The sequence below is a fragment of the Macaca nemestrina genome, chromosome 9, assembly GCF_043159975.1.
Source record: "Macaca nemestrina isolate mMacNem1 chromosome 9, mMacNem.hap1, whole genome shotgun sequence".
NCBI lineage: Eukaryota > Metazoa > Chordata > Mammalia > Primates > Cercopithecidae > Macaca > Macaca nemestrina.
The window spans coordinates 138,375,733-138,519,911 of record NC_092133.1 but is presented as its reverse complement, the minus strand read 5'-3'; the positions used below and the strand labels follow the sequence as shown (position 1 = coordinate 138,519,911).

The window sequence follows — 144,179 nt, the reverse complement described above, 5'->3', positions numbered from 1 at the left end:
AGAGAAACTAAAGAGATAAACTAGAAAAAAAAAAGAAGAAAATAGTGAAAATTGAAACTGGGAACGAGATGGAAACAAGCAAAGAAAAAAACAATCATCAAGATTGATGCTGATTCTAAAATCCATGCACACCAGAAGAGCCAAGAAAATTTTGAAAGGGAACAAGATGTGGAACTAGTTATTCAGATTCCAAATATTCTAGAGGTATTGTAATCAAAATAGTGTGTTAGTAGAACAGTAATTACAAACATATTGATGAAAGAGAGCATGAGGTCCAGAAACAGACCAATGACTATACATGGAGTGTAGCACATGATAAAGACATCATTTTAACCAGTGGTAGTTGGGTGGGGTTGCGGGGGACCACTCAGTAATGGTATTGGCACTACTGACTGTAAATCGGTGGGGGAATTAAGTTAAATCCCTACTTCACACTATTTCCTCCCCAAAACTGAGAGATGAGTAACCTCAATAAAAATGGCAACCAATATTAGGCAATATTTATAAAGCATTAGGAGAAAATACAGTCCTACATAGCTAGGAAGATAGGAGCCTTCCTACCCAAAGCGCGTGCACACACACACACACACACACACACACAAAGCCAAAGGGAAAAGGAATGATAAATTTGACTATATTAGGATTTAAAACTTCTGTTTTATAATAGAGGCCCAAAATAAGGTTAAAATTCAAGAGATAGTCCAGGAGGAATATTACAAATATCTAATGAAGAACTCGTAGCCATGCAAGATAAAGAACTTCTAAATCAATACAAAAAGACAAAAAAAATTAAAAATGGACAAAAGGCCAAGCAATTCAAAGAAGAGGAAATGCAACTATTCAATTAACATGTGAAAGGTAGATCAACCTCACTTGTGACCAGGAAAATGCCAATTAAAGTAAAATGAAACACTTCATACTCATCTACCTGGCAAAATGTTCATGTTTGATGACATGGGGAATGTGGACCTCATACATTCACAACCAGCTGGCGAAAGTAAAGATGGGTGCCATCACACTGAACAGCAAAGCAGCAAAATCTATTGAAGCTAGATTCCCAAATTCTCACTTTCCTGTTTAAGCAAATGAATAAATGACTTGTTGTTCTTGTAGTAAAGAGAATCATGTTGACCAAAAAGTTAGAGATGAAATGTCAGCGCAGGAGCCTGGGTGGGAAAGGATGTTGGAATCTCATGATATCTCAGCCCACAAGTGGGGCCAGAGAAGGGCACAGTCAGAGCCAGGTGCAAGAGCAGGGTGCAGAGAGAGGCCAACCCAAGGGTCCCCACTGCATCCCTCCTCGGTGATGTTTAAAACCACTGCCTCCTCTGCCTCCCAGACAAGGAAGACAGCTTTGCTGTCAGGTTATCTCATTTTCTAAACCTCAGGGATGAACTATTTCAGGTTGGCAAGTGAGCGAATTAAATTCCTTAGTGGCAGGATCAGTCATGCTAAATGAGAAAGTTGACTCAGCCGGGCAAGACAGACGCATGTCATTACTCAATGGCAGGGTCCCTGCACGGCCACTGCTGAGGCCTCCTTGGCCTTCCTTCCTTGAAATGACTCATTCTTCATCTCACTTTTCTGTGCAGAGTTGCTGGAAAGGACACATGGGGGCCCAGATGGGAAGGAACATACCCCAGGTGTTGGTTACACAGGAAATTGAAAGGCTGTCAGGTCTGGAGAACAAAGTGAGCGAACTTCCTGTACTGTGAGTTCCAAAGGGTTCCGGTGAGACAGTGTCAGAACCAGGCAGGGCGCTAGTCAGGTAGAACACATGGAAGTGAACTAGCTAAGGAGGGGAAGGCGAGGAGACACTGGGCACTTGGCAGAGCCAGATGTTCAAGGCCCTTGGTCCCTCACACCCCTGGAGGACCTGTGTCTACCTTTCTCTATTGCTACAACCTTAAAACCTGAGTTCCAGGGTTTCTTTGTCATGCCTGACTCTGACACCCTGTGTTTTTGGTCCCACTTCCCATTTGTGTTCTAGGATCACCCTCTGCTCCTGATTCAATGACAGTAATGATTGTCATTCCCTGGGTGCTAGACACAGTGCTCTAGTACCAGGCACAGTGCTCTCCCTGATCCAGTCACAGTAATGATTGTCATTCCCTAGGTACTAGGCTCAGTGCTCTAGTACTCGGCATAGTGGTTTCCCTGATCTAGTCACGGTAATGATTGTCATTCCCTGGGTACTAGGCTCAGTGCTCTAGTACCAGGCACAGTGCTCTCCCTGATCCAGTCACAGTAATGATTGTCATTCCGTGGGTACTAGGCACAGTGCTCTCCCTGATCCAGCCATAGTAATGATTGTCATTTCCTGGGTGCTCGAAATCCCCAGGGACATTTTTATGGGTCCTGGTATTTATATTTTAACAAAGTACACATACCAGGACCCATCAAAATCCTCTGAAATAGAATCTATAGGGGTGATGCCTAGGAGGGGCCATTAAGGGTGACTTTTGATAGAAAGCCACCCATCTGGACTCTGGGGGCATCCCAGTTTTGACTGTTCCCATCACAGGGGAAGAGACCAACCTCCTTTGAGCTTCTGCAGGAGCCCCCACCTGGGTACCCAGGCTATTTAGCTTCTTCCTTTGACCTCCTCCCTCAAAGAGTTATTATAACTCAGACTGCATTCCAAAGCCAAAACTCTCAGTGCCATGAGGGTTAAGCATTGGTTCAGGCAGCTCATACCTCTTCTCTTTCTCAGACTGTGCTCAGAGGCTCCTTCGGCAGAGGCCACCCGAATCCCAGAGAGAACCTTTGAGGATGCCACACCCATCACTCAGAGGTCTTCAAAATAAAATGCTAATAGCAACCAGAAATAAGACTGTTCTACTCCCAGATTTCATGGTAACAAGGAAAGAGCCTGTGAATCAGGGAACCAAAAGGGTAAGGGGCGGGAAAGGTCAAAGCAAAAGGGAGTGCGTAACCCATCACCTGAAACAGCACCCAACCCACCTGTCTCTGCAATTTAGCACCAAATACGAAAGTAATTAAAATAATAACAATTGCTGAGCCGCCACGCTGGGAAGAGTGTATAGGAGATGAGGGGGTGGCGGCCTTGACCTCATGCACTAAGAGAACATAAAGGATTTTTCTAAATGCAGAAGCCACCCACAGAACAAAGAGTTAAGGGGCCACTGAGAGAGGGCACAACTCCCGTTCTTGTCCAAAGAGGAGGCCAGCGCCGCGCAGCACAGCACAGGGATAAAGATCAATCAGGGGTTTCAAAGACAGACATGCCATAATTAAAATCCCAGTTCCTCCACTCTCTACCTGTGGGACCTCAGACACGACCTCTTTATCTGTTATCGGGAATAATCATTGTATCTACACCACATGGCAAATGTCATGTGTTAGTAACCTGACAACTGGAATTAAAATTATATAAGCAGAACATTTATCTCAGTGCCTAGGTCTGGGTACAAGCTCAACAGATGGTTGATAATCACGGCTGTAACATAGTTTCCTCTCCCAATTTCCACTCCTGACTTCTGAATGGGTGCTGGGTAGGGACTTCATTACTCAGTCTCATTTTCTCCACACGCAAAAAGAGAATAATTACCTCTGACCCCAGTCCCACTTAAGCCTTTATTTCCCCAAAGGGTTAACACATATCCAACATCTAAAAAGAAATATTTCATAATCTAGTGTAAAAAATGCATTTTCAGGATCCCCTAGGCATCACCATTCCTGCTACACGAACCCCGGTGAGCCAACAAATAAAAAGTTATAGCACTTCTAAAAAGGCCCAGCAACCAGAGAGAGAAAGAACTGACAAAACATTCACAACACACACCCAATAAAATACAGCCATGCATTGCTTAACGATGTGGATACATTCTGAGAAACGTGTTGTTAGGTGATTTCCTCATTGTGCAAACTTTATGTGCTTACATAAATCTAGATGGGATAGCCTACTACACACCTAGGCTAGACTATCATTCCTGGGCTACCTATACAGCATATTATGGTATTGAATACTATAGGAAGTTATAATACAACGGTAATGGTAAACATTTGTGTATCTAAATATCCATAAACATAGAGTACAGTCGAAACACGGTATTAAAATCTTATGGGACCACTGTAGTATACGCCGTCTATCATTGGCCAAAAATTATTATGAGGCATATGACTGTCCCTGAAGAAGAAAGATGAACCCCTGTAATAGAAGATAATAAGAATAGTTGGCTGGATGTGGTGGCTCATGCCTGTAATCCTACCATTTTGGGAGACTGAGGCGGGTGGATCACCTGAGGTCAGGAGTTCAAGACCAGCCCGGCCAACATGGTGAAACCCTGTCTCTACTAAAAATACAAAAAAAAAAAAAATTAGCCTGGTGGTAGTGACACGTGCCTGTAATCCCAGCTACCTAGGAGGCTGAGGTAGGAGAATCACTGGAACCTGAAAGGCAGAGGCTGCAGTGAGCCAAGATTGCGCCACTGCACTCCAGCTTCGGCAACAGAGTGAGACCTCATCTCAAAAAAAAAAAAAAGGAATAGGCAAGGAGACCCCAAAGAAGCATAAAAAAGACTCCAGGGGCTTACCAGAAAACATGTTTTGGATTTTAAAATGTAGTACATATAGACCAAATGTAAAAAAATGTGCCAAAGTACAGAGAAAAAAATGGAGATGAAAGTCAGGGGGAAAGAGAAGACCCTTGAAGGACAGCTCCGGGAGACCTCTCAGTGGATAAACAGGATTTCCAGAAGCAGACCAAAACATTATAGTGGACTAACAGGGACTGGGTTTACCATCCTGCCTTAAGCAACTGGAACACCAGCCAAAATGCGTGAAACTGATTTCAGACATTGGATAACAGGACTTCCAGGTTCATGTGAGAATGCCCTTGCTAAGGTTACAGATTATTACTAGGTCTCAACCGGCTCAAGCCTCGACTACACATCTTCTTAGTATTCCATGTGACCAGATGGGAAGTGTACTTTGCTGCGCACCTGTTAAATCATGTTCAGCCTAAAGCTGCCTCCTTACGAACTGACATATTTTACTTTTGGACTAACGATTTCTCTTTACATTGTGAGCTATAATAAGTGGAGGTGTAACCAGACTGCAGCCTACACTTGTGCCAATCACCGAGTTTTGGCCAATTAGATGTAACAAACTGTTGGAACCTTGTTCAAATGAGGCAAATGCCGAGCTATAACCAACCCGACTGTTTCTGGGCCTCACTTTCTTTTCTGTACTTCACTTTCCTTCCTCTATTCATAAATCTTCTTCCACCTTGTGCTGGAGGCTCTGGGCCTACTCTGGCTTGGGAGGCTGCCTGATCTGTGAATTGTTCATGGCTCAATTAAACTCCTTTAAATTAATTCGGCTGAAGTTTTTCTTTTATTACACCAAAGTACTGCGGTTTCAAGGAAAGGTCAAGGAAAGGCATTTAGACAATTGTTTGAATCTCAAGCTGAACAAGTCACTTTTTCAATAGAGCCTTATTTTTACTGGAGAGAACAATTGACAGACAATTCACTATTGGTCATTCAAACCTGGGTGAATAGCAGACATTTTCTCATTTCAAGGAAAACAACTGACTATTTGTTGCCAGTGACAAAATTTCAGCTTTCAAGAGAAAGTTATCATTTTGGAAAATCTGTCTCGGCCACTGTGGCCTCACTCAAGAAGAAATAGATAATGTGAATAACCCTTATATTTGTGAATGAAATTGAATATTTTGTTTAAAATCTTCCCATGGATGGCTGGGTGTGGTGGCTCACACATGTAATCCCAGCCCTTTGGGAGGCCATGGCAGGTGGATCACCTTGAACTCAGGAGTTCAAGACAAGCCTGGCCAACATGGTGAAACCCCATCTCTACTAAAAATATAAAAATTAGCCAGATGTTCTCACTGGAACCCAGGAGGCAGAGGTTGCAACGAGCCAAGATCATTCCTCTGCACTCCGGTCTGGGTGACAGAGCAAGACTGTCTCAAAAAAAAAAAGTCTTCCCATGAATACAACTTTAAGCTTGCAGAGCTTAGCTTCATTAGAAAATTCTACCAAATATTCTGCTGTATAAAATGGCCCTCATTTTAAAGAAAAAATAGTATTATTTCTACACAGACTTTCAGAAAATAGAAGGAGAGCTAACACATCCCTATTCCTACTCATTTTATGAGACCATTATTACCCTAATGCCAAAGACTATTTAAAAATTGGCATCGGCGCGGCTTGGTGGCTCACACTTGTAATCCCAACACTTCAAGAGGCCAAGGCAGGAGAATTTCTCAAGCAGAAGTTCAAGACCAGCCTGAGCAACATGGCAAAACCCCTCTTCTACAAAAAAATACAAAAATTAGCTGGGCATGACGGCACATACCTGTAGTTCCAGCTACTGGGGAGGCTAAAGCAGAAGGATCGTTTCATCCCAGAAGGTTGAGGCTGCACTGAGCTGTGACCACACCACTGCACTCCAGCCTGGGTGACAGAAGAAGCTGAACTCAGCATCTCTCAGCACCCACAGGATGTTTTGTGAAGCAGATATTCACAGCAGAGAACTCTGAAGTTGGAAGGTCCAGGGATTTTCCCACACCAAGGGGTACTGGGATTCGGGTGCCCTCTGAGCTGCCCCACGGGGGAAAGAAAGGGGAGGCCAGGCCCAGGATGACAAGAAGTTCCAGGTAAAATTAGATTTAATAAAACAATTTCACTGCTTTAAAAATCAAAAAGAAGAAAGATGCTGAAAATGACTGACAATGCAATCACTTACTCTTCCGAGCTTGAAATACTGATTTCTTCTTTAAGAACAAGACAAAGGAAGTGTTACTTTGTGCAGTGGGTCATTGGTCTTTGGAACTTGTTTTCCTTCAAGGTGTTATCGATGGGAAAACACAACCGTTCATCCGTGTGGCTTACATGTTTATTGAGTGTCTACTCTGTGTCAGGGACGCAGTGTTAAGACATGCACCTTTCCCTATTGCATGGAGTTTATATTTTCAGAGTTGAAAAAAATCATTTAAAAAAGAGGTCCACAATCAGCAAAGAAAAGATGGGAATGTCTTCCCACAAAATTTCTAAGTCTTAGAGTGTGAACTTCCACAGACAGGAGGTTCCAGCGAGTGGTTTATTTTTCTCATTGTCCATACACCAGCTTTAGAAAACCATAATTCTTTTGGGAGGCCGAGGCAGGTGGATCACTTGAGGTCAGGAGTTCGAGACCAGCCTGGTCAACATGGTGAAAACCTGTCTCTACTAAAAATACAAAAATTAGGCGGCATGGTGGTGGGTTCCTATAATCCCAACTAGTGGAGAGGCTGAGGTGGGAGAATCACTTGAACCAGGGAGGCAGAGGTTGCGGTGAGCGGAGATGATACCTCCGCACTCCGGTCTGGATGACAGAGCAAGACTCTGTCTCGAAAAAAAAGAAAGAAAGAAGGAAAACTGTAATCCTAACAGTGCTTGGAATGAGAGCCAGCCCTGGACAAGACCGGAAACTGGCCTGAATGGTGTTTGGTTGATTCTTAGCCCCTCGTCTACGCCTCCTCCTTCCTCTCCCCACCTGTGCTTTGTTCCATTGCCTTGTGGCTTGACCAAGGCCCCCTCCCTCTAAAGAAATTCCTCCTTCCATGGCATTTGGAGCTAAATCTGAGTTTCTTGAAAGCTGACAAGCCTCAAAGCAGAAAGCCTCTGCCACTGTGATTGCAGACTCCGTGACAGTGCAGTAGGAGGAAGGGCTGAGCTATGCTCTTCACTGAGGAATGGGCACTGCCTCCTCCCAAGACTCAAGACAGGGGACACAAGACAGAGGCACAGGTGCTCCAGGGACCTAACACAGGAGTGCTCTTTGCCAGCCTGCATGTGGGTGGGAAGGAGAAGCTGTCCCAGTCCCCTCCAAGATTTACTGTAGGCCACCTCACACGACCTCATCCCCGCCCCAGGCTCACTGAACCAGGGCCCTTTCCTTCCCGCTTTGATGGAGATGACCAGCAAAGCCCTCGGCTGAAATGAGTTTCTCTGTTCCTCAGTGATCAGATTTGACTCTGATTTGATTTCAGATGTAGAGAACACAGATCAGTCATTGTGCTGGGCTTAATAGAATTGAAGACCTTGTCTCCTGTCCACATTCTGACAGCAGAGAAAGTGGGGGCTGAGGACAGGGGAAGCAGAAACTAGCGAGGCAGAGCAAAGACTGCGTAAGTTCGTATGGTCATCCCAGAAGGGAGAACAAGATGATGTCCGGAGCTGCCTTTCTTCCTGCCTGCACTCGAAACCACAGCCCCACAGGGAAATCAATTCATGCCTCCCCCAGAAACACTACAGAGCAGAGGCAACTATTTCAGTTTCCAGGCCTCCCAGAGCCGCCAGCCTGAAGCTGTTCCCCCACCTCCACTCCAGTGCATCCCCAGCTTCCTTTGGCCTCAGCCTTTGGCTACCTGTCTCCCTCCTCTTTCTGTCCAGGTTCACTACCGAACCTCAGTATTTCCTGTCTCTCAGTTTCTTCCATCTCAACTGAGGACAGCCCATGTGAGCCTGAATAAGTGCCCACTCAGACCACCATGGGGACCTTAGCCATCCTTCCCTAAAATCTCAGTCTCTGCCTCCTTCTAGCCCACTTCCATCCGTATTTTGGCCAAACTCCACAGCTAGGATAGGATTCTTTATGAGCTCAGTGACCTTCACTGAGGCCACTGCACCACCCAGGCTACTCTGGGGGTTGGCATGAAGGATGAGATGCAGGACTCTGTGGGCTTCATCTGTCTTCTTTTGCTTTGTCTTTTACCATGATGTTGGTCAATGTTCTTAGTTGCAAACTCTGCATAGTGGATTCTGCATTTGGATGTTTGTCCCATTCAAGTCTCATATTGGCATGGGATCCCCAGTGTTGAAAGTGGAGCATAGTGGGAGATGTTTGGGTCACGGGGGTGGATCCTGCGTGACTGGCCTGGTGCCTTCCCTGTGGTAATGAGTGAGTTCTCACTCTGTTAGTTCCTGTGAGCTGGTTGTTTAAAAGACTCTGGCACCTCCTCCTCCCCTCTCCTTTGCTCCCTCTCTTGCCATGTGACACACCAGCTCCCCCTCCGCCTCCTGCCATGAGGAAATGCTTCCTGAGCCTGCAGAACCAGGAGCCAAATAAAGCTCTTTTCTTTATAAATTACGCAGTCTCAAGTATTCCCTTGTAGCAATGCAAAGTGGACTAACACAAGAGTTTAAACTGAAAAGGAATTTATTTAAGGATTGTAAGTAGGAGAATCATGATGGTCCACGGAGCTAGCCTCTACTCTAGGCTGCCAGGAACAATGCTCGATCACACTGTGGGGCAACTTCTGTCGCAATTCTGGAGGTCAGTGATTTAGGCAAATGACTCTTCTGGCCACTGCTGGGTTCAGTTAGAAATCTGCCACTGACTGTTGACCAGGCAGCTTAGCTCTCCTCTACATGTCTCTCTTAGCTCTTTGGAACATTTTCTTGCAACAGCAGCAAGAAAGCTCACCTGCAACCTTGGGGATCAAATTTCAACATGAGATTTGGAGGGTCAAATATCCAAATCATAGCACTGTATGCCAAGCTTCTCATCTCAGAGACATTAAAGCAGGGAACTGGCAAAAACTCCTGCTCAGGTGCATGGCAAGGTAGGAAGTCCTGAGGTTGCACAACCAAAACATGGCACCTGCAGCTGGATTCCAAGCCAGTGTAGAGGATGGTTGGTTGGATGAGCTGTAAGTTCCATGGATAAAGCTTTGTTGAAGGAGAATTGTAGAGAAGCACAATCATACAAAAATTAGAAGACTAGGAAGAGCTCCTGGGACAGACAGCCCTCTCTTTCCACAGGTAGTCGGACAGTGGGAGAGACCACCAAAGTCAGACGGTGGGCAGATTCCTTCAACCAGCTCATACCTCATTCCTGGCCATGCAGAAAGCAAAATCATGGCCCCCGGATGGTTTTCTATTTCTTGGCCCTTTTAATCATTTCATAAGAATTCAGTTAGACTTGATGTTTTAGGCAGAGTCGTGTCCTCCCAAAATTCATACACTGAAGCCATAACCTCCAATGTGACCGTATTTGAAGATAGGGTTTAAAAGGGGTAATTAAGGTTAAATGAGATCATAAGAGTGGGCCCTAATCCAGTAAGAATGGTGTCCTTCTAAGGAAGAAAGAGACACCAGAGGTGTGTGTTCAGAGGCAAGGCCACATGAGGACCCAGCAAGCCAAGGAGAGAGGTCTCAAGAGAAACCCACTCTGCTGGCACCTACAAGTTCCAGCCCCCAGAACTGTGAAAAAAATTAATTTCTGTTGTTTAAACTACCTGGTATTTTGTTATTGCGGTCCTAACAAACTAATCCACTTAATTCCACTCATCTTCTGTGAGTTTCCCTGTGGGATTTGGGCCTGGAAATGGAAACAGACAAGTTTGGATAGCAAAATTTGTTTTGTTGACCATCTATACGTCACCATATTCCAGAAATTTTTTTTAAAGGTGTCATTTTTTAAAGTATGGCGTAAAGCTACCAAATCTGAAACCCAAAAACAAAATGTTAGAATTAAAAAGGAAAAAGGTTTAGATGACTAACATAATTGCTTCCATGATAGTTGAATTTGGGCCCTAAATTTAGCTTGAGGCTTCCTGAAGGTCAAGGCAAAAGAAAAAAGTCCGTTAACAAAATTATAATCATCTGGAGAACTGGTTTGCTCTTCTCTAAAAGAGCAAACCAGTTCTTCAAGGTAAGAAAGGTACAGTTCTTCAAGGTAAAAACAAATTTTTTTCTACGATCACCAGCAGTCAATAGCATTAGATGCTTTGTCAACGTAACTCTCTGTGTAAGGCCTGGGAGAACCTTCAGGTTGGAGGTGGGAGGGGCTGATTAAGAGTTTCAGAAAATGGACCTGGGGGTCTTGTATCATCAATTTACTCCCTTAATAAATTCAATCTGGACTCTTTTTCAACCCCTCGTTATCAAGGTAACCCAACCCCTTTCCCCTTCCTCTGACTCCACCCAGCCCCATCCCCAATTATGTCAATGGCAACAGGGAAAAGGGAGGGCAGGGGAAAGAGAGAGAAGCTGTGGGGAAAGGACATTCAGCATGGAGGTAGAATAAGTTAGCCGACCAACCCTCCCATTGTCCTGCCCCCATAGTTCTGTCAGCAGCACACAGAAAGCTGAAGCAAGACACAGGGGGCAGGCTGGGCACGCCAAACTCGCCTTCTAGGAGTATACTGCAGTTCACTTCCTACACATCTGTGAAGTGGGCCTCATCTGTTAGACAAACTCACTAGGCTTCCGTTCCTTCACCTACGGTGACCTGGACTACACCTTCTCCACACTCATCTCTTTTCTCATCAATGCATTTGTTCATTTATTCATCAAGTACATATCGGAGACTCACTGGGGATGCACCTACCCTGTGGCTAGTATCTGGGGCTGTCACACAAGTCTACTGACATGCTGGGTACTCCTCTCTGCCCATCACACACTCCACTCTTCACTCTGCCCAGGACCCAGGGTTGATCTGAATGGACTACACAGCACGTGACTTGGCCCAGACTTCCAGGTGGATTTGGCCAAGGGAGAGCACACACTCTGTAAAAGTGGGCAAGTCATTTAGTTGTCTGTGCTTCATTTGTGCCCACTCCCTCATGGACCTAGAGATAATGAGGTGACATTATTCACGTGTTCATCATTCAGCAATTATTTTTTGAGTGCCTGCTCTGTAATTTCTAGGTGGGGCTGACCTTACAGGCACAGTACCTGAGCAGGTGCAGAGGGTTCCCTGTGCTTGGTTCAAGGCTCTACAGCCACTACCTTGAAAATCGTAAGAATATCATTAACAAGAACCCCACGTTTTCATTTTGCAAATTATGTAGCTAGTTTTGCCCCTGTAGACACACTCCTAAGAGCTAGAGATACAGCAGTGAACAAAACAGACAAAAATCTTGCCTGTATGAAGCTGACATTTCTCATCTGTTAATTCATTTAACAGTTACTGTGTTCATAGTGTATGAGGAAGACCATTACAGGAGAGGAGAGGCGCACAAACACCCTAGGTGAGAAGACATTTGCATAAAGAATAGGCAAGAAAAACAGTACGACCATCTTCTTTCTTTCTTTTTCTTTTTTGTACCATGGCACTGACTAGGACCTCCAGTATTACATTGAATAAAAGTGATGATAATAACCATTCTTGCCTTGCTCCTGATTTTAATGAGAATTCTTCTAATATTTCTCAATTTAGGTTGATGAGTTTTATTGGGTTGGTGCAAAAGTAATTGTGGTTTTTGCCATTAATGTAACTTTTTATCTTTTATTCAGTAAAAAAAAATTCCTTTCTAAATTTAACAAACATTTTTTGATCAGCATTTACGTTAAACTCTGTGAAATGCTTTTCCTGTAGCTATTGAGATAAATGTATCATTTTTATTTTTCTATCAGTCCTTGTGATGAATTATGTTTATAAATTTTGTTAAAGATTCCAAATATATATTTTTAAAAGACCCTGAATCTACAGGACCTGCTGACAGATCAGATGTGCGTCATGAAAGAAAAAGAGAAGTTAGGCCAGGCATGCTGGCTCATGCCTGTAATCTCAGCACTTTGGGAGGCCAAGGCGGGTGGATCACCTGAGATCAGGAGTTCGAGATCAGCCTGGTCAACATGGTGAAACACCATCTCTACTTAAAAAAAAAAAAAAAAGCCAGGCGTGGTAGTGGGTGCCTGTAATCCCAGCTACTTGGGAGGCTGAGGAAGGAGAATCACTTGAACCGGGGAGGTGGAGGTTGCAGTGAGCCAAGATCTCACCATTGCACTTCAGCCTGGGCAACAAGAGCAAAACTCCAAAAGAAAGGAAGGGAAGGAAGGAAGGAAGGAAGGAAGGAAAGAAGGAAGGAAGGAAGGAAGGAAGGAAGGAAGGAAGGAAGGAAGGAAGGAAGGAAGGAAGGAAGGAGAAAAAAAGTCAAATACAGTGCCAAAAGTTTTGGCCTAGACAAGTGAGCAAATAAAATTGCCATTTATCCAAAATAGGGAATGCTATAAGGAGAAGGTTTTGTTTTCAGCGGGAGAAAGGAGTCTTCAGAATTAGCTCAGATTTGTACATGTAAAATATAAGATGCCTGTTAGGTATGAAATGGAGATGTGGACCAGGTATTTGGATACATGCAGTAAAGACTGAGAAGACAAGTACTGGGCGAAGATATGAACATATTAATTTGGAACCCATCAGCATTCGTGGACATTGAAACATTCTTGAGGACCTCTATATATACAGGAGTAAGTAAATCTCAAAATTATTTGCAAAATATTTTCCCTTCTTTTGCTTAGAAGGAAATAAGTGCTCATACAAACAGAGTATCTATTATATGTTGTTGTTCAGCAGGTCTTTTTGTTCTAGGCTTCCGTAACATTCCTCACCACACATACAGTTTTTTTCTGGTAGTATCAATTTTGTCTGACAGGTTGTCCTCAAGAGTCTACTGTATCTGTAAAATGTGATGGAAATTTTACAATTTGGCCAGGCAGATCTGAAATGGAACATGTGCGTGGACACACACACACAAACACCAATTTTACTGTATGTAACTTTAAAATATTTTTATTTTATTTTTCACTGGCACATAATAATTGTACATATTTGTGGGGTACAGTGTGATGTTTCAATACATGTATACAATATAAAATGACCACATTGGGGTATTAACATATCTAGAGCCTCAAAGATTTAATATTCATTTGTGGTGAGAACATTCAAAATCCTCCCTTCCGGCTATTTTGAAATATACAATACGTTACTATTAACTCTAGTCACCTGACTGTGCAGTGGAACACTAGAACTTATTCCTCCCGTCTAACTGTAGCTCTGTACCCATTGACCAGTCTCTCCTCATTCCCTCCTTCTCCCTACCCTCCCCAGCCTCTGGTAACCACCATTCCACTTTCTACTTCTATGAGATCAACATTTTCTGATTCTACAGATGAGTACAATCAAGGAGTATTTTGTCTTTCTGTGCCTGGCTTATTTCACTTAGAGTAATGTCCTCCTAGCTTATCCATATTGCTCAAATGAGAGGATTTCATTCTTTTTATGGCGGAATAGTATCCCATTGTGTAAATATGCCACATTTTCTTTATCCATTTATCTGTTGATGGACACTTAGCCATATCATGGCCATTGTGAATCACGCTGCCTCCGTCTCAAACTTCTGCCTTCGGTGTTTTACAAAGATACCAACCAGCATGAAGAGAGGAAATGATCTCTTCAAGTAAAATGGAAGGTGCAGGTATTTATAAAATGGGATGGCTATGATGATGGGCTTCTACTTATTACTCATATTAAATGACGTGAAGTCTGAGCCAAAGGCAAGTTCCTCTTGTTCCATAGGTTCTTGGGTCTAAATTTATAGCATCAAGACTGAAGACCAGAAGTGACCCTCAAAGACTGCACAATCACCTAATAGTCCATTCATTGTCCTGCCTTTAAGTAGCACCACACCCTAAGCCACTGTAGACATACCTGCCTTAACTATCTCACAGAATTATTTAGAGAATCAAACAAGAAACACAATGGTTAACAAAAATATTGAGCCTTTGGTACCAACCCAAATGTCCATCAATGACAGACTGGATAAAGAAAATGTGGCACATATACACCATGGAATACTATGCAACCATAAAAAAGGATGACTTTATGTCCTTTGCAGGGACATGGATGAAGGTAGAAACCACCATCCTCAGCAAACTAACACAAGAACAGAAAACCAAACACCATATGTTCTCACTCATAAGTGGGAGTTGAACAATGAGAACACATGGACACAGGGAGGGGAACATCACACACACACCGGGGCCTGTTGGGGGATGGGGAGCTAGGGGAGGGATAGCACTAGGAGAAATACCCAATGTAGATGACAGGTTGATGGGTGCAGCAAACCACCATGGCACGTGTATACCTGCATGTTCTGCACATGTACCCCAGAACTTAGAGTATAATAATAAAAAAATTGAGCTTTACAAATGAGAAGCATTCTTTTTACATCTGTGCATCCAAACTTACCGATGATTTCTATCCTAAAAAGTAAGAAACCCAAAGTCATAAAAGTTACCAGAACCTAATATACTTTAATATTTAAAAGGATCCATTCAACACACAGTTGCCCTGGAGTCCTGTCTTCAACATTGCTTTGTTTCCTTTCCCCCAAACCTGGCAAATTTATTAGATTCCTGATGAGATTACTGTTCAACTCCTACATCCTCCCTCTGCTCATCCCATCCCTGACTAACGTGTGACCTTCTTTGACTGAATTATTGAAAGCCATTAATAGTTTCATTGCTTCTGATTGCCGGCATTTGCCAATTGTGCCGTGGCATTTTATCAAGCTCCTGTTAGGCTGGGCACGGATCACTTCCAGGATTGGTTTAAGCTCTACAAACTAAATTTCCTTAATTAGAATCAGCTCAGCTCCAACAGTCCAGGCTAATAAGGTACTAATGGGTTTGCCATGGAGTCTGTAGCAAAAAGAAACAGAATTAGTTGATCTTAGCAAAGTTAAACAGTAAGGAAGTCATTTCTCCAGAGCCCTGATGAGATTTGAGGTGATCAGCCCCACTGGGGGTGCAGGGCAATACCCCAAGTACTGTCCTCCTATGGAAGGGGGGTTGGGCTGGCAGGAAGTTGCTTTAATGCTGAGGGTCTCATATCCCCTTCCCTTCACCTTTATCACCTGCTGTGCTCATGTCTAAGATGGCTTCTGATAAAGAAGAAAGGCATTTAGGTCAATGGGAAATTGTCAGGAAGTTGACTCCCCGGAGAAACCCCAAGCTGTTCCCTTCATTTAACTGCTCAAGTAGTTTCAGAGAGTTCCTGAAAAGAGGCTTGCCTTAGCAATCAGAAGATCTGGGTTCTTACTAGCTCTACGGACTTGGGTAAACCACTCCACCTCTTAACATTGGGCCCCAATTACATCTTCAGTGAAATAGGGATCACCAAACCTTACCTACTTTCAATAACAAAATTTGGTCCAGATGAATTCTGCCCAAGATCTCCTCGATGACTAAACCAGGTGAGCCCCATCCATTTTACTTGGTAGCTGTCCTAATTCCCCTACTCTACCTCCTTCCTCATTTCAGACCACAAAGATCTAAATCTTCCTTCCATAATGGGCAAAGGAGTTTGGCTGCATCATGGCGGGAAGCATGGTTTTTGTGTGCAACCAGCAAAGCTCCTTCAGTTTTTTGAAAGGGAAATGGACTCTGCTTTAAAAAAAAAAAAAAAATTAGCTTAAAATCTGCTCAGGTTTGAATAGAAAAGTGGTGGGTAGAAAGAAGCCCAAGGTAAGAAAGGGAGAATGGATTGAATGTGTTTTCTTGACTCTTTCTTCCCACTGTCTGCCTCCTCCACGGGTATCTCTCACTGACATTCCTGTCGCCATCATTTAAGTTGCCCCCCAAAAAATATGTCCCCCTTTAACATTCATTCATTCTCATTCAGTTAGCATTTGCTGAGAGCACACCACCACGGCAGACATATACCTATGTGGCAAACCTGCACATTCTGCACGCATATCCCAAAACTTAAAGTAAAAGAGAAAAGAGAAAGGAGAAAGGAGAAAGGAGAGGAGAGGAGAGGAGAGGAGAGGAGAGGAGAGGAGAGGAGAGGAGAGGAGAGGAGAGGAGAGGAGAGGTGGGTTTGGAGCACAGCCAGGGACCTGGGGGACCCAAAAAGGGAGTGAATAATTACTAGTCAGCCCAAGTATGTGATTTTCCTCTTCTCTGCTCTGCTTAGTCCCATGGAGCCCCGGGCAGAGCACCTAGTGAAGGCGTCTGGAAAGGCTGAAGCCCTAAGAAAGAATTAGATGTTCCAGGTCAAGTCCAAGATGGAAAGACGCTTCAGCCCACGGGAGCCTAAGTGTGGCTGGGAAGACCAAGCGGCAATGGGGATTTTATCCTCCTGCAAAGTGTGTGTAATGGCCAAGATAAAATACTGAGAACAGTTGTCAAGCCTGTGAAAGCCACAGGAGGGGGGCACCATGGAGCCAGCCCCATCTGACATGTGGAGAGAAAGTCCAGGCTGGTCCTAGGAAAACTGTGGGAAAGCTCCCGGCCTTCTGTGTGGCGCTTTTTCTTCCCTGCCTCCGTCTCACATCACTCTCCTTCCAGAACCAAGTACCTTCCTGATGCTCCCTGTTTCCATCCAAGGAAAGCAATCTTGAGGCCCATTCCAACTGACTCACAAATGGGTGGTGAGATGGAAAGAAATCCTCTCTCATGGGCACGTGGGGGCAACGTGGTACCTAGTAAGGAAGCCGTTTCGGGTAGGAGGTCCCTTTCCTTGCCCTCAAATCCAACCATCTTTTAGTTATGTTGATGATCAATCAATCAGAAGCTTTTAATATTTTATAAAACCCTTCTTTATTTCTTCATAAGTGAACTTCCTTTCTGTGTAAGGGAACTAGGGACCCTGTTTCCCAACTCCTTCCTTCCCTGCTTCCCAACTCCTTCCTTCCCTGCTTCACTCCTTCCTTCTTTCCCTCCTTTCTTTGTTTCTGAAACTTCTTTCCTTCCTTCCTCCTCTCTTTCCTTTCCTCCTTCCTTCCCTCCTTCTTTCCTTCTTTCCTTCCCTTCCTCCCTCCCTCCTTCCTTTCTTCCTTCCTTCTTTCCTTCCCTCCCTCCTCTCCCACCTTCCTTCATTCCTTCTAATACATTTTGTGCCCACACCAGCATCCTGATGGCTGGGCACATTCTCCAGGCCACCTCTCTCCAGCTCCCCACCTAGGGAGCTCACATTGATTCATTGCACATGATGTCTGGAGCCCTTTGGCGTCTGTGGCACTGTGCTACGTCCCAGGAGGGTGTTCATCCTCCCTCCTCACTGAGACAACTGATACCATCTTACCCCATTCTGTCCCTGCAACCTCCTCATCACCATCCCTTTTTGCTCCAACCGATAACTTCCAAGTACTTTCTAGGAAGTCTGTGGTCAGTGGTACAAGCCCATGTCATTCATGGCTTCTTTTGCTGATAGACTTGCCCCTAGGAAGTTTCTGATCTGCACCTCCACAAATAGCTGCCCATGCCACCCCTCCACCTAAGGGTTCATCCTCAAAGGGCAGACCCAGGGGAAATAAGACCCGGAGGAAGCATGCTTGGCGCCCTTTGGCAGACAAGTCCAAGGTCTAGACATGGGGCTGTAGATTCAGATAGGAATCCACAGACTATCCCATGGGAGGAGCTGGCTGGTAGAAGGCCAAATGAAGCCCTGGTGGCCACGATTTGCTCCTGAATTCTTAGATGTGACACCAGAAGCCTAAGCAATAAAAGAAAACACAAAGAAATTCTATGTCATCTGAATTTAAAACTTTTGTGCTTTAACAAACACGATCAACAAAGTGAAAACATAGCCTACAGAACGGGTAAAAATATTTGCAAATTGTACATATGATAAAGAATTTACAATTCAATAATAAAAGGACAAATAGCCCAATTTTTTAATGGGCAAAGGATCTGAATAGATATTTCCCTAAGGAAGGTGCACAAATGGTCAATAAGCATATACCATTTGAAAAGATGTTCAACATCATTAGTCATCATGAACTGCAAATCAAAACCACAATGAGCCACCACTTTATACTCACTAAGATGTCACTTATCAAAAGGTCAGCATGGCCATTCACTGCTAGTGGGGATGAAAAGAATCAGGCAGTTCCTCTAGCAATTAAGTTATCCTGTGATCCAACAATCCCACACCTGGATGTATATCCAAGAGAAATAAAAGCACGTCCACACAAAAACTTGTACACGAATGTTTATAACAGCATTATTCATACAGGACATACAGCCTGTATGTCCCTCAACTGATGTATGAATAAACAAAATGTCATAGGTCTATATCACAGAATATTATTTAGCCATGAAAAGCAATGACACACTAATATATACTTCAACCTGTATGAACCCCGAATGCTAAGCAAAAGACATCAATCACAAAAAGTCACTTAGTGTACAATTTCATTTATATGAAATATCCAGAATAAGTAAATCCATGGAGATAGAAAGCAGACTGGTAGTTGGCAAGGGCAGGGAGGTTGAGGGGAATAGGGAGTAACTGCTCAATTGAAAAAGGGTTTTCTGTGGGGGTGATGAAATGTTTTAGAATGAGGCATAGGTGATCCCAGCACACATTGTGAGTATACTAAATGCCACTGAATTGTACACAAAAGACCACATATTACGTGACTCCATTTATATGAAATCTTCAGAACAGGCAAATCTATTTTTGCCTATTCAGAAAGTAGACCAGTGGTTGCTTAGGGCTGGGAGGTTGGGGGATAACGTGGTGATAGTTGAATGGTACACATTTCTTTTTGAGATGATGAGAATATCCTAACGTTGGCCAGATGCAGTGTCTCATGCCTGTAATCCCAGCACTTTGGGAGGCCGAGGCAGGTGGATTGCCTGAGGTCAGGAGTTCAAGACCACCATGGCCAACATGGTGAAACCCCATCTCTACAAAAAAATACAAAAATTAGCCAGGCGTGTTAGTGCATGCCTGTAATCCCAGCTACTCAGGTGGCTGAGACAGGAGAATCGCTTGCACTCAGAGGCAGAGATTGCAGTGAGCCAAGATTGTGCCACTGCACTCTGTCTCAAAAAAATAAAAGAAAAATATCCTAAAATCGGCTGTGGCAATGGTTGCACATATCTGTGGCTATAAATCACACATATTTATATTTTAATTAATTATGTATTTTTAGGATTAATTATATAGTATGTAAAATATATCTTAATAAAGCTGTTTGTAAAAACTGGGGCCCAGGCCAGTTCCTAAAACATCTCAGTTCCTAAAGAGCCTTTCAGCTCTTCTGCCAGTGAAGGTTCCGTAGTTTGTCCTCCATGCTGGGGCCTGGCCCACTGTGTCCTTTCTAACCTCTTTCTTTTTCTTTTCTCTTCTTCTGTTTCTTCCACCCTATCTCAAAAGCAATTTCCATTTCTAATGCCAATGCAATTGAGTAAAATGTGTCTCCTGAAGTTCATGCCCATGGGCTCTCCCATTCTATTCTGAAACCTCAAGGTATTTTTTTAAATAAAGACAGTTTCTGCCCTGAGAGGAATGCCAGCATTAGCTATGGAGATTTTTTTCAACCCATTGGAAGATTTTAGGGCAAAAAAGAATGACTGCAAGGCCGGGCATGGTGGCTCATGCCTGTAATCCCAGCACTTTGGGAGGCCGAGGCTGTTGGAACACCTGATGTCAGGAGTTTGAGACCAACCAGGCCAACATGGTGAAACCCCATCTCTACTAAAAATACAAAATATAAACCGGGCATGGCAGTGGGCACCTGTAATCCCAGCTACTCTGGAGGCTGAGGCAGGAGAATCACTTGAACCCTGGAGGAGGAGGTTGCACTGAGCCGAGGCCATGCCATTGCGCGCCAGCCTGGGCAACAAGAGCGAAATTCCATCTCAAAAAAGAAAAAAAAATGACTGCCTTTCAGCAACATGGCAGAGGGAAGTCCTACTAGAGAACATGTAGCCTACAGTGAGTATAGACAAGAGGATTAAAGTGTAGATCCATCAGCCCTTGGCAGCTGTTAAGAGCTAGGAAAAAAGTGGAATCTAGGATTTCTCCCAATGTTTGGGCAACTAAGAGGCCAAGGTGGTGGCAGGAATAGAGCGAGGAATCACAGAAGTAACAGTAAATCTTCTTGGGGGAAGACACTGGGCTGCGGTTTGGAAACGTTGAGCTTGACCTGCTTGTAGAACGTCGGAGCGTGCTATCTAGTCAGCAGTTGGATATGCAGGTGATGTACAGTGGAGTAGCCCCACATGGAGACCTGTCTGGGGTATAAATTTATATAGGGAGTCACCTCCTAGAGGAAGAAGCTGCAGTTTAGTTGGAATTCTCCACAGAAGAATCTGTATGACAAGACAAGCTTGGCTGTGAGTAAAATAATTAAGACCGCAAAGGACCTGCCAGAGAAATTGGAGAACCAGGAGAGACCAGCACCCCAGAGCCAAGAGATCACTTATAAGGGGCAAGTGACAAGAGATTAAGTAAGGAAATATTTGGAGAAAACATACTGGAAAAACTATCATTCAATTCTCTTTATCTTTGAGATGGATAATATCTGCCCTGTAGGGTTGTAGGGAGGAGTGAATTAATGAATGAAAACACCCCCCTCAAAACTAGCCCCAAAGTCCCAAGGCATCAGCCAAGGCTACAACCAAAACCCTTTGGTTCCTAGTTCAGTTCTCTCTTCACGACACGATGCCTTTTCCATTCAGGCATCTCACCTGCAATGTAACAGCTGCATAAAGAACTATTCATTTAACAAACCGTTTTTAAATACCTATTACTTTCCATGCACTATGACACAGAGATGAACAAGACACAGATCCTTCTCCGGTTGAGAAACTATCACGTCAGGTTCAAATCAGCCTAGTTCTGCTAACTCTGATGGGAGTCTGAGGGGCATTGTAATGACTCAGTGTCCAATTAGATGTTTTCAGTTTATTGTGAGACTTTCACACATCAACCATCATGCAAATATATTCAATAGACAGGCAGTGATAAGAGAGAGGGGGAACAAACCGTGGCAGTAAGTAGGTGGGGAAACCAGCACACTAACTGACCAGACAGGCAGGTCCAAATTTCCCTCCAAAATCCCATCAAGAGAAGGCCTCGGAATTCTCAGGGGCAGAGCTTCTGCAGGCATCTTGGCCAGGGTCAGTCTCTTTGCTGTTTTCTGGCCTCCACAGGAGAGCCCATGGTCATTAACTCAGCCACATTTTAGCTTCACTTTCCTGTCAGGTCTCCGGGGCACCTGGCCACAGTAGGTGTCATCATCTCAGTCCACCACACACATGCTTGTCACTTTCAGGGGTCAGCAATTCACGGCGGGCCATGTCAACCAAAAAGTATCAGAGACAGTTCTCAATCAATTTAGAAAGCTTATTTGGCCAAGGTTCAGGATGCACACCCGGGAGGCAGGTGCCTTTCTCCAAAGATGATGTTGAGGGATTCAAAATTTAAAGGGGAAAGGGCAGATGTTGGAGAAAGAGGAAGAAATGTTTTAAAGATGTAGGTAGATAAAAGACAGATGATTCCATTCACCAAAATACAATTTACATGTGAAAGAAGGGTAGAGTAACACCCACCTAGGCCTTTCTCTAGCTCAGCAAATCTGCATTTTTACATCAGAGGAGGCAGTCAGATGCACCCTTGTCTCAGCTGAGCAGAGGGCTAACTTTGAGTTCCATTCTTTGTCCTGTGCCTGTGAATAGAAGCTATCATTTACATTGTCAAGGTAAAATTCAACTGAACGGTTTTTGGGTAACGATCTTGGGGCCCACAAGGCATTTCCTAGTGGGAAAACTGCAAGAGAAGCATGTAGCTTTTTTTTTAATCTTCATAGCTATCTTATTTAGGAATACCATTGGAGGCACGTTTGCCTGACGCAGTTCCTAGCTTGATTTGCCCTTTGGCTTAGTGATTTTGGGGTCCTGAGATTTATTTTCTTTTCACAGTTGAGTCACTTGTCAGAAGTGACTCCATTTCGAGACATTTAGGATCACAAAACATTATTATATATAGGAAATGGAATAAGGAAACCAACGATCACAGTGCAAGCTAGGATGGAGGTGTGGCCGGGTATGAGCACCGCAGAAAGTGAGAGTGCCCATGAATTTGCTGGTGGAAGTAAACTCGGAAGGTTTAGCTGGGGTGTCCTAATGGAGAGGTCAAGGGCAAACATAGCTGGGCGAAGACACGGTCCATTTAGGGATTATGAATTTGGAGCACAGAGCCTGTAGGGGGAAATTTGGAGAAGGATTTTAGGGGGGTTGGTTCCGTGATTTTCAGCCTTGGCCACACATTATAATCACCTGTGTAACTCTTAAGAAACCCTGATATCTGAGGGTGCACTCCAAACTTTTTAAATGAGATTCTGAGCTGGTAGAAGCCAGGGAGGACTATTTTTTAAGTCTCTCTAGATGATGATTTCAATGGGCAGCCAAGACTGAGAACTCGTTAGTGGTTTTCACGGTGTGTAAATTGTTAGTGGTTTTCCCGGTGTGTTCCTGGACCGGCAGACCTGTGGCATGAACAGGACACCATCCTGGAGCAGCAGAGCTCCTCTGTGGATTCTATAAGTCATGGCCCAGAGTCATGGCTGGCAAGAGAAGCAGTGAGCAGCGGGCAGGAATGATTGGTTACCACATGCACACACCCCAGCAGAAGCCCAGAAATATTTGGGGAGGTGGCCTGTAAAAGACCCACTTTTTTCAGTTGGATGGGAGCTTATGGGAAGTGAGAATTTTGTATTAATATTAATGGGAATCCATCTAAACCCCCCCAGCTGGTAAGCCTGAAATCTTTGATTATAATGATATATAAATATAACTTTATTACAAAATTTGCATCGTACTTGTCCTTTGTTCTCTGAGTGTCATGATCACATAACTACAGGGTTGGCTCTCATGAAGATTCTGTGGTGGCCATAACATCCGTACTGGGCTGGTGCTGGCAGGTACCTCTTGGGCTCAGCCACATGGGAATGGTTGTCCAGTGCTGTGTCAGGCTTACCAGGAGGCCAAGCAGCTGCTGCTGCTACTGCATAATTATTTCCTCCTGTCTTTATCCCCAAAAGTCTACTCTGTGGGCCTTGGGTTGCATTTTCATATATTCCCATTGAAGAGTATAAATTGGCATAATCCACGGGGGAGATCTGGCAATAGTTTTCAAAATTGTAAAAAGTACAGATCCTTTGATATAGTCATTCCTCTCCTAGGAACTTATCCTACAGATATATATATGCAGAACCTTACTTGTAATTGCAAAGGATTGGAAACATCTCAAATGACTGACAACATGGGACTGCTTTAATTAATTATGAGACATCTTAAGTTGGAGTATGAAAGATTCAGGAAGTGTTTTGTATCATTGTTGGAAAAGGGGAGGCAAAAGAATATACATGTATATGTACATATTATACATATGTTATTTTTTAGTGTCTCCAGAAGAAAGCACAAGAAATATGTAAGTTTGATTTCCTCCCAGGAGAGAACTAGGCACCCAGGGGACAAGGGTAGAAGGTAGATTTTTCACAGTGTGCCTTTGTATACCTCTCATATTTTTAAACATACAGATGAGTTACTTATTCAAGTAAATAATCTTAGATTGCATATTACCTCTGTTAATGATACAACAAGTAACACATCTTTGAGTTTACCAAGCTTTCACAATACTTTTCCCTGCCTTCTCCTCTGGAAGGAAGTATTAAATATAGAAGCACTTGTATAGAAAGGACAGTAGTTAATGGTTACCAGAGGCTGTGAAGGAGTGGGGGTTAAAGAGAGATTGGTTAATGGGTACAGAAACACAGTGAAATAGAAAGAATAAGGTCTAGTGTTCTATAGCACAGTAGGGTGACTAGCGTTAACAACAACTTACAGTATATTTCCAAGTAGCCAGAAGAAAACATTCTACATGTTCCCAACACAAAGAAATGATACATGCTTGAGCTGATGGATATCCTAAATACTATGATTTGATCATTGCACAGCGTATGTGTGTATCGAAACCCCGTTGCTTACTGGTACATATTGCATGTACCCCAATTATCAGGCATCAATAAAAACAGATAACAAATATTAAGAGAAAGGAATTTGAGACAAGAAGACAGCAGCACTGCTCCAAGTAAATGATGAACTTCTTTCCCGCTGGAAATGGATAATCCTCCGCCAATTATCATATTAAATACCAGCCTAGGTGTCCAAGAATCTCTCCCTGGCCCCAAGACTGGATAGGGGCCCCTCCTGGACATTCTCCTAGCAGGTGGGCTCCCCTCCATAGCTGCGGGCAGTCTCCTCACTGTCCCACCAGCTGTCTTCCCAAAGATTGGATTCAATGGATCTTAAATCGCAGTCTTGTTAGTGCTGCCTGCACTGTAAATTGGCACAACCACTGAAGAGGGAAAACTGGCAATCTTCATTAAATATTACATTAGTTTTATAAAGTATCAAAGTATAGCTACCTTGATCCAACAGTTCTTAGACACATAACCTGACATGTAATGTGAGGACTAAGAAATGAATAGAAATTATCCATTTCAACAGGAAATAAATTTCTAGATTATTCTGAGAGATGCTCTTCTGGGAGCAAGCATCTTGACCATGAAGCCTGTCTCAATCCCCAGAGGTCAGGGCTGCCTCTCACACCCACAGCCACTCAATCAATATTTATGCAAATAAGTGACCTTACCAAGAACTCAGACTTCTTTTGTTACGTACAATCCACTTTTAGAAAACCCATCATATTCTTCTTTCAAGTGGGACAATTAACCAGCCCTGTAATTTTGAAATGCAAACGACCACACCGGACATCTCTGAACCCCGTCCTTTGTTGAAAACTACAACGTATTTATTACTGACATTTAGGCTTTTTCCCCACCTGCTCCCCCTCTTGCAAATATTTCTGCAAAAAGTCTATTTCAGAGATTGAGGTATCCTCATTTGCATCTAATGCTCCCCTGACCACACTCTCTGGAGGAGTGCTAGGAAAGGTTAGGGAAGAGGAGACATGACTGACAACCACAGAGCCAGGTGAGAACAGAGCTTCCGTCAGCAATTCCTCAGCAGGAAAAGAGAAGTAAAGGAATCAGAGGTCTGCTTTAGCACTCAGCAAAGAACTATCCCCATGACTGGTGACAAAGAAAACAGGTTTTTAGTCTGGGACTCCAGATCCATGGACACAAACCAAGTTCAAAAAATAATAAAGTGGCACCTGAACCAGTGAGCACCCAATGACACTCATCAACCAGCCAGAAACCAGAGCCTTGGGGGCATTCCCGACTCATCTGGGAAGGCTCACCTTCCTCTCACTGAGTACCGCTCCAGAATAAAGTGGGTCTAAAGCACCTGCTGGAATAAGTGGCATTGCCTGTGAGTCTAATAAATAATGGTACCCAACAGGGAGAAATTGTCGTTAGTGTCCATTGGAAAGCCTGACTCAACCCAAGTATTTAATTAAAGCCAAACTGATCTTAAAACAACCTTTCCTTAACTTGCACAAGGATCTTTCCCCACAGAGCACTTGACTCATACAATTATAGAAAATGCTGGTGCTCACGTCCTATAATATCCACTGTTGATAGCAGTGGTTCTGGAACTTTTGGTCTCAGGACCCCTTTACACTCTGAAGAGGACCCCAAAGAGCTCTTGTTTATGGGGGTATAGCTATCAATACTTACCATAATCAACATTAAAACTGGGAATTTTTTTTTTTTTTCCAAGATCGAGCCTTTCTCTGTTGCCCAGGCTAGAGTGCAATGGTACAATCTCAGCTCACTGCAACCTCCGCCTCCCGGATTCAAGCCATTGTCCTGCCTCAGCCTCCTAAGTAGCTGGGACTACAGGCACCCACCACCGCACCTGGCTAATTGTTTTATTTTTAGTGGAGACGGGGTTTCACCATGTTGACCAGGCTGGTGTTGAACTCCTGACCTCAGGTGATCTGGCTGCCTCAGCCTTCCAAAGTGCTGGGACTACAGGCATGAGCCACCGTGCCTAGACAAAATGTAGAACTTCTATCTTTCAAAAGACAATGTTAAAAGAATGGAGACGGGTTTAGTCTCTCTTCATAACAAAATGTGAATGTTTGAAAATAAGCCTAGGAGAGAAAGATAAGCAAGTCGGGAATGGACAATGAATGCTTGTTTTAGGAAATCTCATTTTCACTCCTGAGCTGCAGAGAGAGAATCTAGAAAGCAGTGATGTTCTCATTTGCAGCTCGGGTTCAGCCCAGATTTCTCTGCGTTTCATGTGGGCTTGATGTCAGTGAACTTTCCGCAAACACCAGGACCTGCCCGCATGCCCACTGCTAACCAAGATGAGTGTTCAAGCGCCTTTCCTGCAGGGAGTTTGAGGAGCCCCGGAGGCGCCGTGGGCCATCCACCTGACACGCAGAGTGTGAAATGAGAACAGTAATGCAATTACTCACACGATACCGAGTGGGAAAATCGGTCTCAAGTGAGCAAAAAGAGTCGACTTTTTTAATGTTTGAAAATGCAGTGTGGATGAAAATAAAAGGCAGAATATCAAATAATAGCTGTGCTATGGCTACAAATGCATGGAATCCAAGCATCCTCAGGCTAAAAGTTCCTTTTGCTCCTGCCCTCGCCTCAATAACTTGGGACTCCTGTATTTCTGGGGAAGTCTTACATGAGCTGCTAAGCAGCACTGCTGCGTCCTCCCACTTCCATACTTCGGATGTCCTTTCCAAAACCACACACCCTAATGGATCAAAGTGATATTATCCTCATCTGTTTTTACTGGGGTGAAGTCAAGCTGAGTTCCATGAAGAATTAAAAAGCTGACCAAAGTGGTATTATTCTCACTCGTTTTTACTGAAGTCAAGCTGAGTTCCATGAAGAATTAAAAAGCTGACCATTTCTAATCTTCTTGAGGGCTCATTTCTCATTATATTGTGTGATTCTCAAGTCAGTCTTCAAAAACAGTCCTATAATAAAGCCACTGGTCAGTGCTTCCTATAGCTGCACTTCTTGCCTAAGGTTCTTGATAAAATGCAGATTATGACTCCGTAGGTCTGCAGTGGGACCTTCTAACACATTCCCAGTGATGCTGATGCTGCTGGTCCATGGACCACACTTTGAGTAGCCAGATCCTGGAATACTTAGGACTAAATACTAGCGTATTTAGTACCTACACTTCTCATACATAGTAGATATTTAATAAACGTGTTTTGAAGGGATGCTTCAATTTATTGAAGGTTTCTACAATGGTAGAATAAAGAAGAAAAGCCTTGTCAAGATATCTGCTTTCCATCCTACTCATGTTTTGCTTTTTCCTTGGAGTTATGAGACTGGAGCATTGCTGGCTGGAAGTACAACTAGCAAAGGGGTATGCAGGAAAGCCAGGCAGAACATCAGTAGTTGAGGGCTGTCTGTTCCGCCTGGGGTTGTGGTATCCTAGGAGCCTGTTTTCCCAACTTATAGCAGCTTCTCTCCCTACCCTCATAATAATTACTGGCAAAGACCCGGTGCAGTGGCTCACCCCTGTAATCCCAGCACTTTGGGAGGCCAAGGCCAACAGATGGCTTGAGGTCAGGATTTCAAGACAAACCTAGGCAACATGGTGAAACCCCATCTCTACTAAAAATACAAAAATTAGCCAGGCATGGTGGCACATGCCTGTAGACCCAGCTACTTGGGAGGCTCAGGCAGGAGAATCACTTGAACCCAGGAGGCAGAGGTTGCAGTGAGCCGAGATTGTACCATTGCACTCCAACCTGGACGACAGAGTGAGGCTCTATCTCGAAAAAAAAAAAAAAATTACTGACAAAAATTGCAGATTTAGTCATTGTTTACTCTTCCTTACTCTCCCTGTTGGAACACATGCACACACATACACACACACAAGCATAATCCTTTCCATTTAAATTGCTCCTTCTGCTTTTACAATGAAAATTAATTTTGCATGGTTTTGCACTATTGAAAGCAAACTATTAGTGGTGCTGCTACCTTTTAACCTAGCCCTGGATCTTCATAGAACAAAACGCACATCCTTCAGCCTCCCTCGGTTGTTAGAGATAAAATATAATCTCAGTATCATCTGGCTCCCCATCCTTGTCTTTCTTAATAAATATCTAATAATCTCATTTTTATTTCATTTCTATAATGTTATCTTCAATTACAGTCTCCATGTCTAAAATAATCTCTCACTCTTGCTGTAGAGTTCTGTTCTCTCCTTGCAGTCAGAAACGCAGTCATCCAGCAAAAGGCATGACCCTCGGACATGCTGATGTCAGGAGCCCTGTACTCTGACCATAGCCTGACTGCAGCGCCATCCAAGTGATTTAACGCATCTGGGCCTCAGTGTCCTCTTCTGAAAAATGAAGAGACTGAACTAGATGATGAGGTCCCTATTAGGCTAAACATTCTATGATTCTAGAAAAGTTAACAAAAGACAAAAACATTTAAAATATCAGAAGAGTATCTGTTCAGGTACACGTGATTGCAACTAACATACACAGTTGATGTTTGAACAATGTGGGGGTGAGGGGTGCCTACCCATCATGCTGTCCAAAATCTTTGTATAACTTTTACCTCCCAAAAACTTACCTACTAATACCCTACTATTGACCAGAAGCCTTACTAATAACACAAACAATTGATTCACATGCATTTTGCATGTTATATGTATAATACACTGCATTTTTACAATAAAGCAAGCTAGAGAAAAGAAAATGTTATTAAGAAAATCAGAAGGAAGAGAAAACATATTTACTATTCATTAAATAGAAATGGATCATCATAAAGGTATTTATCCCACTCATCTCCACAATGAGCAGGTTGATGAGTAGAAGAAAGGGTAGGGGTTGGTCTTGCTGTCTCGGGTGTGGCAGAGACGGAAAAAAGTGTGAGGGTGAGTGAAGCTATGCAGTTCAAATTTGTGTTGTTCAAGGGTCAGCTGTGCATAATTTTGCTAGTTCTATCTCATTCTAGATTTTACAGAGTAAACAGGTGAAAATATCTAGCACACAGGTCTAGCAACCAAGAGACTTGCATCCCTTTCATAGTCCACAATGGACTCCCAGTGTGACTGATATTCAATGACAGCTGCATGCACACACATGCACACATGCGCACACACAGACACGAAACCACCTCTAGCACCCACCATGGCACTGCTCACATTGACCCAATTCTCTTTCCAGCATCTGCTTTTTCAGACCGGTGGCTTGGAAGGGTTGCTTGTTTCATTTTGGTTTGGGTTTATTTCATTTAATTTGACGTAGTAATAAAAGCCTAGTTCCAAATAAAATTTTGTGCAAAGCCCCAGTATATAAAACAGAGAAAAGTCGACATCTTGATTATAGCGTGAAGGCAACCTGAAAGTCCACCTCCTTGACACTCCCTCGCTTCCACTCCCACCCAACCCCACTTAGAAAGCTTCGGTATCCTGGTAGATGGTCACTGGGTCACTGTTCACTTTCAGTGACAGGGACAGACACGTTGCACTTTTTTTGGTGAGGGAGGAGGAATCTAAAGGTTCAATTCTAAAAAAATTTTGTTCCTTGGTAATTCTTATTTATTAAACCAATTTCTATCAAGTGGAATCACATTTTTAAAAAAAATACTACCTCTTTCAAATGAAGCCCTTCCAATATGGGCTAACATTTCTCTCCTCTATCCTCTCTTGTTTAGACAAATCTCTCCAGTTTACTTAGCCACTGTGATATATTTTCAGGTCCTTCATCATCTTATTCCGTCTTTTTGAATCAAGCTCCAGTTTATCAACATCATTTCAAATAGATCACACACACACACACACACATACACATACACACATACACACATGCAAACCATGCTCTGAATACGTACATGCTTAACAGCATGCTAAAATAAATGAGCCTTGTATTTTTCATTGTTCTGTGATCTAGAGCTCTTCTTTCCCCCGCTTCATGAGGACACCAGAGTTGAAAACTTTTGCAGTAGAAAAACTTTACAAAGGAAAGTATCAAGCATCCTATCTCCTGAGGATACATTTGCAAATATCGATTTTGATCTTTGCAGTATGTTTCTGAGTTCATCTTTCAGATGGAAAATGGAGCCCCTCACGGGTTTCTTCACTTATTGCAGCAGTAGTTCCTAATTCTTTGATGTAGGGTTCCTTTCCGTGGGAGGCACAGGCATGAGGCCTGCTCCACTAGAGGATGACGGTTAGGATAGTCTAGAAAAAGCTCCTGCTCCTGGGATAGTTTTCCCCTTATTACTTTCAATCTACCATCCAAATAATCAATATCCTGTATATGAATTACGGTACATTTTTATTTACCACACTTATAACCATAAGGAAGTTAATTACTCTGCAAATTAAGCAAGTGAGCGACAGAGACTCCTGAGCAAAGGTCTTGCCCTGCCATATCTCCACAATGTGTGCAGAGCGATAATATCATGATGTCACTTTTCTCTCCGCATCTGCTTTCCCATCAGTTGGGCTAGGCTGATGTCAGTAAACTCTAGGGAGGGATGGGTTAGGCAGATAAACGAGAAGTCTTCCTCCTGGCTTTGGTTTCTAGAGACCCAAACATAAAAGAGAATGAGGAAATAAAACCAAGGCTTAGGAAAATCATAAAGAGTCAAAATGAGGGTCTCCTCTACCCAAGAAACAAACAAACCAAATTCACCAGGTTAAATGTGCGTGGTGGCATGGATTATAACATGGCCATGAAAAAATGACATCATGACTTCCGCAGCAATATGGAGGCAACCGGAGGGCATTATCCTAAGTGAATTAACACAGAAACAGAAAACCAAATAATGCATATCCTCAGGTATAAGTTGGAGCTAAACATCGGGTACACATGGACCCAATAAAGACGAGAACAATAGACATGGGGGACTCCAAATATGGGGAAAGAGGGGAGCAAAGGTTGAAAACTAAAAAATACCTATCGGGTACTGTGTTCACCATTTGGGTGACAGGATTATTAGAAGCCCAAGCCTCAGCATCACGCAATATACCCAGGTAATAAAACCTACACATCTACCCCCTGGATCTAAATGTTTTAAAACTTGTACTAATAGGGGTAAGAAGCTATAAGAATTTAAAAAAAAAAAAAAAAGTGGGTGGTGGGCAGGAAGGAGAGAGAACAAAGATGGAGAAGAAGGGGATGAGAACAGAAAGGTGAGTGAGGCCCAGCGTGGGAGAGGACACATCGCAGCAGGGAGCTCCCACTGCTCAAGCAGGCTCTGCATGGCCCGCCCCGCCCCCAACACACACACACAAAGCCATCCTTTCCAGCCTTCAGTTCCCGGCTGTCAAAAAAAAAAAAAAAAAAATCCAATTTAACTTACACTTAACAAGCTTAATCTGATCTGAAAAACAAAAATTTCTGAGCACACCTTAGATTCTTAAACATTCTCTTGATCCATATGTCTATTTTTAAAAAATCAATTCAGAGAAAAACAGATTATTGGATAAAAGGGTAAATGAATGTTTTGTAGATTCTTGATGAAATCTTTTCGGAAAACTTTTACGCTCCCACCAACGGCGCCTGCAAAATATTCCACCTCATGAATACCAAGAAAAGCAAACTAAAACAAATGAGAAAATATTGTCTAATATTAATATTCAGAACCACCAAGCGTGTAGTTCTCTCATCCACAGTGGCATTATTGCTTAAGTTAACAGACTTCTTATTTCAGTTGCCAAGAAGGGAGGGGGGGAATTGACATCTTGTAAGCACCTTTCTCAGCCTAGATCCTGTGCTAGAAAATAACAAACATTATCTCACTTGATTCTCACAACAACCGACATGCTGGGTACAATTATCCTCACTTGCTGATGAGGACTCTGAGACCCAAAGAACCTAAATAACAGGCAAAGGATAGAATCTTTAACTTTAAATGCAGCCCAGCCAGGTGGTAACAACAAACCCTCCTGATTCCAAAGCAAACATTTTTCCACAGCAGTTTTGACCTCCCCAAGTGTATTATTCATCTGGAAGAGCACTGTCCAACAGAAACATAATGTGGTGACGTTACGTGAAATTTTAATTTTAGTAGCCAGATTTTACAGGGAAAAAAGAAATCAGTGAAATTAATTTGAGTGATAACATTATATTTAACCCAATATATTCAAAGTACTTTCATTTAGATAAATAAGCATATTAAAAAATTAAGAAGACATTTTACCTTTTCTTAATCTAAGTCTTCAAAATCCAGTGTGTCTTTTACACTCAAAGCCCATCTCGATTTAAACATATGCCATGTCAAGTGCCACATGTGGCTAATTGCTATCATACAGGACAGCATAGAGCTAGAGAAAAAATATGAAAAGAAACTCTCATTATACAGCCCCTTGATTTGGAAGGGGCTGTATAGTGATATGATTTGATTTGATTTTGAAGGTTAATGATTTGGATAATGATATGATTTGGAAGGTTGCAGACTCTTTAGCACAATCTTCCAAATCGTATTTTTTTAAATTCTGGCATTCTAAGCAAATACCTTAACTTCACCAGGCTATTCAGTTCTCACAAGGAGCCAATTTTGCATTTAAGGCCTTCGAAAGTTCTTTCCACTTCCACATTCATTTATTGAGCAGCTGCTGTATGTCAGGCACTACACTGGCCCACAGAGGCATAAGCGGTGAGTGTGGTTTAGGGAGGAATCCTTTGCCTTCGAGGAACCCAAAATCTAGTGAGGGAGGCAGACAAATAAATACCTGTTCTTTCTTAGCAGGATAATTGCTGTAATTTCCTTCCGTTTCTACACATACAGGAGGACATCAGTGCATGAAAATAACCATCCCATCTACCCAAGGGGGTATTTAAAATTCACTGTCTCTTTGATGCAAATGAATCTAATAATCTGCATCAAAACTGCCAAAACTGTATCATGAGATCACAGCCCAGAAAGTCAGAGACACAAGTAAAACCCTCACTTCTTCTTCCAATCTTTTCACCAAAGTCCTACTGACGTTTCTATTCTTGCCTTCTCCATATTCCTTCTCCCTCCTACCCACAGCCTGCTTTTAACCAGGTGAAGTTGTTCTAGTCTTGCTTTGACTCATGTTTCTCTCAACATGCAGGACTTTGTTAGCTCCTAATTAGTACTTCCACAATAATAGCCCAATCATCACACAGCAGTTTTCCCAGGCCTCTCTGATACATAGGTTCTCCAAAACTTCCTGCCCAGGACCTACTGGAAGTTATTTTCACTGGACTTTGCATCCACCTTAGAACCAGGAGCAGCAGTGAACACAGGCAGGGAAGCTCAGGCCTATCTCGTGTCCAGGGGACACTGGTGGCTTAGCAAAAGCTTTATGGAACCCTCTACTGGACTTCTGTGGCTGGTTGACTCATAGAGCAACACCCCCAGGGGCCTTAGGGAAAGATGTAGCTGCCTCTACCAGGGCCACAGGACACAGAGAATCAAAAGCTTTCTGTCTTTCTCCAGGGGGCAGGTGGGTGTGCCTTTTTGGATAGCCACACATGGCTTCTAGCATGCCACTTTCCCAACCCTGGGCCCAGTCGCAGGAGTCTATTCACTTGATTTGTGATTCATACCAACAGATCCACATAAGCATCTACGTTTTCACTACTGATAAAAACTGAGCAGCCTGCTCCTGGGCGATTCTTCCAAATTCTCCCAAGCACTCACCTTTACCATTCATTCCCTGCTAGCCACTGCCTCTAGCACTAAAACTGTTCCTGGAGCCTCTGTCCCCATGTCTACGGTGCTCAATCCATCCATCAACCAATTAATCAATAAAGAATAAAAACCAGCATGCGCCTATTTGCTGTGATTCTTGGTCGGTTTCCCATGGCAGGCCTAGGCTTTGGAGCTAGTCAACACCCGTCCTTGCATTTGTCTATTTTATAATAAGCAGCTGGAGGCTACGATTGACCCCCATGGAATCCCCAGGGACAAGTACATACACCCAGCACAATTCCTGAACTTCAGTATGAACTTAGCAAGTCTAGCTCCTTGTCATGAGTTGTGGTAGTGACGGTCTATAGAGTCACTGCGAACAGTGAATTCGCAAAAACTGCACCATTTCTCCGAGGGATCAAGTTTCCATGAGCCTCTGGTCACATTTTTGTTAACTGACCACTACATAACTGTGTTTTATGTGACTTTCTGTTTAAAGACACCTTATTTAATGTCGATTGTTGATTCATTAACATTGAACTCACGGCCACCAGCACATCTCACACATGAATGAAGCCTGTCTGTCACATGTACTTTCTCCGTGAGGCACATCTCAGCCTTCTTAGGAAGATTAGACACCACTTCAGCGCTGTACTTAGGTGCCATTTTAAAAAGCAAAAATACCAACAAAAAGCACAAAAATGCAAATAAATAAATAAATAAATATGGTGCTAAATATACTGCAAAACCGACACTTGTTTACAGTATGAAAGCCAAAACAGGAAGGCAGAGAGTTGCCTTGTCCAACCTTAGCTGAGAATGTGCACATCAGGTGACTCAAATTTTATACCACTTTGTACATTTGCATATCTGTGAATCACCACAGAAGTGCCAGGAGTATTACTTTTAGAATTACATATTGCAGCAAACAAGAACATTGCAAATGGAGTCTGCAATGGTATAAAATGAATGAATGAATGAATGAACAAATGAATGAATGAATAACGAACGAATGAATGAAGAGAGGAAACCAGAAAGCTTTCCTTTTGTAACACCAAGTTTCCTTTCCCTTTTCCCCTCTTTTGTGGTATAATAGAAAGAGCATGAGAGAAATAAGAACTTTTAATATGGGCAAGATGACAGACTGTAATAACCTAAAACCTTTCACTATGAACATGTTACACATTCTGGATAAAAATATATCAGTTTATAGTATTTCTGAGCTTGCAAGAGGAAATGAGTAAGAGACTATCTTCTGGTACAAGGACATGAAGGAACTAAAAATTAAAGTTACAAATATATAAACCTATGCCATGTTTGCCCCAGGGGAGATTACTCAGGGACGTTGGTTTTAACATCTACAGGGGGCCAGGAAAGAGGGTGCTGGGCCCATACAAGGTTACATATTAGAAATGAGATGCCTGCTAAAAGTATTCTAGAGAAGCACAACCTTAACAAGATGATGGACTAAAATAAAAATAAAAATAAATTTAAAAAATCACCAGTGGCATACAAAAATTTGTGCCTGGCTAGTTTCTAGGAGAAAAAAAAAGTCTTCACCAAAGAAATCGAAACATTAGTTGTGCCCCTCAGGCTTAAAGTTTGATTTTAAACACCATCACTGTGGTCCAAAAACTGCCAAACTGAGAAACTAACATGAAAATTGACCTGAAGCATCTTGTTTCCCCAGGGAAACTCTAGGGAACAAACACAATGTATTTCTACAAGGAAAGCTTACTAGAGCTCTTGAAATGAGCCAATAATCCAAATTAATCAATATGCAAAGAAACAACTCAACGTGAATGAGAGTCAGCTCACACACACACACACACACACACACACACACAAAATTGAAGGATTGAAACTCTAAGAAATTTGAATAAGAAAAATGTGTTAGCTCCCAATTAGTACTTCCACAATAATAGTATAATCACCATACTGCAATTTTCCCAGTCCTTTGTGATATATAGGTTCTCCAAAACTTCCTCCCTAAGACCTATTAGAAATTATTTTCCCTGGACTTTGCATCCACCTTAGAACAAATACACATTTTTTAATTACTGAAATTGTATAAAAGAGGTGATCAAAATCACAAGAAAAGAGACATATTTTTAAATAGGCAGATTTTAAAAATAATTTTTAAAATAAATAACACTTCTTGAAATAAAAGATAAAGTAACTGAAATGTAAAGCTACAAAGAAAGATAACGCATTAGAAGAGGTTAAAGAAAGAACCAGTTAACTGGAAATCAGATGTAACATAATTATGATATATAACACAAAGAACCAAAATAAATGAGAAACATGGAAGAGAATTTAAGATATTTAGGGAGAAAATGAGAAGTCATCTGTATCAGTCAGGGTCCACCTTTTAGCTTGGGCAGCAGCAGGACCCACATCTCTCCCTTCAACTTTTCCAGTCACACAGATTTCTCTTAGGAGTTCTGGCCAACCCCTAATCAGAAGCATACAGGGAAGGTAATTCTGGGAAGCAGAATTCAGCTTAGCCCTGTTAGCAGATTATGAAACAACCACAACTTTGTACATATGTCAAGTAGGAACATCAAAGGAAATAATAGAGAATGGGAGAGAGGCAATACCAAAGAGACAGTAACTGGGAAATTTCCAGAATCGATAAATTAATAAATCCTTGAATTTGAGAAACACAATAAATACCAAGCAGGAAATACAAAAATATTTTCGTGAAAATGCAGAACACCAAAGGCAAAAAGAAGATGATGTCAAAAGTATCCAGCAATAAAAGATGAAGTATCTAAACAAGGATAACATTTAGTCCTACAGAAGACCTCTATAGCAACAACTCAACCAGAAGACAAGGCAGTGGAATAATATCTTGCCAGAACACAGCATAATAATATCTTGCCCGTGTTGGGAGAAAATGTCTGCTAATCTAGGAGTGCACTCCCCGATAAACTATTGCAAGAGTTAGGACAAAATAAAGACTTTTTAGGAAAATGAGATTGGGAAAGTTTGTGATTCAGGAGCCTCACCGAATAATAAAGGAAGTTCTTCAGGTAGACAGAAATTGAAGCCAGAGGAAAGGAGTAGGATTCAAAGAACAGTGGCAAGGAAAGATATTGATCAATATATGGGTAAATCTAAACAAGCATTGAGTGTATAAAATCATGTCGATGACTAGTTTGGTTGATACAACTACAGCGAACAGTTAAGATGGACCTAAAACATTAGACAACAATAGCATATAGGAAGAAAATAAATTTTCACAATTAATTGGTCTGAGATCCTTTTTATTGTTCAAGATGAGGATAGCTATGCTGATTAAATTTCCTTACGTCAAATACATACCCAAAAATTTGCAAATAACCATTAAAAATAGAAAATAGAACAACAGAAATAATCCAATCAGAAGAAGAAGGGAAAGAAGAGACAGATAAAAATTAACAGAGCCTCAGATGCTAGTGGGACAATTTCAGAACAGCCAACATGTTGATCATTGGAGTCCCAGAAAAAGAGGAGATACAAATTGGGGCAGAAAAACATTTGAAGAAAAATGGTAGTTAACCTCCCAAATTCAGTGAACGAGGACATTCACAAGTTTAAAATCCTTAGCAGATGCTAGACATAATAAATTTGTTCATACCAAGGCCCATTATATTCAAATGACTGAAAGTCAAAGAGAAAGAGAAAATTTTGAAGCAACCAGAGAAAAATGATATATTAGATGCAGGGAAAAAATTGAATGATTATACGCTTCTTATCAAAAATGGAATGGAGAAGATAAGGAAACAATGCATTTATAATGCCAAAAGAAAAGAAAAAGCTCTGCTAATCCAGAATTCTATATCCAGAAAAATTATTCTCCAATAGTAAAAAGGAAGTAAAGACATTGTCAGATAAAAGAAAACTAAGATAATGTATCATCACCAGATTTACAAAGGGAAAAGTGAAAAAACGTTTTCCCTCTACTCTCCTGGCTTCTCTCCACCCTCCTAGCTGGGGCCCTGTAAATTAGATCGACAGAAGACAGACTAACAAGAGAAAAGCAAACACAAGTTGTTGGCCAGTGCATCCTGCATGCACACAGGATAACTCAGGGATGAGGAACTCTGAGGGGTGGTTAGAACTTGGGATTCTAGAGCATCTTAGCAACAGAGCAATAAATTTTTAGAGAAGTGACAAGACAAGATAAAATACTTTGAGTTTTTAGGGGAGGCAAACTGCAGGAAGGTAAATATATGAGGGAATTAATGAAAGATAAGGGCTAGTGAGTAAAGTTTGTTAGGTAGATTTCTCTGGCTCCTCCCGGCTAATAAAAGTCTAGGTTGTGTCAGGGGATTAGGTCTGTTCTTCCTGGTAGAGAGGAGCACAGACACCTTTACAAATGCATGTCCTGCCTTAGCAAATATGGGAAGGATAAGAGCTTATTTATCAATAGTATCTACTTTTCCTAAACTGTCATCAGCTCAAAATAATCCTTATGCCATATGGCATATATTGGAGTCACATAGTTGGCTACCCCTCATCACAGAAAAGCATCTAAAAATACTTGAACTGAATGACAATGGAAATATAACCCATTAAAACTTGCAGCATGTGGCTAAAACAATGCTTAGAAGAAAAGTTATATATTAAATAGCTTTATATGGCTAGATTGTAAAATACAGGGAGAATGAAAATGAAGACTTGATCAATGCAGCAGATGGCAGAAAAGAAAACACAATAATAAATGGAAGAAAAGGGGTATAAAACTGAGCAAATAGAAATCACAACATAAGATGGTAGAAAATAATTCCAATACATCAGGAGTCAAGTATCTTTACATTCGTTTATTAAAGTCCTTAGTTAAAACACAAAGATTGTTAGATTTAATTTTTAAAATTTAAATATAGACCACTTACAAAGTAATTCTGAAACAGAAAAGACTGGAAAAATACAGCAAGCAAAAGTTATCCAATGGAAAGCTGGGATAGCTATTTTGATATCAGGTAAAGCCAACTTTATGAGAAGTATTATTTAGGATAAAGAGGTTAACAGCAAGATGATAACATGAACAATTTATAGATGCCCAACACTCCAAATATATAAAACAAAACTGGACAGACTTACAAGACAAAAATTGACAATCCACAAACACAATAGGAGGTAAACACACACCCTGCTAAAAGTGAGAAGTCACAAACAAAAAATCAGTCAGAGAAAATAAGGGAGAACTGAGGAAGAAAGATGACGCTAATATTCTGTGTTCACATACAACTTTATCAAGTTCTTGCAATGCTATCTTGACATCAACCTTATTAAAAACAAAAAGGGAAGGCACACCAATCTACATTTTAAAAAACAGGAGAGAGAGGACTAGAGAATTTGGGTGTCTGTGAGAATCAACTAGCTATGCTAGCAACCCAGGCAGGAATGAAAACTGACCCTCCTTCTTCCTCGGTAAAACTTCTCTCCTATAAATCAAGCTTTCTCACACTTTGCTAATTCTCTCATCTATCTTTTTAGTTTACTGCCATGCTCAGATGTTGAGGAAATAAGTATGTTATTAAGTGTAAGTGCTTTGGGCACTTTGGGGAAATAAGCTTTATAAATATGAGCCATTTCTATTCACTTGTGAAACTGATCAGCTTTTTCTTCTCACACTGGCCCTCTAGGTACCCTCTACAGGACATTTACATCCCTGAACAACATTCTTATGCCGAGTCCAGGAAAGGTACCAATGGCTCACCAAGGCCAGAGAGAAGTGCAAGTGTAGCCACACACCACACTCACACGTCAGCGAGAGGGAGGGAATCATTGTTTGCTAGAAATGATACTCCAGAGGTTTTGCTACTAATCATCTTCTTGCTGTCCAAGCCTCTCTTCAGTCCCCCACCAGATGCAGCATTCAAGTTGTAAAGCAAATGTACTGTTTCTTGAAGTTTCTAGAAAACGACACCCTGAACTGTATGTACCCTTACAGCGGCTCACGTCTATGAAGCATTGTGTGTGGAACTCCATCCAGGCTAGCAGAAGTCACTGGACAATGCCAAAGCCCGCCCAGGATGGACCAGTGGGAGCCAATGAGCCTGCTCTGTGTGATGAGGGGACGGCAGGCTCCAAGAACAGCCACCAACACCAAGACTCTTCAGTCCCAGTGAGGTGCCCTCAGGGTAAGAGGATTTCTAGGAAGTTGAGAGAAAACAAGGTAGCAGCGTTCATCATCTCTTTTTCTAAACCCCATACTGTAGGGAAGTGGTTCTCATGCCCCCAGAGGACACGTCTGGAAACATTTTTGATGGTCACAAATGAAGAGGGGAGTGCTACTGGCATCTAATGGGTAGATGCCAGAGATGCTGCTAAATTCCTCCAGAGCTCAGGGCAGACCCCAAGGGCCAACAAGGAATTACCTTGCCCAAAATGTCAACAGTGCTGAGGATGGGAAACCCTGCCCCAGTAGAGCAACGTTTGGTGTCTTCACAAGACTCCCTGGCATCTCAGAGCCCATAAGGCAGACAGGGGAGTTAAGCTCAGGTTTCTGTCTACCCCTCAACCTGCATAAATTCCATTACTGCCTCATTATCTGAAATGGAAAACAACAAAAACCTTCTCACAAAAACCAGAACAAATGAATGAATGAACGAATGAATGAATGAGTGAATGAATTTGAATTAAAACACAGATTCAGTTTCATTTTGCCTCCAATCTCAAGAGAATCCCAGCCCAGGCAGCTCTGAAAGAAGGAAGGGAGGGAGGTCCAATTGCCTATCTCTGCAAAGAGGCTTAAAATGGGGAGCACAAGGTCTTGAAGTCCTTCCCCTCAGTGGCTTTCCATTTGTTCCTCCACATGCTCATGGGCTTTAAAGAGATTTGGTCATTTCAGAAGGCCTCTTAGCTCTTCACCGGTAGGAATTTCACAAGAGTGAAGCAGCCGTCTGGGAGGAGGGCAAGGAACAGCCAGCCGATCTTGTCGGGCCCCTTGTCATCAGCTCAGCCCAGTGAAAGGAGCACTGAGCCCAGCGTCAGGCCTGGTTCTCACCTGACTCTGCCACCCTAGGCCTGTGGGGTCCCGGCAGGTCACTTTTCACAGCCTCAGCTTCCTCATCTGTGAATAAGGGGTCACGAGACCGCAGTCCCCCACATCTCCACATTACCTATGGAATAAACTCCCAATTCCGCAGGCCTTTGGAGCACCTCAGTGCAGAGCTGCCTCCACACCCACCGACACCTCCCTCCCATCGCCCTCCTTCCCTCCCGTTCCTCTCATCCCTGGCTCTGTCTGTGCGGATCCGTCCTTTCTATCTGAAACCCCTCTTGCTCTTCTCTCTCCTTTCCTGTCTTGAGTGGACAGGACTGCTCCTTTCTGTAGCATGTTTCTTTCTTTCTTTCTTTCCTTCTTTTTTTTTTTTTTTTTTTTTTTTTTTTTTTTTTGAGATGGAGTCTCGCTCTGTCACCCAGTCTGGAGTGCAATGGCACGATCTCAGCTCACTGCAACCTCCGCCTCTCAGGTTCAAGCGATTCTCTTGCCTTGGCCTCCCGAGTAGTTGGGATTACAGGCACCCACCATCATGCCTGGCTAAATTTTCTTGTATTTTTAGTAGAGACGGGGTTTCGCCATGTCGGCCAGGCTGGTCTCCAACTCCTTACCTCATGATCTGCCCGCCTCAGCCTCCCGAAGTGCACATCATTATAGACGTGAGCCACAGTGCCCAACCTCCCCTACCATTCTAAACCATGAGTGCCCTGTATGGTCAGGGGCCACAACTTACTTTTCTCTGAACTCGTGGGGGTCCTGGCAATACCCGCTACACAGTAAGTCCTCAATAAATATAGGATGCATAAACGAGTAAAATCCAAGCCGTTTCCCACTAAAACCTCCAGACCTCTGGTGTATGATGACCTACTGGCATAGCCCAAAGGAATAGCTGAGTTTCAGGCATCCAGAGAAAAATACGGGTGTAAAGCTTTCCCCTCAAATGTATTAATAACTAGATGGTGCTCAGTTGTTTTCGTGGCAGGCTGCAGACAAATCTTAAACTTTTGTGTTGTTTCACTGGGGGTATGGCAGAAGAGTCCAAGGAATGTGAAAGGAGAAACTCGCAAAATTGGACTTGACGTGGGGAGCAGGCACCGAGTGTGTGGCAAGCACAAGGGGCTACGTGTGCAGCCAGATGACGCTTCACGGTCAGAACCCACAAAACAACAGGGCAACAGGTGGATTTCACACCGCTTCTCTGCTTTCAAAGCAGGTCCGGATTCTAGATTTCCAAAAGGAGAGTTAGGGCAAGGGAATGTAGAGGAAACTGTAATTAGTTAGAATGAAGATCAGCAATAAAATTCCTCAAAGACACTGCTTCTCACTTTACCAGGGTTTTTGTTTTGTTTTGTTTTGAGTTTTTATTTCTTCTTTTTTTTTTTTTTTTTCTTCTTTTTTGTTCTTTGCTTTTATCAATGCAGCAAGTTGCTAGGATGCAAGAGCAGTTGCGGGGGTGGGGGTAGGAGGGCGGGGGGGGGAGGTAGGAGGGCGGGGTGGGAAGCAGAGGTGGGAGGGGTCGAGGTTGGAGCACCTGTCATCTGCATGACGTGGACGGCTGGTTCTGGTTGTATTTTAAATGAAATCTCATCCCAGCGTAGACACCACGTCTGGAATTACGATCCACCCTGTGATCTGTCACTTTTATATACACACAGGGGAGGGGACCGTTTCCATAGAGAGGGAATATCACAGCCCACTTAGGAGCAATACCGGAGAAGCAGGAGCCGAGACCCCGGAGCAGCCAGAAGTTCAGGGGGATGTGCATGGGGCCGTCCTCCTGGCCCTGAAGCTGCGCCGGCCTCCCTGAGCGTTTCGCTGCGGAGGGAAGTCCACTCTCAGGTAAGCTTGTGGTCGGGACTGACTTATGAAGGGTAAATGGATCTGCCCTAAATTAAGCAGGAGGTGCCGTGCACTGGACAGGCGCGAGAGATGAGAGCTGCTAGCGCCCCTGGATGGAAGCCCAAGAGAGCGATGCAGAACGCCCCCCACTCAATCAGCAGAGATCAGCCCCAAAGGGACCAGGGGAAGTTTCTCAGGGAGGCACAATCCCATTCCCATGTTGGTATAGAAAGACCTGCTTTCCAAAGGTGTTAGATCAGAGGCAGAACGTGTTCACACAAATCTATTTTCTCTGAACAGAGTTCAGTTATGCACAGGAAGGTCAGTCCTTGGAGACAGTTTACAAACTGGGGATGGGGTAGGGATGCCAGGGCAAATGGGAGCCACAGGACATGACTCTACAGCACCTGCAGAGCAGCGAGGACACCTGCACTTACTGTTTACCTGTACCAGAGACCTTCGCCTGCGCCATCTCCCGTCATTCTCGGGCACACCTGAGAAGCAGGTAATGTCTCCTTCCTAGGATGCAGCAAGCGAAACACAGATTAAGTGATTCACCCAAGAAAAGTCAGAGGTGAGGGAGTTTTCCCCGCCAGGTCCTTGGCCATCAAAGCCCAGAGTCCTTTGCCACACTAGGCACATTATGGGGGTGTGTGCAGATATCTACAATGGCTAACTGCTACCTGTGAAGGGGAGATGGATGTTTGATGTTCACGTTTTCTGAACGAAAACTCCTGTTTGCAATTTCCTTCCCAAGCATAGCCACCTACCAAAAAATAACAAATGTAAGATTTTTTAAATGTTTTAAGTGGTCTAGTTTTAGTTTAACTTCTTATCAATGTTTGCAGACAAACGGAGCCCACAGGAATAGCTCTGCACTTGGCAGAGCTGTGTGATCAGTGCTGTTTGCCTCCTGCCTTTGCTGCTTCATGCCCTGTCCTCTCCCTACGAGGTGCTGGGAATTGGGGACTGACCCAGCTCCCTCATGTTTCAGTGCTTGCCTCTGCCACAGCTCCCAGAAGTAACTGTGTTTCTTTACAGCACCCTAGACAAGTGCTACTCTCACCACAGCCCAAAGAAATGGTTGAGTTTCAGGCACTCAGAGAAAAATACAGGTGTAGAGCTTTGCCCCTCAAATGTATTAATAACTAGATAGTGCTCAGTTATTTTTGTGGCAGGCTGCAGATAAATCTTAAATTTTCATATTGTTTCACCAAGGGTATGGCAGAAGAGTCCAAGGAATGTAAAAGGAGAAACTTGCAAAATTAGACTTTATGTGGGAAGTAAAGAGTGTCTTTTCTTTGAGGAGAGTTCCTTTTCTTTTATCCTATAAACACTAAACAAATCTAAACAGATCCTAAAAAGAAAAGTCCCAGAAAGAAATCTGAATCTACCTTCCAGCCCCCCGCCACTCACACACTTTGATGGTGAAAATATCCAGGGTTGCAAAGAACCCTCACATTTTAAATGATCTAGAATTAAGCTCAGCACCGGGCATTCCTATCATGTCCAATTCACAGTTCTGGAAGGTTCCTTTGTTGTGTAACTTTGCATCATTGCTGATGGTGAGGGGACACCTTCCAATACCCTCACAACCCTGTTCAGGCTGGAGCTGAGGGTTTGCAGAGAGAGGAAGGTCTGCTACCTTCAGATGCACCGAGAACAGAGTGCCACGCAGGACACTTGCTCCCCGACACTTTTACAGATCTTTCCACACTTTCAGCACCCTGTCCGTGAATACAGTCTTCTTCTCCGACGGTAGACTTGGGATTTGAAAAATAAGAAGGTAATGCATGTTTTAAAAAGGCACAGGCCCAATATTTACAAATTGACCCCAAAAATGTGGAGAAAAGTAAATGTAGAGTTAAAAGGGATCTCACTTCCTCTCCCCAGTGCCTTGGTTTTGCAACTGAGATGAGACAGGTAGCACTTCCAGGCGGCACATCCAGCTGGTTAGCCCATTGCAAGGGAAAACCTAAACTTTTTCACAGGAAAACTGCAGAAAGTTACTTGGACACGAACTGTTTCATGTTCAGAAGCCCTCAACTTTCAAGTGACTCTAAGTATACATGTATGATTTCATAACAAAAAAAAAGTATGCCATATAAAAGATTTTTTCCTCTATGATATGTAACAACATGATTTGCAGAGAGAATGTACATCCATGAAAGAATTTTAGGAGGTTGTTTTGCCTTGGAAAATAAATTGATTTAATTAAGTGCCTGAATACTAATCTGAATTTCAATTCATTCAACAAATATTGATTGAGAATATGATTTAGTATAAGGCACTATTGGCCATGTCAGGCTTTTCCAAGCATCCTGAGTCACTCTGCTGAGAGCCAAATGACCCAGAGGGAATATCTCTGCACAGTGAAAGGCTTGGCATATTGAGTAGAAATGGAGATACCAAAGAAATATAACACCCAAGTGTCTTTAAGGGGTGGGGATAGACAGGTAAACTCAAGTGTTGATTTACACTAAAGGGCCAGCCCGTGTGGGCAGAGCCCCAAGATGGGCTTGGACTCAGAAAGTATTCTGAGTTCTCAGTAATATTTGCAATTATTGTGCAAAGTTCCAGGTGTTTGAGGGCAAATGCAGAACGCTGCCCTGGGAAGGAAATAGAGAGGAGCAGGGAGGGGTTCCCTGGGCTGGGGTGCAGGGTTCAAGTGAGGAAGTAAAACAAACAAATAGGGTGGTGGGGCAGTGGGGAGAGAGCCACGTGGAACCCACAGGGGGAGGCCTGAGGGTAGCTCCAGGGCCGCATCTCGATGCCCTCCTTTTTTTTTTTTTTTTTTTTTTTTTGAGACAGAGTCTCACTTTGTCACCCAGGCTGGAGTGCAGTGGCATGATCTTGGCTCACTGCAACCTCCACCTCCCAGGTTCAAGCAATTCTCCTGCCTCAGCCTTCTGGGTACCTGGGATTACAGGTGTGTGCCACCATGCCTGGCTAATTTTTGTATTTTTTAGTAGAAACATAGTTTCACTATGTTGGCCAGGCTGGTCTCAAACTCCTGACCTCAGGTGATCCACCTGCCTCAGCCTCCCAAAGTGCTGGGATTACAGGTATGAGAAACCGGGCCTGGTCAGCACCCTCTATTTTAGCTTACACCCACCCAGAGTCCAGGCACCTTTCATTTGGTGAAAATCAAGAAATCATTTCGTTCTCCCAGTGCTTTTCATAGAGGGACCTCTGGCTTTCAGAAGTAGAAAAAGAAAGAAATCAGAACAAAGATTCTCGAACTCAATCCCCTGCTCTCACAGAGGAAAATACTGAGGCCCTAGGTGGTTAGGCACGAGCTAGTGAGTGGGAGGGACAGGACTGAGTCTGGTGGTGAAAGAAACGAAGGGATGAAGGAACAAAGGGACAGAGAGACAAAGTTTCTCTACCACTTTCCCACCAGTATTAACCCTTTCCAAATTGGTTTCTGTTTTTTTAAACCCTTTCAGGGTTAGCAAGCCATTCGAAATAATTTCCAAGCTTTAAGATGCCTTCAAGGTGCAAGGCAGCTAAAACCACGCTTCGTACTCTATTTATGAAAAACAACTCATTAGGTCCTCTATAAATGAGAAAACTGAAGGTCTGGTTATTGAATGCAATATTTAAGGAAAGAAAAGCCCGTTTTCCACAGGGATGGTTAGTGCACCCCTGGAACTCCAGTGTACAGTTCTAAGGAGTCCAGAGTCGGGTCGGAGCATGCAGAGCAGAGGTTCTCAGAGTGTGGTCCTCAGACCTCAGCATCAGCACCACATGGGACTGTGCTAGAAATGCATGTTCTCAGGAGCATCCCAGACCTAGTGGCTCAGAAACTCTTGGGACAGGCCCCACAGGCTGTGTTTGAACTGCTCCTTCACATGAGTCCAAAGCACCTGAAAGTTGAGAACCACTTACTTAGACTAAGAGCAAAAGGAGCCTGTATGGGTCAGGGTGGAGAGGGTAGCATGGAGCCAAAAGCTACAAGCCAGAGACACGATACAAAAAGGACACTGGTCTGCAGGATCAAATCCTTGCTCAGATTTCCTGGCCTCTCTGTACATATGTGTACTGTGTATGCACATCTGTGTGTGTAAAATGCATTTCTGAAAAGGTTGTGTGCAGACCAGATCTTCTCCTAAGAAGACATGGAGATTATTCAGGTGTGGATCAGCCTTGATTAAGCATCTGCTTAGACCAGGAGCTTTCACACACACATTGACGTTTCTCATCTAATCCTTCACTTAACCTTTAGGAGGTGGTTATTGCCATCCCATTTATCAGAGAAGGAAACTGAAATTCACAGAGGTTATCGGCCCAAGCCCTCAGGCAAGTAAGAATGAAGAAGGGATTCGAGACTGTGTCTGTCTAACTGCAAAGCCTGTGCTGTTCTCGCTGCACCAGGCAATATGCCCAGATCTGGCAGTTCATAGGTTTGGACCATTTAAAGCAAGGATCATGTGTTTTTTCATAAATTATGAAAAATATTATTGCATAAAATAAGCTCCAAATTTTTGTAATGCAAAATAAATTGAACAAACAAAACAAAACCTGATTTCTTAGAAAAAAGATTAAAGGAAAGAAAGGCAACAGCTGCAATGTGGAGAGCCAAGGGAAGCAACAGGCTTTGACAGGAAATGTGCCGGGTATATATTTATCCATGTGTGTATATGTGTGTGCATGTGTGTGCATGTGTATATGTGTAAGGGGTGTATGCATGTGTGTGTGTGTACATGTGAGGTATGTATATGTGGGCATATGTGTGCACGTATATGTGTGTGCATGTATCTATATGTATGTGTATGTATGTACATGTGAGGTGTGTGCACGTGTGTGCTTGTGTGTATGCATGTACATGTGAGGTATGTATGTGTGTGTGCATAGGTGTGCATGCATATATGTATATGTATGTGTATGTACGTGCATGTGAGGTGTGCATGTGTGTACATATGTGTGCATATGTAAATATGCATGTGTCTATATGTATGTGTGTATCGTATGTACGTGTGAGGTGCGTGTGTGCATGTATGTGCATGTATATATGTGTGTCCATATGTCTATATGGGTATGTATGTACATGTGAGGTGTGTATGTGTGTGCACATGTGTGCATGTATATATGTGTGTATCTGTATTTGGGTGCATATGTATGTGTATATGTGTACATGTTTATGAGTATGTGCGTATGTATGTGTGCATTTCTATGTTCCTATGTGTCATGTGTGTGTGTCTGTTTCCAGGGTAAGTGAAGCAGCAGGGATTTACAGGATCCTCCTTTAGAAAGAGACCCAGGCTCCCTTTTTTAAGGGTCAGCGCTGGTTCTGTCCATCCCTCACAGCCTAAGGCTATCTGGATGGGCTTGGGTTGGGTCCACTGCACTCACGTGTGGGAAACGGCCTCGTCAACGCCACACTGACGAAGAACTGCAGAGCAGAGGCTGGAGCTTGAGCCCCGACTGCCAGCCCTGCCTGGCCCTGCTCTGCACTGTCACCGCAAAGAACAAAATGACCCAATGCCAGCCTCACGCTGCTGAAGGCCCAGGTGAATCGCCGGGTGATTTACTTACCCAATTGTTCTTATTTATTTTTAAAAAACTAACACAAGAAAAGAATTCTCCCATGTTGATAGTGAACCACATGTTTCTTGCTTGCTTTTGTGAAAGCCGAGTTTGCCTTTGGTAATAAAGTGACCTTCAAGTTCAGGTAAAGCCCCCAAAGGTGAACAGCAGAGCCTTTCACTGCTTGTGTCTCACAGGAGAGCCCAGGGGATGGTCCATCCTCACACCGCAATGACAGAACAGGCATGTCGGGGTGTGAGCCGGGGCCCGCAGACGGCAGCCGTGCTCTCTCTAGAAGGAGTTGAGACAAAACTCCTGACATATGCACCTCACTGTTTCGTCCTCGTGCATGATGAAGGACAACAATGAACAAATAAACGTGATGTCCTTATTGCAGGGCTGGAGAGAATGTGTGCCCGCAGACCAGGCAAGAAGGACTGGCTGCAGAGTGGGTTTGATCTCAGGGCACAGGAAGTCAACTCTGCCCACTTCACAATATCCTAAGGAACAGTGGCCATGGGCAACCTGAACTCTGACGGCCTCTGGCACAGCTGCATGCTGCTACTGTGAAGGGAGCCCCAGAGGGACGGTGGCGGTGGCTCAGCACAAGCCCTTCTCCCCTGATGGCGATGGCAGTTCGATGTCTTGTTTAACACTGTTCATCGGTGAACCAGCAAGTGCATATGATGCTTAAAGCCTGAACAGTCCAAGTAACATGAGGGTCATCGAGTTGGATGTTTTTATTGCCACAACATTCTATACGCTAACGCTTAGTGGGTTTTTTTTCTTTCCTTTTTTTGAGACTGGGTTTTGCTCTGTTGTCCAGGATGGAGGCAGTGGCACAATCACAGCTCACTGTAGCCTCGACCTCTGGAGCTCAAGCGATGCTCCTGCCTCAGCCTCCTCCTGCCTCAGCCTCCTCCTGCCTCAGCCTCCTCCTGCCTCAGCCTCCTGAGTACCTGGGAACACCGGTGCACACCACCACGCCCACATAATTTCTTTTTTTTTTTGTAAAGATAAGGTCTTACTATGTTGCCCAGGCTGCTCTTGAACTCCTGGGTTCAAACAATCCTCCCACCTCGGCCTCCCACAGTGCTAGGATTACAGGTGTGAGCCACTGTGCCTGGCCAGTTTTTATTTTTCTTTTTTTAAATAAGAGAATGGATTCAACTGGTCCCTATAGACTAGGATCCTTTCAGAGTTCTCAGTGTCTCTTTCTTGCCCTGGACAATCACCCTGACTCTGTCTGACTGATAACCAGGATCCCACACGTCTTAGAGACCACAGATAGTGTTGGCATTGAAGTCCTGTGGTTGGAGGACGTTGGCGCTCCCTGGATGATACTTGGTCTGACAAAAAGACCAAGTATAAATTCATAAAGTCTACAGTAAAACCATAATTTGACTTCATAAATTCATAAAGTCTACAGTAGAACCAACCTAGTTATTAATAACAAATCTGATTGTTCTCAAGAAACTAGGATAGCCTAGCGAGAAACCAGCCATAAAGATCTGCCTTGGAAACACTGACTAGATGCCCAGCCATGGTCTTTAAGCAACAGGGATATACTCAGTCAGCCTTGACAATGATGAAGGAACAAAAAATTCACTCACCGTTAAAATCAACCACGGTAGGCTGCTAGGTGCTTACTTAGTATATTAGTTATTCGCTTTACAGGGGCAGAGGCTGCCTGCAAATCTGAATTAAATAAAACCCATAAATACTAATGAGGTCATGGTTCTCACACTTTAGTGATCACTGGGATCATCTGCAGGGTTTGTTACAGCACAGGCGGCTGGGCCCCAGAGCTTTTGATTTACTCGTTCTGGAAAAAGACCTGAGAATTACTTGCATTTCTAACAAAGTCCCGGGCGGGGCTGGTGCTGCTGGTCTGCGGGTCATGCTTGGAGAACCTTTGCAGTGGAATATTAACACCACCCTAGTAGATTTTCATCCAGGTCCTCCAGGTCGCCAAGCCCCTCCCATGCCTCTGCCCACATCCCTGTTTTCTGCTGCAGGGAGAGATGCCGAGGCCGGTCCACTTCCTGCTGCTCCTGCTGCTGCTCCTGGGGGGCCCCAGGACAGGCCTCCCGCACAAGTTCTACAAGGCCAAGCCCATCTTCAGCTGCCTCAACGCCGCCGTGTCTGAGGCTGAGAAGGGCCAGGGGGAGGATACGTCCCTGCTGAGCAAGAGGAGCTTCCACCACCCGCCAGGCGGAAACGCCTCCTCGGGAGAGGAGGACGAGGGCAAAGAGAAAAGGGCTTTCCCCGTCTCTGGGGCCAGGGGTGGAGCTGGAGGCACCCGGTACAAATACGTGTCCCAAGCACAGCCCAGGGGAAAGCCACGCCAGGACACAGCCAAGAGTCCCCAGCGCACCAAGTTCACCCTGTCCCTCGACGTCCCCACCAACATCATGAACCTGCTCTTCAACATCGCCAAGGCCAAGAACCTGCGCGCCCAGGCGGCCGCCAACGCCCATCTGATGGCGCAGATTGGGAGGAAAAAGTAGAGGCAGAGGCCGGACGGGAGAGCAGCCCTCCAGGACAGAGGGCGAGGGGAGGGCGAGGGGAGGGCGAGGGGAGGGCGAGGGGAGGGCGAGGGGAGGGCGAGGGGAGGGCGAGGGGAGGGCGAGGGGAGGGCGAGGGGAGGGCGAGGGGAGGGCGAGGGGAGGGCGAGGGTGCCGTCTGCTGGTTTGGGTGTTTTGGAATCAGTCAGTTTTACAGGTTGCTGCACTGCTGAGCCCCTCTGATCTCTTCCGGCCTTAGATCCCGGCTCCCTCCTCCTCTGTCTGTACCCACGGAAGTGCGCTATTGTCCAACCTTCCCAGATACAAGGCGGCTAATGTTCCTCCCTGTATTCAGCGTCTCCTTCCTCCCTCCCTACAGCAAGAGGCAAAGTTCATGCATTCCTCCTCTCCAGTCTTCTCCCTGTTGACCCCATGCCTGAGAAGAGAGCGTTCAGGGCTCCTCTCCCACACATCAACCCCTGCCAGGGCAGAAAGAGGAGCCACAAGACTCGCCTTCCTGCCACCGAATCCTTCCCTACCTCCTCACCCCATTAAACCAATGGCTTCTTCAACTCCTGGCTTGTCTCCGTTCCTCTTCCTTCGGCCCCACTGCCTTCAAACTCTGAGCTTGGGACAGGGAAGAGGATGAGGGAGGGTCCTGGGGAGCCAATTCCATTCTCCCTCGGTGGGGTGGAATGGGTCTGGGAGACCTTAGCAGGGGTAGAGGAGAGCTTAAGAGTCGTTCGATCAAGAGCCGTCCCTGGAACCTGGTCCCACCAAGAGACACAACCTGGGAACCGTTTCAGAGTGGGTGTCATGGCTAAAAGGGAGAGGGAGCTTTCAGTTAGCCCCTTGAAACATCCCAAACTCCTCCGTGGCTTGCTAGGGCCTGGGGACCACCAGTCCTGGATTTCGCACTGAACCCGCAGTAACCTCCCTGTGCTAAGCTGGGTGTTGTGGCCAACACTAATGTCCAGGCCAGGCCTCTGCACTCCCCCAGTCAATGACCTCAGTGGATGGACAAAGCCAGAACTTAAAAAGAAGCAAACACCGCCAGGGAGCATATAGATGATGAACTGCAAAGTGATTTCAATTAGCATAAAAATGTAAATATGAGGAGTGCAAAGATGGGAACCTTCAAGATGAGCAAAATTCCAGTGGAAATGAACATCAGCAGCAGCTCTGATGGCCTCCTGGCAGCAAAGCCCACGCCAGATTCCCAAAAGAGGGGCTGTGGTCCCACTCACTTCTCGTCGTAAGAAATCCTCAGTAAATAAAACAAACTTGTGCACGGTAAAACTAACAACACACACACACACAAACACACACCAGCAACTAACACCACCACCACCAACAGAGGCAAAGTCAAAAGACAGACGAATGATAGAGCTGAAAAACTGTTTGCCACTCATAAAAAAGACACATGGATGATTGGTCAAATACACAAAGAGCTACTCAAAATTGAAAAGAGCAAGAACAAACCCAGGAGAAAAACAAGCAAGGACACAAATAGATCACACACACACACACACATACATAAAAATTACAAATGGCTCTTGGATACATGAAAAGATGCTCAATTTCATTCATAACAGCTGCACCGACATGCAACTTCTTACCCATCTCATTGCAGGAGTCTGTAAGTGTGGCAGCACACTCCATTCGGCAAGGCTGATGGCCACTTTCCTCCATGCCTGGTTTTGGGAGCGGGTAGAGCCCTAGAGAAACAATTTGGCAATCCTTATTACAATCACAAATTCATTTTTCCTTTAATCCAGAAATCCTGCTTCTGTCAGACATTATCTTACCGAAAAAAGCTAGCATTTAAATGTTAAAAAAAAAGTTAAGATTGAAATTAAAAGTCCTCATCTCTTAACTGGACCAATGCTCCAACAAAGTGAAAATGCAACAGCAGTTTCCACCCTGGAGAAACCACATGGTAGAGCAGAAAGCATCCTGTCCCGGGCCCCAGAACACCCGTGACTAAGTTCTTCATAGTGTGTGTCCACGAGCAAACTCTTTCACTTCCTGGGATGCTGATGCACCAGGAATCATGGCAGGGGCTGCGCCAGCATCATCTCACTTAATTGCCACAATTAGATCTCAAGGTTATTATATTTTACATTCTGAAGATGGAGACTGTGGCCCAGAGAACTTGTCCAAAGTCTCTGTGCTATTAAGTGAAAGAATCAGATTTGGCCACAAACCCTCTCCTTCCTTCACAAAGGGCTGACCCTTCAGTGACACAAAGGGCGTGAAACGCCAGCCACCCCTGCCTCACAGGGCTATCCTGAGGCTCAGATGAACTGTGCACCACTCAGAGATTGGGGTCCCCAGCAGGCGGGTCTGGTATTCGGAATGCTTTCAGAGCCTTACAGATGATGCTACGATGAGCATGAGGGTCATCTGTAAGGCTCTGATGGTTAATGAACTAGGGAGAATTGGCCAAAACTGGAACCCACCCACCACAGCTGGGAAAGCACAGCTTTCCTGCCGGACAGCTACCGGCCTACGAGCCCAGCATCCTGTTGTGTTTGAACTCCTGCAGAATCACAGCTTCATTTGGGAGCACGTAGTGCTTCTAAGCGTCTGTTCACGATGACATCAACAAGGTGAAGGTAGAGACGACCACATCCAAAGATCTCCACCACCTTTATCTGCCACCCAGATTTCAGTTTACAACACATTTTGGGTGAAAAGGAGAACTAATATTGATCCTATTATCGTACAAGGAAGAAAGCCTCTGATCCCCCTCCCTCCTCCTCTGTCAGGGAAGGATAGAGAAACCGGGAATAACTTCACCAGCAGTAAGAATCAAACAATCCAATCTCACAGCCAGCTGCTGTGGCTAAAGAGAATTTTGTAGAACATGGCAAACCCCAGTAATCAGTGAGGTTCTCACTACATAGGGTTTTTCATTTTTCTTTTTGAGACAGAGTCTTGCTCTGAGGCCCAGGCTGGAGTAGAGTGACTATGTCACAGCTCATTGCAGCCTTAACTTCCCAGGCCCAAGTGATCCTCCCACCTCAGCCTCCCAACTAACTGAGACCACAGGCGTGCGTCACTACACCTGGCTAATTTATTTTTATTTTCATTTTTGTAGAATAGAGGTATCCCTATATTGCCCAGGCTGGTTTCAAACTCCTGGGCTCAAGGGATCCTCCCACCTCAGGCTCCCAAAGTGCTTGGATTACAGGAGTGAGCCACCACACCCAGTTGAGTACACGGAACTTAACACTGTGTTTGGAACTTCCCTGAGTGTAATAATTTGTCATTTTTCTGAAACACAATTTTGAATTGCTCCGCAAGGCAGATGTGCACGCATAAGTGATTTATCTAGTGAGTGAGCCCAGTTCTCACCCAGCGTCTCTGTCTCTAAGTGACTCCGTTGCTCTCTGCTAATGACCACGCAGGTCCCATATCGTTTGAGGTCTGACAAGGACTGCTTAGGTTTTTCAGCTAGACATGACTGCCTTTTGCAGAGGAAATTACTGACTAATGTGGCAATGCACAAAGCTCTCAGATATTCTCTGTACACACAGGCTCTATCTGATTCTGTTTGAGGAGTATATCCAAGAACCACACCTGCTCCTCTGCACTGCAGCTATAATACACGGACACGCTAGAAACTGTCTAGGAAAGGGCCGGGCACGGTGGCTCATGCCTGTAATCCCAGCACTTTGGGAGGCCGAGGCGGGCTGATCGATTGAGTCTGGGAGTTCACGACCAGCCTGACCAACATGGAGAAACCCCGTCTCTACTAAAAATACAAAATTAGCTGGGCCTGATGGTACATGCCTGTAATCTCAGCTACTCGAGAGGCTGAGGCAGGAGAATCGCTTGAATGCAGGAGATGGAGGTTGTGGTGAGCCGAGATCATGCCACTGCACTTCAGCCTGGCACCAAGAGTGAAACTCTGTCTCAAAAAAAAAGAAAAGAAAAGAAAAGAAAAGAAAGAAAGAAAGAAAGAAACTGTCTAGGAAAGAACAGCAGAGGGAAAAAGCTAATAGAACTGAATTCAATTAACATATTGTGTTTAATAAATATCTTTTCAAATTAAAAATAAAAACAGATTAATTTATCTTATAAAAGTTAGAGGATTTCCCAACAGAATTGTTTATGAGGGACTGTGACTATGTTTGCCCTGAAGACTTCCCTCTAAAGCCAATTTAAATTTTAAAATAATGGTAGACTGGGCACAGTGGCTCACGCCTGCAATCCCAGCACTTTGGGAAACCAAGGCAGGTGGATCACTTGAAGCCAGGAGTTTGAGACCAGCCTGGCCAACATAGCAAAACCCTGTCTCTACTAAAAATACAAAAATTAGCCGGGTGTGGTGGCACTCACCTGTAATCCCAGCTACTCGGGAGATTGAGGCAGGAGAATCGCTTGAACCTGGGAGGTGGAGGCTGCAGTGAGCCGAGATTGTGCCACTGCACTCCAGACTGGATGACAGAGCAAAACTCCATCTCAAAAAAATAAAAGAAAAGAAAAATAATATAAAATTTGGAAGTGCTTTTTTGGGGCAACAAAAATGAGTTTGTGTAAGTGAAAATTCTCAACACAATCCCAGTCAGATTACTTATTTTGGTTTAAACTCCCTTAAAAGTTAGTTTAAGGTCTCTGTTACAAATAAAATAAGGATCAATCAGCATGTAAATCTCCAAGGAGACAAGACACATGAAGGATGATATGGGCTGCATTAGTCTGTTCTCACACTGCTAATAAAGACATACCTGAGACTGGGTAATTTATAAAGGAAAGATGTTTAATTGACATAGTTCCACATGGCTGAGGACACCTCACAATCATGGCAGGAGGTGAATGAGAAGCAAAGGCACATCTTACATGGTGGCAGGCAAGAGAGCTTGTGTAGGGAAACTCACATTTATAAAACCATCAGATCTCATGAGACTTGTTCACTACCACAAGAACAGCATGGGGGAATCAGCCCACATGATTCAATTACCTCCCCCTGGCCCCACCCTTGACACGTGGGGATTATTACAATTCAAGGTGAGATTGAATTGTGATCAATCAATTGGGTGGGGACACAGAGGCAAACCATATTATGGTCTCTAGACATTCTATCTAACAAGGAATCCTGAAAACAAATATCAACAACAAACAAAGGGGCCTGCTTCATGACAGTACAATAATTTTGGAAGTTGTAACCAAATAGGGAAAGCTGAGAAATACCCAGCATTCGATTAGACGTTTTATATGATTTCAAGAAATGTGAAATACACAAGTTCAAAAGTAGTTAATATTAAACTAAAAAGACATTTACATATGTCTAGAGCCTAAGGAATATAAAATCTAATCAAATGATGTAGCTAGTTGACTTCATAAGAATTACAGATGTAATCTGACTTGAAAATTAGATAATAGCATGACTCAAATCTGAGTGGGCTAGGGACCACTTCATTCTTTAGTTAATGCAGTTCTTGTGATAGATGATTGCTGGGACTCCATTAGAGTTGCCAAGAGCAGTCAGAGCCTGGTCAATATCATTAAGAAGCCTCAGCAAGCTAAGAAAACAAGAGACAAAACATTTATCTTGGTAAGGTAACCCCAAAGCTACAGGATGACATATTGTTTCCTTCAAGGGAAAGTATATTTAATATTCTCTCTCCTTCCTGTCTCAGCTATCATTCCCCAGTGTGAACCTCAAGTCATCAGATTGAATCTCCCCCACTGCCATTGTGTTTATCACCTACCAACACCTGGGTCAGTCCACCTCATTTCTTTTTTATTTTTTATTTTTATTTTTGAGACAGGGTCTTGCTGTGTCATGCAGGTTGGAGTGCAGTAGCGTGATCACAGCTCAATGCAGCCATGACCTTCCCAGGCTCAAGCTGTTCTCCCACCTCAGCCTCCCAAGTAGCTGGGACTTCAGGCGTGTACCACCACACCTGGCTAATTGTTGTATTTTTTGTAGAGACAAGGTCTCGCCATGTTGCCCAGGCTGGTCTTGAGCTTCTGGGCTCAAGTGATCCACCCACCTCGGTCTCCCATAGCACCTCATGTCTCAATCACTTTAGCTCTTGGCTCATCAATCTTGCTCACAGGGCTCCTGTCTTAATTTGTGGTGATTTCAGTATACATGCAGATGACCTCTCCCACACTCTGGCCCTCAGTTCCTGAAATATTTCCACTCCCATGACCCTGACCTCCTGCCCATGACTGTCATTACAAGTCACAAACTTTCTGACCACCATGTCCTGTCTTTCCAGCTCACCCTTCCCAGGACAGCAACTCCTACCATCTCCCAGCCCCACTGAAGCCAAAAATCCACGGATCTTGCTACCTTTACACCATCCACCACCCCTCCCGCCACTTCCTGACCTCTTTTCCCTCCTTGTCCATCTAAATGCCAGAGTGGATTTTATTGTCACTCGCTGTGCACACCTGAGATTCCCTTGTTCCTCATTTGCCTTGTTTTATTCATTCAAACACGCCATTATTCTGCCCTTGAACCCTGAAGCTTAACAGAGCTTAAAACCCCCCCACACACACCACACACACTCACACACACACCACACCACACACCCTGTGCACACACTACACTGCACACCCCACACACACACCATACACACACACCACACACCACATACACACCCCACGCACACACCACACCACACACCACACACACACCACACTACACACACACCACACCACACACACGCCACACACACAATTACATACACACACTACACCACACACACACACCACACCACACACCCTGTGCACACACTACACTGCACACCCCACACACACACCATACACACACACCACACACCACATACACACCCCACGTACACACCACACCACACACACACCCCATGCACACACCACACCACACACCCCACACACACCACACACAAACCCCATGCACACACCACACCACACACCCCACACACACCACACTACACACACACCACACCACACACACACCACACACACGCCACACACACAATTACAGACACACACTACACCACACACCACACCACACACACACATACACACACGTACTCACACACCACACCACACACACACCATACACCACACACACACCACACACACATACCACACACCCACATACATCACAAACATACACCACACCATACACACACAACACACCACACACACACACACACACACACACACGGACTGATCTCACCTTAGAATCTTCACTGGACTCCTTAGATGGGCTGTTCGGACGGCCCAGCGTTTATACCACGCTTCCTTCTGCCACTCCTGCTCCTACTTCTTAGACTTTCACTCATTTTCTTCTCTCCTCAAACCTCTAGTACACCCTTCCCTTTCCAACCTCAGCTGGTGACCTTACTCCCTCTTCATTAAGCAACTGGAGCACAATTTCACAGAAACCTCACCGCCACGCCTTCACCCTGAGAGCCCCTGTACTCACACACTGTGTTCACAGACACCTCACCGCCATGTCCTCGCCCTGAGAGCCCCTGTACTCACACACTGTGTTCACAGACACCTCACCGCCATGTCCTCGCCCTGAGAGCCCCTGTACTCACACACTGTGTTCACAGACACCTCACCGCCATGTCCTCGCCCTGAGAGCCCCTGTACTCACTCTGTTCACAGGAACCTCACCGCCATGTCTTCACCCTGAGAGCCCCTGTACACGCACACTCTGTTCACAGACACCTCACCGCCATGTCCTTGCCCTGAGAGCGCCTGTACTCACACACTCTGTTCACAGACACCTCACCGCCATGTCCTCGCCCTGAGAGCCCCTGTACTCACACACTCTGTTCACAGACACCTCACCGCCATGTCCTCGCCCTAAGAGCCCCTGTACTCACACACTCTGTTCACAGACACCTCACCGCCACGTCTTCACCCTGAGCGCGCCTGTACTCACACACTGTGTTCACAGGAACCTCACCGCCACGTCTTCACCCTGAGAGCCCCTGTACACGCACACTCTGCCTTCCTTCCTATTGAGTTAGATGAATCATCCGTGCTTCTGTGTAGGGACAACCTCTGTGTCACACTCTAAGTTCCCATCCCCTCTCACCCACTTAAAACATGGATCCAACAACCTTTCTGTCTTCCTCCCACATCATCGATGCCACCTCCTCCTCTGCATCATTCACACTAGCAAGCAAACCCATTTTTCTTTCTCCAATGCTAGAAACAACACTCTTAAAAGAACAAAAATGGAGACAGGGTCCCACTATGTTGCCCAGGCTGGTCTCAAACTCCTGGGCTCAAGCAGTCTTCCCACATCCACCTCCCAGAGCGCTGGATGACAGGTGTGAGCCGCCGCGCCCAGCCAACAACTCTTGACCTATCACCTCTTCCAGACAGTAGCAAGTTACTCTGCTTCCTTTTACAGCAACGCTCTGACAATTTCTTTCTATACTCTCTCTTCTTTCATTCTCCATTCAACCCCCATTAATCAGGCTTGCATCCCTGTCATTCCACTGAACCCTCTCTTCAAGGTCAGCCTAAATCCAGCAGCCAAGCCTCAGCCCTCACTCACATGACTTAGGAGCATCCTTTAACACATGGGACCACGACCGTGACCTCCTCCTGGATATACTTTTTTCCAACTTGGCTTCCAGGACACTCCACTGCTTTCCTTCTCCCTCCGTGGCTCCCCTTTCTAAATCTTCGCTGCTGGTTCTGTTACCAGAAAGGATCCCGATGCAGACCCCAATAGACAGTTCTTGGATCTCGTGCAGAAAAGAACCCAGGCAAGTCCAAGGGCCAAAGCAAAGGAATTGAAAGAGGAACTACTCCATAGACAGAGTAGGACGGTCCCGAAAGTAAGAGGAGGAACCTGTCCAACCTAGGTACAATGCTTGTTTAAATATAGGATAAAAAAAGATCGGGGGGATGTCATCTGCTACCAGGGTTTGTGATAAAGGATTAATTTTCTTAATTACTATTTTTTGTAAGAATCAATATTATTATATTTAAAGCAAACTTAGGCATGCTTCTGTTCTCAAGATATCGGGATATCAGGACACTTCCAAGTCTGAGTCTGTTTAGTAAATGTTATCAATCTGTTCCCTTAACCATAAACATCTCAGGGCCAGGAATACCCAACTTTCTGGGAGTCAGCCCAGCAAGTTCCAGCTTCATTTTCCTAGAGCTCACTCAGGATGGAGTCGGTCTGGTTCGAACTCCTCTGACAGTTCCTCTTACCAGGAATGTTCTCCCCGCAAATAACTGCAGTCTCCCTTGTCGCTCCCTTGAAGTCCTTGTCAAAGCTTCTTTCTTTGGAGGCTACGGTGCCCACTTTTTTGAAGCTGTAATCCATTCCCTCTTACTGTCCTCTACTTTTTTCCCAAAAGCACCTGCCATCTTTTAACCTGTGGGGCAATTTACTAACTTATTGTGTTTATTGTCTTTTACTACAACATAAACTCCATGAGGGCAGGGGCTGCTTCTATTGTGTTCAATGTTGTATCTCCCATGCCTGGAACTGGGATGAGCACGTGACGGGTGCTCAATAAATAATCATAAGTGAATCCATTAAATCAGGATGTACTGAAGCTTCTGTGATAAGGAAGCTGTGCCAACTTGGCATTTCAGAAACAGCATGTATAATATTTAAGAGTGTTTGGCCTAATACAATTGTAGTCAGCCATGTAATTCCAATTTTTAAAAGTGTAAATGTTGTCAATAATTTTACACTTGTGATCTTAAGTACAAATCTTAATCGCTTGTAGAAAGTTTTAGAACACTGAAGACTGCTTAATTACCATAGGTATAGTTTAATTTATTAGATTTTTAAAGAATTATTTACAGTGCTTGGGAAAGTTTGTCAAACTCTTCAAAAGAAATATATTAAATTTATAGGCAACCTAAAATATTTAAGAGCATTTATCTAAGACTGTAAAGGAGACCCAAAATTCATGTGTATTCTCTTTAAAAGTGATTATACAAATTCTCTAGGCTTATGAATAATAAGATTCACAAGCTGAACATAAAAGCTTAAGAAATACTTTGGTTATTACCTTTAGTAGATTAACTTTTAAAAACAAAAGAAAATCTATAAATAGTATTTTTCCCAATGTGTCAGTACTCATACACACACAAACACACACACACACACCCTCTAGAGCACCAAAAACTCAACAGCAGATCTGTTATTTAAGCACTTCACTAGTGCCCTCCAGTGGCTGAACGAGAAACAACACATGTACGTTGAAGAGTAAATTTTATTTTGCTTTATTTTTTTGAGACAGTCTTGCTTTGTTGCCCAGGCTGTAGTGCAGTGGTGCAATCACAGCTCACCGCAGCCTCAACATCCTGGGCTCATGTGGTCCTCCCACTTCATCCTCCCAAGTAGTTGGGACTAAATGTGGGTGCCATGCCTGGCTAATTTTTTTTTTTTTTTTAAGCACAGAGTCTCACTATGTTGCGCAGGCTGGTCTCGAATTCCTGGGCTCAAGTGATCCTCTCTCCTTGGCCTCCCAAAATGCTGGAATTACAGGCATGAGCCACTGTGCCCCATGGGAAATGGGGGCAAGTCTGGTTGGAATGGAATGCACACAATGACAGTGAAGAATGGAAGAGAAGTTTGAGTCAGAGCTTGTTGGGACAGGCTCTGCATGCCACATACAGGAGTTTGGGCCTTATGTTCAGGCAATGGGGAATCATTAAAGCTTTGAGTGAAGAAGCAGTGTAATCCAAGCTGTGCTTCAGAAGGTTCAGTCAGACAGTAGTGAGTCGGTTGGGTCAGGAAGACAAAATGAAAAGCAGAAGAGCGTTTAGAGCCCAGTGCCCTGGTGAAGGGGAGAAGAGTGGAAGAGAAAGAAGGGAATGGGTTCTGGACACATTACTGAAGTAGAATTGATGGAATTCATTCTTCTGTTAAAATAAAACCTTTAAACAAATCATATTTAACAGAGTTCAATTGAACATGCCACTGCACTTCAGACTGGGCAATGGAGTGAGACCCCGTGTCAAATAATAATAATAAATAGAAGAAAAACAAAATGACAGTATAGAAGGAGAGTCTGGGAAGATCTCAGACATAGGAAAAGCACCAAGTAGTGTCACAAAGGAAAGGTTTCATGAGAATCAGCAAATGCTTAAGGTCAAGCAACTTGAAGGCTGAGAAAGTCATTGCTTTGATGAATAAGGCATTATGGGTGATCTTCAAGAAAATAGCATCAGTATAATGGTGGAGAGACACCAAATTACAAAGGTTGGGAGCAAACAGAGGATGCGCTGGAGGCATCACATGCATATCCTTTTTAAAAGTTTTGTAGAGTGGAGAGATGTGATAGCACATTGTAGGGATAGTAGAATCCAGAATAAAGGTGGTTTTCTGAATGGGGAAACTGAGCCTATAAGTAGGGGACAGAAAATAAATCAATGGAGATAGGGAGACGGAATGTACAAGAGAGATCAAAGGAGAAAGGCCTCCTAGAAGACAGGAGTCAGGAGAGAAGGTGCAAGGATAACCAACCGTCTTGGAAAGAATATTTTTCCTCAGGGACTGTAGAAAATATGTGAAGATTCAAAATAATTTTAAGGAGGAGATTAAAGAGGAATATTAGAAGTTAAAATCAGATAGATGTGACTACAGTAGGGTAGGAAATAAGGTGCTTTCCAATTTAATAAATATTTGAGTGCCTACAATATGCCTGACACTACAAATACACAGATGAATACAGTAGCTCCCACCTCAAGATCACATTTAATTAGTGTTTATAGTCCTCAAAGTTATCTCAACCATTGTTCCAATGACCTCCTCCTCACTCCTTAAGGGAGAAAGGCAAATATTATTACTTCTTAATCCCAATGTTAAATATTCAGCCAAAGTACATTAAGTGAGTTTGCCAGTCTCAACAGACAGTGTTGATAATGAAAATTGAGCTAGAACCTAGTGTCATTTCCTCTATTTAACTGCTGCTATAAAATATGGCTTCTGCCATATCTTACTTCACAAATCCTTGAGTCTTTTCAAATATCCTTGGTCCACCTCTCATAAATGCAAAATTAAGAAGTATAGAACCATGAAAAATAAGACAATAAGAGGGACAATATATACCCTAATATGTTTCCTAGATCTTTCAGGAATATCAATATACCTTCAACAGACATTACTATCTACTATATGCATGGCACTGTGTCAGATGCCAAAAGTACAAAGATTAAGAATAATGCTCTGCTCTCTTGAAATAGTGTAACAGAAGAAATAAGAAAAGGATGAAAATAAAAACAAAACAGATAATTTGAAATGCCAAAAGATAAATAGAACTAAGGCCCTGGAAGTTATGTAGAGTTTATAAAACAATATTTAATTCATCACTTTAAGGCATCCTATAGACTTATAACATTAAACAGGTTATTTCATGTCCCTGGGCCTCTGTCTTGCCAAGTACAAACATTCTTATCAACTCTTCATAGTCTTTCCAACTCTCATTGGAATAAATTGTCAAAAGTACAGCTACTTTAAACTCTACTAAAAAATGGACTTTTGCCTGTACACAAAATATTCAGTAACAGAATTCTTCATAAATTACATAGATCTGTATCTGTTCAATTGGATTTTCAGTGAAAAAGAAAGATCTAACAACTACCAACAAATATAACTGAAATGTCTTTGGGGTTTAATAGAACAGGTCAAATTATTTCCACATAGTATTTTCCAAAGCTTATGTAAGGTAAAAAATATGTAGTTGGAAGCAAAGAGAGGTAGAAAAAAGACAAAAAATATTTTTTTAAAAAGTGCATGCAACATATGGGACAATGTAAAGGAATTATATGTATAGTCTAAGTCACATAAGGAAAGGAAAGAAAACTTAAATGATATTTGAAGAACTATTGGCCAAGCATCTTCCAAAACTGATAGGAGACATCAAGCCACAGATGCTAATAGCTCTAAAAAGTAGGTTGAACATAATAAAAACCACACCCAAGCACATCACTGTTAAATCACCAAAGGAAAAACAAAACAAACAAACAAACAAAAACAAAAAACAAAAAAAAACACTACTACTTTCCAGGATGCAATAAGATTGACAGCTGACTTTTCAATAGAAATAATGAAAGCCAGAAAATTATGGAATGGCATCTTTCAAAATGCTGAAACAAAATAACTGTCAACCTAGAATTCTATACCCAGAGAAAATATCCTTCAAAGATGAAGGCAATCTAAACATGTTTAGAGAAAAAATAAAAATAGAGAGGATTGTCTGTCAGCAGATCTACATTAAAAGATTGCTAAAATGAGTTATTTTGTCAAAAGGGAAATAATCCCAGATGGAAGCATAGTAATGCAAGAAAGAATGAAGAGTAACAGAGAACTAAACTAGGGGGCTAAATCTAACCAAACTTCCATTATTTAAAACAATGATAGTAATAGCATAGATTCCTTCCATTGAACAAGGTTTTGAAACTGCTCCAAAGAGTTGAAGAAATCAATGACTAAGAGAAATTATTGAGTTTTCAGGATGGCAGATAAGAAAAGAAAGAATTTGATAAAATGCTGAAACTCTCTCTGCTTATAAGATATTTTTTTAACTAGGTGAAATTGGTTTGAACTAATATGGCCAACCAGAGTCTCTGCAGAATGAGCTTGCTGATGTCGCAGCCCAAACTTCCACCATGTTTCATACTAATGTACTCTAATTTTGTACATGCATCCCATGAGGAAACGTGAGGAAATAACCCATGAGGAAGCATGAAGACCTTTCAGACCTTCCCTTTCCTTCTATCAATGACCTACTAATCCCAGAACCTACCCACTAAACCTTTTCTAATAAAAATGCTGCCATAGAGCCAGCACAGGGAGACAGATTTGAGCTGAATTTCTATCTTCTTGTTGGTCAATTCACAATAAAAGCCTTTCTTTTCTCAAAAATGCAATGCAACAGTGTTGGTTTCTAGCACACTGGGCAGCAAGCCCTTTTGCTCAGTAACAGTTTTCTTCCACACTTCAATAAAGAGCCAACTCGAGATATTGTTGGTCTGTGTTGGATATAGTGAAGAAACACTAAAGTTCACCAAATCATTCCTTTTGTTTAGAGAAAATAATTTTTTTTAACTTACCTACCTCCAAATGTTTGATCCCATCAAATCAAAGACATGAGAATGAGAGTCATGTTCCTTTCCCTGCTACTATACCAGGAATCCTGGCATCTCAATTAACAGGCTCCATGCTCCAAACACACCCTGGTATGAGGTTGTTTTCGTGTGAACAGAAGTTGATCCCTTGGCAGAGAAGCTTGGAAGTGGAGTCCAAAGGGGACACAGCCAGATACTTAGAGACTTGGCGACTGAGCAAAAACTCAGCGATAGTTGTCTGTGCTGGGAAAAAAACAAAAACAAAAACAAAACAAAAAACAAAAACAAAAACCCTTACTGGCATTGAAGAGTAGCTAAATATCATTTCCACCAAACAGTGGTTATTGGCTTCCACGGTGAGAATGGGGGTTTCAACTGAAAGCAGGCAAAATGGTACATTGTTTGAGTACTACTCTTAAAGACCACATCTCAGGGGAGTGATTTTAGTATGTAAAAGAATCTCCCAAGAAACTGTTAAAAATGGAGGGTTATACTTTCCAGTCAATGTTGCTGAGAACCTATAAATACTTTAAAAAATAGATTTTGCCAAAAAAAAAAAAAAAAAACATACAGAGGGTCCATTTTTGAGTCCAGGTACACAAGCAAGAAGGTAGCAGCCTTGTAGTTTGAGGAATCTCAAAACAGATACACAACTTCATGCCTCCAGCCAAGGCTTTAGTGCCTCGTATCTTCCGATGTCTACCTAAGCCAAAAGCTTGTACCCGGTTGAGGCTAAGAGTGAGTATAGCTGAAGGGTGAGGGCTGACAGGTTAAACGGCACAGGTGGATAAGGCTCCTGAGGATTATCTACCATCAGTCCAAGAGCAACACCTCAGCCCAACTCAGTACCTTTGCAGCATCTAAGTTGCCTTAATTCCAATATTAGTGAGACTAAATATTGTGGTTATTTAAAATCTCGCTAGTGGTTTTAATGCATTTATAGCTTTGTCCAGAGTCAATTATTTTCTCAAATGGAACTATTCGGTGCCAAAAATTCATTCCATTTAGTGTTTTTGTAAATCTCAAATCATTAAGACACAGTCCCTCCAGCCCCCAGGATTCTAGCTTAGCAAGTCGATAGAGAAGCTCAATGATCTGCGTTTTTACTGAACTTCTGAAGTGACTCTGGCACAGAGTTACGCTGGCGACACTTTGAGAATACCACCTCCAGGACAGGGAAGTGAAAGAGATGGCTTTCACCTCTGACCTGCAAGACACGCAAATTCAAGTTTTAGACAGACCCAAGTTTGTTTACATAAAAAGCAAACTGAGCAAACTGAGCCCTTTGGGCACACATTTCAAAGAAGAAAAAGAATCATACTGAAAATATTTATGATTTAATCAGTGTCAAAATATAGATATGGGGGAAAAAACATTCGTAATCAATATGTGCTCGTTTCTACTTCAGGTACCAGAAAGGGAAAGCATAAACTTTAGGATTTCATTGTCTCTTGGTAAAACAAAAAAAATCCCACCTAGAAGTGACCCAGCAGTTCAAAGGACTCTAAGCTTCCAAAGATTCCCAGGTAGCAGAGCTGGCTTGTACCAGTAGACCAGGAAAGAATGCGTTCGTTGTTGGTACTGACCCACTTAATTTAGTGTGGAACCTAGAGTCTTGCCTGATTTGATTTCGTTTCTCTTCTCATCAGGGAAACTATTCACTAGGCATATAACGGCTTGAAAAGAAAACATGCCATTTTAACTTGATGTTCATTTGCACCCATCATACATGCCTCAGAAACTTTGCCCCACTTCCTCATAATCCCTCTCCAAGGCTGCCAGATCTTCCCTGGCCTCCAAGAACTCTGCTTCTTCCATGCCTTCTCTGAGGTACCAGTGCAGAAATGCTCTCTTGGCATACATGAGGTCAAACTTGTGGTCCAGGCGGGCCCAGGCCTCCACGATTGCTGTGGTGTTGCTCAGCATGCAGACGGCCCGGTGGACTTTGGCCAGGTCCCCACCTGGCATCACCGTGGGCGGCCGATTGTTGATGCCCACCTTGAAACCAGTTGGACACCAATCTACAAACTGAACAGAGTGCCTCGACTTCGTGGCTGCGATTGCTGCATTCACTTCCTTAGGGACCACGTCGCCTCTGTAGAGTAGGCAGCAGGCCATGTACTTCCCAAGCCGAGGATCGCACTTGACCAGCTGGTTGGAGGACTCAAAGCAGGCGGTGGTGATGTCTGACACGGAGAACTGCTCACGGTAGGCTTTGTCAGCAGAGACGATGGGGGCGAAGGCTGTCATGGGGAAATGTATTCTCGGATAAGGTACTAGGTTGGTCTGGAATTCAATTAGGTCCACATTCAAGGGCCCTTCAAACCGGAGGGAGGCAGTGATGGAAGATACTGCCTGAACCATCAATCTATTGATGCTGGCATAAGAGGGGCGTTCAACACCGAGTTTACGTTGGCATATATCATAGATAGCCTCGTTGTCCACTATGAAGGTACAGTCCGTGTGCTCTGTGGTGGAGTGGGTGGTGAGGACACAGTTATAAGGCTCTACCACAGCAGTGGAGATCCTGGGGGCTGGGTAGACCGAGAACTCCAGCTTAGTCTTTCTGCTGTATTCTCCTGTGAGCCTCTCCATTAAGAGAGATGTAAACCCTGAACCAGTGCCTCCTCCAAAGCTTCGGAAAATCAAAAATCCCTGAAGTCCACCACACTGTTCTGCCTGAGAAAAGTAAATGAGATGTGAGAATTCAGCTGAATAAATCCAGAAGCAGTGAATTGGACTGTAGTGGTAGGATACAACAGGTTTCCCCAAAACAAAAACTTTCAGAAAGGACTCCTTTGCCATTGTTAACTCCACAACAAACATAGCTACTTCGAAATACTCTCAAGGGGACTTACGGAGTAGGCAAAGCACTTCAGAGCTTTATTATAAGCAGAGCATAAATATCCACCTGTTTTTCACTGACCTCTGTGCACTTACCTGTATGTGGTCGCAAGCAAGGCCTTTATCCATAACAAAGAAAACGACAAAACACTGAAGCAAAATAACATCCCGGCCCCCCCCCCCCCGCCGTCTATGCTCCATCTGGCATGCTGGTGTAAAAGGCGTTGTAGTAGCTAACAAATATGCCAAATACCAAAACCCTTACTCAGCAAAGGGTCTCCAGACTCGGGCCCCTAAAGAGGAATTAACTGGCAGTGAATAGAGTCACGCATCTCCAGACAGGGAGTGCCTCTTGCTGACTTCATAAACATCAGTTACTCTTGGAAAATGACACGTTACTCTTGGAAAGTGACAAGTTTTAGAGTGCTATGGGAGTCTCTGATAACAAGATGAACCCTGCGTTAGGAGAAGCAGGGATGATCGGGTGATCAGGGGACCCCCAGTAAGTGTACAGGTCCCTATCCCCTTCCTACTAACAAGGGGAAATCGAAGCCAAGATGAGGGCCCCTCCCCAGTTCTGAGCACCCAGGCCAATGACCAGGGAGACGGTGGCGATGGTGACAGCAGATAATGCTTGTGAGTTCTGCTGCAGGACCCCACATGCCCCAGGCACAGCCTACTCGGAGGCGAGGGGGAGCCACTTGCCAGCTTCCGGGTCCTCTCCAGCACGAGGTCGATGATCTTTGATCCCACAGAGTAACGGCCTCGTGCATAGTTGTTGGCAGCATCCTCCTTTCCGCTAAGGAGCTGCTCAGGGTGGAAGAGTGAACGGCGCTGGCCCGTCCGGATCCCATCTGCAGAGAGTGAAAGGAGGTCGGTGCACTCAGTACAATTCAGCCGTCGACCTGCTGCTATTCCTCCGGGGGCCTCCCTGTACGTGACCGCCATGCTTTCTCTCAATGTTGTGGTCCAGGAATGGAATTTAGATAGTGCTGAATTAGCCTGTCTTAGTCCAGGAAAAGTGGAATTTTTTACATAGACATGGAAAGTATGTTTTTCTACCACACACCCCTTATTAGTTTCCCAGGGCTGCCATAACCAATGACAACAAATATCGTGGCTTAAAACAATAGGAATTTATTTCCTAACAGCTCCAGAGGCCAGAAGTCTAACACCAAGGCGTTGGTAGGCTTGGTTCCTGCTGGAGGCCCCAGGGAGCATCTGATCCAAACACCTCTCCTGGCACCTGGTGACTCACAATTCTTAGCTCTCCCTGGCTTCTAGCTATCCCCTTCCAATCTCTATCTCTGGCATACAAGCCTTTTCCCCTGTGTGGGTATCTGTGCTCTCTCCTCTGATAAGGACACAATTCTTTAGCATTAGGGCCCACCCTAATCCAGGAGGACCTCATTTTAACTAACTACATTGACAAAGACATTGTTTCCAAATAAAGTCACATTCTGGGGTTGCAGATGGATATGAATTTAGGGGGACACGCTTCAACCCACTGCCCACCCTAGGACACATTGGCATTTCGAGACAACTATTTTTATCTACAAATAGCCAACTGTGTGCTGCAAAAGCACACAGAAAGGCATATCCAGGGTGCAGTGGCTCACACCTATAATCCCAGCACTTTGGAAGGCTGAGGCAGGTGGATCACCTGAGGTCAGGAGCTCGAGACCAGCCTGGCCAACATGGTGAAACTCTATCTCTACTAAAAATACAGAAAATTAGACAGGCGTGGTGGTGGTCACCTGTAATCCCAGCTACTCGGGAGACTGAGGCAGGAGAATCACTTGAACCCAGGAGATTGCAGCGAGCCGAGATCATGCCACTGCACTCCAACCTAGACAACAAGAGTGAAATTCTGTCTCAAAAAAAGTAAAATAAAATAAAATAAATTTAAAAATTAAAGGTATATCCATCTTTTAAATCTGCTTTAAAAGAGGATTTAACAGGCAAGGCACGGCAAACTCAAATGCCCACACGACCCAAACGCCGAGTGCATAAATGCATGACGCAGGACAATTGGCGTTAAGATGTTGGCAGTATCCAATACAACTGAGGGCAACCCATGCCAGGTCTCATTGCCTTTTAAAACCCTGGGCAGCATGCCCTACTCCCCCACCTTAGAATTCCTCAAATAGCATTATTCCTGATGATTAAGCAGCAGTGTTTCAGGCCTAAGTAGGCTTTGGGACTGCTGCCCTGGTTACTGTGGGATACTGCATTGCTTAGTAGTTAAATGCATGTTTCAAGAATCAGTTTCCTGGGTTCCTATCTTGCCTCCCTCACTAAGCTAGAGAGAAGTTACTTAGTCAATGATTTTAGCTCATAAATAAGGATTATAACAAGATCTACCCCATTGAGCTGTTACGAGAACATAGGGCACAACGCACGGCCCATATAACAACAGCAATTATAAGTAACAATGATAGAACTGGCTTCATGACATGCATTTATGCAGATTTACCTCATTATACACCACCAGCCTTGGCAGCAGATAGCTGAGCCAGTCCTAGGAGCTCACAGCCTAAGGAGAGATGCATTGTGTTTCTGTTTAATAAGAGCACAACTGTTTTTCAATTCACCGTGCCTTCCTGTGGGTGACCAAGAATTTCTAAACTCCAATTTGGCAACCTCTCAAATAATATTTATTAAAATTGAGTTTAAATAACTTTTAACTAGCTTACACACAAACCTCCCCCAGAGCTAGGATGTTTAAAAGATGTATTTATAAACAAGATATAAGTGAATGTGTCATTCTGGGTGGACTATTTTTCTTCTCATCTGAAGCTGTAAGGCTGCATTCAGGCTAGGGAGGTAATTTACGGAAGCTTCCTTCTTCATGGCAATGTTGGGTCGGGATCTTGAGGGTCAATAGCTTCACAAATTACTTCCATAAAATCCATTATCTCAGGGCTTAGTGGTTGCAGCACCTGCCGTTCATCAGTAATCCATGCCATCCATTCTAACTTCCCGGGCACAGGTTGCTGAGGGGCTTTAGTACCCAGCATGGTGCCCTCAATCAACATCCTCAGAGACTTCAATGGTTTTTGAACAATTATTCGATGGCTCCTTAGCTTCCTTAACTACGGTCATTCTACTGCACTCCACTTCAATCATCCTCACTCAGAACTCTCCCACTGCCAAAATCCTAAACGTGCAAATTCCTTTCTCTGACCACAACTCCTCACTTTGCGCTAACTTCCCCCTTGAGCCTGCCCCTGACCATCTTCCCAGCCTCGTCCCCTGCTTTGCGCTCCTGCTCACACTGATGCCTGGCCACACTGAACTCCTGGTTGCACTTGCGGGGCATTCCTTCATGACTGAATTTGCAGATGCTGTCCCCTCATGAGAAGGTGTGTGAGGCTGGGTGTGGTGGCTCATGCCTGGAATCCCAGCACTTTGGGAGGCCAAGGTGAGAGCATTGTTTGAGGTCAGGAGTTTGAAACTAGCCTGGGCAATATAGTGAGACCCTATCTCTATAAAAAACAAAAAATTGCCCTGGCACAGTGGCTCTCGCCTATTAATCCCAGCAGTCTGGGAGGCCGAGGCAGGTGGATTACTGGAGGTCAGGAGTTCCAGACCAACCTGGCCAACATGGTGAAACCCCGTCTCTACTAAAAATACAAAATTAGCAGGGCGTGCACCTGTAATCCCAGCTACTCGGGAGGCTGAGGCAGGAGAATCACTTGAACCTGGGAGGCGGAGGTTGCAGTGAGCAGCAATAATGCCATTGCACTCCAGCCTGGGCAAAAAGAGCAAAACTCTGTCTCAAAAAAATAAATTAAAAAAAAACTTATCCACATGTAGTGACATGTGCCTGTAGTCCAAGCTACTCAGGAGCCCAAAGTGGGAGGATTGCTTGAGCCCAGGAGTTCACTGAGCTATGATTATGCCACTGCACTCCAGTCTGGGTGACAGAGCGAGACCCAGTCTCTCGCTCTAAAAAACAAACAAACATATTTGATGACTCCCTAGTTATTCATTCCTTCCGCCTTGCAGAGCAAGCTTGTCCATCCCGCAGCCCCCAGGCTGCATGCCGCCCAGGATGGCTTTGAATGCGTTCCCACACAAATTGGTAAACGTTCTTAAAACATTATGAGATTGTTTTGCGATTATATGTGTGGCCCAGGATGATTATTCTTCTTCCAGTGTGTCTCAGGGAGGCCAAATTATTGGACACCCCTGTTGTAGAATGTCTATTAAGTTGTATCATGCACAATAAAATTAACTTTTTTAGGTCAAAAAATAGTCATACACTGGCAATTTTATATGGCTCAATTTCAACAGTATTGTTATAACTATTTATATTTTCTTCTTCACTAGATTAGGCTACTGCCCTGTTGAAAGACAACAGATTTAATAAGAAGGCAAACCTAGGACCAAACACAGCTCTACTCTAATAATTCAGTGATCTTAGGCAAGTTCCTTGACTTCCCCAAGATTTATAAAGTTCCTAGTCTATAAATTGAGGATGATAGTAGTGTCTCCTGACAGAGTGCTGAAAGAATTAGAGGAAAATACCTGTACAGGTCTCCTACTAGTAAACAATAGCTGCTGTGGACTAAATGACTGTGTCCCCCCAAAATTCATGCATTGAATCCCTAGTCCCCAATGTGATGGTATCTGGAGGTGAGTCTTTGTGAGTAAGTCGGCCGTAAGGGTAGGACTTCACTATGGGATTAGGGCCCATATAAGAAAAGATATATTTCTCTGCCATATGAGAATACAGTGAGAAGGTAGCCAGCCATCTGCAAGCTGGGAAGAGAGCTTTCACCCGAGGCTGACCACTGGGCACCCTGGTCTCAGACTTCCAGCCTCCAGAATTGTGAGAAATCAACAACTGTTGTGTAAGCCACCAAGTCCGTGGTGTTCTGATACGGCAGTCCGAGCTGACTAAGACAGGCATCTTCACATCAAGGGCAAAAATCAGCATTTATTCCTCTTTGTACTCCCATCACCCAGCTGAAGTGTTTATGGGGTTATATTCAGTTCCTTCTTATCACGACCGTGAATTCATCAGCCTCTCGTTTTCTCCACCCCTCCCACTCTCTCAGTCAACAGCCGGCACCAAGGGACAGCAAAGTAAATGAATGACTTTCAAAGTGGATGCCCCAGTTCCCACTTGAGCCTTCCAAGCTGGTACCACATGGAGCACAGGGGAGCTGTCGCTTCTGAGCCCCACCCAAATTGTAGATTCATGAACAAACCAGCAAGTATTATTGCCTTAAACCACTAAATGTAGGGGAAGTTTATTACACACCAACAAATAATGGGATGCACAACATCAAACCCAAATCTACCCCACTCTCTAGCTTTTCTCTTACGTCAGTAAGAGCCCCTTCTCTCTCCTGTATTTTTCTAGCTCCATCTGAAGAGTTTTTGCATGACATACTACAAAGTGTATTGTTAGTAATTGCACTGTTTTTCCCATAACTAGAGTATATTTTTGGCCTCTTGTTCCTTTGGGATTCTTTTCAAATGTTCTACTCTTTTTAAGCAGCTATCAAAAAACTTTTTGATTCTTTGCCAGTGCCTTCTGGCAAATGGCTCTCGAACCCAGGAAAAGACTTAGTGTTCTGTTATGATACACATGTGGATCAATTAGCAGGTCTTAATTCATTTCATCACACAGGTAAAGAAAGCTAATCTAGGCCAAGTGTAGTGGCTTACACCTGTAATCCCAGCACTTTGGGAGGCTAAGGCAGGTGGGTCACTTGAGGTCAGGAGTTCAAGACCAGCCTGGCCAATATGGTGAAAGTCCATCTCTACTAAAAATACAAAAATTATCCAGGCATGGTGGTGTATGCTTGTAATCCCAGCTACTGGGAGGCCGAGGCAGGAGAATTGCTTGAACCCAGGAGGCGGAGGTTGCAGTGAGCCAAGATGGCACCACTGCAGTCCCACCTGAGTGACTCCATCTTAAAATAAATAAGTTAATTAAATTAAATTAAAATTTTAAAAAGCTAATCTAGTCTTCCCTTTGGCTGTGTTTGTCATGTTAATCACCCATGGCCATTGAGTAAGCCTCTACGTTTGGGAATGGCCCCTGTGATTTCGTTCAGATAGACCAGTATAACCTGATAATCCCACTCACTTGATCTGAGTGTGGCTCCAGTTAAGTGCGCTAGAATGGAACATGTATTGTACCTATAACAGTTGGCTCCAAGTCCACGAAGAGTGCTCTAGGCACGTGCTTCCCAGCTCTTGTCTCACAGAAGAAGGTATCGAAAGATGCATTTGTGTGCTCCATTTTTGCATTTTCCAGCTGATCCGGTTGACTGTCGAGAACAACGCCGTTTGGCTGGATTCCATGTTCCAGACAATAGAGTTCCCAGCAAGCGTCCCCAATCTGGATGCCAGCTTGACCGATGTGGATGGAAAGGCACTCCCTCTGAAATAAGTCATGGTGAGTTGGAACTGAGCAGGTGTTTAGACAACAGGAGATCTGTTACTCAGCACTTCTGGTTACAAATGACAGAAACCTAGCCAGCTTAAGGCCACGGAGGAATGTGTTATAAGGATAATCAAAAGTGTTTCATGGAAACCAAGACCCAGGGTCCAGCTAAACTTCAGGGACAATTAAACCAGGGATTTAAATTCCATTAAAAAGTTTATTTTAACAACATAAATTAAGCACCTACTCTGTACTGGGCTAAGAATTGAATTAAGACAAATACACACACACACACACAAAAAAAAAGCAAATCAAAATACAACTCATTTCACTTTATTCTTTTAATATGGGTGAGATGTGTGTGTGTGTGTGTGTGTGTGTAATTATATATATATATCAGGTGGACTTGTCTAGAAAGAAAATTAGCTAGTTATTGGAAAGAAATAAAACCAAAATCAATATATAGTCTTGTCAGGTACTAAAACTCATTGCAGATAAATTTAAAATATTATCTTTACCATTCATATGCACTCTGAATAAGGATGGATACACTAAACTTAAAACTAGTGGGAAATTTTACAAGGCAAAATGCAATCGATTTAACAATTCCAAAATGTAAAAGTTTTATAACAAACATATAGAGATAAAAATGGATTTTATATACATCAACTTTCTAAAAAAAAAAAAAAAAACACTTAAGACATCCACTAGATAGGCAAATGATATAAACAAACAAATTACAAAAGAAAGACTCTAAAATGCAAAGATGTAGGCTGATGGCATTCACAGCATCATAATTCATAAGCAGGAAAACCAAAAACCAATCTATTTAATCTAACCATTTATATATTGTTGGGCATTTAAAGGATGATACATCAACACAATGGCATGTTATGCAACCCTTAAATGTTTACCCAAAAAAAAAGATGAATGACATGGGAAATGCTTATAACATATTAAGTAAAAAGCACATAAGATACATAATTGTATATAGAGTATGATGTCAAATCTGTTCAAAAATAGGCACAAAAATCTAAAAGAAAATGCATCAAGATATTAAGTCTAGTAATACCTGGGTAGTGATTTTGTTTTCTTGTCTAAACTTTACTATTTCTTCCACCTTCATCAGCCTTCATATTCCCCCATCCCACTTCAAATCATCCTTTTTTTTTTTTTAAGGCAAACAACTATTCTGTCAAACAGACAATGACCTACTTTTTTTAAGAGAAGGAAAGAAAAAGCTAAATCCTAAAAAATCTAAGGTAATAGCAGTTGCTGATCTTAATATTGACGTGGTTTGATTGACAGTGGTGCTGAAACAAATCTATTTGGGGCATCTTGGAGAGTGAGACCCCCATGTCTTCCGCATCATCAGGACCCTTTGAGCTGTTCAACTACATAAGCTGAGGAGAAACCCTGCCCTTGTTCATGGCTACACTGCCCCAAAGCCTGAGATTCAACTACTGAAAGACCTCAGACCTCCTGTCAATCCCTCATCTGTGGTCTACACAGGGGTCCCCAACCCCCAGGCCACAGGCCAGTACCAGCCTGTGGCCTGTTAGGAACTGGACTTCACAGCAGGAGGTGAGCGGCAGGTGAGTGAGCATTACTGGCTGAGCTCTGCCTCCTGTCAGATCAGTGGCAGCATTAGACTCTCCTAGGGGCACTAACCCTATTGTGAACTGTGCACGCAAGGGATCTAGGCTGCAGGCTCCTTATGAGAATCTAACTAATGCCTGACAATCTGAGGTGGAACAGTTCCATCCAGAAACCATCCCCCACCACCGACTCCATGGAAAAATTGTGTTCCACAAAACTGGTTCCTGGTGCCAAAAAGGTCGAGGACCACTGGTCTACACAGACCACTAGTGAGAGGGAAGTAGGAAGAGGGCTCTGGTCGGCCACACCCCTGCAGTCTGACTTGGACTCTGCTCATGTTTAGTGGCATCAAACCTTTGTACTTTGTCTCTGTGATTCACAAGGCGTAACACAGCCCTTTTTGCTTCATGACCAATTCAAGTTCACTATCTTAGTAGGGCTTCCTTCTCGTTTCTTTTCTGTGCAACTATCAGTCTCTCTAATTTAGAAAGCACTTCACTTAGGACATACTAACATTCCACCTCTCAAAACAGCACATTCTGTTATAAACAGGCTTTGGATACCCCTTATCAGGCTTCAGATAACCTTAATCTTATTCTTCTCCCCTTCTGTAGGACTTAAAGTGCTGTAAATATATTAGCTGCTGTAATCGGATCAAAACTTGGCTCCTTAAAGTTAAAATTTTTAAAGGAGAGGATGAATGTTCATTGTTTCTACATCATTAAAACCTCTTACTTCATAAAGTTCACATGTAGATTTCTCTGTCTTCTCCACTGGCTACCACCCAGTCCTTTGTTATAGTGACAAGTAAAATTCAGGTGTACATGTAGTATTTGTTCATAATATTCACAATACAAATAATCACTAATATAAAAAAAAATTGTTCCTCTTCACGTGGTCTGTTCAAGGGACCCCGAAAGCAGAGTGATGCTTTTCTTTTTGAGCTCAGCATGAATAGCCTGGCCTACCAAGCATCCTTGGTCTTTGAAGAAGCTTAGCTTATAACATAACTCTGTCCAAGGGTGTAGAAGACTATCTTCACCTTATTCTTCTCTTAGCCTCTCCCTTTTTTCCAAATTCTCTATGAAAATATTAGTCACACTATAAAAGAGAAGACTATAAAATGCCCACTGAACGTCAACACTGATAAGTCATAGCACATTATTAAACGCTGCTATAAGGATTATTTGAATTACTAGAAAAGCATAACTCTCAATTAAACTTTTAACTTTGAGATCTTTGTAGATTGATATGCAGTCATAAGAAATAACATAGGAAGATCCCTTGTATCCCTTACCCACTTCCCCAGTGGAAATATCTTGCAAAACCGTAATACAAAATCACACCCAGAATGTTGACAGTGATAGTCAGGATACAGAACATGCTATTATCACAAGTCTCTCTCATGTTGAAAGGCATAATTTTTAAAAGCAAAACAATTTAAAGTTTTTAAAATGTTGGACAGATAGGCCAATGGGGTGAGAAATCAAAGATGAAGAAGCAGTTCGAAATGTTGCTTCCATTGAAGAATTAAAAATTCAAAGATACTGAAAAACTGACACAGAATAAAGGGGAAATGGATCTGAAAAGGTCATTCCAAAACAAAATTATTGTAAGTTATTCTATTCATTGTGGTGCCCAAAGAACTAACCTCAAGTGAGGGCAAAGAAGATGTCTGCGCACTTTACCCTACCAGGCATTTATGAGGTCAGCCATAGTCTGAAGTCCTCAGAAACTCTTAACAGCGTAACGAAAAGTGAAGCAATTAATATCTACAGAAAAATCAGCACTCTGAGCCTAAAACAAAGGTGAAAACTAAAGGAAGGAGAGGTTTTTGCTTCAGTGCTTCAGTTAATGGCAGTAAGATACTACAAATCAACTGAGCTTTAACTTGAAAGAAGCAACATTACAGAGGAATAGATTACAGCCTGTCCACACCTGCTCCCAACTCATCTACAGGGATATTGAAAGAAACAAATGTTTCTTTACAAATGTCTTCTCTTGCATTACAATTTTATTAAGAATTGTTTGCTGTGGGAAAAGGGCTAAATAAGATTAGTAAAATTTTCTACAACAATGCATAGGCGTGTAGTCACTTACCATGCTGATGAGAACGTGCCCCTCCTGCCCTGTAGTAATGATTGAGGAGCCTCCCAGCTGAGCTTTATCACAGGGCCCAGAAATGACTCCACCTGAGGACTGGAGCGTTCTTCACTTAAAGCGGTACAGCTTCTTTTTAGTTTTCTAGTTATCTGGTCTCAGAGCAGCTGTGTTGGGCCTGAACAACCTGGGATAAAGTTTGTACACAACCACAGATGAACTACAGAGAGCTTATTCAAATCTGCGTCCAACTTATACCTATGTTGAAAAGAACATGTGTCTTTTAAAAATCACCCTTTGGGGTTAAGAATTTATTTAGCATTGGCAGAGAAAAGGAAAGAGTATGAGTAAAATTTGCTACCTTTTTCTATTGCATGAGTACTATATGAATATCTTCTTAAATAAATTTAAACAATCCCTGAATACATAGAGCAAACCAAGATAGTGTCCTTTTTACTTCTGTGTTCTATGCTTGCCTCTCAACCACTACCACATCCAAACATATGGGAATTTTCTGTTTTTATTATTATTGTCTTTTGAACTTTTATATTATTATACATAATATATACCTATGTTATTATTTTTTATTAATTGCACTAAGAGCAGGTAACACATCTTAACTGATTTCTCTCCTTATATATTTGCTAAAACTTCCTTTATATTCTACTATATGGTCAATTTTTGAAAATGTTCCGTGAGTGTTGAAAAGAATGTGCATTCTGCGTTTGTTGGATGCAATATTCTAGATAGACATATCATTCAATCAATCAATCTATTAAGTCAAATGGATTTATTGTGTAGTCCAAATTTTCAGTATCAATTATTTCAAAAGATGTGTTAAAAATTTTCATTATAATTGTGAATTTGCCCATTATTTCTTTTTCTGTCAATTTTTGATATATTTTGAGGCTATGTTATGAAGAGCATATACATTTTAAACTATTATATGTTCAAAAACTTTAACAATTTTTTATTTTTAAATTACCTTCCTTATATACATTAATGATTTTTACCTTAAAGTGTTTTTTTTGTTTTTGTTTTTGAGACAGAGTCTTGCTCCGTCATCCAGGTTGGAGCGCAGTGGCGCGATTTCAGCTCACTGCAACCTCCACCTCCCAGGTTCAAGCAATTCTTCTGCCTTAGCCTCCCAAGTAGCTTGGATTACAGGTGCGTGCCACTATTCCCAGCTAATTTTTTTGTATTTTTGGTAGAGACAGGGTTTCACCATGTTGGCCAGGTTGGTCTTGAACTCCTGACCTCATGATCTGCCCACCTTGGCCGACGTTAAAGTTTTATGACCAAATATTAACATTACTACTTTAATACAGTTTTATGGTTCACATTTGAATTATGTATTTTCCCATCTTTTTACATTCTTAGAAACGTAAAACCTTTCCATATTCTCGTATGTGGGGTGTGTTCTTTGTTTGCATGATATGACTGAGTTTTTTTCTATTTTTGTATTTGAATTGGAGAATTCAGCTCATTACATTTAATATAATAACTAATATAGTTGGGTTTAGATATAGAGTACTATTTTATTTTGTGCTTTCTGTTTGTCTCCATTTTCTAAGTTCTCTTTTCATCCTGATCTTCTTTTGAATTAATGGCATGTTTTGTTAGCATAGTAACAATTTTATTATTCAGTAATCAAAACAAAATTTCTGTTACTCAAGAATCTTGGTTTCTACCAATTCTTCCTTACAACTTTGAGAAAATGAAGAAACCATAGTGTTCTTTAGCAGTTTTCTCCTGAACTTATTATAAATTACACTTTCTCTCATTTTGATCTTCATAAAGTCAATCCTATCTATCTCTGTCAATAACTCCCTGAATGTTTAGCATCCTGGTAATTTCATATAATAAACAGAAAAAATAAGCCAGTTCCATTTTATAAAATCAGAATGATATTTATTTTGTTGCTGTATCAAATTTTCTCCCATTGGTCCCAGATATTTTCAGTTTGAAACAAGACGAAGGAAACATCAATAATGTGAGTGTCTCATTTCTAGTCCACTAATGTACTCAGTATCTTTCATTAACTTTTAAAAATTGTCAGTCTGACTTGGAGCTATGATTAACTTAGATTTACGTAGGAATTAGAAAGAAACTAGAAAAATCTCTTTTGTAGTGTAATTTAAGAAATGCATCTTATCTTTTAGTAATTCCTTATTTCTTTGAAAGACTAAGTCTTAAAGAAAAAAGTTTCCTCAAGTGATAATAATTGGAATTTCAAGTCTGAAGAGGCCTTCTGGGGTGACAGTTTTTGTGTCAACTTGGCTAGGCTGTGGCACCCAGTTATCCAATCTAACACTAGTCTGGGTATTGCTGTGCAGGCATTGTGGTGGTGTGGTGAACACCTCCAGTAAACTTTGACTTTAAGTAAAGGACATCATCCTCAATAATGTGAGTGGGTCTCATCCAATCAGTTGAAAGACCATTAGAGCAAAATGGAGATTTCTCTGAGGAAGAAATTTCTCCTAAGGATAGCACCTTTAGTTTCAGCTTTAGCTGTTACTCAGGAGTTTCCAGCCTGCCAGCCTGCCAGCCTGCCCTGCTGATTCCAGACTTTATAGCCCCACAATCACACTAACTTATTCCTTAAAATAAATCACACACACACTACTGCCTCTGACATACTTCGTGGTCACCCTTAGGTTCTGAGAGTGAAAAAATGTCAGAGTGATAAAAGTGTGGTATTTATAGTCACAATTTCCTTGTTCAAAGTTCCTTTCTTGGCAAGGCACAGTGGCTCATGCCTGTAATCCCAGTACTTTGGGAGGCTCAGGTGGGCAGATCACCTGAGGTCAGGAGTTCAAGACCAGCCTGGCCAATGTGGTGAAACCCCATCTCTACTAAAAATACAAAAAATTAGCCAGGCGTGGTGGTGGGCGCCTGTAATCCCAGCTACTCTGGAGGCTGAGGCAGGAGAATCACTTGAACCCTGGAGGCGGAGGTTGCAGTGAACCAAGGTCACGTGATTGCACTCCAGCCTGGACAACAAGAGCAAAACTCCATCTCAAAAACAACAACAACAACAACAAAACCTTCCTTTCTTAGGTATTTTTCATTGTGAGCCAGTCAATTCACTGGCCAAATAATAAGACAAAGAAAACCTTCTAAGCATAAAAATTTGTTTAAAAAAAGCAAATTATTCAACTCTGAGCAATAATTCTGACTGACATTCTGACATTTCTGAAGTTCTCTTTGGTAATTCTCTGTTGGCAGCCTCATGACCACAGCCAGATCACTGTCCTCTGCCATTCTCTCTGCCCCCTACCATTGCACTGAAACGCCTTTCTCCTTCCTCCTCTATTCTCCTCCCCAACTACTGATATAAATTAATCTTTTAGACTTGCAATGTCCTTAGGAAGATAGTCTAAGCATTAAGAAAAATGCATTACAGTCTACTTTGGATTAATAGCACCTTCTCTGGCCATACATATTTCATCTCAAGTTTTATTCTCGTTCTCTAAGTTCAACAGCTAGATTTTGGAATTTTCCATTTTCCTCATTGGAATACCTAAGGTAAACCAATATGGTAAACATGATTCATAGATGATTCATTGATTGATTGACTGAGGCAAAAAAATGAAACAACCTCCCCCTACATCACACATACACACACAGTGATAGATTTTAAGGGATGACAAATCTGATTTCAAATATTCTACCCTATTGTGCCTGTAAGTACTCTTCTGCTTGTCAGAATGACAACACAGTCCACATACTTAACAGTGGACTACACTCCCTTTCATTTGGCAGGAACAATTAAGTTTGACCCAATTAAAAATTACAGTCTAATAAACAGTTTTATAAATTAATCAATAGTAGATATAGTAAATATATTTTTAAAAATTTCAGACAGTATTATAACATTCTATATACACACACACACATACATTCACTCTCCTGAAAGTAATTGCTGTTAGTTCATGAGAAGCTATGAGAAGATTCAGAACTAAAAGAAAAACGTTGATGCAAAGGGAAATTCTCTAGTTATTAAGACTACTAGTTTTCTAACGGAAAGTCACTGTTTGCAAATTTGCTACATTTTTCTGTGGGAGCCTACAGACCAAAGGGGAATCATTTAGCTCGGGATAGCAACGGCAAACAAAAGATCACATAAAAATCAGCAAATAATTTGGAAATTAATAGAGTGTTTTGATGAACACTTTGTACTCCAATATATACATGTATACATATCTATATAAAACTTGGTAAGCAGTTTTGCAAAAATAGTTTGATATACTTAGATAATGAAAGAAAATAGATTTTTAAATTATTGATTTACATAATAATTTACTTTCATTTATTGATTGTTGAATATATTTAATATCAATCTGCAAAATGATTGGTGTCATTACACAGGGCTGAAGGTTTTGGAAATAATCTTTGAGGAAGTTCCCCAAAGGAATATTTGTTTTGCAAATCTGTGGTTGAAGAAGTTTGGGTAACACTTTGCTCCAGTCAAGTTAGTAGGAATATCTTCTCAGAGAGGGAATTCTAGAGTCTGATTTTATATATATGAAAGCTGAAATCAAAACAATTTCCTCAAACCCTGTCCTGGTGAATATTTTAAGGGAGAAGGATGATTTGTGGGGAACTGAAAGAGAGAGGATTCAGAGAACATTTGTCATGGTTTTGGGACTGTTCTATACAGTGTAAGACATAGAATACTGGGACACTGGCATTCGGACACCAGAAAGTTGATCTCTTGTAAGATCAAGAGATGTCACCAGTCTTTCCCAGGTCGTGAATGACCAACCCTCAGAGCAGTCACTTTTCTTTGTCGTTCTTCTATGGTACCCAGCAATTTTCTCATCAAAATTTGCCTTCTATTCCTTATTTCCCTAATGTCTAGCACAGATTCTGGCATGTTATAGCAGGAATTTAATATATCCTTTTGAATAATTGAGCAAAATCATAAATTCTCAAGTGAATGAAAATTGGAAACATTTGCTCTGCATAAAACAATAGTATTCAGATCACTGGAAAGAAGTACCCACCCCTACCACTAGAATCCCCACATTGACATCCTGCGGTATCTATCACTTTGTGAGCAGTTATTACAAGTTACCAAAGGACCGACCACCTCTGATTACACAATCAAAACCAGTTTCAGAACCTGCAAAGCTGAGGACAGGCCCTGAATTCTGAGGATCTCACCAAAGTATGTTGAAACTATCAATATGAAACAAATGTTTCTGTGGGAAAAAAGACCAAATGTCAGTGATTCACATGGTCCTATCTTGCAAACAAAAGTTCTCTGAAAAGAAATTTTGGAGAAAGGAGACTTTTTTCTAGTGAACAGTTTGCAAACCAGGGAGACACAGCCTTTGGGGTAAAAGAAAGGCGATCCCGGAGAATAAAAGGGAGTGTTTGGCTTTTATAGAAAAAGTTCTTGTCCAAGTTTCCAATCAGATGTGTTTATGCAAATCACAGATTCAGACTTGCTCAGTTCGGATCGGGTAATACAGCTGAGCCCTGATTGGTTAAAGCAGATGAGTTCTGATTAGTTAGATCAGGTGAGCCCTGATTCGTCAATTCAGGTAAATTGTGGAAATCCCAAAGGGATGTGGGTTTTCTGAACACAGAGTAGGTGTGACGTCTAGTCAAGCAGATAGCCCTTATCTCTGTTCAAAATTTGAGCCCAGTTAGCCACTTGGGATTTGACTTGAAGAATTGCTCTTACAGGTTTATTGTTGTTCATAATCTAAATATCTGCATCCACTGAAGCTCTGTCTTGGTAGAGACCAATTCCCCAAATATTAAGAACATTTCTTTATTCTTACACTCTAACGGCTATAAAGCAATGCTTTCTTCTTTGATTTTTGGGGAGAGATAGGGAAGGTAGAACAGAAGTGGTACTTATCCAAGGTCAACTTGTGTCCAGAGTTGGTTCCTTCCAGTGGATTCATGGTCTTGCTGACTTCAAGAATGAAGCCATAGACCTTCGTGGTGAGTGTTACAGCTCTTAAAGGTGGCATGGATCCACAGAGTGAGCAGCAGCAAGATTTATTGTAAAGAGCAAAAGAACAAGGCTTACACAGCGTGGAAGGGGACCCCAGCGGGTTGCCACTGCAGGCTGGGGTGGACAGCTTTTATTCCCTTATTTGTCCCTTCCATGTTCCTTTTTTGTCCTATCAGAGTGCCCTTTTTTCAATCCTCCCTGCAATTGGCTACTTTGAGGGTCCTGCTGATTGGTATTTTACAGAGCGCTGATTGGTGCATTTTACAATTCTCTTGCCAGCTACAGAGAGCTGATCTGGTGCATTTTTGCAGAGTGCTGATTGGTGCATTTTACAATCCCCTTGCTAGCTACAGAGCACTGATTGGTGCGTTTTACAATCCTAGCTAAAGAGTGCTGATTGGTGCGTTTTACAATCCTAGCTACAGAGTGCTGATTGGTGCATTTTGAAGTCCTCTTCCTAGACAGAAAAGTTCTCCAAGTCCCCACTCAACCCAGGACGTCCAGCTGGCTTCGCCTCTCAATCTTACTCCCTAATTTCTTGCTCTTTTTAAAACTAAAACATTTTTCCCTCATGTTATAAAGGTTCTACAAGTTCAATATGTCCTTATTTTAAAAAAAATTAAGTGCAAAAAATAAAAATTTTGAATACCTGAAGTCTAACTACCTAGAGACATTTTAATACATTGATTTTTTAATACATTTAATACATTTTAACACATTGACATTATCTTTTTCCTTTGTATAATCTCTTGTAATTCATAACTGAATATACTGAATATATCTCTATACTTCATGTTTTTATTTCAAATTACCAGTATACTATTACACACTTCACACTTCATTTTTGTTGGATGAAAATATTCTTCTCAGTGGATGAGCTGTAAATCATTGTTTATTTAGGTTGTCTTAAATGTTTCTATTATAAACAATATCATTAATAGCTTCATGTTTATATAATTTTATTTTTTAGGATAAATTTCCAGAAGTTGAAATATAGTGCCAAAAGAGAAGTTTTTTTTTTTTTTTTTGGAGACGGAGTCTCGCTCCGTCGCTGAGCTGGAGTGCAGTGCCATGATCTTGGTTCACTACAACCTCCGACTCCTTGGTTCAAGGGATTCTCCTGCCTCAGCCTCCCGAGTAGCTGGGATTACAGGCATGTGCCACCATGCCCAGTTAATTTTTGTATTTTAGTAGCGATGGGGTTTCACCATGTTGGCCAGGATGGTCTTGATCTCCTGACCTCATGATCCGCCTGCCTCGGCCTCCCAAAGTGCTGGGATTACAGGCGTGAGCCACCACTGCCGGTCAGGAGAAGCTATTTTAAAGACTTTGACACATATAAAGCAATATTTAAATTCAAAGAACGTGTAATTTAACAATTTTTTTTTTTTTTTTTTACTTGAGGCCGTCCTTTATTTTGTATTATGTCTTTTGCTGACTTTTTACAAGCAAAGGATGAAGTTACTTCATTCCGTTTTGCTAAGGAGAGACTGTGTATCCTTATTGGAAGACACCAGGGCTCAAAATTAGATTTTGCTGTTTCCTAGAGACAGCCCTGGGAACACACTTGTATAATCTCTGGTAATTGGAAATATATCTCATATTGGCCACGTGCACAGTAATTTAGTGTGTATATGGCCAATAAACAAGCCTTGTTTACAGGTCATTACTTTGGACCTCTCTTCTCCCCAAATGCTAAGAAAGATCTGATGACTTAAAATGCTTCCAGTCCATTTGCCTTGGCCTGCAGTGAAAGTCCTAATGAACAATGAAGGAGGTATCGGGCCTTGGGTACTCAGGGATGCGCTCAACAGTTAATGTCAAGTTTTCCTAGGCTCTTTCCTAGGCAAGTGGATCCCGGGAGCAGCGAAGGGGCGGGACTCCACGTCTCCTAGGAACCGCTGCGCGCTCACTGATTGGCTGATCGCTGCGCAGCCGCCATTTTCAAATCCCCGGATGACGGCGGTGGCGGCTGCAGTCCGCTGACAGGCGCTTTCTGCCTGGCAGAGGCTGGCGGGCATCGTGCCCGTCCCTGCCGGTCTTCTGGGCACCCGGCCACCGCCCCACCCCCTCCTCCGTGCCATGGAGCCCGAGCTGGCGGCTCAGAAACAGCCCCGGCCGCGGAGGCGAAGCCGCCGGGCCTCTGGGCTCAGCACGGAGGGAGTGGCGGGGCCTTCGGCAGACACCTCTGGGCCGGAGCTGGACGGGAGGTGAGTGTGGGGGAGGGGAGGGCCGAACGGGAGGTGAGTGTTGGGGAGGCAGGGGCCGGGGGGAGGGGAGGGCTGGCCGTGAGTTGGGTGTGGGGGGCAGCGAGAGCGGGGGATGGGGGGGATGGGGGGGTTGGTGAGGGCCAGGGGGAGGCGAGGGCCGCTGGGAGGTAAGTGGGGGGGTGGGGGAGGTGACTGCGGGGTTCGGGGGAGGACCGGGGCCGCTGGAGATGAGGGTGACACAGGCCGGAGTGACAGTGTGCCTGGCCTTGGCCTGAGGTCGGTCCTGAGACTCCCAACTGCGATTTTCCCTGCCTGTGGCAAAGGGGCGGGCTTGTTGAGTCTCCTCTCCTCCTGACTGTTTCTCAGGGGAGACTTAGGAAAAGCCACAATGGTTTTGTTCTCCACACCCAACTGGCTGTAGACTGGAGTTCCCAAATGACTTTACTCAGACCGAAACTGACATGGTGAGCACCACGAGAATGGGGTTCCATGTCCTGAGAATGAAAAGACTAGGGGATAAGTTGTGAGATGCCTATTTCCATCACAACCATTTTCGTGTTTTTTCTTTTTACTTTTTGTGGAAGTATACATTGAAATGAGAGTGTATGACTCGTGTTTGGCTCAGTGAAATTTCACAGAGCGAAGCTCAGGGGATAGCTGGTGAATTAGGAGGAAGGGAACCAAGTGAGAACAGTATCCAGGAGGCCAAATGAAGAAAGGATTTCAAGAGGACGTGATGAGCTGTGTCAGATGTTATTGACAGGTCAAATAAAAATGAGGATTAAGTAAAATATGAGGATTAAGCTAGATGAGGAATGAAAATTAAATTTGGTAATGAGAAGAGAGTATTGATCTTAGATGGTTTCCAAGAATGGTTACAATATCGAACTTAGAGTGTTTTGTAACAGGTTGAGAAGAGAATGTGCGATTTGTTCAGGAAATAATGTGAGTGCCAACACTAGGAATATGGAAATGGAAAAATACTGTTCTTACTATTTAAGGTTTATAATGTAATAGGGAAGAAAGATAAGTAGGTTAATAATTATAATGTGTGATAAAAGTTATTACAGAATATAGAATTAGGATTCTATATATTATAGAATATAGAATGCCATAGATTAAAAGGAACACTTAATCCTGACTGGAGAGAACAGGAAATGATTTCCTATTGTAATCCTGAGTCTTTGAGGACCAGTTTAGAGAGCAGATGTAGATGGGTGATTTCAGGCAGACAGGCATGTAGAAAGACCCTGAAGCAAATGGGTCTGATGAGTTCTGGGTGTATATTCTATTTTATTACTATATTAACAATACTATTTGTATAGAGGAGAGGAGACCAGTATAGGGAGAAGGAGGAGGTAGTCATGAGAGATTTATGCTAAAGAGGTAAGAGCCACATCATGAAGAGACCTTGTATGCCTTGACAGAGTTTGGGTTTTATCTTCATGGTAGTGGGGAAATACTGAAAGACTTTAAATGAGCCAATAGCATGACATATTTGCATTTTAAAAGATCAGTTTGTCTTCCATGAGAAAAATAAGCAACATTTTGGACTCATCTCACTCTTAATATTTTATGAAAACTATTCCCCAAAAACGTGCTCATATACATAAACATTTCAGGAGATTTGTGGACTCAGCCGTGTATACCAAATTAAAATTTCCAAGTTTAGATGATGGATTGGTAGGAAATCAGTCTGCAGTAGTCTAAATGAAAAATGATGATTGTTCAAATCTGATAGCTGGCAATGGGATTGGTGAAGAGAAGTCTCACTGCAACAGGAAGACAAGGAAGAAGAATAGAGGGAAATAACACAAGTTTGTGGGATAGACTCTTAAAAAAGAATAAACTTGATGTGCTGAGCTTAGTTAACAAATAGAGGGAGAGGTCGAACAGACAGTAGAGGAGAAAAATGGTTGAACAAGGATCCAAGAAGGCAGAAAAGGATAGAATCCAAATTCAAGGTGGAGGATTTAGCCTAACAAGAAGCTATGGATGGTACATAATTTTGAAGAATGGGGTGTGTCGTGAGCAGGAATTTGAGGACTTTCCCACCAGGCTTCTATTTTTTGTGTGAGGTAGGAAATGATCTATTCTGAGAAAAGCGTAGTAACACAGGCAACATGAGGAGAGTGAGACACAGAAGAACCATGGAGGGAAAATGGAGAATTAAATAACTAACATTCCTTTTCCAGAAAAGAGGTAAGATCATCTACAAGAATATGTAAAATATTACAAGATAGTATTAATTGTGAGGCAAGAAACAACTAAGGGCTGTATCAGATTCAGAAATCATAAGGAAAATTTGTGTATATGATTGTGTGACTATTAAAAAATGTTCTGCAAAACTCACTATAAACTAATTTGAAAGACAAATACGTACAGTACAATTTACCCACTTAAATCGTACTACTTAGAACATTTTCATCACCTCAAAAAGAGCATTTATAACCTTTAGCTGTTGTTCCCCTTCTGCCCCAAAACCTAATCTGTTGGTCTGTAGGAATTTCTGTGTTCTGGACATCGCATATGAATGAATTCATGTAATGTGTGTGGCCATTTTTGGTGGGCCATCCTTTGGGGTTTTTTTTTTTTTTTTTGAGACAGAATCTCACTCTTCTCACCGGGGCTGGAGTGCAGTGGTGCGATCTTGGTTCGCTGCAACCTCTGCCTCCCAGGTTCAAGCGATTCTCCTGCCTCAGCCTACTGAGTAGCTGGGACTACAGGCATGTGTCACCACACGTGGCTAATTTTTTGTATTTTTAGTAAGACGGGGTTTCACCATGTTGGCCAGGCTTGTCTTGAACTCCTGACCTTGTGATTCGCCTGCCTCGGCGAGAGCCACCGCATCTGGCCCTGCTCATTTGCAAATTTCTTTTTTATTAAGAGTTCTTTATTCTGGATACAAGTCCCTTATCAGATAGATTATTTGCAAATATTTTCTCTTATTCTGTGGGTTGTCTTTTCACTGTCATGATGTTCTTCGAAGCACAAAAATGTTTTAGTTTGTAGTCTTACTTGTCTATTTTTGCTTTTGTTGCCTGTGTTTTGATGTCATATCCAAGAAATCACTGCTAAATCCATTGTTACGAATCCTTTCCCCAGTGCTTTCTTCTGAGAATTGTATCGTTTTAGCTTTCACATTTAGGTCTTTAATACATTTTGAGTTAGTTTTTGTATATAATGTGAGATGAGGGTCCAACCTAATTCTTTTTCATGTGTCTATCCAGGTACCCCAGCACCATTTTTTGAAGACTGTTCCTTCTCCCATTGAGTAGTCTTAGCACCCTTGTCAAAAATCAGTTGACCATAAACATGAGAGTTTATTTTTAGACTTTGACTTTTATTCCCTTGATCTATATGTAATAGCCCTATGCCATTACCATAGTGTATTGATTACCGTTGCTTTGTGTGGTAAGTTTTGAAATTGGGAAATGTGAGTCCTCCTACTTTGTTCTTTTTTTCCCCAAGATTGCTGTGGCTATCCTGGGTCTCCTGCAATTCTGCGTGAATTTTAGAATCAGTTTATTGATTTTTACAAAGGAGTCCACTGGGATTCTGATAGGAATTGCATTAAATCTTGTAGATCATTTTCAGGAATATTGCCCTCTACACAGAGTTAAGTAGTCTGATCCATGGACAAGGGATGTTTTTCCAATTATTTAGATCTTTAATTATTTTCAACAGTGTTTTGTAGTTTTCAGAGTATAGTTCTGCATGTTTTGCTAAATTTATTCCTAAGTATTTTGTTCTTTGTGATGCAGTTGTAAATGGGATTCATTTCTTTTGAAATGGGAAAAGTTCCCTTGTCCCCCACGCAGGGCATGCACTGGGGGTATGCTGGCTTCTTCAGTGCCCTGCTGTTCAAACCTCTAGGGCAACATACAGACAGGCAGGCTGTGGGGCTCCGACCCCACGGCTATGTCTACAGGTGAATGTTTACAGCTGAAGCCTCAGTGGACATGTGTTACAGGGTACTCTTTTAGTTTAGCCATCCGTAGGTGGCTTGTGTTCGTCAGCTTAATTAGACCCCTGCCTTATTATAAGGACAGGGGGCTTTCTGTATCCCAGGGTTCTTGCCTTGATGTAGTGGAACAGTCAGATCACGCGTTGGCTTGGAGAATGATTGCAAGATTGTATTGAGTGGAAGCAGCTCTCAGCAGATGGGGGAGCCAGAAGGGAAATGGTTTTCCCCTGGAATCAGGTTCCCCGATTCTCCTCCAACCTCCCTGGCCAAGCTCTGCGTCGTTCTACCAATCGATGGCCTGCCAGCGTGCCAGTGTACTCCCATGTCGGTGTGTTCCTCTTGACATCCAGCCGCCTGTGTGTCTGCCTGCTAGGGTCTTGGGGGTTTTTATAGGCACAGGATGGGGACGTGGTGGGCCAGAGTGGTCTTGGGAAATGCAACATTTGGGTAGGAGAACGCTCTCCTCTACCCAGCACTTCCCTGCCCTGCCTTGTATCCCAAGTAGCTGGGATTACAGGAACGCACCACCACGCCCAGCTAATTTTTGTATTTTTAGTAGAGATGGAGTTTCACCATGTTGGCCAGGATGGTTTTGTTCTCCTGACTTCGTGATCCGCCCACCTTGACCTCCCAAAGTGCTGGGATTACAGGTATGAGTCACTGTGCCCAGCTGCCAAGGGTCTTTCTAAAGAACCCTAGGTTATACTACATGGTTGAGAGCTCAGAATGAGGCCTGCTTTTCTGGCCTAGTTTTTTTGATACCAAGTCTGTTCTGGCCTCAGCTTTGATTTACCTAATTATTTTCTGTCTTCTCCTTTGAGAATGTATATTCTTTTAACATTCTTTTAGACTAGAACCCGTAGACAAAGAGTAATGTTTAAAGAGTTTAGGCTTTAAAAGCAGTCACACTTCCTAGGTTCAAATTCTGGCTCTTGAGGACCTTGAGCAAGTTACTTAGTCTCTAAATCTGACTTCGTAGTACCTATGTCTAAGGTCCTGAAAATTGAACACAAATAACGTTTAAATAATTTTATTTCTGTCTTTCAGGGCCTTAGGGAAAGCCATAGAACTTTACATATCACCCATATGGCAGAAATATAAATACAGACTGATCCTTTTAAGGATTTTATATTTTCCTTTTTTGCAGATTTGAAATAATGTTTTCCATTGGTAGAAAAATAATAGTATGACCTATGATCTACCAATAGTGATAAGGCTTACTCTTTGAATTTTGTTTTGCCAGTAAAATTGATTGATGGATTTGTACAGTGGATATCCAGAGTTAAAGGTATAGTCTTAAACCAATTCTTGACAACCCAGGATCTTTATTAGTAGTAATAGTAGTAGTAGTAGTTGCCAAAAATGAAAAGCATACTCACAGAAGCTTATAAGGCCATGTGCTCCCACATAAGTTGACTACGTTTTTAAATAGTTTATTGAGGTATGATTTGTATATCATAACATTCACCCTTTGTAGGTATACAATTCAGTGATTATCAGTAAATTTAAAGAGTTGTGCAGTCATCACCACAATCCACTGTTGGAACATTTCATCATCCCAAATATCCCTGCTCCTACCCCAGCCCTAGGCAGCCACTGATCTGCTTTCTAGCTCTACAAATTTCTATTTTCAGGACATACAAGTGGAATCATATAATGTGTAGTCTTTCTGCATCTGCCTTCTTTCACTTACATCAGTATTTCATTTTATTGCCAAACCATATTCCATTATATGAATATACTACATTTTGTCAACTCCATTTACCAGCTGTTGTACATTTGATTTGTTTATAGTTTGGTGCTTTTATGGATAATGCTGCTATGAACATTTGCATGTAAGTCTTTGTGTAGGCTGGGCGCGGTGGCTCACCCCTGTAATCCCAGCACTTTGGGAGGCCGAGGCGGGTGGATCACCTGAGATCAGGAGTTCAAGACCAGCCTGGTCAACATGGCCTGTCTCTACTAAAAATATAAAATTTAGCTGGGTGTGGTGGCATGCATGTATAATCCCAGCTACTTGGGAGATTGAGGCAGGAGAATTACTTGAACCCGGGAGGTGGAGGTTGCAGTGAGCTGAGATCATACCACTGGACTCCAGCCTGGGTGACAGAGCAAAACTCCATCTCAAAAAAAAAAGTATTTGTGTAGACATACATTTTCACTCCTCTTGGGTAAATTCTTGGGGGTGGAATTATCAGGTCCGACAGTAAACTTATCACTAACATCTTAAGGAATTGCCACACTGTTTCCAAAGAGTACTGGATTTTTAATGATGGAAGCCTTCAGAATTTCTCTTTCCTTACTGTTACTTGCTGTTGTCATTATCCCCTGTTCCCTCTTCCCTGAATTTGCTGCCCTGGGCAAGGCCTGAGAATTAATGCAGGACATTAGGATGTCTGGGGTGCTTTGGGGCCAGTGTTTGCTGGTTTCTAGATGCTCAACTGTGTTCTAGACAAGATATTCCAAGATGTATATATTAGTTGAGACTCTCATGCAGATGAGAAAACCCAAGTATGATGGGAGACATAGTCTACATGATTGTCAGAAGTGGAAGAGACAACTCCTTGATAGCAAAGATGCTGAAGAGTCAAAACAGTAGTGGATGTCTACTACATCAGATATTTGACCCAAATAAATGAATTGTTTCTATAATAATTTAGTTTGTTTTTGCCTTATTTGCAAAGAAATTGAGAACCTCAGTTGCTTAGCACACCCCAAATGTAAAAAATGTTAACTGCAGAGGATAAATCATACCATTCTAAAAATGTTAACTGCAGAGGATAAATTATACCATTCTTTTTACACGTATGGTATAATTCTTTTTATATGTTTAACATTTACAGATATTCTTTATTTAATTGGAAAAAATGTTATTTTTAGGATGAGTATATGTACAGTGCTTGTCATATAGTAGGCACCCAATAAATGTTAACTATTGTCCTTTTTAAAATCTTTTTCTGAAACTCGTTTTCATTCTACATCCATTTTTTTATGATGAATGCATCTTGAGGGTAAATTATGCATCTAAGAATGCTTTTTTCCTGTTGGTAATAGTAATGTTCAATACATTTTTTGAAAATATTTATAATTTCAGGTCAGGACTTATCTGTCATGATGGAGGAGGTGGTGACACAAATCAGAATCTCTGAAAACATAATTTGGCTTAAGAATGAATTGACAAGATACTTTTCTTGTGAACAACAGCTTTTTCAATTTAATTATGATTTCTTTGACTAAACCTAATTTAGTGTAAAAATAATGTACATTGTTCAAAAATATGCCAAATGGTATGAAAGGAAATACATTAAAGGCCAAGGAAAATCTATAGGAGTCAAATCAGGAACTTAATTTAATACACTAAGCTAATTCCTTAATGTATTAGTTTATTTTATTCCTTAAATATTATAATTATTTGGATATATGGAAAAATACATTGGATATATGGACAAAAATTCTTGAAAAGGTGCTCTGCCACTTTTTGCTCTACATTTCATCCTTTAAACCCTCCTTTTTAGGAGGTTGTTCTGTGTGTCTTCTGGAAAAACAACTTGTAATCTTAATGTTTTATGAAATCATTTTTTTCCCCACAAGGATTTAAAATAGCTATTACATTTTGAGTCTGACCCTTGTGAAAAATGAGTATATGTCTTTCCAAGATTTGTGAAAGTTGGCACTGTCTCACATACTTTCTGGGCACAGTTTGTTTTTTGGGTTCCTTTTTCCATGGGTATTCAGAATAAATAGGAACTTGTTATTGAAGTGGGAAAAAATAGCATTACTGTAAAGCTGGTTACAGATACTGCTGGAAAGAATTTTATCATATGATTGGATATATTTTTCCAGTTAAACTTTAAAAAATTCTTAAGAGCCATTTTTCTTTCCAGCTTTCAGATGGCAAATGCAGTCTGAGGTTAGTGTGGTCATTTCTAGGGAATAAAGAAATTAGTAGCTTTGGTTTTGTAATACTCCCTAATGCTTATACCTGAAAGGAAGTATTTACTGAATATTTTAAGTGCCACAGTTAATGCCACTTTGTAATGTAGATTTGTATTGGATTTAAAACAACCTGAGAAATCATAATTGCTTTTTCTTAAGCCAGTGCCCACTGATGGCTCCTGCTAACCATGTAGCATACAGTAGCATTTAATACACTAAGAGTATTAATTCCTAGGGTAGTGTTTTTAAGTGTGATCTGTAGACTCATGATAGAGAGGTCCTGTCTTTCTCATAATTTACCATTTGTTTATAGTAATCATCCTATGTATTTCTTGATATGAATTATAATTTATTTTAGATGACTTTTTTTGTTTAAATACCTTGTTCCAGGGTTTTTCTCAAGAAAAAATTACCATTTTATTTGTTGTTGCCTGACTTTTCTGCAGTAGCAAGAAAAGATGGAATAATCAACTTCTTAGGTCGTTTTGCACTAGTAAAGAAGCCCTCAAAAAAAGTTTGAGCTCCATAAGTAGTCTTACTGTGTTTTGATTTTCTCCAAATAATTATTTAGGAAATGTTTGTTTTAAATATCTTAAGATCTTTGCATCTAATTTCTGTTAGTGGCATCATATTTTCCCCAGGTCAAGAACCTTGGTAATAACTGAACAGATTTAGGGAGGAAAAGGGAAAAGTCTGTCCTGGCAATTTTGACATCGAACCCTCTCTCAAATCAGCTTCTCTCTAATCTTGTTACTGCTGCCAGAGCCCCAGTCATCTTTTGTAAGCAATATTGGAGCTGCCTCCTAACTGAGCAATCTTGCCTTCTTACAATCCATTGTTCATGTTACTTAAGATTCAATGGCTGCCACACATACTCAAGATCAAGTCCATTCTCTCTTGAGTGCAGTAAGTGAGGCCTTTCATGATACTTTAGCCCTTCCTTATTTCTTTACTCAAATGTGAGGAACTAGTTGCAGTTTCCAGAGTGTAACTCATTTCACTCCACCTTAATGCTTTGTTAATTGCTATTTTTCTTTCAGATTCAGTAATACTTTGTATTAAGTATTAATTCAGCTGTGAAGTTTTGCAGACCTCCTCTTTATCTTATAGCCAGTTTCCTTTGTGTTCCTTGTCAAACAACAACAACAACAGCAGCAAAATTTCTCCTTTATATTTAGCTTAGAAAATTCCAGAAGCCCTTGTATTTGATTTAAGCTTGTATATTTTTGCAGGAAAGACACTGATGAGTGGTGTTTTTATAACTTTCAATGAACAAAGACTATGAGGCTTAAGGATCACATGTATAAACAGACAATGACTTGACAATCCGAGAAGCCAAATAATAACTACTATAATAATTGACCTAAAATGTCCAGGACTTCATTAATAACTGCCAGCTTCCTAATTTTTGTCCCGCTTCCAATTCGTAACCAACCTGTGAAAGCCAGATATACGCTCTAACCAATCACAGTACGCTGCCCCCACTTCTAGTTAGCCTGCCTACAGCTCCCCAGGCCAGCAGCCTCCAATCAGAGCATACCTGATTTTCCATTATGAAACTTCACACTCGTCTACTTGTCTTTTAGTCTCTGTCAAGATGCAAATGACAATAGACGACTCCCCTGTTGTAGCAAGCACTGAATAAATAGCCTTTGCTTTTCTCTTTTGATTGATCTTCATTTATTTCCACAAGGGAAAAAAAAAAAATCTGTGTTCGTTCTACATTTGTTTACATCTGAAGTGATTAATAATAAATATACTTTATAAACTGCCTTTATCTCTTGTGCTGTGTTTTTGTGGTTTCTACATATTTTATAAACACAGGTTTATACTTTATAAACATATAGCGACATATTTTAGAAAGGTGAAGACAGGTTTTGTCACAGGACTTTCTTGCTTTATGTCTTTACATTGAATGGAAAAAAAAAAAACAAAAATCTTTCACTTAATAGTAAAGAATAAAAATCTAATCACATTTTAATCTTGAGATCTTTGTCTCAAATGTAGTTATTCATAGCTTTGTATTTTGTTTGTTAAATTGCAGTTTTAAAAAGTTAGGGATTTACATGAAATGCAGATAATGTGAAGTTAGGTTTTGTTAAGAGTATCCTTTAATTTTTGTTTTTTAAAATACTATACATGAATGTGTTTCTTAATTTTTTGCACTTAGGAAGTTTGTTTGCTGTTTTTTATTTAACCTATTAATATATTTCATGTTTTTTAACTATGTGTATGTTCCTAAGGTAAACTCTGCTGGGTTTGGTGAATTATTTTTTAAAATAATCTGTTCACTAATTTTATGTAGGCCCTTTCACTGTAAAGATTACGAGAATGACAAAACCTATACCCTGTTTGTTTGTTTTTATATATATATATACCATCTCTCATATTACTAAGATTGAATGACAAATCAGGCTACTTTAAACAGTTTTGAAAGTATGGAAAGTATAGCTTTTTATCTGTTTGATGCTCTATTATGCTAAAGTCACTCCTTTATTTATTGTTTGAATTTTCTGTTAACAGATACTCCCTTCGGAGAGGCAGCTCCTTCACATTCTTAACACCTGGCCCCAACTGGGACTTCACTTTGGTGAGTAGATACCTGGGTTTTTATTTCAAGACATTAGATAGAATTAATTCCCCAGTTGTCTTTCAGTCTGTTATACAGCGCAGTGGTCTGTACTTCTCTGAGTGTCTTGAGGAACAGAATTCCTATAACCATCTTTGGCAGCCTAATTTAGTCCTTTTCTGCTAACAAGCTGTAATAACTTTTTGTTTCAAGTAAATATAAAACATTTTGCAAAGTACTCACATGTATTCATCTTTAACTCTATGCCATCCTTTCTCTTATTCCTTTCAATGTTAAATCTGATAATATATTATGAAACATGAAATTATTTGTATACATCCTCTATTGCCCTTTTTTCTTGGCTGAAAAATATAAAAATGCTTTATTGCATATTATGTATATATATTTAATATATATAATGAATGGTTTTCTGCTATTAATCATCTCAGCATAGAGGGACTCTTATTTTTATAGCAGGACTTTACAAAGGCATTTAATTTTGTGTGAAGTGACAACAGAAAATTGGTTCTTTTTGTGCTTAAAACTTGTTAGCTCATAATACATATATAAATAAAGTATGTACAAATAGATCATGATTCTTATGCTTATTTGGGAAAAATAGCAAAAATGATTCAAAATACAATTTCATATAAATGCATAAGTATGATCATATATGTGCTTTCTTCCCCTCAGTACAGTCTTATTTTGCTAGGCAGTTTCCTCCCCCTCTCTTCTTCTTCTCCATATTAGTCCATTCCCAGGCTCTGCTGTAACCGTGTCAACAGTACCATACGTATCCTTCTGTATTTTGCTCATATCATTAATATACACAAACAGGTTCACAGATAAATATACAAGCAGGATTTTTGGTTAGTTGGCTTTTCAAACCTGGGATCATATTATTCATAATTTCTGTATCTTCTGGGTATGACCTAGGGATCAATAAAATATTTTTTGAGTTCCATCACCTCAATTCTGATATATATTGTTCTTTCATGTCTTAGATCATTTTCCTAACGTCTTTTAGCTCAATTCAAAACTGTGTGTTATAATTTTGCTCTGCTTCTTTGAGCATTTCTTCCTGGTGTGCAATCATTTCCTAGGGGATAGATTCTGTTCCTTGTTTTCTTTTTTCATAGAGTGATATTGTGTAGAATTTGACTTTGAGAATTTTCTGTTCCATTTTAGTGTGAATTTAGTTTTCAACTTGTACACAAAATCTTGGCTCAGATAGCTTTTCTGACTTCACAGCCCTCCTTCGTGTTGTTTTTATGGTAGCTTGCTTTCTGAGACCGCCTGGCTCTATTACTTTCTCCACTTCTATCTGGACTTTGCCTTTCCTTTTTTTTTTCTTCTTCTTCTCTATTGGCCCTATCTTGCTCAATTTTGATTCAATTCCCAGCAGTTTCTCCTTACTGTGGGGCCAGGAAATTGAAGGGAACCCTAACTAGTCACTTAAGAGTTCCCAAGAGCTAAGCAGTGTAGATAACCTGAAAAGTTATTTTGAGATATGGGAGAATAAAGTGTTACTCATGGGTGCTTATTCAGTATGGATTAAGTACCAGAAATGGTAGATATATACACAGTTTTGCCACTGCTGGCACCAGCAGGGCTGAATGAAAGTGATAAATGATAAGTGGAAAGTACTGCAGGGACATGGCTGTTCACCTTCCAGTTAATCAATCCTGCCTCAGGCAACAAATCTTAATTACTTTGGGCCATGAGAAAAGGATTTTCTTTTTCTAGTGAAGACCTTGCCCCCAAGATAAATAATGTGTTCCTTTAAAAAAAAAAAAAAAAAAAAAAAAAAAAATGGCTGATTTTATATTTTAAAAATTTTTACTTTTTCTCTAACAAGTACCAACAGCCCTTGATTTACATAAGATTCTGTTCTGAAAAACTTAAGTAGTGTTTTAATAGGGTAGCCACTTCACAGCAGTGATGACTCTGTCAGGGGAGACTGTTTAGACAGGGGAGACTGTTTAGACAGTATCTATTCCAAAGACAATTCATGAACGTCCCTCCTCAAAATAATTTTCTTCTTAGGGCAGTGGCGCAATCTCATCTACTGCAACCTCTGCCTCCCAGGTTCAAACGATTCTCCTGCCTCAGCCTCTCAAGTAGCTCGGACTACAGGCATCTGTCACCACGTGCAGCTAATTTTTTTTTTTTTTTTTTGTATTTTTAGTACAGTCGGGGTTTTACCACTTTGGCCAGGCTGGTCTTGAACTCCTGACCTCAGACTATCCCCCCGCCTCAGCCTCCTAAAGTGCTGAAATTGCAGACGTGAGCCACCGCACCCGGCCTCAAAGTAATTTTCTTGTGACTATCGCCAAAGGCTTAACTTTTTAAAATTGATTTTTCTAGTTTTCTAGAGTCTTTGTTTTGTGATGTAATATGCATTCCTTTTATATGAGAATGAAATATCTTTTTTTCTTTTAGAAAAGAAAACGCAGAGAGAAAGATGATGATGTTGTAAGCCTTAGCAGCCTTGATCTGAAGGTAAGCCCTGCTGCCCTGTTAAAGAAAAGCATTTAAAAATATGCAGATAGCATTTTATTTCTGTGCTACAAGAATAATGAATGCTGGTTTGGGTTTTTTTGGTTTGGGGTTTTTTTTTTTTTAATTTCGTAAGTGCAAAAGTGAATAATATTAGCTCACAGACACCGTCTTTTTTGCTATTCTACTTCTTTGTTAAGAATGAGGGAGAAACTACTCTCAAAATATTAGGCTATAACTACTGATCGCAAACACAAATGCCTAAGGAGACAGGCTGTAATCTGTGCGAAGGAAGGAGGGACGAGAGGGCCAGTGGTGAAAAAGCCCCAGGTTCTAGCCCATTGTCACATGTAGGACTGTCAAAACCTGGATTTTTAAGTGAAATCTCCTGAATTTTAAATGTTGCGTCCATTTTTCTTAAAAAATACATGCAAGCAAAATAGCTTATCTGTAAGTCATATGTGGTCCATGGGCCTCAAGTATGTGACATAGGATAAACTAACACTCAGCACACACTCTAAAATACTTGAAGTTTTCTTATATGAAATTGCACTTAAGTCCAAAAACCTAGTATCTTTGGAATTACTAACATCATTTTTGCCGGTTGGCAAATTTTATTGTAGCATCTTGGTTTTGGAGAGTCTTTTTCTAAGGTTATAAAAGAGTTGTACATTTTTAAATGCGATTTTTAAAAATGTTTCATATTATGTTTAACAGCAGCAGCTGCTGTTTCTTTTTAAAGACGAGATATTTTCTAAAAGTTAAATTTTTATAATCTGCTCATCAACATTTTAGCAAATCCAGCAAGTCAGTTTTTTTCTTATTTTTAGTACACAGTGTCTTCATAGAAGAATTATGTGTTTTACGTTTTAGGCATTTTGCAAAACAGTTTTAGTTGCATTTAAAATATCTTGTATTCAAAAAAAGAAAAGTATGAAATGACAACCTTGATTATTTTTAGGTATGTTTCAAATCAAATCAAATACATAAATAGTATTTATAGTTTGCCACAGTAAAATACATGCTAAGCTTTAGCAATTATCAATATATGGATTATTTTGAAGCAAATCATAGATGTCATGTCCTTTCATCTGTAAATATTCCATTCTATTTATTATCTTTATTGTCTGAGATAAGAACTTTTTTTTTTTTTTTTTTTTTTTGAGATGGAGACTCGCTCTGTCTCCCAGGCTGGAGTACAGTGGTGCAGTCTCAGCCCCCTGCAACCTCAGCCTCCTGAGTTCAAGCGATTCTCTTGCCTCAGCCTCCTGAGTAGCTGAGACTACAGGTGTGTGCCACCATGCCCGGATAATTTTTGTATTTTTAGTAGAGATGGGGTTTTGCCATGTTGGCCAGGCTGGTCTCAAACTCACAGGTGTGAGTCACCATGCTGGGCCTCAGATAAGAACTTTTTAAAAACAATAAAATACACTTTCTACAAAACAGTACAAATAACAATAATTCCTTAATATCAGATTCAGTTCAGAATTCATGCATTTTCTTGAACCTGTTTGTGTGTTTTTGTGGGGTTTTTTGTTTAGTTTTTTGGTTTTTGGTTTTTTTTGTTGTTTTTTTGTTTTTTTTTTTTTTGGTTTTGGATTCATTTTGTCTGTTTGTAGTCCAAATAAGACACATACATTGTGATTAACTATATCTCTTAAGTTTCTTTTAGTTCATTGGTTTCCCCTGTAACTATTTTCTTGGAATTTTTTGTTGTTGAAGAAACATGTCACGCAGGATTTTCCTATATATCTTTTTATAGCCTGAATATTTATGATTGCATCCCCATGATATCATTGACTGTGTTCCTCTTTTCCCTGTATTTCTGATAAGTTGGTAATTAGATCTAGAGACCTGATCCAGTGTGGTTTTTTTGGGCCGTGTACTTGCCTCAAAAAGTATATAATGCCTTTCTGTGATGCTCTCAAAATGGATTCTCGTTGCCTACATGCATTTTTTTCTTGGAGGTTGCAAGGTGATGACATGTCTTTATCAGACCTCTGTTTATTAACTGGAATACTTCTGTAAAGAGAAAATTCCCCTTATTAGTCATTTGATTACTCTGAAGTTCTGATTTATAGTCAGAGCAGAACAAGTGCTTGATTCTTTTCCTTTATCAGTTTTCAAAAATAATAAGTTCTATTCATTATCTTTCTCTGAAAGTAATGATTTTTTTTTCTTAGTATTATGAACTAATGCATATAAATACTTGTTTTACATGGATTCAGGGTTTTTTTTATTTTGTTTTGTAGAAAAGACAGGGTCTCACTATGTTGGCCAGGATGGCCTCAAATTCCTAGCCTCAAGCAGTGCTCCTACCTCAGCCTCCCAAAGTGCTGGGATTACAGGCATGAGCCACCGCACCTGGCCTCATTTCAGTTATTCTTACTGATGCCTCACATATCAGTCTTTGGCTGTTGGTTGCTATTTCAGGATGGTTCCTGTGTCTTTTGACATGACCTTTATCTCACATCTAGTGAGATAAGCCTCACATCAAGGAGGCTTAATAGCCTCCTTGCCTTTTAGGATGACAAATTATTGCAGATCCTATTTTTATGCTCTATGCCTGGAATCAGGCATTTCTAAAAGGAGTCTGGCTGCTTTGGGAAATGGTAGAGGCTAAAATCTGGGCATTAGTAGTACTCCCTTCTACTGGATTAGTCATTGTTGGTAGGCCTTTTTAATGAATAGGGCTAGGAGATAAATCTAATTTAAAAAAACAAAATAGGAATTTATATTGAAATTTCAAATTCAAAGATAAAGGGATTTAACTTAATCTTATCAGTCTTACTATGTAGAGTTCCTTCAACTTCACCAAAAGTCCAGAGACACTGATTTAATTATACATTTGATTTATACCACAGTTCAAAGACAACAGCTTGCATAACTATTAATGATTACTGAAAACGTTTTCTGTTTTCTTGCATTTTTCAGCTTTTTTTAAACCTTTAGGTTGTAACATAGTAGGGATGAACAGTCAAATTACTGTGCTTTTAAATTATTACACTAACTTCTGTGTGTAATTACACCAACAGCTCATTTGGTTTTTAAAAAATTTTTGTCGTTTAAGAATTACTGCTTTTTAAATTTATCTTATAATTGTGTGACAAAATTATGTAGAATTTTGAAGTCATTCTAGAGGATTCTTGTTCCTATTCCTGACTCTTCTACCCTACTCCCTCTTTCAGATGAAATCTTTTTTTTTAATTTTATGGTTTATTCTTCCACTTTTAAAATACATAAGCAACTATGTATATATATGCATATATATATAGTATTCCACTTTATTGGATGAACTGTATGTAGCATACTGTCTTTCATTATGTTTTGTTTGTATGTTTGCTCTTTGCTTTGGTATATCTTTTGATATTTAGGTAGGTTTGTGTTTTTGTTCTAATGGTTATCTTTATACTGATACCTTATGTAATGCCTTTTGGGCTACTATAAATGGGTTAATCCCTATGAGCAGTATTTTAGTTAACTAGTACTTCTCCCTGCCTTCTTTCTCTTCTGATTTGAAGTACTATTGCTTGACTTGTAGTTATAACTATGCATTTAAGGCAGGAAGTGAGCTTATTTTACTTTTCATGTACATTCACCACTTTCCTCCCATTTTTAAAAATAGTTTGTCAGAGCTTTTAGCCATTACAAGCTATACTGTAGACCCTGCTAACCATCAGGTAGTGTTAGTTCTGTGGGTAAATATATATTTAATTCTCAGCACCAGTCCTCATGTTGAGTCCTTTCTAGTTTTTTTGTTGTTGTTTGTTTTTTGTTTTTTGTTTGTTTGTTTGTTTTTGTTTCTGAAGCTCATTCTCTAGTACAGGGGTCAGCAACCATGACCACAAGCCATATGTGACTGGTCTGTCAATGTTTTGTTTATAGCTGCCTTCGTAAACACTGCAGCATCTGGGCTGAGCAGTTGTGACAGGAACCATAGGACCTATAAAGCCAAAAGTATTGACTTTCTGGCCCTTCGCAGAAGTTTGCTGACCCCTGCCCTGGAGTTGAGTAGATTCTCAGGCAGTGTTCGTGGTGTTCCCCAAGTACTTGCACGTTGCATGTTCTTTTCAGTTTGTTTGCAACCTTTATACTTGAAGATTCATTTGGATGCATATGAAACTCCTGGCTCACCTTTTCTTTCATTGAGTATATTTAACATTTTACTCCATCGTGTTCTGGCATAAAATATGTCTGTTCAAAGTCATAATAAATATGTAGTTTCAGGTCATCTTTTGTTTTAGGAACTTTTTTTTTCTCGAATTATACTTTTTGGTATATATTCTGTTTCCCCTCTGTACCCTTTATATTATGTTGGATCTTCATCTTTTTTTTTTTTTTGAGACAGAGTTTCGCTCTTTTTGCCCAGGCTGGAGTGCAATGGCGCGATCTCGGCTCACCGCAACCTCCGCCTCCCGGGTTCAAGCGATTCTCCTGCCTCAGCCTCCCAAGTAGCTGGGATTACAGGCATGTGCCACCACCCCGGCTAATTTTGTATTTTTAGTAGAGACGGGGTTTCTCCATGTTGGTCAGGCTGGTCTTGAACTCCCGACCTCAGGTGATCCACCTGCCTTGGCCTCCCAAAGTGCTGGGATTACAAGCGTGAGCCACCGCACCCAGCGGATCTTCATCTTTTAAAATCTTTTCTATTTATTACTTTTTCTCAAAACTTTTTATCTTTTTATTTTTAAAGCCATCCTCCTTTTTTCCCTAATGCATTAAGCATTGTACTTTTCAGTCTGAAATAATTTTTTTATTTTTAATTCTTAGTTCTGTTACCTCTCATTTCAATTCCTTCTCCAGTCACCTAATTTCTGAGTCTTACGTTTTTTCATAGCTTCTGTAATTTTCTTAATTTACTTCACGCTGTAGAGACATAATTCTACTCCAGTCTCTCTTTCTTTATAATAGTGTTAAGTGGAATTCTTAATATTTCTGTTGCTCATTTTTCAGTGCAGTAAGTTTCCTGTATGGTGAGAAGAATAGGCCAGAATAGCCTTTTCAGCTTCATAACTCTAGAGCTCCCTCTTGTGTTATGTTCACAAGGTGAATTTTTCAAAGTATGGTTTCATCCTTTCTGGGATCTTTTCTGCTCCCTTTCTCTTTTATCTAGAACTTTTCTTGTCTTTGCTTCTGTTGCCCTGTTCTTCTCAGTCTGGAGTCTACTCCTAGGAGTTTTTCTCAGAGAAGTATCAGTTTCGAGAGTTTACATGGGCCAGACTGCTCCAGCACCTATTTGCATAGCATTGTTCTTGCTCTCAGCCTGAGAACAGGATCCTTCAGAGCCTTTCCCAGATTAGGCTGCTGTTCTGGGACTAATATGCCATTGAGGCTTCAGGGGAGGTTGAAGGGATTCTCCTGTTCTCGGGGCCATCAGAAAAGCCCCGTGCCATCCCTCTGCCTCATCATGCACAAATGCTAATACTTTGTGGGCCTCATAACTGTCTGATTTGTCACTCTGCTCATATTTTGAGGTTTAAGAGTAATCTTTCTCTGTGTCGTGGATTTTATTTGTGGGTTTTCCTTTTTTTTTTTTTTTCTTTTTGGTTATGCTAGTTGCTCTGTTTTGTTTTGTTTTTTTTCTTTAAAAGTAAAGACCTGTCAAAGAATTAACTTATTAATGAGTTACCCAATATTATAGAAAAGCTGATCAAAGGACTAGCACATACTGACATACACTAATCACTGAAGGAAAGAATGGTGGACTGAGATTACCAAATTATATATAAAATATTAATATCCTCATCTGCATCTCTACCTACAAAATTTATTTGCATTGCCATGAGTTTTCTACAGAGTTAACTTTTACCTTTTCAGAGCTATAGAAAACCCTGCTCAGTAACAAATAGTGAATCAAACAAAAGGCTTGAAGTTCTGATGATCCCAGTAGCATTAAACTGTATTTATACTTTGAAAATAATGATTGGCTAAAACAGAGATACTCAACCCTGGCTGCAGGTCAGAGTCACCTGAGGGCGGCTTGTGTAGCAGGAGAAATGTGCTATGGGACCCTATTCCAGACCAATTCCATATATGAATGCAGGAATAGGGGAGGAAATGAGGATAGGTGACATTGGGACCTAGGAACATTTGATTTTTCTTTTTATTTTTTAAAGATACCAGGTGATTCTCCTGTATAGCCAGAGTTAAAAACTAGAATGAGCCGGGCGCGGTGGCTCAAGCCTGTAATCCCAGCACTTTGGGAGGCCGAGGTGGGCGGATCACGAGGTCAGGAGATCGAGACCATCCTGGCTAACACGGTGAAACCCCGTCTCTACTAAAAATACAAAAAGAAATTAGCCGGGCGTGGTGGCGGGCGCCTGTAGTCCCAGCTACTCCGGAGGCTGAGGCAGGAGAATGGCGTGAACCCGGGAGGCGGAGCTTGCAGTGAGCCGAGATCGCACCACTGCACTCCAGTCTGGGCGACACAGCGAGACTCCGTCTCAAAAAAAAAAAAAAAAACTAGAATGAGACATTCTTAAAGTTATTACTCCCTCCCCCTGATTTTTGCTTGGACTTACATCTAAATACAACAGTTTTTATGTAATAAGCTAAACATAATCTGTTAGTACGATTATTTGATGCCTGTTGCTAGGAGCCATTCTACTTTATTTGCTTCCATGCCTGAGATATATATATATATATATAAAAAATAGATACTCAGTAAATATTGAATGAATGAATGAAGTATTAATAATATAGGTCAAATGAATGACATAAGACCTTGGACTTACATAAGCATGTAACATGATCATTGTATTATGTATTTGGACTTTGGATATCTTATATGAAGAATTTAACTCTGATGCCAATTGAAGTTTCATGTTATGGATCATTAGCTATTTTGTCTTGAAGCTGTGATTGTTTATCAGATTTTTCTCTAGGTAAAATTTCAGCCTTGTCTTATTGGGCTGACTTGCCTCTGTATTATATATACAATTATTCATTTTTAAAAGAACGTAGTATTAGTTTTCCAAATGTGTTTCTCAGCTATGTATGTTAGCAACTACAACCTTTCCTTTTTATTTTGATAGGAAAGAGTCAAAAGTGATTGTTGACTTTGTTAATGTGAAATAACACTGGCACGAGTAATACTGAGCATATTTTTGTGACTTTTAAGTTCTTTAACTCTGATAGTTAATGATCATAACACAAACCAGAACACTTCTAAAAAAAGGTTTTAAAGTATGTTCTTTTTCTGAAGCTTCAAATTTAGGATCTCAGTTTCCCTAGAAGTTAAAAGGCTATGTGTATATATATACACACATACACATATATATAGACATATACACACACACATACACACACACATATATATATATATATATATATATTTTTTTTTTTTTTTTTTTTTTTGACACAGAGTTTTGCTCTTGTTGCCCAGGCTGGAGTGCAATGGCTCCATCTCGGCCCACTGCAACCTCTGCCTCCCAGGTTCGAATGATTCTCCTGCCTCAGCCTCCCAAGTAGCCGGGCTAATTTTGTGTTTTTAGTAGAGGCAGGATTTCACCATGTTGGTCAGACTGGTATCGAACTCCTGACCTCACGTGATCCACCTGCCTCGGCCTCCCAAAATGCTGAGATTACAGGCGTGAGCCACTGCGCCCAGCCTGGGGGTTATATTTTGAGTATTGGTATACTCTGCCATTTTTAGATTAAACATAATAATAAGTGTTTTAGTCCTAATAAAATAACATATAAATGATAAATAATTTTAAAAGCATTGTGATTGCTTATAATTATAATAATGTCTTGGCAGTTTCTGACTTAACATTCCAAACACCACTTTGGAGAAACAACCTCTTTAGAACCATGACAGGTAATTTGATAATGTTGCAAGGCACAGATTTGAATAGTGTGAAGCTAGCTGGCATGTGAAACCTAGTGACTTATCTAGCTTACTGTTGCCCTCCACCTGCACTTTGACTTAGCTATGATTTCTACTGGTTGCCTTATAAGATAACAAAACATTGTTTTGCTGTGACAGAGGTCCAAAAAAGAAAGCCAACTGCTGGTTCAGGTGTTGATATAAGAAAATGGTGCTCTTGGCCAAAAATATAAAAGTTAAATACAAAACAATTATTCCCAATTAGTGCTCTGAGAAGCCATTGAACAACACAGAGCTATTTATCTTTAAGCTTAATCATTCCTAGACTGCAATGCATTTAAATACTTATGTCTCCTTTTTAGTATATGAATACATTGTTCTGGCAAAAAATTGAAACTGTTTTTTTAAAGACCTCTTTTACTGCCTTCAACCTCTGAAGTATCCAGTTATTGTTTGATGTTTGTCCAGGTCATTTTGTTTTTATTTATCTATTTTCACACAGTATGTGTAATGACTACAGATATGTGATTATCGTGTATATATGCTACAGCTTGCTTTTTTAAATTTATGTTTTATTGGTACATATAAAGCAGGCTCCCTAATTCTTCTTGGTTGCTATATTGTATTCCATAGTGTGTTAAGGTACCATAATCTATTTAACCAGTCTTTTAAGACTGGCTATTTTTTGTGTATTTCTTATTTTTTTCATATTAAAAACAGTGCTGCAGTTTACCTTCTTGTGCACAAGGAGGGACCATGTTTGTGTCTCTATTATAGATGTTTAGAAGTGGGTTGCAAGTTTTAGTTTTGTTAATATTGTCTATTTGCCTTCCAAAATGTTTGGCAAATGGATACTTTTCTATCAGTTTATGATAATATTCATACCCGAGTACCCATTTCAACTCTATATTTTCCCTAGTATTTTAATTTTTACCAACTATTGGGATAGACAACCTGACAGGAAATCAATAAGGAAGTAGAAGACTTAACACTCAGACCAAATGGACCTAACAGACATACAGAGCACTTCACCCAACAACAGTAGATTATACATTCTTCTCAAGTGCATATAGAACATTCCAGGATAGACCATATGTCAGGCTGCAAAACAAGTCTTAATACATTTATAAAGATTGAAATCATACAGACCATTTTTTTTAAACACACAGAGTGAAACTAAAAAGCAGTAACAAAAGGAAATTTAAAAATTTATAAGTATGTGGAAATTAAACAACTCATTATTATAAACAACCAATGAGTCAAAACAAATCACAAGGGAAATTAGAAAATACCTTCAAATGGAAATGAAAACACAACATGCTAAAACTTACGGAATGCAACAGAAGCATTGCTGAGAGAGACACTTACAGGTGTAAACACTTTACATTAAAAAGTAAGAAATATCTCAAATCAGTACCCTAACTTTATTCCTTAAGGAGGTAATAAAAAGAAAAGCAGTCTTAACCCAAAGCTGGCAGATGGAAGGAAATTAATTAAAAACGGTGGAATAAATATAGAATCAAAAAAACAATAGAGTAAAACCACAATATGGTTCTCTGGAAAGATTAACAAAATAAACCTTTAGGTAGACTGACTAAGAAAAAAAGAAGACTCAAATTAGTAAAATGAGAGTGGGGATATTACTACCATATTGTATGGAAATAAAAAGCACAATATTAATAAAAGTACTGTGAATAATTGTATGCCAAAAAGTGGATAATCTAGATGAAATGGACAAATTCCTAGAAACACACAATCTACCAAGACTGAATGATGGAGAGAAAATCTGACTAAACCTATAACTAGTAAAAAGATTGACTCTGTAATCAAAAACCTCTCCACAAAGAAAAACTCTGAATGAGATGGCTTTACTGGTAAATTCTACCAAACATTTAGAAAAGAATTAACATTAATCCTTCTCATACTCTTTCAGAAAATCAAAGAAAATGGAATACTTTCTAAGCCATTCTAACAGATCAGTATTATCCTGATAACCAAAGCCAACACAACAAGAAAAGAAAACTATAGACCAACGTCATTTCTCAGCTGCTGGCAGGTTAGGCATTCACCAGTGGCAGTGACTAAAGCAGCCTTGGTAGCGCCCCTGCTGATGGAGTACACTGAACCTTCATGCCTGCCTTCGTGGCTCCTGTGCTCACGGGTCTATTGCACCAGCACTGGAATCCACAACGTAAATCACTGGCACCTTAGAGTCTTCAATAAGCATTAACGTGAGAGACAAGGGTCCTTCCACTTTGTGGCTGTTCTCATAGGCCCATCCATATGCCTCTTCTCCAAAACTGATTTCTACCTTTTCATTCTTGGTTCCTTCCAAGCTCCTGACCAATCAATCAGCCACCCCATTTGCCACTGCCCAGGAGCCTTTGTCTGTCTGTATGTCACGCCATTTCTCCCTTCACACAGTGAACAACCAAGTGCACCGCTGACACTGGAAGTGTTCTCCTTTGCCACTCTCTTTAGGATTACCCCTGAATGGGATGCAGTGTAGTAGTGGTCCATTGTCTGCTCATAGCAACATATGAAGCTAATTCATGTGTGAATGAGGGCCCGATTTTTCTCTCAGTGGTTTTAGAGACCTACTCCACCCCTAAATGAGGAGTTGAAGGAGAAGTACCAGTGTAATGTACTAGGTTACATGGCAGTCTGGGCCATCTATTCATGTTATTTACTGGTGCCCTTTGGTCTTCCTTAAGCCAATCACAAATGGACCATTTCCTTTGTATAACAGATTGCTGCTGTACTTCCCAACCTTCTGACTCAGTTGATTTGACCCTGTTTGTTTTGGGCACCTCTGCTAGCACAGTTAAATGATGTCCGTAGCCAGGGCCTCACTCTAACTAGGTCCGCCCCACACCTGGGGCTTCTTTTCAAATCGGAGTCATTTTCTGCCGTGGAAGGCATAGCTTTGCTCTGGAACCCTAAGGCTCTGCATTGCAGTTCTCTTCCTGGCCTTGCCAGAGCGTCACACAGCATCTTTGTCTACCGTAAATACCCCAACCTTGATGTGATGTGCCAGGTCATATGGCCTGAACAGCAGGGCAGTTTGCACCAGAGCCTGGAGGCCCTGCTACAGAGACTTCTGTTGCTCTGGGACCTCCTCAAAACTATCACAGCGACATTCCCAAATATAGCAGATACTCCCTGCAGAAGATGAAGAGTCCTGCTAGTACTGTGCCTAGGAGATGCAAGGTGCAACACCTGTCCTTTCCTGTACAGGGGAGATCCCAGAAAGCCCCAGGTCGTTGGATCTATTAAAACTTTTCCAACATGGCAACCCCTGAATTTTTGTGGCATGCGTTTGATTTACTGGGATATCCAAAATACTTTCCACTTCCTATTCACCAGGTCTTTTTCGTATAATGTTATTAATATAATGGACCTGTATGATGTTCTGTGGAATATCCAGGTCCTTGCTGACTTCGTGACAGAAAACAGAAAGTGAACAGCTTCAGGACATGAGCAAACACAGGCTACTGTCCTGCACACCTAAAAGCTAATTACTTTTGACCCTTCTTACTAATGGGGATTGAAAAGAGCACATAGGCCTGATCAGTAACGATAACCATGTAACAAATGCTAGATGATTCGTTGGTCTGCTCCAGTAGACTCGACATGTTGCACAAAGCAGCTGAGGTTAGAACTACCACTTAAGTTTACAGTGGTTCACTGTCATTTACCACAGTCCATCTCATTATTGTAAGAGGCACTCAGATAAATGGAATGAGAATCTAGTGAGACCATCACTTGTGCAGTCTGTAACTTTGATGGCTAATCTCTGCATTTTCTCCTGGTGTGCAGTACTGCTTCTGACTTACCATCCTGGCCCAGGTGTAAGGGGTGAAATTTCAGGGACTCCCGCTTAGCTATTCCCACCATGGTGCTGAGAAGATTATGAAAGTTCTCTCAGCTGCTTTTTCAAATCTTTTAAAGCAATTAACCAAAGCCAGCCAACACTACAGTCATTACAATTACCACTGCCCCTCTCTTGTTCATTTGCCACCACTACTATGTAAGGCATTGCCTCACTACTCGGTGTCTCATCCCTATTCATACCTGTAGGCCTTGTCAGCATTTTACTAGTGAGTGAGTCTGTTTCAGAGTCCCATCCTGTGTTTCTGATCTCTAGGACCAATCTCAGTGTCCATATTTTAGCCTAGGTTCTCCCTCCAGAAATCAGAGCCTAAAACAAGGACTCATTGACAGGTGGTCTTTCTTGAGGTATGATCCCAGGAAACAAGCTGGGGAAGTGAAAGAGAGGAGGCCCATGCACTGTCTAATTAAGTTGTCACTACCGTGGGCAGTGGGGTAGATCTCACTGGAACCCTCTGAAGAGCTGTGTAAAACACACCACAGACTTCTCCTCTCAAGGGACTGAAGAGGGGAGCTTTTATCCTGCAGCTCCTGTGCTCCATTAGTCAACAAGTGGCCTTTCGGGTGTCCATCTTACACACTCATGGCTACACGTGTGCACATGCCACACAGCAGCATCCAAGAAGCCCAGGGTGGAAGGCAAGAGATACACAGTGCAGCTGAGGCAGGGGACTGTGGGGTCACTCCTGTGGGGAGCCAGTTGCTATGGCAATGTCAAATTGGGCTGAGAAAACAGGAGGCTGGGCACAAGACACAATATCGTTTTGTCTTTAGTTTGGGGCCTTAACTGAAGTTCAGGGAAAAATGGGAGGAATCCCATTCCTGTTACAGAAGAATAAGTGGTCTTACGTTTTACCGGAAGTTATTCGTTACCTGAGATAAAAAGTCACCACTAACAGTGCTGATATCCCATTGGATTGGCTATTTGTGTTGTCATCGCACAAAAGAACCATTGTTTTGACAATACCAAACTTACTAGCGTATGAGACTATTTTGTTTAAAGTGTGTCTAATAATACTTAATTGGTCTGAACTGATTTTTTTTCCCCCAAAATCAAATTCTTAGGACTAAGCTTGGAGACTCAAATCCACATATAACTTCATTACTAATTTCTTTCATACTCATCCAGTTCAAATGTAACTCTTTTTGTTTTTAAGTTATTACTACATATTTTGGAACTCTGGTTTCTTAAAAGTTCCACTTTTCAATTAATACTTCCTTTTCAGTAAGATTTAAAATTTTTTTTAACTAACCTATTTTTAGTGAGATACAGAGTATATGCTTGTAATCTTGAACTCTAGAGTTTTAAAATGGAATGTAGTTTTCTCATATTTAGAAAAAGTTCTTAAAACATTTCTTGTGAATTGTGGAATCTTTTTCATATACTTGTATCATTTTAAAATATATGTTTAATTTAGTAATATAAGGCATGAAGGTTGTACAAAGACTGACAATACAGATTTTACTGGTCATATTTTTCCACAAATTAAGAACTTGTTTATGTAGTCATTTATATAATGTCCTTAAAAATACAAAGTTAAAAACAGGTTGACAATTGCATTTCACCGTATCTCATGCAGAGGGCAGCAGAGAGCTTAGATTTTGTTTTCTCTTTGCCTGTAATATGGCTTCCCTAGTCTAATTTCCAATTGCTTGTTATTGTTCCAGGTAAAAGTAAATAATAATGCCTAGACCAAAAAAATTAATGATTATTCCTAAGCTCTAATTTATTTCTAAATTCCAAACAGTTTTTCACTTGAAAGGGGGAGAACAGGTAAGTAATCTAATACTCCTTTTCTATACATAAGAGAAACATTATCTTTCTCTTTACATAACTCAGTTAAGTTTATAAATTCTAGATGTTCTGCACAAAAGATGCTAACCAATCTGTGCCTCAGTTATGCCGTTTGTAGAAAGTTATACTGTTTGTAGAAAGTTATACAAATAGTTGCTGTTGGCCAGGCAGGGTGGCTCATGCCTGTAATTTCAGCACTTTGGGAGGCTGAGGCAGGTTGGATCACTTGTGACCAGGAGTTCGAGACCAGCCTGGCCAACATGTTGAAACCCTGTCTCTAGTAACATTACAAAAATTAGCCAGGCATGGTGACACACTCGGGAGGCTGAGGCATGAGAATCACTTGAACCCAGGAGGCAGAGGTTACAGTGAGCTGGGATTGTGTCACAGCACTCCAGCCTGGACAACAGAGCAAGACTCTGTCTTTAAAAAAAAAAAAAAGGAAAGAAAAAAAACTCTTCTGGGCCAGACATGGTGGCTCACGCCTGTAATCCCAGCACTTTGGGAGGCCAAGGCAGATGGATCACCTGAGGTCAGGAGTTCAAGACCAGCCTGACCAACATGGTGAAACCCCATCTCTACTAAAAATACAGAAATTAGCCAGGCATGGTGGCGCATGCCTGTAATCCCAGCTACTCGAAGGTTGAGGCAGGAGAATCGCTTGAAACCGGGAGGCAGAGGTTGTGGTAAGCTGAGATCATGCCATTGCACTCCAGCCGGGGCAACAAGAGCAAAACTCCATCTCAAAAAAAAAAACAAAACTCTTCTAAACTTAAACAACTGGAACTATTTTATTATCTTTTTACCTACCTCATGTCTTGTTATAAAAAGGCTATAAGGCAGCTAATCTCTCAAACGGTTTTATGGTTTCCTCCTCTATAAAAGTATTGGCAATTTAGTGAACGCCACTAGCCTGGGACTCAGGAGACTTTGGTTTTAAACTTAGTCTACTGTTAAGTCAGCTAACATATACTGAGCACTCAGTGTGTCTCAGAACATGTGCTGAAGGTTTTACATGGGTTATCTTAATCCAGACAGTGTCACAACAGCTGAGCAGACCAGAGTCAGGTCTGTTAAGCCACTGATTAACGAGGTACCTTTGGACAAGTTTCTTAAACTTGGTCAGTCCTAGTTTCCTCCATCTCTAAAACTGAGATAGTAAGTACTTCATAGAGTTGATTAAATAAGATAACGTGTATAGAACTCTAGCACAAAGTAGACCTTAAATTTTTCTTCTATTTTTCACCACCACCCGTTAAGTTTCCTTGTGAGAAAACTAAAGAGGATGGGTGAATGATCTCAGAGGACCTGTTTAGCCCTCCGATTTTATGTAGCATTGTGACAAGGCTCAAGATTCTTGAGTCTAGTTGAACTTCCAGATGTTCATCATTCCTTTTTTAGATGCTGTCTACATTTAGATCCCAAACCTGCACATTCAAAATGAAACTAAGATTTTAGTGTTGGTGAGCTGGGGCTTTTGTGAGCATGGCTGTCATCAGTATACCCTTTCTGTTTTCTATTTCTGTTTCTACATATAAGACTTCTACCTTTGCCTCTTGGGTCCCCAGCTGAAGGAGAAAATGAAAGATACCCCTTCTCCTCATTATCTTGGCTCATTTCTGTCGGAACTAAGTGGGAAAACAGTTTCAAGAAAGACATTGGGTAAGAATCCCAGGAGAACTCCCAGCTGCTTCTTTCCTAACTCCCACTGCATGTAATCCTTTATTCCCTTAGAAACTATGTGGCCGTAAAGTGTGGCCTTACTTACGCCGTATTTTAACTGATGAAGCTAACTGAACTGGACTGCTGGGGTCTAGCCTAGGCTGTTCATATTAGCTCTGAGAATGTATGCAGATCACTGTTCGTAAAATTAGGAGTCCACAATTGCTCAGGTGCTTCTGCTTTCATGCTATGTGGAAATATCTTCTACAGTCATCCACTCTTAAGGCCAACCACATCACACATACTGCCCAGGGCAGACTGGACAAGAGAGAGTAGATGATGAAACAGAGCCAATCTCCATTACTTTAAAAAATAAGACAGAAAGATGAATTATTACCATCATCTCATGTATAAAACACACGTAGCTACAGAAGGGCAGTGGTGGTCCTTCCTGCAAGAAGTAGCAACTCTCCTGCAAACCTTAGGCAATGACTTTTTATAGATTATTCGTCTTTATAAATAGTCTGCGCCCACTATTCTTCTGTATTCACTCTTCAACCCCTGTAATTTGCCTCTATCTTTACTCCACTGAAATAGCACACTTGAGATTCTCATTAAACTTGTAATCACTAAATCTGTGGCTTTTTTCTTACCCTCCTTAACCTCTTTGCTGTAATTAACATTTTTTTCTTCCCTTGGCTTTTGCTTTGTTTCTTTCCTTCTAACTACTCCTTTTGCAAAATTTTTTTTCCCTTGGCTTTCCTCCAAAGTTAGATCCTTGGACCATGTTCTTTTTGTCCAAGTTTTCTCTCCTAGGCATCTCATTCACTCCCATAGCTTCGATTTTGATCTCTGTATCTGACTCTCCAGTCTAAATCTAGCCTCCAGCCTCTTTTTCAGGTTTTTGTCCAACATTTCCACCTACCAGCAGAATATTTTCATTTGCATGTTCTTCCACTGCCTCAGACTCAATATATCTAAAATGTAACTTAGAATTTTCTTTCAGAGCTTGTTCCTTCTTATTTCTTGATTTGCACTAACAGTTACCCCTCCTATTTAAAAAATTTTGGGCATCTGTGACTTCTTGCATATATCATTTTCCTTTTTCCCCACTACTCCTACTTTAGGCAAAGTTCTTATTGCCCAATTGTGATTTTTGCATTATGTGTTCAGTCATCTTTCAACCATCTTAAACACCAGTCATGTATATCTTATTACAACATGGCTCTCATTATCTCTCTCACCTGTTGAGTACAGCCATCTGTTCCATCTTTACCCACAGCCCGTGACCTCACAGTGGGCTCACTCCCTCATCCTCCTCGAAATTTTCTCTTGTTCAAATCTATGAAAAGGATTACATTCAAGGCCCCACAGACATATAACATCTTAAACCTCTTCCTGGCATTGTTCCCAGCCATGTCTTAGCTTAGAAAACTACCTGAAGTGGTTTCTCCTCCGGAATTCCTGTAGCACTTATTAGCTACACACCTTAGTTTTGAATTTGCAAAAGCTATCTTCTGTTATCTCTTCAAGTGGCCCGCCTTTATACAATGGTCTCTTTGGCAGATATGAAGCCTATTTTTTTATTCCCCAAGTATTTAGAATACTGACTTTTATATAATAGATTTCTCTGATTCTAATAAATCCTAAGAATAGAAATATTTTTCCAACATACTAGCATCATATTATAGTTTATAGTATAAAATTTTACCATTCCAAATAGAATAACAAATTTTGTGTTTAAAAGGAAATCTGCTTCACAGCAGGCCTGCCAAGCCAACAAAAGTAGTGTTGCTCCATAGAGGAAAAGATTTAGGCTAGAAATTTGGAGACTGTCGCTGGTCACTGTCATTATTGTCACTTCACCTCTGTAAGCCTCATTTCTTCACCTGTAAAATGCAAGACGTTTTAAGCAGTCTTTTGACCCTGTTAGGACTATATCAAGATCAGTTAATTCAGTTTAGAGAAGGACCCTGTTATATTATACACATATATAATATATACATAATTATATGCTATGTATACTATATACATATAGAACAAATCACTTTTGTTATAAAATAGTGCACAGATCAAGTTTTTTAAAAATACAGAAAAAATATCTACCTCTAAGTCTAAGAAATACTGAATTTTGAAATCTGAAGTAGCCCTGTTTACCTGTAACCTCATGGGAGATTTTCTTCTGGAAGAGACGTAACAGAAGTGCACCTGCTGTATTTACCCTGCTAGTCTTAAGAAAAAGTGGTGGCAACTATTTAAAGACTTAGATAATTTTATAATTGTGAATGTGCTTGCACTTCTGTAAGATAAAAGCAGGTTTCCTGGAAAATTAGGGTTGTCTTCATTTATATACATTGATTTAGCCCTATTGAACAAGAATTTCTATTTCCTTATTTGAGTTGTCAAGTTGTCTATACTAAATCCCAGGCAATAGGGTTTTATAGGAAAAGTCTCCCTGTGACTAAGCACTAGAGTAGATAATGTAACAATTTGTTTTCCTTCTGGAATGCATTTTAAACCAGGAAGAGAAGTTTCTGTCCTACTTGAAGCCAGCTTCACTCGCCTCCCGGGCGAAAGCTGAGAGGCCTAGGTGTGCCCTGCTCGCAGTTAACTAGTCACGTGGTGGTGGGCCCCGCCCCCCCCCCCCCCCCCCCGGGCCCGCTTGGCTGTGGCCCCGCCCCCGAGCCCTGGGGTCCGTGCCTGCTGCCTGCGGCTCTCAGAAGCGTCTGCTACTCCGCGGCGAGAGGCATGGGCACGTGGCTGCGGAGGGTGGCCGAGCTCTGGGAAGAAACGCCCGTGTGCCTCTGCCTAGCGTCGCTAGGGCGCTGACTCGGTGTGGATTGATTGGAAAGGTTTGAGGGAGTACTTGGGAAGCATGGTGGCACATGATGAGAGTGGAGGTCTCCTACCTATTAAAAGGACCATCCGAGTCCTAGATGTCAATAACCAGTCCTTCAGAGAACAAGAGGTAAGACTTTTAAGAGAAACATTAGGCAAAAGGAATGTTTTCTAACTCCACGGAGCTTTTAAGATTTTTAACAAGGTCTTAACAGTATAATTTTAAACTTTTGATCTTGTTTTTAAAATGTGTGTTCTTGATTTATGTGCAAGCTTGAAATGTGTTTAGGGACTGTGGTCTAAGTTTAAATAGTTTATACATAGCACAGCTTGACTGTACACAGCTTTTATACAAAAAGAAAAAGATTTTAAATGTGTGTTACTCTGGTTACATTTGTCACGTTTCCAATGCTTAATATAGTTGTTTTTTTTTTTAACTTGAATTTATATCATCGAGTCTTAGAAACTACCTTAATGGAGCAAGAGGAAAAGAATCCTGTTCTTGTAAATCAATGCTAGTGAACAAATTGCACCTGAAGTGCAGTCTGACCTGGTGTGCGTTTTTCTTCCATCTGATGAGTTCACTGTATGCCACTTTTTTCTTCAAGACATGTTAGAATATTTAAACCAATGACTCATTATTTTTACCCTCCTTGCTTTGTCTGAAGTCATTGGTTTTTTTTTTAGTCTTTATGAACGTTTACCAATATAAATCAAATTACTTTATGCCATTTTATGTAATCTTGATGTAGTGTTGTGTGATATTCTGTTTATACTATATATTTTAATATATACTACATTGTCACTTATATGCTAGGAATAGTGTTCCTGCATTCAGTTAACTGTGTATCTCTTGATTGTGGTAGTGGTTTCCGTCTCTGTACACATGTCAAAACTTACCTAACTGTGCATTTTAAATATGTAAAGCTTATTGTATACCCCAGCAAAGTTGCTTGTCATGTGTACACATAAACACACCTTTTGGTAGTTAAAATAGCTGCTGTCTTCAGGAGGTACACTTTTATTTGGTGTGGTTTGGCTTTCGTTTTTGTTTCTTGGTTTTGGTCTTTGCCTGTGTGTCTCGGTTTTCTCAAAATGTATAAGCATTTGCTTTGAGTAGAGCAGTAATCCACAGTCACTAGTGTGAATCCTGCAGCTTATCATCTGTTGGGCCCATAGAAACTGGCCTTTGTTTAGTATCAAGCATGAGCTGTGTTTCTGCCTTACCTTTATTTCTAAGTTAAGAAAACTAGGAATGTTGTCAGGGTTTTAGATCTAGTGACACAGCTCTAAATAATTTGAGTATTTCTAGAAAAGGAATACATCCCATGTGATCATAACTTATTTTTATCTTTTTAAAAATAACTTTTATTTTCTTTTGATTTTAAAGTTTTTGCTAAGTAGGAGAGAAGATTATTTATCTATTATAACTCAGAGGAATAGACCCAGGCGCATACTGGTTTTTTTATTCAGTGTCTTGATATGATTGGTTATAGAAGAGACCCTCCTAAAATATGTTCTGTAACTGGCATCATTAGACGAAAAAGCCTTTCTACAAAACACTGAATTCTCAACAGGATTTTTCCATGTTATTGCGGGATAACCTGAAAAATACTTTAAATTATTCTCAACAATTTTGTTTATAGATGTCCAGAAATTTTTAAGGCATAAAATCTAACTACGAGTGGATTACTAACATTAGTTAATACCCTGATCTGTGGGCAGATTGCTTATAATAATGCATGTGACTGCCTAGCTAACCTAGATAGTCTAATTAAAAATTAACCTAAATTAACAACATAAACTTATGTTAGAGGGTGTTGGACTTTTTTTTCCCTCCAAGTGAACTTTAGCCCTGGTGAAAGGTTCCCTGCAACAGAAAAATCATTGAGCATGTAAAGCTTGTTGGCACTCTTTGTTTATTCCTATGAATTTTTGGATTTTTTTTAAATTTTATGTATTTATTTATTTATTTATTTTTGAGGAAAGTGTGGTTCCAGTATCCATATCTGTTCTTTAAGCTTCTTGAATTTGCCGTAACATGTTTCCAGGACTCCAAGGTAAAAATAAACAATACTAGCAGCGGAACTATGGGTACCTTCCATTTGGTGGTGGTGAGACAGTATGCGCCTATTCCACTCACCCTTCATCGCCTCCAGATGCTGCATCTGACCTATCTAAATACTGTATTAGGAATCTGTTTTGTGACTGCAAATATTTAGATTTTAATAGTCATACCAAGATTATTAAGATAGTTCATGTGGACCTCTAAAGAAAACTACTTTTGGTTTCGGCTCACATGGGCCAATTCCTAACCTGTATTCTGAGAGACACAGATTTTTGTCCCAATCTTGTAGGTGGCCTGTGAATGCCTAATCCATGTCACTTTTCTACGGAAGTTGCATGTATGAGTCTGTTTTCAAATTGTATATGTATCCTGAAATTAGTAGCAGCATTACACCTTTACATTTCATAGTCACACTTTTTGTTATTTTAGTCATTAAAATTGCTCATACTTTTAAAGTATGTATACTAAAAGTTTGTTTTGTATTTGCCAAACATTCTTCACATATGTCCTTTGAGTGAGGCAGGAAAGTTACCACCATTCAGTCCCCAAAAGTATTTGCAAAGTGCCCTCCTCCTTTCTCTCCCTCTCCCATCCTGTATTTCCTGAGTAAGCATCATACTTCCCAAGACATCTTAGATTTGATAAACTCTGAAGAGTAGCATTTCCTTTGTGGAGAACTGAGATTATAGTTGGATTTTTAAAGGACTGTGGAACATATGTAACCACCAAGTACCACTTGGTATTTGGTGTATGCTGCCACCCTAAAGAGACCACATCAACAAAACCCATGTTCGTTTCAGAAGTATGCTTTAGATATATTTACATTCACTTATCTAAATCTAAATTCTGTAGTTTTAAAATATCACATAATTTTGAGTTACCAGGAAGTTAGTAGTTGTACAGTAACTGATCCTATAAAGATAAGAAATTTTTATCGTTAATTTGATTTTATGTGATAAAATAGATATCAAAAATGTATTTCCTGCTAACTAAATTTTCCATTCATATTCATTGGGAAAAGCACCTTTGCAAAGACTTTTAAGTTGAAATTAAATATTGTATTTTCTGGGAAGTCAAATTTGTTATGCATGAAACAAGGAAGAAGAGTTAACCTCTGTTCCCAAAAAGCAGAACAGAACTTTCTGACAACTGCTTTGTTCCAGGGAAATGTCGGCATTTCTGACTCTGTGAGGTAATTCTATCTTCAGTCCAACAGGAGACTCTTTGTGCTGTCTTTACTAAATGGAAAGGAATGCCTGTGCTGGCCCCTGCACACGCGTGTGTCAGTCAGTCAGCACAGATGTACGTGGGGGAGGCATCCACACATGTCCTCAGAAGCACGGCGTGTGCCATCTTACTACATATCGCGAAGGTTTCTTTTGCAGTTCATTTATATTCAAAGTTTTACTTTGGAGTTGATTATTTGGTATGAGGGGTTGATCTACAACTCTGCCTCTTAAAGCCTTCAAATTTCTAAATTCTCTTTGATTACCAAGTTTCCTTGGTAGTTCACATTCCTTTCTGATACATTTAGGAGCTTTAATGAGTCTAATTCTTTCTTTGGATATTCAAATTTTTTACATTTCTTTCCAAATAATGTTAACTTTTCCTGTCAGTTTATTCTTAAATTATTAATTTAAAAAAAAAATTTTTTTTACCCAAACCAAAAATGGTCAATATAGTCTTCAGTTATTTAAAGGCATTATTTTTACTCATTTTCTATACCCCTTCCTTTTTATATTACTTTAGTCATGTCAAAGAATTTTTAGAAAAAGTTGCTTCTTCTGTTATTTTTAAATGATGTCTTACTTTTCAGTGATAATTTTAATATAATTTAAAATTATATATCCTCCTGGATTCTCATCAAAATTATTTTGTCAAGTATGCCACAATTGTCAGAGGCACAAAATACAAATAGTTGTGCTCCATAGACATTATAAAGAATAGACCTGCTAGTTTTATGATCTGGCATTCTTCATTTCAGTAACCGTGTGAGTTACCTACTGGTATGCCTCCATTTTTCTAGCGATAAAATCAGAATAATGCAATTTTTATTAAGTTTCAAAATCTTTGAATAAGTGATGTGTTTGCTATATTATTATTTAAAAGCAATAACATGTAGAATCATAACTATTTCTTCTCAATTTGTGTATACCTTTCCTTTAAGTTAATAAATTACTGAGAGAGGATCTAATTATTTATGAATCCCAGTGTTTATGTAGTAAGTGGATCTAATTATTTACAAATCTCAGTGTTTATGTAGTAAATGGAAATATTCCTAAAATATGTTAGTAATGGCTCAAACTTAATATGTGCCGCACTGTTTCAAGCCCTATTATTCATTTAATCTTCACAACAACTTCATAAGAGAAGTGCTAGTATTAGCCCCATTTTACAGATGAGAAAACTGATGCCGAGTATGCCCTAGCAAGTGGTAGAGCCGGGATTTGTGCCCAGTCAGATTTCAGAGCCTGGGTGCTCTTTTAACTCCTCCCTGCCTTGGCTTCACTCTTTTTCAGCCCATTCCAGTGTCAGACATGTTTATTGAAAGGTCATATTTTCTAACGAAAGTGGTTAAGAATGAAATGGTATAATGTCTGAGATTTGCTTTAAAATATTTAAGTAGGGACAAAAATGAAACAAATTGTTACACCAGACACTGTGGAGGGCGCTTGATAGACACATGGGATCCATTATGCCATTCTCCACTTTCATGTATGTTCGAAAATTTTCATAACAATAAGACTTTTAAAAAAAAAAAAAGTTATTCTCCACATTAAAAAGTTCTATTGGATTTTAGGATGTAATTTCCTTGTTTGAATTTTAATTTTTCCCCAATGGAAATATTTGGCCTTTCTTATGCACTTATTATTTTTTGAAAAGTTACTGCTACTCAATAGCGTTCTTATTGTTTTGACAATGAAGAACAACTCTTATTTTCATGTTTCTGTATTTTATAATGTATAAAAATTGTTTTGTGAGAGGGCTTTACTTTGTCCAAGTTTCTATGAAATCATTGCCCCTAAACATACATTTAGTGTCATCTGGTTTGTTTTTATAGGAGCCAAGCAATAAAAGAGTTCGACCTCTGGCTCGTGTCACCTCCCTGGCAAGTTTAATCTCTCCTGTAAGAAATGGAGCTGTCAGACGTTTCGGTCAAACAATACAGGTAAAAAGAGAGAAGGAAGAGTCATGTAGTCAGGGGACTTTATAGAAGCCTGGAATTTGTAGTTTTCCTTGAGCTGTACAAACAGGTTTGCATTATTATACTTAAACATAGTTTTCTTTTTGGAATATACTACTAAGGAATATTGTTGCAGAACAATGTGTAACCTCGTTATATTAATTTGCATCTTATATCAATGCATAGTCTTGGCTAGTTTTTATTCCCAAAAACGTAATTTTAGCTGATAAATATTTAAGATTGGTAGGTGGAAACTTGGATAAATTACTGTTTTCTGCATTGAGAAATTCTCAGAACTTTGTCTTTCTTCACTTTAAAAAAAAAGAAAATGGGAATAATTCTGTTCTTCCTAATCTTATTTTCTCTTTTGTTCACCTTTTCTTTTTTAAGTCATTTACCCTTCGTGGTGACCACAGATCCCCAGCCTCTGCCCAGAAGTTTTCTAGCAGGTCAACAGTCCCAACCCCCGCCAAGAGAAGGAGCAGTGCACTCTGGTCAGAGATGCTAGACATCACCATGAAGGAGTCGCTCACCACCAGAGAAATCAAACGGCAGGAGGTATGCTGGCTCTCAGCACCAAGACTGTGTTTATTGGCCTGCACTTTAAAAAGACCTGTTTTTTAAATACGTGTTTTCCCAAAGGAACAGCAAATTGATACCGATGGCAAAATTAACTTGGATTTTTGTGTTTGAGCAACAATTCCTAATACATGGTGAACAAAACCTAATGATGGATGATGGTCAAATTAAACAACTCTAATAGGGTAAAATTACCAAACATATGGCAACCTTTTATTTGAGATTCCATTCTGAATTACAATTTTCAGACTGAGTTTGGTTTTTAAGTGCCGTTCAAAACATCAAATAATGTGATTATCAGTTGTATATAATTTTCCTTTCTCGAAGGAATGACCTCTGATGTTTGCTGGATGTTTTTAGGCAATATATGAAATGTCCCGAGGTGAACAGGATTTAATTGAGGATCTCAAACTTGCAAGAAAGGTCAGTAAATAACTTTTTATCAGATGCCCTAGTTTTTAAAAATTAAATTTCACAAAATCTAATGGATAGTTTTCTTAACCTTTAGAAGTAGAAAAATAGAAAATATCTACTGGTGAATACATTTTTTTAGATGGGGTCTAGACATAGCCTCACATACAAGTATTAGTAAGAGAGTTTATTTGGGGATTAATACATACTAATTTGTTTTATGTGTAGCAAACAGAATCCACGCTAGCTTTTATATAATTAAGTCTCTTTGTTTCCAAGTATAGATCCCTCATGTTTTCCTCACATGATCTCTCTGTGACACATTTCTCCCCTCTGACAGGCCTATCATGACCCCATGTTAAAGTTGTCCATCATGTCAGAAGAGGAACTCACGCATATATTTGGTGATCTGGACTCTTACATACCTCTGCATGAAGGTTAGATGTGCAACTTAATTGTCATTAAATCTAAAGAGCAATAACGCACGTAATTTTCGGTCTAAACTTCTAATGTAATGCTGACGTATTTTTTAAATAAACCTGTTAATGGTGTTTATGCTTTTTTATCACTTCAGATTTGTTGACAAGAATAGGAGAAGCAACCAAGCCCGATGGAACAGTGGAGCAGATTGGTCACATTCTCGTGAACTGGGTATGTAGTGAGTTATTGACCCCAGATACAGTTTCTTACAGATGTGCCATGTTGCAGTTTCTGATAAATATGAGATTGATTTGATCCCATAACTCTGTTCTACAAACACATAAGGCATTAAAACTAAACAAGTTTACAGTGACATAAGAAATTACAGTCTGTCTAAAAAAAAAAAAAACAAAAAACTTCATTAATGCTATAGGTTGATTTGTGTTGCAAATATGTTCCTGCTTGGATAGAATTGCCACATTATGTGTGATTATCCGTTGCATTCTTTCATGTATGTTTCAGTGCGTGCCAGATGCTGGGCACTGTTCGAGGAGGAGTCGCTGGGAGTCAATGATGAAAGGCAGTCTCTGCCTTTATAGCCTAGTGAAGGGATAGCCAAGCACATAAACAGTCTCAGGGCTGGTGGCAAATGGAGGACACTCAAGTGTCCTGAGAGCACAGACTGCCGGCGTCTGAGGTTGGAGGGGAGTAGAAGTCATGAGTCTTCACTTGGATTTAGCCAAATTACAAAAATTTGAAGAGCATTTTGATGATTGCTAAAATATTCAACTTCCATTATTATCTGCCAGAAAATGTCCACAGCTTGTTAAAACTCTCAAGAATAGCTGTACATTTTGTGTTTCATGTTTGCAGGCTTGTTAATGCGCTCAGTTGTAACAGGAACACATCATACCTTTTCTTTTGTTACTCTTCAGTTGCCGCGCTTGAATGCCTACAGAGGCTACTGTAGTAACCAGCTGGCAGCCAAAGCTCTTCTTGATCAAAAGAAACAGGATCCAAGAGTCCAAGACTTCCTCCAGCGATGTCTTGAGTCTCCCTTCAGTCGAAAACTAGATCTTTGGAGTTTCCTAGATATCCCTCGAAGTCGCCTAGTCAAATACCCTTTACTGTTGAAAGAAATTCTTAAACACACTCCAAAAGAGCACCCTGATGTTCAGCTTCTGGAGGATGCTGTAAGTAGTCCCTTAAGTGATTGTTTTCCTTTTTAAGTTTATGCATTAGGCTGCTGTAGAACGTTGTCTTCTGAAGATGCTGCTTCACATCAGCACAGTGAATTGTTTTGTTGTTTTAAGTACCCAGTGCATTAGTACACTGTGCACTAAGCAATAAGGAGATGTGAGTGCTGGACTTCGCACATTTTATATCTTAAGGGACAGGATTCTCATCTGATCTCACCTTTTCACCTTTGAACAAATCACTCAATTTGGCTAGGACTGTTTCTTGATCTATAAAATGAACAGACTGACAGAATTAACTGATTTCCGGAGTCCCTTCAAGCTTTAAAGTTCTTCCATTCCATATGACATTTTTGCCCTGCGGGAAGCAGGATGAGTTAATAAACTGAAGCTGCTCTGTCAATTTTATTTATCATTTTCAGATATCGATAATACAGGGAGTCCTCTCTGATATCAACTTGAAGAAAGGTGAATCCGAGTGCCAATATTACATTGACAAGCTGGAGTACCTGGATGAAAAGCAGAGGGACCCCAGAATCGAAGCGAGCAAAGTGCTGCTGTGCCACGGGGAGCTGCGGAGCAAGAGTGGACATGTAGGTGACTTCACCGCTGCGGCAGAGCGGCCTTCCCTCTGCCCCTTTAACTTTCACACGTTCATTATGAAGCAAGCTGGTAAGGGTAAAGTCATGACATGGTAAAAGAAGGTTGCCGATTTTAATTTTATATTACCAGCTTGATAAAGCCAACATTTGGTTTCTTTGACTACAGAATAAATAAGATTCCTTAAATGTCTCCGTGGAGAATCAGTAATACTTTATTTTTTAGTTTTGAAGCATAAATCAACTTGTTTGGCCAGGGGTTTCTTTCTAAATACGATATTAGTTCCAAAATGTTTAATTAAAAAAATCCTTCAAAAAACTTTTAAGAGTTTATCTTATGCTTATGGAAGTGGTTTTTAGCATTACATAACAAATTTCTGAAGCAGATTGAATGAATGCAAATTTATTTTTAAAATGCTAATTATAAAAGTACCTGCTAGAACTAAGTACAGTCATGGAATGGTATTTTTGTTTCATCATGCATTTTCAAAAACCCAATTTGTAAGTTGGAGTTTTGTTTAAACAATTTGAAATCTGACATCTCTGATTTTTCCCTCATGAGGGAAAAATTTATAGTTATAAATTTGTGTGGGACAAAATAGAACCATTAATATTTTACCAGCTTGCATTTGTAATCCCTACTTTGTGTTAGAAAACTGTGGTATACAACACTAGTGTTTCAAGTCAATGCTACTACTAATAGGTCTTTGTGATGCAGAGCATTCACTTAGCTGCTGCTTAATCTGATATTACATACCAGTAAGAAATGTTTTTTTGATTCTGAGATGGAAAAACTTTCCAAATAGAACATGCATAGCCTTGAAATCACCATCTTTATGATTACTAGATTTGTCACTTAGTAAGAGAGATCTTCAAAAAATAAATCTGATGAAATTAATAATATCAAGTTACTTTAGCAATATATTTCAGTCACTTAAAAACACAAGTTTCATATTTAGAAAGAGTTTGTTTCCCATTTCTCCAGAAACTTTACATTTTCCTGTTTCAAGACATCTTGGTTCTGACTCGGCCCGTCACACGGAACGAACGGCACTCTTACCAGGTTTACCGGCAGCCAATCCCAGTCCAGGAGCTGGTCCTAGAAGACCTGCAGGATGGAGATGTGAGAATGGGAGGCTCTTTTCGAGGGGCTTTCAGCAACTCAGAGAAAGGTAAAATGCAGGCCTTAAAATAATGTAAAGAAATAGAAACTCAGAACTGAAGTGAATTTAGTTTTTGCCTTTAAGAATTCTAGAGATGAAATGGCTCCATTGTCCTATACTTGTCACACCCATTGAGTTGTCCAGGCCTTCCCAGCTCAAACACTTACAGGTGTATCTAAGAAATAATGCATAGGCTTATGTGTTCACATTGACATAAATAAATTGCCATAAATTGACAGTCATGTTAAGATTGTATGACCACTTTGTCTGGAATAAACCTTTTTTTAGCCTGATTTCTTTTTTTTTGTTTTCAGCTAAAAATATCTTTAGAATTCGCTTCCACGACCCATCTCCAGGCCAGTCTCACACTCTGCAAGCCAATGACGTATTCCACAAGCAGCAGTGGTTCAACTGTATTCGGGCGGCCATTGCCCCCTTCCGGTCGGCAGGCAGTCCGCCTGAGCTGCAGGGCCTGCCAGAGCTGCACGAAGAGTGTGAGGGGAACCACCCCTCTGCGAGGAAGCTCCCAGCCCAGAGGAGGGCATCTACAGTTTCCAGTGTTACTCAGGTAGAAGTTGACGAAAACACTTACAAATGTGGCTCTGGCATGGAGATGGCAGAGGACAGCAGGAGCTTAAAGACACACCAGACACAGCCCGGCATCCGAAGAGCGAGGGACAAAGCCCGGTCTGGTGGCAAACGGAAAGAGACTTTGGTGTAGAGAAGGCTCTGTGTGTTAACTGGTGGAGAGACTGTTTGTTTATAAATGTGTACAGTTTTGTTTTCTTGTAAGGGGAGCATTATAGGATTACCTTATACCAGTTGTAACATTTTCATTGTTTTTGGTTGTTCCTTTTTCTTTTTTTAATGGCAGCTAAAGATATACAGATTACTGTTAAATTGCCTTTTTTAAAAAAAAGATATTTTCTTGAATTATTTAGAACATGTAAGCCTGGTATTTTTAATCAAACAAAATATTTATGAAATGGGTTTTCTCTTAATTCTGGATTCATCATGGCTTTCTGATACCAATTGTAATATTTACAATATTCACCAGAACTTAGAATTTTGCAAATACTGGAATGCTGCCAGTGTTTCTTTGATAAGCCTTGCATGCAAAATTTGAAATTTTAACATTGGCACCCAGAACCTACATGGAATGTATGTCTGGAGTATTTCAAACTTTACGTTGAAACATAATTTCCTTGGAAAACAAACCATAAGCCTGAGGAGGTTTTTAATTTTATCAACTGGAATGCTTTATATTAGTTTGTTTTTCACTGTACATTCCTCATTTTACATTCATTTAACCTGCCGATTATTTAATTTTTTTTATTGTAAAGTAGTTTTTAGCATTTGCTTTTATTTTTTTACTTTGATGCCTTTTCAGATTGGCATGTCTCTAAAGTATTTTTCTTCCTGATTAAAAATGTGTGTGTATGTGTGTGTGTGTGTATATGTATATATTTTTTTAATCACATTAACTTTACCAAGTGAAACCAAGCCATACTGTGTTTGAGCCAATTAAGAAAATTGCCATTTTTAAAGTGTAGCATTTCAGGGTAAAGATCCATAAAATGACTTGATGTATTCTAGACTACTGAAAGAAAACCACTTCAAAGATTTTGTTGAAAGTTTTAGTGTTGTCTGAAAAGCAAGAGGGAAGGTGATTGGTAGTGAGCTAAAAGAAAAAGAGAGAAAAAGAGAGTAGTTTTGTCTTCAGGTAAAATGTCTGGTTGTGCCAGACGTTTCACAGGTGTGAAAGGAGATAGGAGAAGCTCAACTTGAGGGCATGTAGTAAGTTGTAGAAGGCTCGAGGGGACGTGGACTTACTTGCCTTGGTTTGCAATACCTGCAAATAATGAGTTTGAAAAGAAACAGTGAAATGTGTTAAAAATTTGACCATATTAGATAAATTTTGGTGGATTTATTCATAAGATGGAAAAAGACTGGTGAATCTTTTATTACAAAATGTTTCTGTTAAAATGGGATATCATCTTTGAAAGGGGGGAGGAGGAGTAAAAACCCGATTATAATGGTGATCAATTCAAGTCAGTGTTGACTATTCTGTGAAATATATTTGGCCAGTGGAAATGATAATCAGAAAAGACTGTAAATAGATCCATCCAAATGATTTCTCTGTACAAATGAATGATACTATTAAAAAAAAAAAAGCACACACATAATCACCCTGAAGGTTTCTTGCCTGGTGGCTATATTGGGGGCATTTGGCAAAATATGCTGGTGTGGCAAAGGAGGTAATGGTAAGCCTCACAAAAGTTAGTAGAAATTGTAGTTAAACCTTTGAAATTCATTGATGAATCAGTGAAAGGTAGGTAAGTCTTGTGTTAGGAAATCTTTTAAGAACATGGTGTAATCAGACACAGCAATTGTATTGAAGATAACTGAACACCCGTTACTTTCTGGATAGGATAGTAAGGGTAGTGGCAAAGCATCCTGATTAATTTCAGATTTTAATTTAAGTACCTCAGGTTCTTGTCTTTGGAAATTCACATTAAAAAGTGTATATTACACCAATGATTGTGATCTGCAACACCAGAAAGCAAGATTTCTAATCATTTCTAGAGGTGTTGTGTAGAATAGTTACTCCAGAGTTAACCTTGATCAGCTCCTGGCATTTAAGAAGCAAGTAGTAGTTCAATTGTTGTTAATGGAATGATGTTTTATTTAAAACTGTATCTTCCTTTGGTTCCCTCAAGGGTCAAAATAAGATCCAGTATCTAAGTCAATATATTTAAATGAATATTCTTCAGAAATAGCGCCTGTGTTTGAGAGCAGTCAGTGATTTAGCCCATTAGTTCTCAAACCTCTTCGGGCATCACAATCCCCAGAGGTGCTTAAAGAAAAAAAAAAAGTAACTGGGCCTCACCCCTAACATCCCCCCTGCAGCCCCAGACACACCATGTTACTGAGTCCAGATTGTGGGGCGTCGGGTAGAGGGCTGACTGGCTGTGTGCAAGCATCCCTCCTAGCAATTCCGGTGCTGTGAATTCCTCGTATCAGCACTGAGTATTCACTCATCTAGCCAGCCCGCTTTGGGTAACTGATAGTCAACATACAGCCACCATATTCCTAGTTTTTGCCTTAACCTGTTCCGAGTCAGAGCTGAAGAGAGTCTAATTTCCTTTTTACCTTTCTCCAGTGGGTGTGCTTATATATTTTCAGCAAAGAATAGTCTCTGCCCTGCAAATCTTCTTAAACTTCATGGTCCTTCTCAGGATGTGTGCACGCACAGTGGTAAGGGAAACGGGTCATCTTGTTAGCCGTCCGTGGATCACGGGTAAATCACCCTGGGATCTGTCAGGACACAACTGACCCATCAGATGTGTTCAGCGACTTGTGGTAGCTGGGTCTACTTTGTATTTAATGCTTCTCTCAGTATGCAGACAGCACGATATTTGTTTCAAATATATATGGCTATAATGCTAGTAATTAATTGTACAAGCATCAGAAAATGCCTAGTTAAGGCCCCCATCTGTAAATGTTGATGACGGAGGCAGAAAGACCTAAAGTGGCAATGTTACAGCTTGTCTTCATCATACTCCCCACTTTAAATTCCTGCCTATCCCTAGAGCTGAAACTGGCTAAGAAGTAGAAGTATACACTTAGGAGTCGTGGGGGTTCAAAGTAGATGATATCTCAGCCTTCAAACGGACTTTAATTTTATTTTTTTTTTTGGAGACAGAGTTTTGCTCTTGTTTCCCAAGCTGGAGTGCAATGGCGCAAACTCAGCTCACTGCAGCCCCACCTCCTGGGTTCAAGTGATGCTCCTGCCTCAGCCTCCCAAGTAGCTGAAATTACTGGTGCGTGCCACCACACCTGGCTAATTTTGTATTTTCAATAGAGACAGGGTTTCACCATGTTGACCAGTCTGGTCTTGAACTACTGACCTTAGGTGATAAGCCCACCTTGGCCTCCCAAAGTGCTGGGATTACAGACGTGAGTTATTGTGCCTGGCCCAAATGGGCTTTTTAAAATTGGCATGAGACAACACTGATGAAAGAGTAATACCCCTTTGTCCATGCAGTCTAACTCGGGTGGGAGGAATGTCCTCAAAAATAAATCTCCCTAGACCCAGAGAAGTTTTCATTTTTTCTGCACTCGGCAAACCCCAGGACCAACAGCAAGACTGAAAACTTCTCCCAGATGGACGGTTACTCGAGTCCACTTGTACTTACACTTAGAGCATGCGTATTTGAGATTCTAATAAAAGCTCTGGACCCTCTCCCCAGGAAAATGTGTGTACATCTACCACATGACTTCGGAGCTTCGGGGGTATTCCCCAGACCTCCCTGTGAATGCAAAGTTGAGATCTTGTTGTCTGTCCTGACCAGGACTCCAGGGAACCTGCTGGGGAGCACGGATTCACTTTGTTCCTATGGGTTCTCCATGCACTGACATCACATTTGTTACATAAAGAGTCAAAAACATTAATCTTTCACATTTCTCACTGGTCTGCTAAGTCACACTTGTGACACGTTCGGCTGTGCTGAATATGTTTCTTTGGGATAATATAAAAATATCAAGTATGCTTTTGTAAAGTAGTTTCAATTTGATACCACATAGCCTTAGCTTCAGAATACTTCCCTCTTCTAAGACCTGTTCACTCAAGAAACGTGCCTGTTTTCTTAGAAGCTGGGCTGCTCGTGAGACGGATGAATGCAGACCTGAGTGAAACCAGGTGCCTTTCCGAAGCCTGGAATGACACCGTCCTGCACGGAGACGCACAGCTGTCTCGCGACAAGTGGGGCGTTAATTTAAAAGTGCTTGAGACAATTAGAGCTCATTAGGATAATGACTACCATGGATTGAAACATCAGACACATTTAAGCCTATAGCTACATCATGTTTCTTTACAAAATAAAAATTTTAATTTCCTTTGGAGTATCTCAGGGAACCAATGTAGGGCTTTGAAAACTGGTTAATAAAGGAAAATCAGGCATTTATCCTACCGTTTCATCTATGCGTTATCCCTCAGAGCAAGCAACCAAATAGCTAACATAGGGGAGATCCTCTGCATAGCAATATCCCCGCTAATAAACGAAGGAATGGCAGAGTATCACCGTCTCATAACCCTGACGCATTGAAGGGTCATCAGTAAGGGCACAGAACACACAGACCACTACCTCCCAAGCGACCTGCATCTCAGCTAAGTCCTGCCAAGGTCACACCTGAATCTGATCTCCAGGAAACTAAAACAAGCAGAATTTCTTCAATGAAATAGAAACTGGAAAAAAAGTCATAGATTCCCCTCTCTCTCTCTAAGAGACCATTGCAATGCATGGCCCTCATTTAGAGCTGAATCAAACTTTTTAAATAAGAAAATATCCAGCACTGAGTGTATGTTTAAAGTCAAGTAGTTACTGTTAGATTTTTGTGTTTAACAACGGCACTGTGATTAGAGTCATAGAGGCATTTACTGAAATGTTTACAGGTAAAATTGAATGACAGTTGGGATTTTCTTTGAAATTACGAGGGAGGAGAATGGTTGGGACAGAAATGAAATAAGATTGGCCGTAAGTTGGGAATCACTGAAGCTGGATCGGACACACACAGAATTCATTATACTCTTTACACACATTTGTGTGTATATTGGAAATTCTTTACTAAAAAACGGAAGTAAAAACAGTGTGGTGGCACACACCTGTAGCCCCAGCTACTCAGGAGACTGAGGTGGGAGGATCGCTTGAGCCCCGGAGTTGGAGCCATGACCCTGCCTGTGAATAGCACTACACAAAGCCCGGGCAACACACCGAGAAACCACCACTTTAAAAAATGAAAAGGAAAGAAAGAACTTGTGGAATTCCAGGTATCTAAAATGCTTCCAGTTCCTCAGACTCCCCGCAAAACCCTCAGCCTTTGCTTTTCAAAATACTGCATTTGCTATCTACCATCTCACAGAAACTCAGACCTTCTGCCTGAATTTCACACTTGCTGCCCTCTCCATTACAACTTGGCAGTTGTATTAGGCTAATCTGGATTCTGGCTTAATTAATACAGCCCCCTTCCTCCCTCTCCTCTCCTTCGCCCTGTATCTCTCTCTACCATGATTTGTTTCCTTTGCCAACTCCTTTTTCTCTGCCACACAAACGTGGCTGCCACACTCCGTGTGAGCTGAGGCAATGAGAAGACACCGAGGAAGCTCCTCAGTCCCCCAAGGAAGCAATCCACCAAGCCCGGCCCTGAGAATTTCACCAAGGGTCAGTGCGCTAGCTGCATTACTGTCTTCTAAGAAAGGAGATAGCTTTGCAATACCTGGAAATGTTTGCTGTTAAGTAGACCAGAAAGTAAGGCAAAATTAGCTAGATTCAGAGAAATCTGATAATCTCCCATAGAATCCAGATTCCTCAACAGCTGCTGCTGGTGGATGGGCTTTTGTTTTCCTCTTTCACTGGGCAGGACAAACAGGGACAGATCTATCAAGTTAGACCTGGAAACCCACATGGATCACTTAGTCTGATCCCCTTTGCCAGCTGAGGAACCTGAAATCTACAGACATCAAGTGAATTGCTCAAGATCAGGCAGCTGGCTTGTGGCAAAGTTGAGATTAAATGTATCTGAGTGCCCCTGTATTTGTTCTTCCTTCCCTCTTCCACCTTGTGCCACCAGGCACTGGCTTTTCCACTCCCGTCCAACCTGCCCTCCCTCCAGCCTGAGATGTGTCCCCCCTGCCCCACTCTACCCTACCCCAAACTCCCAGGCCATGCTCTAAATGCTTGGCTCAGTGACCCCCTCCCAGGGCAAATCAGCTCTTCAGCATGCATGCTCCCCACCCCCGATTCTCCCCCAAGTACCGCTATCCAGGGTCGGCCTCCTAAACCTGCACCCCCTTCCCCCTCCATCATCAGCTCACATGACTGCACTCCTGCCCAGATGACCCTGCTGCCTTTGCACGCTGACTCCCCAGCTTCCTCTAGGCCACCCCCACCCCCACCTTCCTCTAAGTCACCCCCAACCCCAGCTCCCATTTTCAGCAGACTGCAGCTTGATGAATTGCCAGGGGTAATTTATTACCAAGGATAAGTCATCAGATGCAACCTCGGCAGCACCTAGAACACCTTCTCCTCCACTCTCGGGCGCCAGCACACTCTCATCTCCTACCGCCCTCGCCTCTTCTCCCTTTGGACCTTGCTCTTCCAGACCTCTAAATGTTGAAAAGCCATGGCTCAGTTCCCAGACATCTTGCTTTATCTACTGGGGAGTTTGATCCATCCCATGGTTTTAACACTACCAACACCTGACAACTTCCAAATTTACATCTCCCCGGTTCTGACCGCTCCTCTGAGCTCCTGACTTGCTACCCAGATCCCACTTGACACGTCGTCTTGCAAGTCTAATGTGCTTCATGCTTAACAGGACCTGAGAGGACTCTAGCTTTTCCATCCTGAATCCTCTCCACCCCTGGTCTTCCACATCTTAGTAAACGGTGCCACTCTCCACCCACTCTTGATTCCACTACTTTACTCATGCTTCCTGACCACTCCATCAATAGGCTGTGTCACCTCCGTGATGCATTCTGAATGCTACCACTTCCCAACGCCTTCATTGTTCCAAACAGTATTAGCTGCAGAAAGCTCTGCCTGAAGAATAGCGACAGCCTTTAACTGGTCCCCAAACTCTCACCATTCTTTAATCCATCCTCCATATAGCAGCCAAATGATCTTTCTAAAGCAAAAATTAGATAATGATAAAATATCAATTTAGTAAAATATTAGAGCTTTCAAAATATTTTTTCTGATGCTAAAAGTTACACATTTTTATCATGGAAAATTAGGAAAATCAGGAAAGTATAAAAAAGAAGTTACCTCAATAGAATGAGAACACAAGCCACGGATTATGAGAAAATATTTGCAAAAGACAGCCTGACAAAGGGCTGTTATCCACAATATACAAAGAACTCTTAAAACTCAACAATAAGAAAATGACCTAATTAAAATATGAACAAAAGACCTGAACAGACATCTCACTAAAGAAGATATACAGGCTTGGCACAGTGGCTCACGCCTGTAATCCCAATACTTTAGGAGGCCAAGGCAGTGGATCACTTGAGGCCAGGAGTTTGAAACCAGCCTGGCCAACATGGTGAAACCCCGTCCTTACTAAAAATACAAAAATTAGCCAGGTGTGGTGGCACAGGCCTCTAATCCCAGCTACTTGGAAGGCTGAGGCACAAGAATTGCTCCAGCCCAGGAGGTGGAAGTTGCAGTGAGCTGAGATTACACTACTGCACTCTTGCACTACTGCACTATTGCACTTTGCCTGGGTGACAAAGTGAAACTCTGTCTCAAAACAAAACAAAAAAAAAAAAGAAAGAAAGAAGAAGAAGAAGAAATACGGATGGCAAATAGGCAAATGAAAAGATGTTCTACATGATATGTCATTAGGGAATTGCAAATTAAAACAACAATGAGATAGCACTACACACCAATTAGAATGTCAAGTTCCAAAACACTGACAACATCAAATGCTGGCAAGGATGTGGAGCAACAGGAATGCTCATTCACTGCTGGTAGGAATGCAAAATGGAAGCCAGTTTGGCAGCTTCTTTAAAAAACTAAACATGCTCTTACCCTACAATCCAGCAATCTTGCTCCTCAGTATTTGCCCAAATTAGTTGAAAACTTATATCCACACAAAACCCTGCACACAGACATTTATAGCAGCTGTATTCATAATTGCCAAAACTTGGAAGGAACCAAAATGTTCTTCAATAGGTGCTATGTATGGTCTGAATGGGTCCATGAAAATTTATGTATTGAAACTTAATGGTCAATGTGATAGTAGTAAGAAGTGGGGCCTTTAGGAGGTGATTAAGTGATGAGGGCAGAGCCCTCATGGATGGGATTAGAGCCCTTAGAAAAGGGCTGGAGAGAGAGAGAAGATTCTTTCCCTTTCATTTCTTCTGCCATGTGAGGACAAAGTGTCCACCTCCTCCAAAGGATACAGCAACAAGGCACCATCTTGGAAGGAAAGAGAGCAGCTCTCCCAGACACCAAATCTGCCAATGACTTCATTTTGGACTTTCCTGACCCAGAAACTATGATGCATGAATTTTTTTTCTCTATAAATTACCCAGTCTCCAATATTTTGTTATAGCAGCACGAACAGACTAAGACAGTAGTGAATGGATGAAAGAACTGTGGAACAAGCAGACAATGGAATACAATTCAGCACTGAAAAGAAATGAGCTATCAAGCTGTGCAAAGACACAGAACACTGAATGCACATTGCTAAGCGAAGAAAGCCCACCTGAAAAGCCCACTTCCTATAAGACTCCAACTATGGGACATTCTGATAAAGGCAAAACTATGGGGACAGCGCAAAGATCAGTGGTCGCCCGGGGTTGGGGAAAGAAAGGGATGAGTAGGCAGAGCACAGAGGATTTTTAGGGCAGTGAAACAATTCAGTATGATCAGTATGATGCTCTCATGGTGGATCAACATCATTACACACGTGTCCAAACCCACACGATGTACAATACCAAGAACAAGCCTTCAGGTAAACTGTGGACTCTGGGTGACAGTGATGCGTCCATGTGGGTTCATCAATTACAACAAATGCACCATCTGGTGGGGATGTTGATGGTGGCGGAGGCTTGAGAACTCTGTACTTAGCACTCAATTTAACTATGAACATAAAACTTCTTTAAAACGTAAAGTCGATAAAAAAAAAAAAAATATCCAGACCCAGAAAAATAGATGGCATTAGTACACTTCCTTCAAGTCCTATCTATGGAGATCAAAACTGGAATGATACCATACAAATTCTACAAATGCTGAATGTAAATGCTTAGCAAAGCGGCCCAGGCTGTTTCATCTGGAGGTCTGCGCTGCAACCTCTCACTCTCAGATAACAACTACTTAGGAAAATTCTACATCCAAAGGCCCAGGAGCCTCAGGGCCCAACCCCAAGCCACCCTAACCTGTGCAGGTGAACCTTTCACTGGGGTGGGCGGGGAGCGGAGTTGCAAAAGAACCAGGTAAAAGGCAAGGACTGGTATTTTCTTAAATCACAGACTCAGCAGCAGCACCCTGATCTAGGCGATGAGGGAACTTACAGCCTCTCCATCCTCCCCCAGGCAAGTCTGGGGGTATCCCTGGGATCTGCTCCAGGTAACCTGGAGTTGACCAACCTGGGGACAGATTCCCAGGTTGTCTTTGTATCTCCTCTTCCCGGCCTCATGGCAGAGAGGAAGCAGGTCGCCTGCTGCAGTCAGAAACACAGCCCTCTCCTCTCTCCAGCCACTATGAAGTTGCCCAGAGCTGCAGCCCCAGACTCCTCCCCAGCACGGCTGAGCGATGAGATCAGGAGGGTCGGGCTGCAGCCTTTGGCTGGTGCATTTCTCTCTCCCCTGCAGGCCCCACTCTCCACAGTTCAAACCACAACTGTTCATTGAACGTGACTTGAGAAGTTGGCGCCAGGCCTCCCTCCACGCCTGGAAACTGCTGCAGGGCTGGAGAAACGTCTACTGTCTGACATCACTTACCTTTGCCAACTACCATCACGGGGCCTCGCTGTCCCCACCCCTTAGGCAGACTCTTAGGCAGGTTCTCTTTGTCTTGGGCGATTTCCAGGTGTGAGCTCAGCCCTCTGCTCCCTACCCAAGGTGGGGGAAGGGAAGGGAAGGAAAGAAGCCGGGAGGGACTGTCAAGGAGGGGAGAGGGAGGTCAGGAGGGCCAGGGCCCCCCAGGTCAACTCTGATAAAGGGGAACAAGACATCAATGGGGCTGACGTAGGCTGCGTGCCTCTCCTGTTTTCTATCACATTGCAAAACCTCACACGTGCCTGTCTGCACACCGGGCAGGAGGGGTAGGATTAGCAGAATGTCTCTGCCCCCTAGGACTGTATAATCCAAGACAGGCAGCTCTGAAACAGACAGACCACAGAGAGTGGCCTCAGCAGCTCACACACCATGCGTACAAATGAATAGATGGCGTGTTATTTTCCATCCCATCAAATGCACATAAATGTGGTGGCAGATGGAGCCGAAAGCTCAAAGCAGTCTTTAAACTTTCCAGCTCCGGCAGGCCCGTGAGTCCCTCGGGTCCTTTGCAGCCTCCGCCGATCCCGGCGGGTAGTACACTCTTCCAAAACAAAGGAAAATGACACATGGGCATATAAATACACATGCGTGCACACCCTAGCTGAGAGCAAGTGGGGAGGGGACCCGAAAGCCACGAAGCTATGTTCGCCTGCAGCGAAGGAGCATGAGACAATCTTTTCCATGATGGAAACTATTTCTTTCATTCTGGCTGGCCCAACATTACACCCGGGTCCTCCAGGGCTGAGTTTCTCCAGAACTTTGTAATGAACTTCTTGGTTGCAGTAACAAACAAGTTAACCATTGACTTAACAGGAATTTTACAAAGCAGGAGAAATTTTTTGTTGTTTTGGAAGGTTCTGGAATGCGGGCATACTGGAGAAATGACACCCTAACTCCAGCAGTGCCCAGCATCTTGAGTTTTCTGACCAGCCAGGCCAAGCTATGCCTTTGCTCACTGTGGTCCCCCTGCCTGGAGGGCTGTGCCTCCCCACCCCAACACCCTCTGCCAGGATCCCCTGTACCCTTCCACATGCAACTGAGCCTTCCCTTTCCCAGGCAGCCTTCCCTTTCCCAGGCAACCTTCCCTGAGTCCCTGGGAAGCCCATTCTTTGCTGGCTGGGCCCCACCCCATGCTCTGGTCTTGGTTCCTGCCCCCCAACATTGAACACTTCCCAGGTTGGTTGTCACCCTCTCTACAAGTCTCCAAGTCTATTGGTCTGTGTGTCCCCCTAAACTACCACTTTGTGTGACACAGAATGTGTTCAAACTTGTTTGCTGAGTGAGCTGTAAAGACTGACTGATTTCAGCTCTGCATGAGCCAGAGTCCATGGCTCAGTGAACAAGCTGCTCAGGGACTCAGAGCCTCTCAGACCCAGCATTCCAGGAGCCAGCCTTCCAGGAGGCCTCAGAGGACCTCACTTCCCAGGATTCACACACTTCCCACAAGGTGTCAGGGCTGGTACCTTAGAGCAAGGCCAACAGAGTAAGAAAAAAGTGACAGAATGTGACTTCAGAGGTTATACCATAAGAGACATTTCTGCCTCTGCTTACCCTGTCCAGGACCTCCTGCTCTGGAGAAAGCCAGTGTTCACAAGGATCCTTGAGCTGCCCTGCAGAGAGGTCCAAGACAAGAGAAACTGAGGCCTCCCACAGACAGTCAGTACCCACTGCCTGCTACAGGAGGGAGCCCCGGTCGAGCCTTCAGATGATGCAGCCCCACCTGCTGCTCTCTGGCTGCAACCTCATAGGAGATGCTGAGACAGCCATCCAGCTGAGCACCCCCAGAGAAATGGGGAGGAATGCCTGTTTATTGTGCTTTGAAGCCTCAATTTTCATGTAGTCTGTTGTGCAGCAATGGGTAAGGGCTCTAAGTCCTGAAAGTTGGCTGGGTTGTCACTCTGGTGTGCGCCACTGGGAAAACCAGGCCAGAAGGAGCTCATTAGACCTCTCGAATTTGGCCCAAACCAGAGAGAATAAAGAAGAAGCAAATCTCAAGAAGAGGCACCAAGACCTCATTCCCTGAGGCCCAAAACAAAGGAGCAGGCCAAGCAGGCCACATAAACACTCATCAGTCGTGGCTTGCAGTCTGAGGCCTGAGGCCGACTGCCCTCTGTTCTTGGATCCCATGTCCCAGGGGACACCAGCAAATAAGCTGACCTTGAATGTCCCCATCTTACTCAACCTCGGTTCATTTCACAGCAGGGGAAACAGATCCGGGAGGGAATCAGTATGTCTAGCAACAGCTCCTGGGCGGCCGCGGACGTAGGGACAAGCACAGTTCCCGCCTCCAGCTCAGTGTGGGCCACACTGCTGCCCTGGCCACACAACGGGCAGTGTGGAACTCAGTCACTTTTCCTCCTTTCTCCCTCCCACTCCCTCCCTCCTCCTTCCTCTGTCTCTTCTTCCTTCCCCCTCATCTCTCTTACACTAGAATGCTTCTGATCATCCTAATCCCCATGCATAACAACAGTGTAGGCTTTGCCAGATGCGTGAGGGTCATGGTTCAATAGAAACACAGTGAGAGCCACCGCCGATTCACACCCACTGTCTCACACAGCCCTTCTGCTCTCCGAAAGGTGCAGGAAAAGAACCGTAAGTGGAGGCCAGCAGACCACAGCCTGTCCCTTCCTCCCAGCCCAGCTCTGTCCTGCACAGAGAGGCCTCGCGTGTGCCCTGCCCTCAACCCCATGTCTGTCCACGTGCCCTACACCCCACACAGCCAGTCCCACAGTCAGAAGCAAACACAGGAAGGGAATTCCAGCTCCCCTTAACCCCCGCCAGAAACACATTCTAAAAGTGGGGTGGATGCTCTGACTGGCATGACCTCGTGCCCCAGCAGGCCCTGGCCTCAGGGGATGTGGAAGGGCTGGAAAGGCCCCTACGGCCTCCACAGTGAGGGCCACTGGGAGCAGAGGTCTGATGTCCAGGTCTCAGGAGCGGACTTTTCCAGGTACTTTAAACACAACCCACTATTTTATTTAATCCTCATGATGATTGAAGGTTTGAGGCTTCAGGGATGTGCTTAAGGTTGCCCAGTGGGCGGCAGGGCCAGGGGCCACACACAGCTCCACCTGGTCCCACAGGCAGTCCGGATGCTGAGCCTTCCAGGTGCTGAGGCCAGTGGAGTGGGGCAGGCGGCCCAGCCCATGCCCACAGGGGAGGAGAGGAGGAGAAGAAAGACGCTTAAGGTGGAGTCACTGCCGGGCCCTACCATGCCACTCAAGCCCAGAGTCCTGGGACGGATCAGGACAGAGGGGCCAGAGACAGGGCTCTCAGCCAGGAACGCAGGCAGCCACGGGACTGCGGGGATAGCCCAGGCCTGGCACCCCTGGCCCATCCTGCTGCTGATCCATTCTGCTTCAGGTCCCAGCGTGTGTGAGCAGCCATGGGGCCGCGCGCAGACAGTCAGGGTCCCCGTCACGGAGGCCCTCTTGGGCTCTTTCCCACCGTTGATCTGCAAGGCCCCAGATCGCCAGCCTCCAGGGAGAAACTCCTCCATGGTTCAGCCGTGTGCTTGCTCTAGAAGGGAGAAGCAAGATTCCTGGACATGACAGAGCAGCAGCATCTCTGGCCCTTCCAGGGCCCCGCTTGGTGCTGTCTTACTTGGAAGGCCCAGAGTTGCGTCAGTGGCTGCAGTGACAAAGCCCAAGGGAACAGTCCAGAGGACACTCTCGTCTGCCTGTGCCTAAGGCGGCTGGGAGCCAGGGCACGTGTGAGGGGACAGAGGTGAGTGGGTCCCACCAAGCCTGTGCCAGGGAGATCAGTGTTTGGTGCAAACGGTGGCAACACGCTGGCTGGAAGGAGCCTGTGATCATCACCCATTTTTCCCAGTTTTAATTCCATGCAATCCCCATGATGCTCTATTGCTTCCACTTACTAACGTTATTTTCATTAATACAAGTAAGCTCTTGTTGTCTGTTTCTGCATCACAAGAAAATGGCCAGAGAGATGTTTTCCCTGAGCTTCAGGGTCGGGCTGGAACGGTCTGACCTAAACTCACTGGCTGGGTAGTTTCGAAATCTACTCTGGGAAGCTTGGAGGGCATTAGCAGACATCTCAAAGAGACAGACAGTGACCCTCCGCAGCTGAGTACCCCAGTCTCTTGCCAAGCGACTGGGATGGGGCATGAGGATTACATGTCAAGGTGCCGTGGACAGAGACAGCAAATGGGGGCTTCACATATTGGCCCCCAGTCAGAAGCTGCAACCCCAATGCTCTGCTCAGAGTGGCTGTGATCCAGCTCTGACTCTCATGGGGCGAAGTCCTGGGGGTTAACTGACTTAACTGCGCTGAGCAATTCTCCCAGGAAAGGCCGGGAGGCTGCTCGTCTTAAGTCCGTGTTCCAGATCTGAATTTAGGAATAAATTTACACTCACCCGTAACCACTTCTCTCTGGGTCCTTCTCATAAGACCTGATTTTTTTTTAAGTGTTTCACTGCTGAAATGTTTGAAGTCCATGGAAATGCCAAATAGTACAACCAAAATGAAAGGAATTCACACGGATTTAAGAAAAGTTTCTCAGCTGCTCAGCTAACACCGTGAGAGAAGGTATCAGCCGCTGGGACTGAAATATTTAAGCCAAGATGCCCTGTCGCCTGCACGGCTGGCTGCGGGCTCTCCGTCTCCCACACACGTATCTCAGGTAGCCCCTCACCCACATGCCCCCTTGACAAGGAGACGCTCCGTCCTTAGACGTGTTGATTTACTCAGCTAAGCACAGGCCTGGGAAACTGTCCAGTGAGTGAGTCCTGCCATCTAAGGATCCTTAGTCTCTAAGGACAGTCATTGCTCCCTCATCCATCTGTCCTTTGGACCCCTCTAGGGAGCTGGTGCACCTCACCGAAGTCCCAGGTTCAAGTTCCAACCTGTGAGTCTCCATGATCATCTGCAGGTGTCACCTGGTGGTCCCCAGGGGACCTCTAAACTCAGCTACCCACTGCCCTGGGTCTGGCCAGGACCCCAACCACCCCACCCTGGGGGCCAGTCCTTGCTCCCGCTGCAGTCTCTGCAGAAAGGGCTCCACCAGAGCCAGTCGCCTCCCAGCCGCTGAGCTCCTGGCCTCTGTATGCAGGAAGCATACCCGGGCAGTAAGATGCAGAGAGAAAGGACCAGCCTTGGGAAAAGCCCTCGCCCTCCTGCACTCGTGCATGAGACTTCTCTCTAGAGAGACCTCTAGGGCATAAAGGGGCTTCCAGAAGTGACTTAGCCCAAGCTCCTGCAGAGCCCACGCAGGTTTACCAGATGACCTTCCTGGGCATCTACCCTGAATTCCTCCTGGACTTAAGTTTATCTCAGTTCTCCAGCTGTCCTAGACCGCAAGGCCACTGAGTGTTCTCTCTTCTTTCCTTACCTCGGGACAGACGGCACCCACCTCTTCTAGTCTCCCTGCTTCCTTGCCTCCCTTTGGGTAGTCACGGACAAAAAATGCCCCCCCGTGCTTTTCTTGATGAGCGAAAGCAGAAGTGTTGAGGCCTCAAAGAGTTTTTGAAAATCTCTAGCAAAATGAATCAGAAGATTTGGAAGCTGTATCTTCAGAAAGTCCCTTTTGTGGCTGGGGCCAGGTTTTTGCCTCTGGCAAGGGTTGGGGGCTGTCTCAACCCTTGGGCTTGATCAAGGGGTGGGAGGTAAGCGGTGCTGTGTCCTCTCCCAAGGGAGCCTCCTCAATGGGAGGTGTTGAGGAGCCAGGGCAGGGCGGCTGCCTGGCCTGTGGGACGAAGGCTGGGCCACCGAGGGCTTCTCTCCCTCCACCTGCATCTGTCTGTGGCCTCGGCTCCCCTGGAGCTGGGCAAGAGCCATCCATGAGAGCGTCTGGGTCAGTTAAGGTCCCTTTCTGTACCCTTGCGATTCTCGTCTCTCTCCTCTAATCCCCTCACGCCGTGGCTGCACGGCGTCCTTCTCTCCTGGAGGCCCCTGGCTGAGCCCCCAGCCGTGGCCTTGGCCTCTTCCTCAGGAACATGAGAGGCTGGGATTACATCACGTTTCCACAGGCCCACTCATTTTGTGCCACTGCCACCGTTTTGCACTTTTTCATTCACTATCTACTCAATAGTTTCAAATCTACAGTTTCTGTCTTTAGTGAACGTAATTTAAATGAACACTCTATGCGATTATTCTAAATGGAAAAGCAGCTTCTTTTGCTCTATAGAGGAGGAAATGATAACAGTAAGTATATACTGAAAACAAAATAATGTCAGTAAGCGCTGCCTGGGCCTCTCTGGCTCTGAGAGAGGTCTGCTGTCTCCTTTTCTGTTTGCCATTGCAAACCCTGAAATCCCTCAGACACCATCAGAGCGCACAGCAAAAATTCTGGCAAACCCTTGGAGACCTGTGTGGTCCATTTCGAGGCTACTATTTTCACTATTCTTCTGTTTCTTTCTCCCGTCTTCTCCCCAGATGCCTTAGCTACTTCCCCGCGATAATTACAACACACCTGCAAACACAATCCTCTGGTGGTCTAAAAGTACCTGCTTTAAAAGACTTTTTATTTTCCAGAGCCCGCCACAGCAAGGCACCAGGGTTGTGTTCTGGGTGAGATAAGGGGCTCTGTTTCCAACAGCCCTCCCCACAGGCCCTGACAGATACCGCGGTGGTTCCTGATGGGAAATCCCCGCTGCCTCATGGAAAACCCAGAGAAGGAAGCCGAGCGGCCTGGGTGGGCTGGGCAGCCTCCACCTGAAGCTACAGAAATAAAAAGAGCCCCTCTTCTCGGGGCCCCAGGACCAGAAGCCCGGGGGTCTGATGGGCGGGAGGTAAGTGCCCCACTCACAGGGACCTGTCCCGCGAAGACACAGGTGCAGTCACGGCTGTCCCCTGCC

The 144,179-nt window shown here is 42.0% G+C and overlaps 3 protein-coding genes and 1 long non-coding RNA gene across 7 annotated transcripts; 3 read left to right on the top strand and 1 right to left on the bottom strand.

Moving 5' to 3' along the window:
• The first annotated feature begins 50,462 nt into the window (after positions 1–50,462).
• On the top strand, positions 50,463–51,564 carry LOC105494383 (urocortin 3). Of its 2 annotated transcripts, XM_011762756.2 has the most exons (2): positions 50,468–50,991; positions 51,252–51,564. In XM_011762756.2, exons 1-2 carry the CDS (start codon positions 50,510–50,512, stop codon positions 51,418–51,420), a joined length of 651 nt encoding a protein of 216 aa, XP_011761058.2. In that variant the 5' UTR covers positions 50,468–50,509; the 3' UTR covers positions 51,421–51,564. The 2 variants fall into 2 exon arrangements, with proteins under 2 accessions (XP_011761060.2, XP_011761058.2); XM_011762758.3 differs by lacking the exon at positions 51,252–51,564 and having other exon boundaries at positions 50,463–51,052.
• Positions 51,565–65,805: 14,241 nt separating this feature from the next.
• Positions 65,806–78,435, bottom strand: LOC105494385 (tubulin alpha like 3). Its single transcript, XM_071070523.1, has 4 exons — positions 78,012–78,435; positions 74,066–74,309; positions 68,608–68,760; positions 65,806–67,737 (listed from the first exon to the last, which is right to left on the bottom strand). Exons 1-4 carry the CDS (start codon positions 78,012–78,014, stop codon positions 66,797–66,799), a joined length of 1,341 nt encoding a protein of 446 aa, XP_070926624.1. The 5' UTR covers positions 78,015–78,435; the 3' UTR covers positions 65,806–66,796.
• On the top strand, positions 68,671–76,659 carry LOC105494384 (uncharacterized). Of its 2 annotated transcripts, none has more exons than XR_011608331.1 (5): positions 68,671–68,779; positions 72,242–72,335; positions 74,184–74,324; positions 75,621–75,907; positions 76,526–76,659. It is a non-coding gene; the product is annotated as an uncharacterized lncRNA (long non-coding RNA). The 2 variants fall into 2 exon arrangements; XR_011608332.1 differs by having other exon boundaries at positions 68,717–68,839.
• Positions 78,436–85,930: 7,495 nt separating the features above from the next.
• On the top strand, positions 85,931–128,244 carry LOC105494381 (neuroepithelial cell transforming 1). Of its 2 annotated transcripts, XM_011762754.2 has the most exons (12): positions 85,931–86,195; positions 96,622–96,688; positions 99,110–99,169; positions 122,310–122,417; positions 122,823–122,990; positions 123,372–123,434; positions 123,763–123,859; positions 123,997–124,073; positions 124,778–125,035; positions 125,461–125,631; positions 126,623–126,809; positions 127,115–128,244. In XM_011762754.2, exons 1-12 carry the CDS (start codon positions 86,068–86,070, stop codon positions 127,519–127,521), a joined length of 1,791 nt encoding a protein of 596 aa, XP_011761056.1. In that variant the 5' UTR covers positions 85,931–86,067; the 3' UTR covers positions 127,522–128,244. The 2 variants fall into 2 exon arrangements, with proteins under 2 accessions (XP_011761056.1, XP_011761057.1); XM_011762755.3 differs by lacking the exons at positions 85,931–86,195; positions 96,622–96,688; positions 99,110–99,169 and adding an exon at positions 117,059–117,310.
• Positions 128,245–144,179: the final 15,935 nt, after the last annotated feature.

Bases quoted from the DNA above. Each gene is read 5' to 3' on its own strand.
- LOC105494381 (XM_011762754.2), top strand. From the start codon at position 86,068: ATGGAGCCCGAGCTGGCGGCTCAGAAACAGCCCCGGCCGCGGAGGCGA. The intron at 99,170-122,309 runs GTAAGCCCTGCT...TTGTTTTTATAG, and splicing joins TTAGCAGCCTTGATCTGAAG to GAGCCAAGCAATAAAAGAGT. The intron at 123,860-123,996 runs GTTAGATGTGCA...TTATCACTTCAG, and splicing joins TTACATACCTCTGCATGAAG to ATTTGTTGACAAGAATAGGA.
- LOC105494383 (XM_011762756.2), top strand. From the start codon at position 50,510: ATGCCGAGGCCGGTCCACTTCCTGCTGCTCCTGCTGCTGCTCCTGGGG. The intron at 50,992-51,251 runs GTAGAGGCAGAG...TTCCGGCCTTAG, and splicing joins GCGCAGATTGGGAGGAAAAA to ATCCCGGCTCCCTCCTCCTC.
- LOC105494385 (XM_071070523.1), bottom strand. The intron at 68,761-74,065 runs GTACAATACATG...CACTCTCTGCAG, and splicing joins CTTGGAGCCAACTGTTATAG to ATGGGATCCGGACGGGCCAG. The intron at 67,738-68,607 runs GTGGCTCCCCCT...TTTCTCAGGCAG, and splicing joins GAGGACCCGGAAGCTGGCAA to AACAGTGTGGTGGACTTCAG.